Raw genomic sequence first — 144,179 nt, forward strand, 5'->3', positions numbered from 1 at the left:
TTAATTAATGAATATGTCATATCCTCCGAATCTAATTAAATTTTATTTAGCTTTACCTATAGAAAAGATAAAATTAAAAAAAATGCAAGATTTTCAATAAAAAAACATGTATATAGAGGGTTGAATGGATAGGGACAAATGAGAGCAATCGTCATCTTAAAATTTTAAAATAATCATATATTTTAGATTTTTTTATATTTTTTTATTGAAAATTTAGTTTAGCTCAGAATAAGTTTTCATCCTTTGTAGCAGTGTCAATATGGGTATAGTTCATCTTCAACCTTCCATCGCAGGGCAGTAGCCCAGTTGGAAACAAGTAAAGAAAAGAACGCGATGGTCAAAGGAGGTCAACAGACAAGACAAATTAAAAGATTCCTCAATTTCTCAGGTGAAAAGCCATCCACTCTGCTTCTTGATACCATAAACCATCCCATCCATATGAAGAATCTCTCCATCCAGGTATAAATTATTATACTATTGAGTATTCACGATGGTTATAATTATATATATACAGAGGAATTAATTAAATTTTTTTATTGAAAATATAGGATCTTGGGAAGTTAGCTGATGACTGATGAGGTACGAGAAGAGCTGGTTTACATGGTGTCAAAGACTGGTGGTCATCTGAGTTCAAGCCCGGGGGTGGCCGAGTTAACAGTGGCACTGCACCATGTGTTCCACACTCCTGAGGATAAGATTATTTGGGATGTTGGCCATCAGGTTATTACATTTTGTTCCATGTTGCTACCTACAGTTAAGCGTTATCTTAATCCAAATATGATCGTTTTAGTTATTGAACTTTGACGTTTACAGGCCTACCCGCATAAGATTTTAACTGGTAGAAGATCGAGAATGCATTCGATTCGAAAAACATGCGGATTATCGGGGTTTCCGGAAAGGGAAGAGAGAATTCATGAATCATGATGCCTTTGGAGCTGGCCATAGTTCTACTAGTATTTCAGCTGGTTTAGGTACTTGTTCCTAGATATTGTTGCGGAAGATGGCTATCGGATAGAGCAAAATCGTAACTGATAATTTGAGAAAATAAAAAATGAAGATAAAAGAGATACAAAATTTACGTGGAAAACCCCTAAAAATTTAGGGTAAAAACCACGGGCAACGGTAGAAGAATTTCACTATGAGAAAATAGAAATTACAACTTCTCTCTATCGACCAAGGAGAAAACAATGATAATTCTCTCTTGATAAAAAGGAGAAAAACAACTCTCAAGAAACTCTCTAAATTCTCTCTAGTATTGGAAGAAAGCTAGAATGTTTTGGGATGATTTTGAAGCTAAATGGGATAGGGTATTTATAGCTAAATCTTAAGGACTAATTTGTAAATACCCTAAAATACAATGACAAATTTTTAGCAATTTTACCATAAAAAAATAATAAAAAATATTATTAAAGCCATCGGCTGCTAGTGTTAGCAGCCCATGTGGTTTTTCTTTCAACAATCTCCCACTTGAAGATTTGATTGGAACAATCATATCTTCACACCATTCTTTCTACCTTGTACCATCATGCTGCTTACGTCTCTGACAGGCCACAAGAGGATCGACACCAAGTAAATTTATCAGTGTTGATTGCCTTCGTCATGAAATCTGCTATGTTGTCTTTGGTATGGATCTTCTGCATATCTATCGTTCCTTCTTCCACATTTTCACAAATGAAATGATATTGAACTCGTATGTGCTTTGTTCTTGAATGAAATGCTGGATTCCTTGCTAGATGCAAGGCGCTTTGTTGAGTTAATCGATCTACGGAATCGGCCAAGAGGGGGGTGAATTGGCAATTAAAAATTTCGTGGAAGCTTTTGCAGAAAATTTAAAGTAATTGCACAGCGATTTACAGTGGTTCGACTTTCTCAAACAAAGTCTACGTCCACTACCTTAGCTATCCACACTAAGGATTTTCCAACAAATTCACTAATTTGTTCTTTCTTTTGAGGCCAAAGAGATAACCTTATAAAATCCCTCAAGAGTATACCCCAACTCTTGAGAACACTCTTTTTCCCAAAGAGAAGATTACAAATTTGCAAACTTACAAGAAAACCTCACAAGGTAAGATGTTTGCACAATTCTAGAACAAAGAAAAGAACACTCAAGGATAAATACAATTGAGTACAAAAGTGTTCTTGAAAGCAAATGAATATTGGATGAAAAATAGGCTTGAAATACTCAAACTTGAGGTTTGATGCTTTCTCTTTGATTCTCTCTTGATTCTAGTTGATTGATGTTTCTTGTTATTGATCAATGGCTCCAGAACTTGTTTAAATACCCCTTGAATCAATTCTGAACGTTGGTGATAATTAGTGGGGATAATAGAGCCGTTTAAGTGTGAAAACAATTAATTTTTCTAGGTGGAGCGTCTCATGCATCGATGCATGATCAAGTATGCATCGGTGCATTCGTGTAAAATTCAAATATTTTGACCGTTGGAACACTTGATGCATCGGTGCACCAAGTGTGCATCGATGCATGAAATGCATTCGATGTTTGAAAAATAGCCTGATGCATCGATGCATGGCTTGTGCATCGATATATCAAATGCATTCGATGTTTTGAAAATATTCATAGTGCATCGATGCATGGAGAGTGCATCGGTGCATGGAATGCATTCGATGTTCAATTAATTCATCGATGCATCGATGCATAGACTGATGCATCGGTGCATGCCTTTGAATAATTGATTTAAGTCTTGTTTTTGGTTCAAAATACTTTGTGAAAATTGTTTCAAAAATAGTTTAAGTACAAATCACAATTTTACACATTTAGTAAGGATTAAAATTGATCTTGAAAAACTTGGAGTAATAATTTGATATTCGGTTAATTGAATCGAATTTGTAAAATCATTTTTGAAATCTTAAAATTCATTTAACTTAATTTGTTATATCGAAATATCAAAAATGTTTTCAACAATCTCCCCCTTTTTGATATAACAAAACATTTGAATAATTTTAAGATTTGTTTAAGAAATTATTTTTGAAATCGATTTTGAAAAACTTACTCCCCCTTACTATAGCACATCTTTTAAATTTTCTCCCCCTTTTTGTTAAATCAAAAAGACTCTATATAAACGTTTTAAACAAGAATTTTGAAAAACATTAGCCAATTGATTTATTAATAATAAGCTGCTAAGATCACAATCAAAGAGAGATTAGTCATAGTTTCATAAACAATATTCATAATAAAATGTGAAATGGCATAATTGGTCATATATCTAATGATGCAAAATGAATAAAATTCAAACCAAATATATTAAAATTAAGTTCAAACATTCAAGCATCCAAACAAACATAAACATTCAAATCAAAAAGTTTAACAATCCAAGTTCTTAAAGTTTAAAACCAAATATCATCAAATAACGTTTAATCATCCATAGCGGAATCGGGAGGAGGAGGAGGATAATGAGCTCTAACTTCAAGAGTAAGAGCATCCATACGATCACGCATCTCCCTCTGAAACTCAGTAATCGTAGACTCCATGGAAGCAAAACGCAGATCAAACGACTCTAGAAAAGATTAGAAATAAGGTGGCGTTTGATCATCTTGCCGAGCTGGTACTTCCTCGTCAATATCTCATAAGCCTTTGAAGCTCTGGATCATTATCAACGTCAGGAGCTGGAGGAGGAGGAGGAGCACGAAAAGAACTAGGAGCAGCTCGTGAAGAACTAGCTCCCGGGGTTTGCTTACCGGTTCGAAAAGACCATAGTCCGGTGTTCTCATCCAATTTCCAATCCGATTTCTTTAAGGATGTGATATTGATTGGGTTTTGGAGCGGAATAGGATTGTCAAGGGAGACATCTAGGCCGAGTTTGATAAACAAATTGCTTAGTAGACAACCATAAGGTAGGGTTTCTACATGCTTTGAGGGAATGATGTTTATGATATCGACAAGCGCACTAAAGACAATATGTGGAAAATTGATTTTCTTTTTTTTTATACAGTGCATCCACCATAAGTCTGTAGTACGTAGTGTGGAGTACCGACCTGCGGATGGTCTAAACCACCAAGAGATCATTAAGTGAAGAAATCGATCGTGGTGAGACCTAAAGGTACTGACACTAGCATTAGGGAGATATGGATATTCCACATCTTCCTTCTCATTAAATAAACCCTCGTCATCTAAACCAAAATGAGATGCGATGGATTCAGAAGTAATAGTGATATATTGTCCTAAAAGATAGGATCTAATCGCTATAGTACCGCACTGAGTTGTGTTCTGAATACAAACCGCATTGGAATAAAAGATGCGGACAAGTTGGTGAAAGACGATGGGTTGAAGAGAAAAGAGTTTATCAAACTTCCATCGACGAAGAATTGAGAGGTATTCAAATTCAAGTTTTATCATAGCTTGTAGAGAAGGAATACGCTCTTCCCTAATATGATAGGATTGGAAGGAGTTCATGTACCTAGAGTACAATTCATCCATACGGTTTTCAGACATGTTAAAACAAGTACTAATGAGGGATGAAGGAATATTGGATGGATTTTGAGGTCTAGGAGCGGGAGAACGGTTTTGGTGAGACCGACTCGAGGATGATTTAGGGCGTTTGAGATTAGACATGGTTAGGGAAATCGAAAAAGAAATATCACCTGCAATTTAAAAACACATGTATGCACAAAATTTAATCCCAAAACTCAAATGAGTCCTCAATAATTCAAGGTTCTCTAACATAATCCTAATGGACAAAGTTTTGAAAACTATTTAAAATTAATATCATAATACGCATAGTTTTCATGAAAACAACACAATTGAATCAATAATTTTTGAAATAATAATAAATTTTTTTTTGAATTCGAAATTTCCAAATAATTTTGAAAAATTATGCGTTTTTGATGAAATTCGTTGTAGAAACTAGTTTAGAATCATCATATAGCCAATGCCAGATAATTATTTCAAACTAGAACTAATCTAAACTAGTCCTAAGTTCAAAAATTTAATGAAATAGAGTTTTTGTGAAAATACCTTGAAAAATTCGGATTGAGGGGAATGAGGAGATGTTTTGCGCGTTTTAATGAGTGTAGCAGGTTTGTAGGATGAAAAACTTGAAGAATCCGATGTTTTCCCGAAGATTTTGAGCAAAAATAGAGATTTGAGGTGAGAGGGGGACGAACGGCCGTGAGTTAATGTTTTAGGTTTTGAGAAAAATGAAGAAGATGAAGATTTTAAACCTAAAACCCGACGGATGCATCGGTGCATGGTCTTATGCATCGATGCATATTCAAGGATGCATCGATGCATTGTTAAATGCATCGGTGCATGAAGCACAAAAATGTCAAAAAATCCGTTTTAAATACTTAAAATGCTAAATAATTTGGCTCTAATGGTAATGGCAACTCATATATCAAAAATTAATTATGTTCAATCAATCAAATTAATCTTCAAACTTTATTTGAACATAAAATTAATTTTTATTAAGAATTATAAACTCCCCCTAACTAATAGCAAGAATACAATCAAAAATTATTATTATAAGCATTTTTTCAGTATTTATTAAAAGTGCTAAATTATTTTAAACACTAAGTGAAGATAGGTCAGTTAAACCTAATTCTCTTCTAAGTGTCCAAAATCTTTCTTTATCTAAGGGTTTTGTAAAAATATCCGCTAATTGGTGCAAAGTATCAACAAATTCTAGAACTACATCTTCCTTAGTGACATGGTCCCTAATGAAGTGATGTCTTATTTCAATATGCTTAGTTCTAGAGTGTTGGATGGGATTTTTAGTGAGACAAATAGCACTAGTATTGGCACACTTGATAGGAATGGTACATACTTCAATTCCATAATAAAAAAGTTGTTGTTTCATCCATAAAACTTGTGCACAACAACCACCGGCTGAAATGTATTCCGCTTCAGTGGTAGATAATGCAACACAATTTTGTTTCTTTGAAAACCAAGAAATCAACATATTTCCATGGAATTGACAAGTACCGGAGGTGCTTTTCCTATCTAATTTGCATCCTCCATAATCCGCATCAGAAAAGGCATGCAAGCTAAAGCTAGAGTCTCTAGGATACCAAAGTCCTAAACTAGGAGTGTCCTTAAGGTATCTAAAGATTCTCTTAACAGCTAGTAAATGTGATTCCTTAGGACATGATTGAAATCTAGCACATAAGCAAACACTAAACATAATGTCCGGTCTACTTGCAGTTAGATAAAGCAAAGAGCCAATCATTGACCTATATAATTTAACATCTACACATTTACCTCCTTCATCTAAGTCAAGCTTTGTTGAAGAGCTCATTGGAGTGTTATGAGGTTCCCATTTTCCAGTCCAAACTTCTTGAGCATATCTTTGACGTACTTAGCTTGATTAATGAAGATGCCATCTTTTCTTTGCTTGATTTGGAGTCCCAAGAAAAATGAGAGCTCCCCCATCATGCTCATCTCAAACTCACTTTGCATTAGCTTAGAAAATTCTTGGCAAAGAACATCATTAGTAGAACCAAATATTATATCATCAACATAAATTTGAACTACTAATAAATCTTACCTTTTCTCTTTAAAAACAAGTAGTGTCAACCTTTCCTTTAAAAAAACCTTTTTCAATTAAAAAAATTGACAATCTTTCATACCAAGCTCTAGGAGCTTGTTTTAAACCATAAAGAGCTTTTGTCAATTTTAAAACATGATCCGAAAAATTTGAATCTTCAAAACCTGGAGGTTGTTCCACGTACACTTCTTCTTTTATAAAACCATTTAAAAATGCACTTTTAACATCCATTGATATAATTTAAATTCATTGAAACATGCAAATGCCAATAACATTCTAATTGCTTCCATCCTAGCTACGGGAGCGTATGTTTCATCATAGTCTATGCCTTCTTCTTGAGTATAGCCTTGAGCAACAAGTCTAGCATTGTTCCTCACTATATTACCACTTTCATCAAGTTTATTTCTAAAAACCCATCTAGTACCTACAGTATATTTATTACTAGGCCTTTCAACTAATGTCCATACTTTACTTCTCTCAAATTGATTTAATTCTTCTTGCATAGCCATAATCCAATGTTCATCTTTTAATGCTTCTTTGATGTTCTTAGGCTCTATGCATGAAATAAATGCAACATAATTACAAATATTTCTAAGAGAAGATCGAGTAGTTACCCCTTTTGATGGATCACCTATAATTTCACCATCCTTGACATAGTTGTACTCTCTTGGAAAAGATACTTCCCTTTCTTCAATGGTTGGATTCTCGAGGGGATCATGAGTTTCCTCATCTTTTGTTTCTTCCTTTGATAATGATTCTCCAACGTCATGTCTAACGTCATTTGCTTGTACAATACCTACATCATCATTAATAGAAGAATCCTTCCTTGGAAGGGGATTATCATCGAAAACAACATGTATAGACTCTTCTACAACTAAAGTTCTTTTATTAAATACACGATAAGCTTTAGAATTTAAGGAATAACACAGAAAAATTCCTTCATCACTTTTAGCATCAAATTTGCCAAGATTTTCTTTACCGTTGTTTAAAACAAAACATTTACATCCAAAAGGATGAAAATAACTAATGTTAGGCTTTTTATTTTTGAGAATTTCATATGGAGTTTTATTTAAAATTGGCCTAATCATTACTCGATTTACAACATAACAAGCGGTATTGTGGCTTCCGCCCAAAAATATTTTGGCAAATTATTTTCACAAAGCATGGTTCTAGCCATTCTTCTAAAGTTCGATTTTTCCTCTCAACAACTCCATTTTGTTGAGGGGTTCTAGGTGATGAAAAATTTGGCTAATAAAATTAGAATTACAAAAACTCAATAATCCAAGATTTTCAAATTCAGTTCCATGATCACTTCTAACACTAGTGATAGAGTAACCTTTTTCATTTGGATTATTTTGAAAATGTGATGAAATTTTCTAATGCTTCATCTTTAGTACTTAAGAATAGAACCCAAGTGTATCTAGAATAGTCATCTACCAAGACAAATGCATATTGTTTTCCTCCCAATCTAGTAGTTCTAGTTGGCCCAAAAAGATCTAAATGGATCAATTGTAATACTCTACTAGTTGATACATCATTAATAGATTTAAAAGAAACTCTTTTTGTTTTCCTTTAGCACAAGCATCACAGATTTTATCATTATCAAATTTAAGCTTAGGCAACCCTCTTACTAAGTCTCCTTGAATTAACCGTTGCAAACACTCATACTAGCATGACCTAGTCTCCTATGCCATAACCAACTATCATGCTCATCCTTAGCAACTAGGCATAAATTAGTCATATCAATAGAATCTAAATGCACCATGTAAATGTTTCCTATTCTATGACCAACAAGCATAATCCGATTAGATGCAATGTCAATGACTTTACAACCATTAATTTCAAATAAGACATTGAATCCTTTATCGCATAATTGACTAATACTCAATAGATTATACTTTAATCCATTCACATATAAACATTCTTAATTTGTATGGAAGAGGTATTATCTATTGTACCAATACCTTCAATGTGACCTTTTGAATTGTCTCCAAAAGTCACTTCTCCTCCATTTTGGCGTTAAGCTCAATGAACCGGCTTTTGTCTCCGGTCATATGTCTTGAGCATCCACTATCAAGGTACCATGAGTTTGAATTTGTTTCCCGTGCCTTGTAGCAATGCTCCTTTCCCTACAAACATAGATTAATTTTTGATTTTTGGTACCCAATTCTTTGGGTCCATATTCATTAGTTTCCAAAATCCTAGTCCCCTTAGGTATCCATTTGTGTAGGATATTTTTATCTTTAGTAGTAATGAGTTCTTTAGGAACCACATACTTCTAATGATTTTTCCATTAGAGGTTCTTTGGGGGCCTCTATGATTGTAGTTTCTAAAACTTTTTCTAACAAAGTTGGATTTTGATTTCCACCTTTTCAAAATGTTTTGTTCCAACTTTATCAAAAGAAGTTTTAAGATCATCAATTTTCTTTTGATGATCATCATTGATCTTTGAAAGTAAATTTTGCAAATCTAAATTTTCTTTTCAAACTCTTCTAGTTTGATTTGCAAGTCTTTGATTTACTTTCAAGATCGTTGTTGGTTTTGGATATGAGTTGTTTTCATTTTTCAATTTTGAAACATCATTTTTATATTTTAAAAACAATTTCTCATAATCCGAAGCCAACCCATTGTACTCCTCAAATAACTCATCATAAGATAAATCATCAAAATCGGATGAGTTAGAGGTTACCTTAGAATCTTCCCCGAATGCCATCAAGCACAAGTTTGCTACTTCTTGTTCCTCTTCATCGGAACCTTCTTCATCGCTCCATGTAGCCACATGAGCCTTGTGCTTATTCCTTGATTGACCCTTTTTCTTCAATTGTGGGCAATCATATTTGACATGCCCCGGCTTTTTGCATTCATAGCAAATGATTGGGTCATTCTCTTTTGGTTCATTTTTGAGGCCTTCGTTTCGTTTGAATTTTCTTCCTTGGTAAGGTCTCATCATTTTTCTGAACCGTTTGGCAAACAATGCCATTTCCTCGTCATCATCATCATTATTAGAATCACTCTCATCTTTTGTGGATTTGAGAGCAACTCCAATATTTTTCTTCTTCTCCTTTTCCTTTGGTGTCTCTTCAACTTTATCAAGGTCCACCTCATCTTCGAGCATCATCTCATGAGTGAGGAGTGAACCGATAAGTTCTTCAAGAGTTAAGGACGATATGTCCTTAGACTCGATGATTGCCGTCTTCTACGGCATTCCATGCTCCCATGTCACTTGCTTGAATGAAGTACATCATTCTATTCTTCCAATAGGCGTAATTAGCTCCATTGAAGAAAGGAGGCTTATTGACGGGCATCGAATCAAGACCGGAGTCGTAATTTGAAGTGGAGGCCATTGATGACTTGGTAATCGATGTAACTCTTCCCGAATCGACTCAAGAGGCGATTAAACCTTCAAATGAGTGAGGCTCTGATACTAATTGTTGAGTTAATCGATCTACAAAATCGGCCAAGAGGGGGTGAATTGGCAATTAAAAATTTCGTGGAAGCTTTTGCAGAAAATTTAAAGTAATTGCACAGCGATTTACAATGGTTCGACTTTCTCAAACAAAGTCTACGTCCACTACCTTAGCTATCCACACTAAGGATTTTCCAACAAATTCACTAATTTGTTCTTTCTTTTGAGGCCAAAGAGATAACCTTACAAAATCCCTCAAGAGTATACCCCAACTCTTGAGAACACTCTTTTTCCCAAAGAGAATATTACAAATTTGCAAACTTACAAGAAAACCTTACAAGGTAAGATGTTTGCACAATTCTAGAACAAAGAAAAGAACACTCAAGGATAAATACAATTGAGTACAAAAGTGTTCTTGAAAGCAAATGAATATTGGATGAAAAATAGGCTTGAAATACTCAAACTTGAGGTTTGGTGCTTTCTCTTTGATTCTCTCTTGATTCTAGTTGATTGATGTTTCTTGTTATTGATCAATGGCTCCAGAACTTGTTTAAATACCCCTTGAATCAATTCTGAACGTTGGTGATAATTAGTGGGGATAATAGAGTCGTTTAAATGTGAAAATAATTAATTTTTCTAGGTGGAGCGTCTCATGCATCGATGCATGATCAAGTATGCATCGGTGCATTCGTGTAAAATTCAAATATTTTGACCGTTGGAATACTTGATGCATCGGTGCACCAAGTGTGCATCGATGCATGAAATGCATTCGATGTTTGAAAAATAGCCTGATGCATCGATGCATGGCTTGTGCATCGATGCATCAAATGCATTCGATGTTTTGAAAAATATTCATAGTGCATCGATGCATGGAGAGTGCATCGGTGCATGGAATGTATTCGATGTTCAATTAATTCATCGATGCATCGATGCATAGACTGATGCATCGGTGCATGCCTTTGAATAATTGATTTAAGGCTTGTTTTTGGTTCAAAATACTTTGTGAAAATTGTTTCAAAAATAGTTTAAGTACAAATCACAATTTTACACATTTAGTAAGGATTAAAAATTGATCTTGAAAAACTTGGAGTAATAATTTGATATTCGGTTAATTGAATCGATTTTTGTAAAATCATTTGTGAAATCTTAAAATTCATTTAACTTAATTTGTTATATCAAAATATCAAAAATGTTTTCAACACGCTTTGACTGTTACAAAACAGAGAGACATACTCTTGATTGTGCTCAAACTCCTCCAATAGCATCTTCAACCAAATTGCTTCTTTACTGGCTTGTGTAGCTGCTACATATTCTGCCTCTGTTGTGGATGTAGCCACAACTGACTGCAATTTTGAAACCCAGCTTACAGCTCCACCAGCAACTTTAAACACATATCCTGTAGTAGATTTGCTTTTATCCAAATCCCCTGCATAGTCAGAATCTACATACCCATTGATTAGTAAGTTTGATCCTCCGTAACATAATGCAACATTTGAGGTCCCTTTGATGTATCTCAGGATCCTCATTACTGTATTCCAATGCTCTTTGCCTGGATTCGCCATGTACCGACTAACCACTCCCACTGCTTGTGCAATGTCTGGTCTTGTGCATATCATAGCGAACATTAAACTTCCCACTGCTGATGTATACGGTACTCGAGACATCTCCATCCTCTTTTCTTCACTGCTAGGACTCATACTTGAGGATAATTTGAAGTTAATAGGAAGAGGGGTAGAAATTGGCTTACAATCTTGCATGCTGAATCGTGACAAGATCTTCTTCAAGTAATTCTTTTGTGAAAGCCAAATCTTCCTATTACTTCTGTCTCGGTGAATTTGAATCCCTAGAATCTTGTTTGCTGATCCCAAGTCCTTCATTTCAAATTCCCTAGCCAGTTGTGCCTTTAATTCTTCAATATGATGTTTGTTGGGTCCTGCAACCAACATGTCATCCACATACAACAACAATATAACAAAATCGTTATCACCAGACCTCTTGAAATAAGCGCAAGGGTCTGCATTAAGTTTGTTGTATCCAAGGCACATAATGAAGGAATTAAATCTCTTATACCAATAACTCGGCGCCTGCTTTAGACCGTACAGAGATTTGTTCAACCTGCAAACCAAGTTCTTCTTTTCTTCTTCTTCAAAACCTTCAGGCTTAAGCATATAAATTTCTTCTTCAAGATTTCCATGAAGAAAAGTTGTTTTAACATCTAGCTGCTCTAGATGTAAGTTCAATGTAGCACACATTGCCAAAACTACTCGAACTGTTGTTAGTCGAACCACAGGAGAAAATATTTCATTGAAATCGATACCTTCTTTCTGAGCATATCCTTTGACCACCAATCTTGCACGATACCTCTCCACTTGATCGTCACCATTTCGCTTGATTTTGAAGACCCATTTGTTACCAATTGACTTCCTTCCTTGTGGTAATGGCACAAGGTCCCATGTATTATTTTTATGAAGGGCTTTGATTTCTTCTTGCATCGCCATCATCCACAGTGAAACATCTGAGCTGTTTATTGCCTCCTGGTATGTTGATGGCTCACCGTCCTCTGTTAAAAGGCAGTATGCAATATTACCTTCTATAATATAATCTGAGTGCCAATTGGGACGTCTTCTCACACGATCTGATTGACGAGTTGTTGGAGTTTCAGAACTCTCTGGTTCTTGTTCATCATGTGCTGGTTCTGCTTCAGAAGAATCTCCTTGTTCAACCTCCTTTTCCACATGTATATGTGTACTCTCTGACTTTTCAGCGCTATCATCGTCTTCTTTTCTTTGTAGTTTATCTTCTACAAAGATAACATCCCTGCTAATGATCACTTTGCGAGCAGTGGGATCCCACAAGCAATACCCCTTTACTCCATCAGCATACCCCAAGAATTTGCATTTCCTGGATTTTGGATCCAGCTTTGAAATTTCTTGGGCGTTGTACATCACGTACACAATACTTCCAAATACATGGAGGTTTGAATAATCAACTGGTTTACCAGTCCACATCTCCATTGGTGTCTTTAGCTCTATTGCAGTTGATGGAGCTCGATTCACCAAATAACAGGCGGTATTGACTGCTTCTGCCCAGAATGATTTTTATAGGTCTGCATCCCATAATATTGCTCTTGTTCTTTCTAACAAGGTTTTGTTCATCCGCTCTGCCACTCCATTTTGTTGAGGAGTGTTCGCCACTGTGAACTGTCTTTTGATGCCTTCTTTCTTGCAAAAGTCATCAAATTCTTCGCTTGTGTATTCTCCTCTATTATCTGTTCTGAAACACTTGATCTTATTTCCAGAATCAAGTTCCACCCGCGCTTTGAAGTTTTTGAAAGTGGAAAACACATCTGACTTCTTCTTAATAGGGTACACCCAACATCTCCTGGAGTAGTCATCAATAAATGAGACAAAGTATTTTGCTCCGCCTAGGGATGTAACTGGTGCTTGCCATACGTCAGAGTGAACCAATTCTAGAACACTTTTGCCTCTAGAATTTGATGTGTTGAATTTCAACCGGTGATGCTTACTTGTTATGCAATGCTCACACAAAGGAAGTGATACATTTGTTAAGCCTGGAAGTAGCTTTTGCTCCATAAGGACTTTCATTCCTTGTTCTGACATGTGTCCAAGTTTCTGATGCCATAACATTGCCGAATCTGAACTACATGAGGCAAGATAGGCTTCTGCTTCTACCAAAGTCTCTTCCTTCAGCATGTACAAGTTTGCAGTTATCTTTTCACCTTTCAGCACCACAAGCGCTCCACGTAATACCTTCATGATTCCTTTTCGTGTTTCAATCTTGCTTGCATTATTATCCAACAATTTGTAGGATAATAAATTTTTCTTCAGGCCTTTTACGTGCCGCACATCTCGAACAACTTTAATTGTTCCGTCATACATCTTTAATTTGATGGTTCCCACGCCAACGATCTCTAAGGCATGATCATTGCAACTATAAATAGATCCTCCTGAGACAGGTTCATAATGATGGAACCATTCTCTTCTTGAAGTCATGTGATATGTTGCTCCTGAATTAATGAGCCATATATCTGCAAATCGTTTTCTTCCTTCCACGGTGGTTGATGCTTCACAGCATAGAGCATCTCCATCATCTGAAGTGTTTGCGGTATTGCCTTGTGGATTGGAGTTTTTATTTAGACTCCAACAATCCTTCTTCAAGTGACCCTTCTTTCCACAGTTGTAACACTTTAAATTCTTCTTGCTCCTCGACTTCGATCTACCATGTTTGTGACTGCTGCTTTGGCCACGTTCTATTGATCTCCCTCTCATCGTTGTCATCATTGTCAACGCTTCTGCTTGTTGCAGATTTACTTGTCTGTCTTCTTTGTTCTTGCGCCGATTTTCTTCTTGTAGAACAGCAGCTGCAACATCATCGAAGACTAAACTGGTGACATTACTGTTTGTCAAGTTGATGATGAGTTGATCGTATGAATCCAATAGACTTTGAAGTAGAAGTTCAGCACGTTCTTGTTCTCCTATTTTACAGCTTAAGGATGTAAGCTGAGAAAATAAGGTGTTCAGTGTATTTAAGTGCTCGTCACTGAAGTAGATTCTGGCATACGGAGAGTGTACAATTCCTCTTAAGGAAAATTTTATTGTGCAACGATGTAACCTCGTACAATTTGGTGAGATGATCCCATATCTCCTTAGTTGTCTTCTTCTCCTCGATGCTTGACAATACTTCATCTGCTAATGCTAGATGAAAGTTTGTCATAGCATTCCCGTCCATCTCGTTCCATTTGATGTCATCTGTGAAATCCACCGGCCTTTCACTGATTAGCCGCTAGACACCCGTCTTTTCTCAGGATGGCCTTCATCTTTAATTTCCACAATGAGAAATTTCTCCCATTGAACTTTTCAATATCAAATTTCGTTGCCATAGCTTCTTTTACGGATAGCTCCCACTATTTCACTATCGTGAATAGTTCTCTGGAACCTTCAAAAAATGGGTAATAACTTCTTACTTTCTTATGTTGGAGGATCCACCTTTTGGTGGCAACCACAAAGACAATAAGCAGATATTACACACTTCAATCTAGCTCTGATACCAATTGTTGCGGAAGACGGCTATCGGATAGAGCAAAATCGTAACTGATAATTTGAGAAAATAAAAAATGAAGATAAAAGAGACACGAAATTTACGTGGAAAACCCCTAAAAATTTAGGGTAAAAACCACGGGCAACGGTAGAAGAATTTCACTATGAGAAAATAAAAATTACAACTTCTCTCTATCGACCAAGGAGAAAACAATAATAATTCTCTCTTGATAAAAAGGAGAAAAACAACTCTCAAGAAACTCTCTAAATTCTCTCTAGTATTGGAAGAAAGCTAGAATGCTTTGGGATGGTTTTGAAGCTAAATGGGATAGGGTATTTATAACTAAATCTTAAGGACTAATTTGTAAATACCCTAAAATACAATGACTAATTTTTAGCAATTTTACCATAAAAAAATAATAAAAAATATTATTAAAGCCATTGGCTGCTGTGTTAGCAGCCCATGTGGTTTTTCTTTCAACAGATATAACATTCATTATCACATCAATTATCATCTGCTAATGCTTGTTTTGTTCCAGGTATGGCAGTTGGAAGAGATTTGTTGGGGAAGAACAATCATGTAGTTGCAGTAATAGGCGATTGAGCAACGACTGCTGGAATGGCATTTGAAGTAATGAACAACGCTGGTTATCTTGACTCAAATCTCATCATCATCCTGAATGATAACAAACAAGTCTCGTTGCCGACTGCCACGGTCGATGGTCCGGCTCCCCCTGTTGGAGCTCTTAGTAAAGCTCTAAAAAAGCTGCATTCGAGCAGGGAATTTCGCCATCTACGTGAGGCTGCAAATGTATCAAAATTGAACCTTTGGAACCCCATACATTCTTATGATAACTCTGCATAAAACTAGCTTATTTAAGTTATTTTGACATGTTCACGGGGCATTACGAAGCATATCGGAGGGCAGAACATGAAATCACCGCCAAATTCAATTCATATGTGAGAGGAGCGGCCGGTGGTTCTGAGGCTAGCCTATTTGAAGAACTGGGACTATACTACATTGGTCCAGTTGATGGTCATAATGTATATGTGTTGAATGAAGTTAGGTCCATGCCAGCCACAGGGCCTGTCCTCATTCATGTCAACACCAAGAAGGGAAATGGATATGCCCCTGCTGAGACTGCACCCGATAAAATGCATGGTGAGTGCTATTCAACACTATATTACTAGGACTCGAAATGAGTGTCTAGTCCTGTAAATAAACAAAACGTTCAGTGAACCGTTCATGAACCGTGCGGCGGGATGTTCGTTTATGTGCGTTTATTTATTAAATGAACGAACATGAACAAGATTTTGCGTTCATTTAATTAAATAAACGAACATGAACAAATGGCTCGTTCGTTCATTTACGTTCGTGAACGTTCGATTATATGTTCGTTCATTTATGTTCATTTATGTTCGTTCATTTATGTTCGTTTATTTATGTTCGAACATAGGACAAGTTGAATATGTTACGAAGATTATTGAAGTTGTTTGGATTTTAAGAAGATTATTTTGTTGAACAAATTAACTTTAAGACTTTATTATGTTCATATAACTTATTTATGATTTATGTATGTTTTTGTCGTATTCGAACAAGTTAACTCTAAAGTTGCAGGTTATATTAATGAATTTTAAATTGTTATTCTTGTTGTTTACTTTTTTTTACATTCATTTGTTATGTTCGAATAAGTTTTTTTTTTGTGTTTATGTTGTTCGTTTGTGTTCGTTTATGTTCGTTCGTTCGTGTTCGTTTATGTTCGTTTATTTATTAAATAAACGAACATGAACAAGCTATATTCCTTAATGAACGAATATGAACAAAGAAAATTTTGTTCGTTTATGTTCGTGTTCGTTTATGTTCGTTTATTTATTAAATGAACGAACATGAACATACCTCCGTTCGTATGCGTTCGATTCGTTTGCAGGCCTATGAGTGTCGTCTGTTGTGTCCGTCACGGGATTTTCAAAAGAAAAATGAAATGTTCAGGTCATCGATCATCATAGATTATCCTTCGTTCTGTAGGGGTTGTGAAATTTGATCCCAAGTCCGGGACTCGTTCGTATACTCAGTACTTTGCGGAGTCTTTAATAGCCGAAGCGGAAGAAGAAGATAAAATAGTGGGGATCCACGCGGCCATGGGAGGAGGAACAGGGCTTAATTTATTCCAAGAACGATTCCCGGATCGATGTTTTGATGTCGAACAACATGCAGTTACGTTTGCTGCTGGTTTTGATGATAAGATTATTACGTTTTGATTCTTTCCTTAACGTGTCATTAACTCTAATGGTTAAAAAATTATCTATTTTTAAAGTTCACGAGGATTGAACTTGTGATTTAAAAAACATATTAATTTTTTTTAGAAGATCGCAACTTTAATTCCAAGACCTTTAAAAACATAATAAAAAAATTTTAGAAGGTAAGAGGTTCATTTCCCAAGACCTTTAAAAACAAATTGTTTTTTAAATAGTAGAGATAAGGACATATTAACGAAAGGATCAAAATTAAATAATCTTTATAGTTTAAAGATTGATATATAATATTTTAAAGTTTAAAGATCAATTTGTGATGTTGTTACAATTAGGTAGGTTTTAGAATCATTTTAGAATGATTATTTTATAATTTAAAAAATTGATGATTAAAAAGATATTTCAACATAATTTGTTAGATTATCAAATTAAAGTAGATGATTAAGTCTCAAAAGTAATAATAACAGAGGGACTAATTTATAATTTGACGAAATTGTATAAAACTTTCAGGTTTCATCTTCGTCACTTGAAGTAGGAACAATTCCAACCATGACTGATCCAAACGTTGCCGGAATCAACAACCAAGCTTCCCAAGTAGGCGGACTCGACCGAGAGGCTCGAGTTTTACGGTATAAAGAGAAGAGAAAGAACCGAAGATTCGAGAAGACAATCTGATTCGCTTCCCGGAAGATATACGCCGAATCAAGGCCAAGAATCAAAGGCCGGTTCGTCAAAAGAACGGAAACCGACAACGATGTCATCGACGACCACATGTTTAACTCCATGCCTTCTGCTTTTACAGCGGCTTTCATGGCGGAAACAAAGTACGGCATCATCACGTCGTTTTGAAAGTCGATTTACGAGTCAGATTAAGAGGAAGAAGAAGATTATGATTGTGTATTATAGTTATTGAGTTCCAGAAAGTAGAATAATCCAATCCAGAGGCAATTGAAATTAATGGGAATAGATGGTTAGTTCTTTAGATATTAGTTTCGTCTGAAGTTGATTTCAATCAATAAAAGGAAGGGTTGATTATGTAAATGAACCAAATTTAAAATTTTGGGTAAATTTATATTTGGGTACCTAAACGTTTTTTTTAATCTAATTAAATACATTATCTTTTTTTATTCAAATTAGTCCTTCAATCATACTACCTAGTATATTAGTTCCAACCCATGACCATCACTATTAACAAGTGTTAAATGAAAATAAATTTTAAACCTAATGATTTTAAATTCAAATTTCTAAAACTTATATTATTTCATATTTAAACCCTAAATCTATTATGTATATATATTAAAAGTAAGATTTTTTTAAAATTAAAGTTTATTATATATTAGATATCCCTAAACTATCATCTAAATTCTAAAATTTATTCATAACTTTAAAATGGTTTGATAAGATATTTAAAACGTCAGTTTTATCTAGGTTCTTTTGTCAACCATCTATCAATTTAGACTTTAAGTGTCAATTTAGATATAATATGAAATATAATTAAAACCGTGGATGATTAAATCATAAGGTAAAATATACAAACGATCTCTCGACCATAGGACATTGTTTGGTTGAGCCCCCAACTATCATAAGTTATAAAATAATCCATTGACTATAGGATGCTGTTTTATTGAATACCTAGCTATTAAAAGTTTGATCCATGACTATAGGATATTTTTTATTGAGTCCCCCGACTATTAAAAGTTATAAAATTATCACTCAACTATTCATATGTTCCATTTTATGTTAAAAAATTAACAGCCGTCTGAGTTGACGTTAACTTTGTCGATTGAGATATGATATAATTATATTTTTAATATTATCTACTGACACCATCGTTGTTTTAGGCATTGACTCAACGGTATAATATTTCAAGTATTGATTTGTCGACATAATGTAAACAGAAAGTCGGTCTACAAAAATATAACTCAAACGGTTCTAGGATTAGATTTTATAATATCTCAGTCAACATGTTTATTTCCAACTCAAACGACCGCCAATAAAAGACTGATTTGGAATATACAAATAGTCGAGTGAATATTTTATAACTTTTAATAGTCCGAGACTCAACAAAGCAATGCTCTATACTAGGGGATCATTTTATAACTTTTAATAATTTGGGGACTATTTGTGACTTTATCCTAAATTATAAACACGTGTCTACCTACTGGACAACATAGATTTAACGGTTGTTTCTTTCTAGTTTTCCTGATAGATATTTTCATAGTCTAAGCTATATATATTTCGATGAGTCGGTTAGAACGTTTTAATATTTAGGATCAGTTTAAATTATGAACCATATCGGAAGTGTTTGATTCAATAAAATCAACAATTAATAAAATAATTAAATTTTGTTCGATTATCAATTGAAAGTATCATTCTGATAATAAATATTTACATTAATCCGATTCGAATAAGTGAAATCATAGTTAAAAAAAACTGAAATTTGAATTTAAAAGTGTTGAGAAGGTAATTTTCCCGAGAAAAAAAAAAGAAAGAAAGCTGAAAGAGAGGGTCTAGGAGACCCGGGAATGAAAAGAGGAAGAGTTGGACCGAGGATTTGGGCGAGAAACCAGAGAGAAAATATATATTTATAGTAAGCTAAAGATCTGCATGGTTTTGAATTTCACGAAAACAATAATCAAATTCACAGCTTTTTCGCATATAATTTTTGTACTTTTCATCTCAGACAAACAAGGCTTTTTAGAGAGAAAATCTGAAACCTCTCGGATATAGTGATCTCCTCTTTTTTTTCCACTTTTCTTTCTCACTATCTCACCTTAAAACTTGGCTAAGCTTAAGGGTTTGTTTGTTCTCTTGACTTCCATTAGCTACGAGATTTTGGGTTTCTTTTTTGTATATTTTCTCTAGATTTTCCCTCTTTTATTATCCTTAGTAATATATATTGTTTTGATTTTCAAAAATCTTTTTTTGAGCTTTGGGTGTTTCTTTAAATGCTTCATACATTCTTGGGCTTTCATTTGAATCCATAATTTTCTCGGGAAAATTTGTGTTTGTACCATATATGGAAGCTAGTAAAAACAATGGCTCAAGAAGAGCAGATTAGTAATAGTAATAGTAACAGTGGTGGAATTGGAAACAATATTATTGGTAGATTTTCAAAGAAACAAAGGCCTAAGAAGGTCCCTCAAAGAGGGCTTGGTGTGGCTCAACTTGAGAAGATTAGGATTGAAGAACAACAAAAGAAAGATGCTTCAATCTTGCCTTCTTCACAATCCCCTGTTGTTATGTCACCACCGAGTATTACTCGTAAATCATCAGCACCGGTAACAGCAACGGCATCGTGTTTACCATTCCCTGTCCCGAGTTCGATGTTTAGACCGCCTTTTTCTGCTGTAAACACTGTTCCATTGACCTGCAATGGCAGTGTTGTTCATAATGGTCAAAATAAATTGTGGGGTTCTTGTGATTTTGAGTATAATAACATTGAAAAGGAGTGTTCTGGATTGGATCCTGGTTTGGCTTTCAGGACAAATTTGAGTTTGCCTTATGAATCCGAACCGATTTGGCCTTTGCCTGGTTTCATGCAAAGGGCGGCAAACAGACATTTCAGCAAACAACTTCAATGGTGAGAATGTTGGTTTTGTGTTGTTATAATTTGTTTGATTCTGCCATTGTTGATAGATAAAGGATTGGGGTTTGAATTTAATTAATGCAGGTGAATTTGTCATCAAGAACTTCATCAACATCGGTACTGAATTTTCAAATGGAGTCCCCTTCAAACCAAAGCTATTATGGAAATTGTACACCTTTATTGCCTGAAGATGATAAGGTATATATCTGTGCACAATTTCCCTTCAATTCTTTCCCTTTACTACTATGCTGTTAGTTGTGAAATTCTTGATGTTTATACTCTGAATTTTATGCCAAATGAATCCGAATGTGGAATCAAATAAGCCTGAGATTCGCATTTAGCATCTCTTATTCTTAATTACTCGGTTAAACTTATCTAATAGGGGAAGGATTTATGCTTAGATTCGAACTTCGAATTTATTAGATGCCAGTTTTTGAAGATGACTGCATGAACCATTTGAGTTTCGAGTTCACTTAGGAATGCTTATTCATTCTCTTTAGTGTGTGAATTTGGTGGTTGGCATGAACTAATCCTATGATAAACCCATCCTCGAAATGTAGTATCGAATCAACCCAGGATTTGTATTTAGAATCTGGAATCTATTTTCCTATTCTTCGACTACCTCGTTAAACTTTTCCGGTAGAGGACTTATGTTAAGATTCTAACTTTGAATTTGCCAACTACCACATTTAAAAAGTATCTGCATGAGCGGATTGAGCTAAGTTTTGAGTTCAGGAATGCATCGTTCTTTCTCTTTTAGACATTTGATGTTATGTAAATTTGGCTACAACTTGTAGGTGGTTGGCATGAAGAGATCATATCCCTTTTCTCTAGACAATGCTCCAGGTCCCCCTATCTGCAGAAAATATCCTCCCATTGTTCATTCCATTAATGGACAAGTTGAAGCAATTTCGAGTAGCAACGGTAGCACGTTCAATTTCGAACCTGGCACCCTGAGTTTCAGGTTCGATCAAGGTTTAAGATTCAAATCCCAACTTCCCTTTCTCTAAGTTTTCTCCCCATTTTTATGTTCTATTTTGCATCATTCTTTAGGGAAGGACCTTCATGTTCACCCTCAAACATGGAATCAAAATCCAAGAAAAGCATCAAACAAAAAGGGGTCTTTGATGGAGATTTTCTCACATTAGCCCCTCCAACAACTAAACCGATGTGTTCGAGCTCGAAATTCAAGCACCCTTCGGCTGTTTTACCCTATTACAAGTGTGAATTGCCCGACCTCGAATCATTAGCTTATCAGGTGAGCATAAACAACAAATGACACCATCTCTGTTTTACCCCTATCGTATTTGATCATTTGTTTCTTCTTTATTTGCTCATACGTAATCTTGTGAATGTGATAAAGGCAAGCTTCGAAGATCCGGTTGTCTGGCGAGGAGTTGGCAGAGTAAACCAGTCATATCGACCTTATTACAGCTTCTTACCACCAGCAACGGTGCAAATTGACAGAGCAACTACAATATCTATGACCAATTGTAAAGGTGGAGAAGTAGGAGGACATGTTGATCTCAATTTGAAGCTATAAGTTCCCCTTGTATGATTGAGCATCAAAACAACTCAATTTCTTTTAGATTTTTTAGTTATTGAATCATTTTTTCGAATATGTACTCACCATGAATTGATTTTTCCCACTTGTTACCATTTTTTTGATATTTTCTATCTCGATTTTAAAAAAATATTTTTTTGAATCTTAATTTTTTCCCTCTCTTTTAATCATCTTAATTATTTTAGTATATGTATTATAAGATAAACTACCTGTTTAATCATCCACATATTATTGTGTTTCTGTTTTGATCATTCAACTATTATTTTTTTCAAAATCATACCTAACATTATGTTTTGGTTTTATTTTGGACGTATATCATTAAGCTTAACCGTTGAATTAATAAAAGTAGTCATGTGGCATGGTATAACTTACTCATTCTATCATATTGGTACCCTTCCAGTTCGTTATATGGGGTCCCTCTTTAGGAGCCTGGGCTTAATTGAAAAAATTGTTAGAAAGATTCGTAGCTGGCCCTCTAAGTGACTGTCGTTTGCGGGGAGGCTGCAACTTATTCAAGCTGTAGTGTTTAGCATTCAAAACTTTTGGTGTAGAGTATTCTTGTTACCTTCTAAAGTGCTAAAGCAGATTGAACAATTGTGTAATGCTTTTCTTTGGAAAGACTTGGATGGTTCAGCTAAGGGTGCTTCTGTTAACTGAGAACGTATCTGTTTTCCAAAATGTGAAGGGAGCCTTGGGATTAAAAATATTATTGGATGGAATAGAGCTTGTATGATGAAATGTTTGTGGCTTCTCCTTGCACAGTCTGGTTCTGTTTGGGTGGTCTGTGTTAAAGAGTATATTTTGCAAGGATTCTCTCTGTGGCAAGACCGCAAGATTCGTTAAAGAATAGCTATAGCTGGGCTTGGAAGAAGATTCTAAGTTTAAGGGATGACTATGCTCTTGTGGGGGCCCTGGATGGGGCTACCAAGCGAAGAAGGTTTGGGAAGCTCTTCGGTGCAAGCAATACAAGGTTCTTTGGTTAAAAGTCATCTAGGGGGTTTTCTATCCCTCGACACTCGTTCATATCTTGGCTTGCTCTTCTTGCTTGACTGCCAACGAAGGTTCGTATGCTCCATTAGGGGAGTCACATTGATCCTACTTGTGTTCTTTGTGATTATGGTGTTGAGAATAGTGATCATCTTTTTGTTGAATGTAGTTTCTCTAGATAGGTTTGGATTGTTGTTTTACGAGCATGTCATGTTATTGGTCTGTGTATTGCTGGGTAGATATGGTGCATTGGGTTCAAGCTCATGGTAGGGGTAAGACCTTGAAGGCGGCTGTCATTCGATTAGCTTGGTGTTGTTATCTTTACCATATTTGGCAGGAGAGAAATAATAGATTACATGGAACTAGTCCTCGGTAGGTTGAGTGTATTGTTCTGCAGATAAAACATACTGTTAGGTTGAGGTTGAGGGGTTGTACTAAGGTTGCTATTCCTTCCTCTGTGCTTGCTGCAGAGTGGGACTTGGTATAGGTTTTTTCTTTTTCGTTGGCTCATGGTTTATAGGTGCTGCGTTTTTACTTTTTATTGTTTGTAAATGATATGTATAGTGAAGTTCTTTTGGATGAATAAAACAACATTTATTAAAAAAAACATCAAAATCCCTCTCCTAAATCCCAATCGTCGTCGTTGCTCGTTTGTTCAGTCGACTTTGTCGCCTTACCATGTTGGTCACATATACTTCGTCGACCCCTTATAACATCGTTCAGGTCTGACCATCATCGGTTTCAATCGCACACCTTGTGAAACTAGATTTTCAATGAACGTGTGGAAGCTGGGGCTTACGAACTTGGAGCGTATGTGAGAGTGGTGGATGAGAAAAATAGAAAATTAATGGGGAAAAAGGTGGTGTCCGAAGGGTTTGTGTTTTGCATTAGAGCAAGCGATAATGACATTAGATTGGTAGAGATGTTGTGATGGTAGTAGTGAATAAAATTATAACGGGGAGTCTGAGAGAAATGTCAGATGATGAAAGAAATATGATGGGAAGACAGTAATGGAATTTATGAAAACACAAGATAATCAGAGTTAAAATTAAAATAGAAAATAGATATAATTTTTTAAACAAATTATTGTATGAAATCTGAATTTACCATGTAAGAATTGACAGTCAGTCTGAGCCCACCACATGGGGACGTCTTAAAAGGAAAAAACACAGCAAAACCCATGGAATCTGAAGTAACAAAGGAAAAGATTTTGCCTAAAGACAAAACTTATATTTCTTCAACTTTTCGCCATTATTACAGCTTCTCGTTTTCAGATCTTTCCTTCTCCTTCACATGATTTCTTCTCTCTCTCTTCCATTAATCCTCCTCGTACAATGTAAATCTTTGCAGCCCCACGCCACTTTACCATCAATCAAACAAACCTCTTTTTTCCCCTTGCATCATCCCATTGACTATCAACAAAGAAAAAAGAAATCCAATATTGGATTTTTCTTTCCTTTTATGGAGATTTCTTCTTCGTTGTAATCCAATGATGATGTCATAAATACACCCCAAAAGAAGTAAATGGATCCAGAGAGAACCCATGGCAGCAGTATAAGCGACCTCTTCATTTGTTTCACTTCAGGCCATTATTTCAGTAGGAGAATAATGGTGAGAAACAATAGTAGCTTGAAAAGTGGTGAACAAAAAGCTTCTCCAATGTTCTCCAATGGCAAGAAGAAAGGCCCTGGTTTTGAAAACCCTGAGCCCTCTTCCCCTAAGGTTACTTGTATAGGTCAAGTTAGGGTCAACAAGAGCAAGAAACAAGGGAGAAAGTTGAGACCTTGCAGCAGATCTAACAATGGAGGTAACAGTACAAGCCAAGATTGCAGGAGATGGGTGCATTTGCCGATGACTATCTGTGAAGCACTGAGGGCATTTGGTGCTGAATATTTCTATTGCCTTTTGCCTTGTACCAGGTCTTCTTCTTGTATGGCCAACAACAAAGAAGACAAAGCAGGAGGAAGATCTGGTGAAGATCAACCTAGGGTTTGTGTTTCATCATCTTCTCCACCGAGGGATGCTTTGTTGTTGATGAGATGCAGATCTGATCCTGTAAATATGGCTGTTTTTGCCGACAAGATTTGTTGGGAAACTCAGGAAGAACAAGGCCAACAAGAAATTACAGCAATAAAGGAAGAAACTTTAACCCAAGTTTCATCTGATGATCTTGAGAAACCACAAGAAGAAGAAGAGGGTTCAAGCTCTACTTCGACCCAAGAAAGATCCCAAATTGAATGCCCGGAAGCCATGGAACCCGACCCGGGAGATGAGTCAAAGGAGAGTGGAAGTCAGCAGAATTCATTGCCTGATTGTTTGTTGTTGATGATGTGTGAGCCGAAGCTGTCAATGGAGGTATCCAAGGAGACATGGGTGTGTAGCGGGGATTTCATCAAGCAGCCATTGGTCAAGCAAAAGGTCGGTGTAGATGAGCCTCCGGCGGCGGCGACTTCTTGCTCTTTGGTGGCTGATCCACCGTTGGTTACGGAGGCGATTACTGCGGCTGATGCAACCGGCGGCATTGGGTCTACGGCAACTGTGGTTGATCAGAAGCCGTTTGTGTTGACGCGCTGCATGTCTGAGCCGATAAGATCATCAGCTAAGCTTGCTCCAAATGCTTGCTAATAGAAGAAGATGAATGTTGAGCCGACTACTGTTGGAGTCGGTTTTTGATGAGCCGAGCTTGGTATTTTTCAATTATTCTCCATAATTTTTAGTATATTAAGTTCATTATTTAATATGTTTAGTGAAATAATAATGAATAATACTTTTTAAATATATTAGAGTATTTATAAGGTAATATTTATTGAAAATATTTTTAGTTATTGATATCACATACATCTTATAAGTTATAAACATAATTGTTCAAATTTAAAATCTTTAAAAGAGATAATATTTTATTTACTGTTGAAATCGTTCAATAAATTTATAAATAATAATTAATATTATATCTTAATAAATAATATTTTATTAAATAAAAAATAGATTTTTTCATGACTGTCATCACTATTTGAACGACAAATATCCATAATTTTGATTATTATAAGAATCAAATTGAAAAAAATTATAAAGATTAAAATTAAAATTTATACAAATTTTATATAAGAAATATGTATAATACATACATTCGATATATGCTAATACAAATAGAAATACACTATAGAAACCGTATCATAATAAAATTATATTTTAAAAAAGCAGTAATATGTCCAAATGTGGGCGGCTCTACATATTTGACCGACTTATAATTTTATGATAAAACACGCAAATGATTATTAATTTATGTTAGAATAATTTTTAATATAAAATTTTAAAAATATAAATGATATTATAAAATAATAATAAACTTTGATATATTTAAGAATTATTTTAAATAATTTAATAAACTTATTGATTATTATTTTAATAAAATTTAATGATAATTTTTATAAAGTATAGTGATTAAAAAATTATTTTAATATAATTTGATCATCATTCATATACTTTATCTATAATATTAATATTCTTATCAAAGAAAATGGGAAGTATTTTTAACAAAAATATTATCGTTAAAATATTATTTTCTAATATTAATAATTTATGTTGATTGTGTTATAAATACACTATTTTATGTTTAAAATCTTTATGATGCTTATTCATTAGTATTTTTAGAAATGAATTTCAACGTATAATTAATATTATGTAGGTTTATTTGCTATAATATTAATAATTTATTAAAAATATATTATAAAAGTTTATAAATATTATGTATGTTTAATCGATATAATCTTAATAGTACATCACATTAAAACAACAATAATACATCACATTGTAATAATTATAATAGTGTCAAAATGTATAATTAAAGGTTTATCACAGGTTTAGGATAGTTTAGGACAGAAGTCACAGAACATTTGTAAACCTAATCCCTTCCTTGAATCCTTTTGATGGTCAGTACTCTCCAGCCAAAACCAGAACAAAGGATTGATGGTAAAGGGGAGATCTTCCAACAGTTGGCCATTGGTGTACTTGAACCATCTGAGCTATGCAGTGATCTGTCTTGGATCTCATCAAGGCTCTGCAAATTAAACATTGAATAACTGCATAATCAAAGAAGCATAAAAACTCCAGGAACACACCAATAATATTCAAAGTACGAAAATAGCATAAGAAAATGGTCAATAGAACGACATATAGAACATTGATATAAAACAATAAGCAAATTTGAAAGTCGGAGTGAAATCTAAGCTTGTTTCTAAACAATGCATTATACGGACTACGGACCCATTTACTAAGAGAGAAGAAGTCGCCAAAAGTGAAGTGTCAATGAAAACCATTTTAGATATAAACAAAGAAAACCAATAGCAAAGTTAAAATCAAGCATGTATCATGAAACTAATAACTAAAATATCCAAAGTAAAAGCTATATACGGGTAGAAACTATATTTTCCAGTGAAATTAACTACCATGAAATCACCTCATTCATATTTACCTTGTCATTACTTCACATTTATGAGTATGACTCTACATTAACTACCACGAAGAGGTATCCCAAATAACCTTCCAGCCGCAACATTGCTAGTTAACACACAGCATAAAAAAAGAAACAAGCAGTACAAAACATTAACTTAGATCAAGAATCTACATTAGTGAAGAATAGAGAAGAATCATAAACTCTGAATAGCTTCAAGATCAAGCAGAGGACAAACTAACTCTACTTCATTTTAATCAACTGAAAGACATGATATATGAAGCCATGAAAGCAGTGTGCAACAGGATACAAAAATGTTAGCAATCCACCTTGTAGCATCAAAACCTCCAATATAGCAGTACTTTGATGCCGAAATAGCGCCATCAGGTCCCTGCAATTAACATGAATGTAAATGTTTGACAGAGAGAAACTCAAATATTAACATTTATAATAAGAAAATAAACAAGAAAAAATCATTAACCCGAGCCCTTCGAAGCCCAAACTCAAGCAACATTTTAAATTTTCGAGCAACAAGCCTGTGTCTAGCCGCATTTGTAGCCACTAAAGATGCAAAATTTAAAAGATTCAGAACTGGGGTCTCCAGCAATTGAACCACCTAAAAATTAAGTGCATGAATCAAGAAAAATGAATATAAAAACAAAATACCAAATGCAAAGAAAAAAAAAACAAGTCTAATAGCACTCACAGCAACCGACCCTTCAACTCTAAGCAAGGGCACCTTTGGGAAAACAATTGTTCCCTCTGAAATAGCATAAACTTCAACATCAGAACAGTCAATGTTTAAAAGATAATTGACAAAATCTTCCTGTCAAGTGGATAAACAATGGATAAGTTAAACATCCAATTACAAGCGCAGAAAAATAAACAGACACCAGAATATTATTAATTGAACCATCTGAAAAGGAGTTAGCTTACCTCACATGAACTAGGCAAGCTTTCACAGATGAAGGAAATCTCTTCCTCGGTTAACTTGAAATTAGCAATGAGCTTTATGCATTCTTCCAAACCAGCAAACACAGTAAATTCACCACCAAATGGATTCTTCCGAAAGTATAGATCGAACCTGAAAGGATGTTATAAAACTCTAAGCCGAAGCTCAAGACATCCAACTTTCAAAAAAGGAAACATTTGCACTTTCTCAAATTTCATTTCTGAAACCAACAAGTAACCAAACGATTATTAGAAAGATAACTAACTTTGGAACATTGGAAGCCCTGATTTCCCAATAACTTCATATAGTAATAAACCGAGTACAAACAACTACAACTTCAAATAATGAAGTTCAAAGGAAAAATAACTCTACTGAAAACAGTAACTATGAAGCATCAGAATCCTATTCTCAATCCGATTTTCGTAGTAGTCAAACAAAAGATTAGATAGGAAAGCGAGACAGAGAGAGAGAGAGAAAGGAAAATCATTCTAAAGGGAACGAGATTAAAGGTTTAAGAAGAAGAAATCGAAGGTTACACGGATCGATCGTTGTGTCTGCCGGCCTTTCAATAAGCGTACGCCATGGTGAACTGATAAAAATGGGTTAGAAGAGGAGTAACCATCGGGTTCGTAGGGACATCTGTTACCCGACCCCCTTTGAAACTCGGACCATTGGCTTTCGCCTCCATTATTAATAGTTTACCAGCGTGAAGGTGATAGTGTATGGCTCACCAAGAAAAACAAACAGATCCTTGAAATCGAAAGTTACCCGCTTCTTTTTATCTTTGTTTCCGGTGACAAGCAAATCTTACCTGAGTCAATAATCGTCCGCCTGAGTCAATAATCGTCCGCCTGAGTCAATAATCGTCGGTGAGAAGCAAGCCACTGAATCGCGAATGATTTTGGGTGTGAAGAGAGAGAAGGAAAAATGAAGGAGCGTGTGGGAAAATCACTTCTCCTTTTTTAAACGGTAAATTATTTTTCGGTGAGAATGACTGAATTTTACGTTGACAGTAAAATATTTTCCCTTGGCTTTCTTGTTTTATTTGAACCAAACACATAAAAATAAAAAAAAAATCTGTAACATATTTTCCTCCAATCAAACCAAACGGACCCTGAATAAGCATTATCCAAGCCTATCATGGCCCGCGACAATATGCACATTCCCTAAGCAGCTCAACAAGGAACTATTATTTAACTAACGTAGACGAATACGCGTCTAACATTTTTGGGAAATAATTCTTTTTTGGTGCTAAATTAGAAGAAAATCTCGTTAACGGTGATCTTCAATAGCGATCGGTAGACAGATAAAGATCATCAGCAAGAGCTTCCAAGTTCTTCTCGAAGCAGAAATCAGTTCTAGATCTGATTGATGGCAACAAATGATTATGAATTCGGGTTGAAGATGCTGGAGGAACTCACCACAAATGCCCGGCAAATCCAAGACCAGTTGTTGGGGGAAATCCTTAGCAAAAACGCGGGAACGGAGTATTTAAGCCGGTTCCTCCATGGCCAAACCGACAAGCAACTCTTCAAAAAGAATGTACCCATTGTTGCTTATGAAGATCTCAAACCTTATATTGATCGAATAGCCAATGGGGAGGCATCTTCAGATATTCTTTTAGCTGAACCCGTCACTGGGTTCTCTCTGAGGCAAGTGTTTCTTTTCTTTTTATGTGTTTTCCATTCTGTTTTTCTTTTTTTCATTATGACTTTATTAATTATTAGTGTTTGATTAAATGCAGTAGTGGGACTTCAGGTGGGCAGCCAAAGCTGATACCTGCCATCGATGAAACTACTAACATACTCACAACGTTTAATAACATGTACCGGTCTGTGATGATAAAGTAAGCAATCCCATCCCGGTTTTATCGAAGTTTGTAATTTGATTTATAAACTGATAGATTGTTTACTGATTGATTAATGCCTGAAGAAGAGAATCATCAATCTATAGTTTTGGGTGTTAGTATAGGATTATCATGGTGGAATATGATTTTGTATTAGAAGCGAATTTATAAAATTGAAAGGGCGAGAATAAATTATCAATAAAGAACATAAGAAAATTTTCTAAATTATAAGAGAATTTAAAATTTTAAAAGAGGATGATAGGCTCCACCAGCCTCCTCAATCTGTCCATGGAAATATCACTCTTTAAGAGTAATTATATTGTTTTAATTATTCGTTTTTCATGAAGTATTCATGTCTCGTATTTGGACACGAATATAAAGATATAACTCTTGAAAGATTTTTGAAATACGTGATAAAATTTTAAAAATTATTATCGAAATGGCACTCGAGTAAGAGTAACATAGGTGCACTATATATGTTATGTTGTTGACTTGAAATATTGGTGATTTTGTCCCATGTTTCTGAAGGAAAATGATAAAAGCAGCAGATTGTTTAGTTTCTACATTTGGTTATATAATTATTTGTAAGTTTGGGGTTCTAAGCAATGGTGGGTCTTGTTAACTTTGGTTTAGGCCTAAGATATTGGTTGTCAGTATGCATACTGATAATCATTGGTTTTAATCATGATAAAATTATGTTGCTCTAATTGTTAAGTTTTCTTAAAGTATTCATTTCCCGTATTTGGATACAGATATATAGAGATATAATTCTTAAAAGGCTCTTGAAATACATGATAAAATTTTAAAAATGACGATCGAACTCGCACTTGAGTACGAGTAACGTAGGTGCCCTATATATGTTATGTTGGTGACCATATAGAGTCCTGACTAATTTATCTACAGGCACTTTGGTGACATAAACCAAGCTGGTAAAAGAATGGAGCTTATGTTTGTCAAACCAGAGGTTGAAACTCCTTCTGGCCTCAAGGCAACTGCAGTCACGACAAGAACATTCAAGAGGAGTGGGTTTAGAGCCATTTTGCCGAAGCTTTACACGAGCCCTATCGAGACTATCGTTTGCCCGGATGCCAAACAGAGCATGTACTGTCAATTACTTTTCGGTTTGATACAACGTGATGAGGTTGTCATGATTGGCACAGTCTTTGCGTCTGGGGTGCTAAGAGCTTTCAAGTTTTTAGAAAATAACTGGCAAGAGCTGTGCTCTAATATAAAAACGGGTCAAATAAGTGATTGGATCACCGATTTGGGTGCAAATACGCAGCATCGTTGATCTTGAAGCCTAATCCAGAATTGGCTGACTTGATAGAAAATATATGTAGTTGTAAATCATGGGAGGGAATAATCACAAAGCTATGGCCTAAAACAAAGTACATCGGTACCATATGTACAGGCGCAATGATACAATACACTGCAGAACTTGAGTTCTATTGTGGAGGGCTCCCGTTAGTGTCAGGTTTTTATGGCTGTTCGAAGGTGCTGTTGGGATCAACTTAGAACCTCGAATTAAACCTTCGGAAGTCTCTTACACATTTCTCCCCAATTCGGTTTACTTGAATTTGTTCCGATAAAGGAAGAATGTGTTGTGAATTCTCCAAATCTGGTTGAATCTGTAGAAACGAAGAGCAGCAATGAAGATACCGAACCTGTTGAGCTTGTAAATGTGAAGCCTGGTCAATGTTATGAACTACTTGTCACAAGTTCTATGGGTAAAATTTCCTCAACTTCTAAATCGTGAGCCAAATTCAATCAAATGCCAAAATTGATGCATCAGATGATGATCTAATCTTTTCAGGATTGTACCGATATAGAGTCGGAGACATTCTTATGGTGACTGGTTTCCACAACAATGCACCTCAATTCCGATTTGTGGGGAGGGAAAACGTTGCTCTAGGTGTTGACGTTGAAAGAACAAGCGAAGCGGACCTCTTAAAGGCCTTGACGGAAGCAAAAACACTTCTCGATCCGCTCGGATTCATCTTGACAGGGTACAGTAGCTACGGTGACACTTCTTCAACACCAGGCCACTATGTCATATTCTGGGAGCTCAAAGCAAAAGAAGGCAACAATGGCAACGAGCTTGACCCGAAGGTAATGGAAGAATGTTGCTCTCGAATCGAAGATTCGTTACATTTTACATATAGAATGTATAGGAGAGAAAATATAATTTCAGCTTTGGAGATTAGGGTCGTAAAGCAAGGAACTTTTGAGGCACTAATGGATTACTTCATATCCAGAGGAGCTTCTTTGAGCCAATATAAAACGCCCGTTTGCATCAAATCTAAGGAGGCCTTAGAGATATTGGATTCAAGAGTTATAGCTAAGTTTTTTAGCCCCAAAACTCCTATGTGATTAGTTCAATCTTTTACTGTTTACGTGTTTAAAAAAATACTGCTTTGTTATTAATTTGGATTATACCTTTACCTTCATTTGTTTCCTGTGGTATTTGTTTTGAATCCATAGTTTGAAGAACATCGTTTATGAATTTGTTCAAATGATTGTTTTGATCATTGAACTTCCAAAAATTATAAAATGATTGTTTATTGTGAAATTTTATTCTTTAAACATATATATTTTTAATAGTATGAGATGATCATAAGATAGTGTTTGTTCAAAAATTTTCTTAGCCTATTAATAATGAATAGACACTCTGCAGACGTAATTATTCGAACTAGGGTCATTTGAGGAGAACAACATTATATTTAATCACTAAAATCATTCGATAGATTCAATCCTCTAAACATATTTAGTTGTAATAGTGTAATGTTATGTTTAATAGTGCAAGTTATAATTACACTAACTCTTGAAAATTGAATAATAGAATTGAAGATCTCTAATTACACATAATTTAACATGATCTAGAAATGATGATGGTTGTCCAAATATTTTACCACCGAGTAACTATATTTAATTACATGATTATTTTTTAAACCCTGGCATATCATAAAAAAGTATGAAAAAGATAAGCATTATCCTATACATAGATATGTAAGGGTTTTGTATAATTATATATAATTGCATTCAAACTCAGCTAATACTCGTTAGGTGACACAACTTTAATAATAGTAAATATATATAGATAATAATTTATTCTAAAAAAAATAAATTAGATATGGATGCCACCAATTTAATTAAAAATTTAATAAGATTTAAATTGTGTTACATAATTAAGAATGTATTAATTGTCTTATTTATTCTTTTAATATATGAATTAAGGATATATATCGATAAAAGAGGGATACTTGATGTTCCACGTGAGATATATTAAATTATTATTTATTAAAAAGTTAAGGGTAAAGTACACAAATGCCCCCCGACTATAGGATACTACTTTTTGAGTTCCTTAACTATTAAAAGTTATAAAATGGTCCCCCGACTATTGGGAGATGCTTTGTTGAGTCCCTTGATTATTAAAAGTTACAAAATGGTCACCCGTATTTTTATTATGTTTCAAACTCGTTCTTTTCTGTTAAAAAATTAACGAAAGTGTGAGCCGAACGTTAGCATGCTGATTGAGATATTATAAAATCTGATCTCATAATTTCAAATGACTATCATATCTCAGTTAGTATGTTAACGTCCAACTTGGATGCCCGTTATTTTTTTAATGGAAAATGATGAGTTTGGAACATAATGAATAGTCGTGTAATACCCAAAATTTCATATAGTGACCAAAATGTAAATTTTGAAAGTTTTGTAGCTAAAGTATAAGCTTGGGAAAAGTTTATGAACCAAAGTGTAATTTAAAATTTTTTGTAATTTGGTCTCGTAAATGAATAGTTCACCCAAAAAAAAAGACGTTTCTATGGGATTTAGATTTTTTGTACTTACTTTGTATTTAAAAGCTATAAAGCGATAAAATCGAGAGGAAATTCAGATAATCATATCGAATTGGATTTTTGAGATATTTTGAAGGATGATAAGACAAGATTAATAATGTCATCTCCGTGAATTAAATTTGAAGGATTTAATATAGCTCATTGGATTTAAGGTGATTTTCCATGTTAAGTATGAATCATTGAATTTTAGTGACTAGATTGTAAATTTTAGGAAATTGCAAGGGAAAAATTGGAAGATGAGAAATTGTTTGTTCATGTTTGAATATGATGATGTAAGGGATGATGAAAGCATGGTAATTTAGTAATTATCATGAAATTCAAGGTTAATATGGTAAACATATTAAAATTTTAAGGGTAAATTGATAATTTGGCATTTAATGAATTTTTAATTCATTTATTTAATAAAGAAAGATGAAGAAATTTCAAGATTTCTATTCATCTTCATCCTCCATGCCGTGAGCTTCCATAAGGTAAGGAAAATTTTCCTTTTTGATTTTTCAAGACAATTTATTAGGAATTTGGATGAAAACATGAAATACAAAGTTGATCTTCATGAAATTCTCTATCATTTGGTGCCATAGTTCATGTTTTCCATGCTTAAAAACTTAAGTTCTTGAATTTGATGGATGAAAGGGATGTTAGGTTTTGATGATTTAAGGCTTGATTATGATGTAGTTAATGTTGGAGAATCATTTTCATGCTTTGTAAATGATTGAAACCACTTAGAAATGCTTATATCATATTCAACCATGCTAGGGTTTATGATGAAATTAGTTGTTTGAATTGAAATTGATATGAACTTGATTGTAAAGGACTGGAAATGATGTTTAGAATTTGAATTCATGCTTGAATCAAGTTGGAAATCAAGTCCAAGTTGTTATGATAGTTTCGGGCAAGATGAAATAAATAAGAAAATTGTGTGCAAAGTTATTTTGAAGTTAGAATTGATGAATGGATGATTATGTAAGTTGTAAGAATTTATTTGAACCAATTTGGAAGTTTGTTAAAGTTTAAGGACCAAAGTGCAAGTTGTAAGAATTGGTGAATAAATTAAGGATGCAAAACAATGAAAACTGTTTAGATTTTTGAATCTGGCAGTAAGTTTGAAAAATCACCATAAATCCTATAAAAAATATTAGGAGATTATTTTTATACCGTTGTGTTCCTATGTCAATCTAGTTTTGTTTAAAACAAACGGGAATTGATTTTGAATTGTATAATGAAATATATGAATTTTTTATCGATGATAGGTCAGAAAACAGGGCAACCTTTTCTGCTCAAAACAGATTTTGGAAATTGGATTAGAAAATTCACTATAAATTGTACAAGTCGAATTAAAAGGATTTATTTATATGGTTAGATTCATATTCAAATATAGTTTCAAACGGAACAAACTGAATTAAATTCCAGTATGTATATTAATACAGAATAAAGATTCTTTAAGGGTAGTGCAAGTTGACAAAAAATGGAAATTTTAGAAATGAAGTGGGAAATTGATTTGAAATGAAGTGGGAAATTGATTGAAGTTGATGCACTATGCTTGAATTTGAAGTTAAATGGAAAGGGATCATTTTGAATAAATTGGAAAGGTTGGATGAATTCTAAAAGAATTTATTTTAATGGTTAGATTGTGGATTTTGAAATGATTATGTGAGCTATTGGTTGATTCGAGTATTATGAGAATTGAAGTTGTATTTTGAAGTGTTAAGGTCGATATGGATTATATGAAATGGATTTAATATAGAAAGAAATTTTAGAAATTTTAGAAATTTTATGCTAATGTGCACCTATGTCCATAATAGTAAGATACTAATATGTGCTTTGAAATTGTATGTGACGTATAAATGATGAACATGTAGATCGTGGTCAAAATCGAAATCAAAGAAAGCTTAAAGCTAAAGAAAAAGTTCTAGAGTGAAGCTAGAATCGCTAAGTAAGGTTACTAGTGAGACATTTCCAGGTGAGTGCATTTTACTTATACTAATATAAGTATGAAATGAGGAAAACTTGCAATGAGTCAACCTCGAATGATTTGGAAAGAAAATGATTTTAAATCGTTTTATTATATTTCATATTATTTTGCTAAACGATTTCTTTTGAATAATTTCGGGTATGAATTTCTCAATGTATTTTTATGTTATATCTTGATAAATCAGTTTTATATAATGCTTTCATATATATATATATATATAGGTTTTGCTATACCTATGTTTTACTTTTATTATTATTAGAATTATAATGTCTCACTAAATGAATATTTAGTGTGTGAAGATTTTCAAACGTAGGTAAAAGTGCGTTTGGAGTAAGGAGCTAGGCTCAACATCAAATTTTGAGGATCAAATCCACTCCATAATTAGTATGACATCTTTTTGAATGTTGATATTACTAGTTGACATGTATACTATGTGGTTATAATACTTTAAATAAATGTTTGAATCTTGTTTAATTAGATGATACATAATATTATTGTTTATGAATAATGGTTTGCTGATTAGTATTTTGGTGAAAATGATTTTTAATGCTATCGAAATGAAATATTTTATGATCTTTGATAATAGTTGAATAATTTTAGAAAGAAACAAATTTTATTGTTTTTCGAATAAGGACTATATTGAAAGAATTATGTTACATCCTGGACTCGTATACGGTAATGTATACGAGAAATGAGTGTTACAAGTTGGGTGAACATTTTGTAACTTTTAATAGTAGAGTGACTCAACAAAGCAACTCCCAATAGTTAGAGGATTCTTTTGTAACTTTTAATAGTTGAGGGATTCAATAAAGTAGTATCTTATAATCGGGGACCATTTATGTACTTTATCCAAAATTGATCAGTGGTTAGGTTTCATTGAAAACATGCTGATTGCGGAGTAAAAAGTCGAATCTCTCATGATTTATGTTTTATTTGGACAAATATGTCAAAAAAAGGTAAAAGTAGCGTTGTTTAGATTTCATTGGGAATATATTGTTTATGGAGCAAATGCAATTGACAACCAAATCTTTGTCATGATTTATGTTTGATTTGCCATATTTGATAAGATAAATTGTATTAGTATGTATCAATTAATTTAGTGAGACAAGATATTAAATAGTTTTAGAAAATTTAAAAAATTAAATCATTGTATTATAAATAAGAAAGATTGAATAAAAAATAACTATTCTTATAATATAATTTTCAACATTCAAAATTATTGAGTAACTTTAAATAATAGAAGGGAATATTTTTTACTTAAAAGTTAAATATTTAAGCAACATGTAAAGTATGTGCACATTAAACTAAAAGAAAATTATAAATAGATATTAACTTAGGTAAGATATAAAAATTGTCATGTATTATAAAATGCTATTTTGATGACTCTTTTGATTATTAAAAATTATAAAATAATATTATAATTATATTACGTTTTGTTAATCATTCAATTTTAAAAGATTATTAAATTATATATATATATATATATATATATATATATATATATATTTCAAACTATCATGTGATCTCTGAACGGATGTTAACCACAAACTTTATATCTTTGCTTTTCTTTTTTAGTCGGAACAAAAAAAGGTTACCTTTGCTGGAACAAAACAAACACAAAGCTTCTTCTGGTTTCCAGCATTAGAATTGATGGCAACCGATGATTATGAATCCGGGTTGAAGATGCTGGAGGAACTGACCACAAATGCCCAGCAAATCCAAGACCAGTTATTGAGCGAAATACTTGGTAAAAATGCAGGAAAGGAGTATTTGAGGCGGTTCCTCCATGGCCAAACCGACAAGCAACTCTTCAAAAAGAATGTACCCATTGCTGCTTATGAAGATCTCAAGCCTTACATTGATCGAATTGCTAATGGAGAGGCATCTTCAGATATACTTTTAGCTGAACCCGTCACTGGATTCTCTCGAAGGCATGAATCTCTTTGCTTTCTCTTCTTGTTTGTGTTTCTCCCTGGTTTTCTTGTAAGTTCGTCATCTGATTGATTAAATGCAGTAGTGGGACTTCAGGTGGGAAACCAAAGCTGACACCTATCACTGCTGAAACTGAAACTGGTAAGGAAATGGCAACGTTCGGTGCCTTGTACCGGTCTGTGATGATAAAGTAAGCAACCCCTCCCAATTTTATTGAACCTTAGAATTTAATTTAGATTGACGTGAACAATTTTGTCTCGTCAGCTGGTAGCGGTTCATTAATTTCTTTTGATTTAGACGAAAACTCACAATTACTAGAGATTGAGCCGCGAGCTCATCTTTCTCTATGAGAGTATAACGAGGAGGAGTAATAGAAGAGAGGAAAGTGAAAGAGTCTCTTTTTAGTCGTGCTGAGAGATATTTATAGTATCCCTAGCGGACATTGTCAAGCTTAGAGTGATTATTTCTGTTAGTATACCGACAAATATGTAGATATGATCATTAACTATCATATTTGACTTTGTCAAAGTTTACGTCAAAGGCCGAGGGGTCTGGACTTCGGAGAACTATCCTGACGGAGGATATTTCTGGAGATGGTGTGGTGTCTCCAAGGAAATTCCAGAGGTTTTGTTTAGAGGGTGAAATCTTCCAAGGTTTTTATAGACAGAGATTTGATAGTTTTTAGAGAATTTCTCTGAAAGTATAACAATTTATAAACTGATAGATTGTTTACTAATTGATCAATGACTTGAAGAAGATTTTTTAGGGTCCATATATGGCTATATACTTATTTATAAGTTTTAGGTTCCAAGTAATGGAGGGTCTTGTTAACTTTGGTTTAGGCCTATGGTATTGGTACAAGGACTGGTTTTTAACTAATCATTGGTTTTAGTTGTTTCTTGTCTTTAATGTTCAGTCAAATAACCTTGTTTTTCCTTAATGTGGAATAGATCATACTGACTTATAAATCTCTACATCACAATTTATTGAGGTTGCGTAAATGAATCTTACCTAATCTATTTACAGGCACCTTGGTGACATAGGAGAAGCCGGTAAAAGAATGGAACTCATGTATGCCAAACCAGATTTTGAAACTCCTTCTGGCCTCCAGGCAAGCGCAGTCTCATCAAGATTGTTTAAGAGTATTCAAGCATGTTGAAAACATTTTTGTATTTCGATATAACAAATTAGTTTAAATAAATTTTAAGATTTTACAAATGATTTTCTAAATATATTCGATTCAATTAATTGAATATCAAATTATTACTCCAAGTCTTTTAAGATCAATTTCAAACCTTACTAAATGTGTAAAATTGTTTTTTATACTTAATATATTTTTGAAACAATTTTCACAAAGTATTTTGAACCAAAAATCAAGCCTAAAATCAATTTTTCAGAGTGATGCCGATGCACCGATCCATGCATTGATGCACCATGAATTAAATTGAACATCGAATGCATTTCATGCATCGATGCACATACAATGCACCGATGCACTGAGGATTTTATGAAAACATCGAATGCATTTGATGCATCGATGCACCAGCCATGCATCGATGCACTCTGGCTATTTTGAAACATCGAATGCACTTGATGCATCGATGCACTCTTAGTGCACCGATGCACTAAGGGTCCAACGGTCAAAATATTTGAATTTTACACTGATACACCGATGCACCATGGGTATGCATCGATGCACTGACGCCCCCAATTGTTTTTAATTAATTGTTTTCACACTTAAACGACTATATTGACTCCACTAATCATCCCCAATGTTCAGAAGTGATTCAAAGTGTATTTAAGCAAGCTTAGAAGCCATTGATCAATAACAAAAACATCAAGCAACTAGAATCAAGAGAGAAACAAATAGAAAGCATCAAACCTCAAGTTTGAGCATTTCAAGCCTATTTTTCATTCAATATTCATTTTACTTTTAAGAACACTTATTGTGCTCAATTGTATTCATTCTTGAGTGTTCTTTTCTTTGTTCTAGAATTGTGCAAACAATCTACCTTGTGAGGATTTCTTTGTAAGTTTGCAAATTTGTATTGTTCTCTTTGGGAGAGAGTGTTCTCAAGAACTTGGGGTATAATTCTTGAGGGTTTGTAAGGTTACTCTTTATCCTCAAAAGAAAGACAAGTTAGTGAATTTGTGGAAAATCCTTAGTGTGGATAGCTAAGGTAGTGGACGTAGACTTTGGTTGAGAAAGTCGAATCACTCTAAATCGCTGTGCGATTTCTTTCAATTTTCTGTAAAAGCTTCAACCAAAATTTTATTGCCAATTCACCTCCTCTTGGCCGATTCTGTCAATCGATTAACTCAACAATTAGTATCAGAGCCTAAACCATTTGAAGGATTAATCGCCTCTTGAGTCGATTCGGGAAGAGTTACATCGATAATCAAAGTCATAAATGGACTCTACTTCAAACTTCGACTCCGGTCTCGATTCGATGCCCATCAACAAGCCTCCTTTCTTCAATGGGTCTAATTATGCCTATTGGAAAAATAGGATGATGTACTTCATTCAAGCAAGTGACATGGGAGCATGGAATGTTGTAGAAGAATGATACTTCAAGCCTCTCACCCATCCAAGATTATGGAGTGAATGAGAGACAAAAATGTTCCAGCTCAACTCCAAAGCCATCCATATCATATTTTGTGCTCTTAGACCAGATGAATACGGAAGAGTTTCATCTTGTACAACCGCCAAAGAAATATGAGACAAACTTCAAGTCACTCATGAAGGTACCGATGAGGTAAAGAAATCTAAAATTAGTATTCTAATGCATAGCTATGAAAATTTCAGGATGAAACCAAATGAAGTTATCAAAGCTATAACGGATAGATTCTCAACGATCTTCAATGGTCTCAAATCATATGGAGAGATCATTTCAAATGAAAAGCTTGTGAGGAAGTTAGTCTACTCCCTCCCAAAATCGTGGCAATCAAAGAAGACGGCAATCATCGAGTCTAAGGATCTAACGTCCTTAACTCTAGAAGAGCTAATCGGTTCACTCCTCACTCATGAAATGATGCTTGAAGATGAGGTGGACCTTGATAAGATTGAAGAGATACCAAAGAAGAAGGAGAAGAAGAAAAACATTGGAGTTGCTCTCAAATCCACAAAAAATGAGAGTGATTCGGATGAAGATGGTGATGATGAGGAAATGGCATTGTTTGCCAAACGGTTCAGAAAAATGATGAGACCTTTCAAACGAAATGAAGGCCTCAAAAATGAACCAAAAGAGAAGGACCCAATCATTTGCTATGAATGCAAAAAGTCGGGGCATGTCAAATATGATTGCCCAAAATTAAAGAAAAAGGGTCAATCAAAGAATAAACACAAGGCTCATGTGGCTACATGGAGCGATGAAGAAGGTTCCGATGAAGAGGAACAAGAAGTAGAAAACTTGTGCTTGATGGCATTCGGGGAAGATTCTAAGGTAACCTCTAACTCATCTGATTTTGATGATTTATCCTATGAAGAGTTATTAGAGGAATATAATGGGTTGGCTTCGGATGATGAGAAATTGTTTTTAAAATATAAAAATGATGTTTCAAAATTGAAAAATGAAATAAACTCATATCCAAAACCAACAACGATCTTGAAAGTAAAATCAAATATTTGCAAATCAAACTAGAAGAGTTTGAAAAGAAAAATTTGGATTTGAAAAATTTACTTTCAAAGGTCAATGATGATCATCAAAAGAAAATTGATGATCTTAAAACTTCTTTTGATAAAGTTGGAACAAAACGTTTTGAAAATGGAGAAAATTCAAAATCCAACTTTGTTAGAAAAAGTTTTAAAAACTACAATCATAGATGTCCCAAAGAACCTCTAATGGAAAAATCATTAGAAGTATATGGGTTCCTAAAGAGCTCATTACTACTAAAGATAAGGATATCCTACACAAATGGATACCTAAGAGGATTAGGATTTTGGAAACTAATGAATATAGACCCAAAAAAATTTGAGTACCAAAAATTAGAAATTAATGTATGTTTGTAGGAAAAGGAGCATTGCTACAAGGCACGGGAAATAAATCCAAATTCATGGTACCTTGATAGTTGGTGCTCAAGACACATGAGATTGAGCTTTATGCCAAAAATGGAGGAGAAGTGACTTTTGGTGATGATTCAAAAGGTCACATTGAAGGTATTGATACTATTGGTAATACATCTTCCATACAAATTAAGAATGTTTTATATGTGAATGGATTAAAGCATAATCTATTCAGTATTAGTCAATTTTGTGATAAGGGATTCAATGTCATGTTTGATATTAATGGTTGTAAAGTCATTGACATTGCATCTAATCGGATTATGCTTGTTGGTCATAGAATAGGAAACATATACATGGTGCATTTAGATTCTATTGATATGACTAATTTTTGCCTAGTTGCTAAGGATGAACATGACAGTTGGTTATGGCATATGAGACTAGGAAATGCTAGTATGAGTGTTTTGCAACGGCTAACTCAAGGTGATATAGTTCGAGGGTTGCCTAAGCTTAAATTTGATAATGATAAAATATGTGATGCTTATGCTAAAGGAAAACAAAAGCGAGTTTCTTTTAAATCCATTAATGACATATCAACTAGTAGAGTATTACAATTGATCCATATAGATCTTTTTGGGCAAACTAGGACTACTAGCTTGGGTGGAAAACAATATGCATTTGTCTTGGTAGATGACTATTCTAGATATACTTGGGTTCTATTCTTAAGTACAAAGATGAAGCATTAGAAAATTTCATCACATTTTCAAAACTAGTCCAAAACGAAAAAGGCTACTCTATCACTAGTGTTAGAAGTGATCATGGCACTGAATTTGAAAATCTTGGATTTAATGAATTTTGTAATTCTAATGGTATTAGCCATAATTTTTCAGCACCTAGAACCCCTCAACAAAATGGAGTTGTTGAGAGGAAAAATCGAACTTTAGAAGAAATGGCTAGAACCATGCTTTGTGAAAATAATTTCCAAAATATTTTTAGGCGGAAGCCACAAATACCGCTTGTTATGTTGTAAATCGAGTAATGATTAGGCCTATTTTAAAGAAAACTCCATATGAAATTTTCAAAAATAAAAAGCCTAACATTAGCTATTTTCATCCTTTTGGATGTAAATGTTTTATTTTAAACAACGGTAAAGAAAACCTTAGCAAATTTGATGCTAAAAGTGATGAAGGAATTTTTTTGGGTTATTCCTTAAATTCTAAAGCTTATCGAGTATTTAATAAAAGAACTTTAGTCGTATAAGAGTCTATACAGGTTGTTTTCGATGATAATCCCCTTCCGAGGAAGGATTCTTGTGTGAATGATGATGTAGGTATTATAAATACAAATGAAGCTAGACATGACGTTGAAGAACCATCATCAAAGGAAGAAACAAAAGATGAGGTAACTCATGATCCTCTTGAGAATCCAACCATTGAAGAAAGGGAAGTATCTTATCCAAGAGAGTACAACTATGTCAAGGATGGTGAGATTATAAGTGATCCATCCAAAGGGGTAACAACTCGATCTTCTCTTAGAAATATTTGTAATTATGTTGCATTTATTTCATGCATAGAGCCTAAGAATATTAAAGAAGCATTAAAAGATGAACATTGGATTATGGCTATGCAAGAAGAATTAAATCAATTTGAGAGAAGTAAAGTATGGACATTAGTTGAAAGGCCTAGTAATAAATCTACTGTAGGTACTAGATGGGTATTTAGGAATAAGCTTGATGAGAGTGGTAATATAGTGAGAAACAAGGCTAGACTTTTTGCTCAAGGGTATACTCAAGAAGAAGGCATAGACTATGTTGAAACATACGCTCCCCGTAGCTAGGATGGAAGCAATTAGAATGTTATTAGCATTTGCATGTTTTCATGAATTTAAATTATATCAAATTGATGTTAAAAGTGCATTTTTAAATGGTTTTATAAAGGAAGAAGTGTATGTGGAACAACCTCCAGGTTTTGAAGATTCAAAATTTCTGGATCATGTTCTTAAATTGACAAAAGCGCTTTATGGTTTAAAACAAGCTCCTAGAGTTTAGTATGAAAGATTGTCAAACTTTTTAATTGAAAAAGGTTTTTCAAAAGGGAAGGTTGACACTACATTGTTTTTAAAGCATAAAGATAAAGATTTATTAGTAGTTCAAATTTATGTTGATGATATAATATTTGGTTCTACTAATGATGTTATTTGCCAAGAATTTTCTAAGCTAATGCAAAGTGAGTTTGAGATGAGCATGATGGGGGAGCTCTCATTTTTCTTGGGACTCCAAATAAAGCAAAGAAAAGATGGCATCTTCATCAATCAAGCTAAGTACGTCAAAGATATGCTCAAGAAGTTTGGACTGGAAAATGGGAAACCTCATGACACTCCAATGAGCTCTTCTACAAAGCTTGACTTGGATGAAGGAGGTAAATGTGTAGATGTTATGTTTAGTGTTTGCTTATGTGCTAGATTTCAATCATGCCCTAAGGAATCACATTTACTAGCTGTTAAGAGAATCTTTAGATACCTTAAGGACACTCTTAGTTTAGGACTTTGGTATCCTAGAGACTCTAGCTTTAGCTTGCATGCCTTTTCTGATGCGGATTATGGAGGATGCAAATTAGATAGGAAAAGCACCTCTGGTACTTGCCAATTCCTTGGAAATATGATGATTTCTTGGTTTTCAAAGAAACAAAATTGTGTTGCATTATCTACCACTGAAGCCGAATACATTTCAGCTGGTAGTTGTTCTGCACAATTTTTATGGATGAAACAACAACTTTTTGATTATGAATTAAAATAGGTACCATTCCTATCAAGTGTGACAATACTAGTGCTATTTGTCTCACTAAAAATCCCATCCAACACTCTAGAACTAAGCACATTGAAATAAGACATCACTTCATTAGAGACCATGTCACTAAGGAAGATGTAGTTCTAGAATTTGTTGATACTTTGCACCAATTAGCGGATATCTTTACAAAACCTTTAGACAAGGAAAGATTTTGGACACTTAGGAGAGAATTAGGTTTGACCAACCTATCTTCACTTAGTGTTTAAAATAATTTTAGCACTTTTAAGACTAAATGAAAATTTCTTATTTTTTGATTGCATTCATTGCTATTAGTTAGAGGGAGTTTATGATTCTTGATGAAAATTAATTTTATGTTCAAATATAGTTTAAAGATTAATTTGATTATTTGAACATGATTAATTTTCAATATATGAGTTGCCAATACCACTAGAGAAAGTTAATTTAGCATTTTGAGTATTTTAAAAATGGATTTTTATCATTTATGTGCTTAGTGCATCGATACACTTAACAGTGCATTGATGCATCCCTTTGAATGTGCATCGATGCACGCCTTGAATGTGCATCGATGCACGCCTTGAATGTGCATCGATGCACATGGTCATGCATCGATGTATCCGTTGGGTTTTGGGGTTTTAAAAGCTTATTTTTCTTATTTATCTCAAACCCTAAAAACTATCCTCTCTAGCCATTCGTCCCTCTCACTCTAAATATCTCCATTCTTGCTCAAAATCAACGATTTTCGTCGGAATCTTCAAGTTTTTCAACTTTCAAACCTTCTTATATCATTAAATCGTGCAAAAAAACTCCTCATCCCTCTCAATCCAAATTTTCAAGGTAATATTTCAAAAAAAAACTCTATTTTATTGATTTTTGATTTTAGAACTAGTTTTGATTAGTTCTAGGATGAACATTATATCAGGCATTGATTGTTTGTTGGTTCTAAACTAGATTTTACTACCAATTTCGTCAAAAACAAACAATTTTTCAAGATTTTTCTTTGAATTTCGAAATTTAAAAAATCAAAATTAGTAATATTTTTTATTTAATTGTGTTGTTTTCATGAAAACTATATTATGATATTATTAAAAAGTTTTCAAAATATACCCATTAGGATATGGTTTAGAGAACCTTGAATTATTGAGGATTCATTTGAGTTTTGGGATTGATTATGCATACATGTGTTTCAAATTGCAGGTGATATTCCTTATTCTGATTTCCTTTAATCATGTCAAATCCTAAACGACCTAGGTCATCTTCGAGTCGGTCAAACCAAAACCGTCATCCCGTTCCTCAACCTCTTAATCCGTTCCTCCTCCACCTTCATTTCTATTAGGATCTTGTTTTAACATGCCTGAGCGTCGTAGAGACGAATTGTACTCTAGGTACAAAAACTCTTTCCAAACTTATAGAATCCGTGAAGAGCATATTCCTTCCCTTCAAGCTATGGTTGACATTGATTTCGAATACCTTCCGATTCTTAAAGCTTGGAAGTTTGATAAATTGTTTAAGCTTAAACCTGTCGTCTATCAACAATTGGTCCGCATTTTCTATTCCAATGTGGTGTGTATTCAAAATGAAACTCAATGTGAAACTATAGCCATTAGATCCTATCTTTTAGGCCAATATATTAATATTGACCCCGAGATTATAGCTTTCCGATTTGGGTTAGATGATAATGGAGTATATAATGAAAGTGAAAATGTGGAATATCCTTATGTTCCAAACTCAAGTGTTAGTACTCTACGATCTCATCACGATCGTTTTCTCCATTTGATGATCTCTTGGTGGTTTAGACCATCCGGAGGTAGGTACTCCACACTTCGTGCTAGAGACTTATGGTGGATGTATTGTCTTAAAAATAAAATCAAAATAAATCTACCCCACATTATATTCAGTCAACTAGTGGATATCAAAAACATTGTTCCTTCAAAACATGTTGAAACATTGATTTATGGATGTCTTCTTAGTATCCTCTTTATCAAACTTGGTCTAGACGTTTCTCTTGACAATCCTATCCCACTTCAAAATCAAATCAATCTCACATCCTTGAAGAAAGCGGATTGGAAACAAAACGAGGTTACCGGTCAATGGGTTTTTAGACCCGAAAAGCAAACTCCGGGAGCTAGTTCCTCACGAGCTGCTCCTAGCTCCTCTCGTGCTCCTCCACCTCCAGCTCCGGTGATGACGATGATCCTGAATTTCAACAACTTATGCAAGACATCGATGATCACGTACCTGATGACGAGCCTGCACCGGAACCAGCTCCACAAGAAGAACAAATGCCTCCGTATTTTCATTCGTTTTTGGAGACATTTGATTTACGGTATGTGTCCATGGATTCGCGCTACACATTCATTGAGTCCCAACTCTCTACCTTGGGAGCTCGAAAACAAGATATGAATGATCGTTTGGATGCACTCTCGCTTGAGATGAGAGCTCGTTTCCCTCCTCCTCCTCCTGATCCTTCAATGGATGAATAGACTTATCTTTCATTGTTTTTGGGTTGAACTTGAATTGTTAAAACATTTTGGATTATCTTTCTTTGAACGTTGGATGACTGTTTGATATTTTATATATATTTTGGTTTATTACAACATATGCATCATTTATTTTTTAGTTGCAATATGACCAATTTACCATTTCACATTTTTATTATGAATATTGATTATGAAACTAATGGCTAACTCTCTTTTGATTGTGATCTTAGCAGCTTAAGCTATATATATATATATATTTAATTGGCTATGTTTTTCAAAACCTTGTTCAAATCGATTTTAAGTCTTTTTGATTTAACAAAAAAGGGGAGAAATGTTAAGTGTTAAAATGTTTTAAAAGGGAGAAGTGTTATAGTAAGGGGGAGTAATTTTTCTAAATTGAAATTGATTTCAAATTTTTAGAAAATCTTAAAATAACACAAATGTTTTGTTATATCAAAAAGGGGGAGATTGTTGAAAAAAATTTGTATTTCGATATAACAAATTAGTTTAAATAAATTTTAAGATTTTACAAATGATTTTCTAAATATATTCGATTCAATTAATTGAATATCAAATTATTACTCCAAGTCTTTTAAGATCAATTTCAAACCTTACTAAATGTGTAAAATTGTGTTTTATACTTAATATATTTTTGAAACAATTTTCACAAAGTATTTTGAACCAAAAATCAAGCCTAAAATCAATTTTTCAGAGTAAGGAACCGATGCACAATCCATGCATCGATTCACCATGAATTAAATTGAACATCGAATGCATTTCATGCATCGATGCACATACCATGCACCGATGCACTGAGGATTTTATGAAAACATCGAATGCATTTGATGCATCGATGCACTCTGGCTATTTTGAAACATCGAATGCACTTGATGCATCGATGCACTCTTAGTGCACCGATGCACTAAGGGTCCAACGGTCAAAATATTTGAATTTTACACTGATGCACCGATGCACCGATGCACCATGGGTATGCATCGATGCACTGACGCTCCCAATTGTTTTTAATTAATTGTTTTCACACTTAAACGGCTATATTGACTCCACTAATCATCCCCAACGTTCATAAGTGATTCAAGGTGTATTTAAGCAAGCTTAGAAGTCATTGATCAATAACAAGAAACATCAAGCAACTAGAATCAAGAGAGAATCAAAGAGAAAGCATCAAACCTCAAGTTTGAGCATTTCAAGCCTATTTTTCATTCAATATTCATTTTTCTTTCAAGAACACTTATTGTGCTCAATTGTATTCATTCTTGAGTGTTCTTTTCTTTGTTTTAGAATTGTGCAAACAATCTACCTTTTGAGGATTTCTTTGTAAGTTTGCAAATTTGTATTGTTCTCTTAGGGAGAGAGTGTTCTCAAGAATTTGGGGTATAATTCTTGAGGGTTTGTAAGGTTACTCTTTGTCCTCAAAAGAAAGACAAATTAGTGAATTTGTGGAAAATCCTTAGTGTGATAGCTAAGGTAGTAGACGTAGATTTTGGTTGAGAAAGTCGAACCACTCTAAATCGCTGTGCAATTTCTTTCAATTTTCTGCAAAAGCTTCCACTAAAATTTTATTGCCAATTCACTCCCCTCTTGATCGATTCCGTCAATCGATTAACTCAACAAAGCCCTTTTCCCCAAGCTTTACACAAGCCCTTTTGAGACTATATTTTGCCCAGACACAAAACAGAGCATGTACTGTCAATTACTTTTCGGTTTAGTACAACGAGATGAGGTCATCATGATCGGTTCACTCTTCGCATCTACAGTATAAGAGGTTTCAAGTTTTTAGAAAATAACTGGCAAGAGCTATGCTCTGATATAAGAACTGGTCAAATAAGTGACCGGATCACTGACTCGGGATGCAGAAATGCAGCAACATTAATCTTGAAGCCTAATCCGGAGTTGGCCGACTTGATGGAAAACATATGTAGCTGCAAATCATGGGATGGAATAATCAGAAAGTTATGGCCTAAAACGAAGTACATTAGTGCCGCATGTACAGGTTCTATGATGCAATACACTGCAGAACTTGAGTTCTATTGCGGAGGGCTCCCTTTGGTGTCAGGTTCTTATGGTTGCTCGGAAGGTGCCTCTGGGATCAACTTAGAACCACTATGTAAACCTTCAGATGTCTCTTACACGTTGCTACCCAATACGGTTTGCTACGAATTTGTTCCAGCAAAGATAGATTGCGTTATGGAATCTCAAAATCAGGATCTGTTTAACTGTGTGTCTCCCGGTGAATCTACAGAAACGAAGAGCGGTGATGAAGATACCAAACCTGTTGATCTTGTAAATGTGAAGCTTGGTCAATGTTATGAACTACTTGTCACAAGTTCTAGAGGTAAAATTTCCTACAACTTCTAAATCATGATCCAAATTTAATCAAATACGAAAATTAACGCATCGGGTAATGATCTAATCATTTCAGGATTATATCAATATAGAGTCGGCGACGTTTTTATGGTGACAGGTTTCCACAACAATACACCTCAACTCCGATTTGTGATGAGGCAAAACGTTGCTCTAGGCGTTGATGCGGAAAAAACAAGCGAAGCAGACCTCTAAAAGCCGTTACTGAAGCGAAAACTCTTCTCGATCCACTTGGATTCATCTTGTCAGAGTACAGTAGCTGCGGTGATACATCTTCAACACCAGGTCACTATGTCATATTCTGGGAGCTCAAGGAAAAAGAAGGCAACAACGTCAACAAGCTCGACCTGAAGGTAATGGAAGAATGTTGCTCACGAATGGAAGATTCATTACATTATACCTATAGATTGTATAGGAAAGAAAATATAATTGAAGCTTTGGAGATTAGGGTGGTAAAACAAGGAACTTTTGAGGCGCTAATGGATTACTTCATATCCAGAGGAGCTTCTTTGAGCCAATATAAGACGCCCGTTTGCATCAAATCTAAGGAAGCCTTAGAGATATTGGATTCAAGAGTTATAGCTAAGTTTTTCAGCCCCAAAACTCCTATGTGATCACTTGAATATTTCGCCGTTTCCATGTGTGTTCGTCGATGTTTGATATTTTAATCGAATTGCGTATGTTGCAATATATTATGATTTCTTTGCAATTCAATCCCTTCTTAGTTTAACGCCTTTAATTCCTTGATAATTGCCTGAATCGTGTCCATTCGTGACTCCGAACTGTTTCGGAGTCTAAATGTAACATCATTTATTCGATCAAACTTCCAAGTCGGATTAAGGGTGTTACGATAATGGTGCATGGATCAAGGGTTTCATCCTTAAGTTTGGGAGAGCTGATAGCTTAAGAGCACAAGTGTGTGAGGTGTTGTAATTGCGGAGGTCGATGATAAGCTACAAGTGCATTTGCTTACCATGACCCGGGGACTTTGATCACCCCTTGAATATCTTGATTAGCGATTGTCTGCAAAATGATTAGGCAAGATCAGGTTCAAGAACTCCAAGAGGATATCGTCACATAAATTACTTCATGAATGTAGCATAAAATATTTATTTATTTGATTTATCGACAGTATATAGAATATTTTAATCATTTTGTAATGAATGTCATATAGATGTAACAATAAGCATATTCATATACATATGTAGAAATAATAACCCTAAGCATAAGAAATATTATATATGCGCGGCATATAGTCGGAAATCAAACTTAGGGGACAAAAAATGAAGGATAAAATTTAAAACAAACTTGAGGGTCATATAAGTAAATATCCTTATATATTTTATTACAAAGATTTTGGAGGGTGCAAGTTTATGTCAGAGTTCGGCTTAAATTTAACGTGACGTTAACTAACTAATATATAAATTTAAGAAAATAAAAATATAATTTGATTAAAAATAAAAAACCTTTGATGTCTATAGCCATTATACATGTCGTTATCTAACCGTTTCCATAGCGTAAATAATAAAACACGAAGAGCTTCGAATATCTTATCGTTTTCAGAGCAGAGATCGGTTTTAGAATTGATGCAACCGATGAATATGAAGCTGGGTTGAAGGTGCTGGAGGAATTTACCACAAATGCCCAGTAAATTCAGGACCAGTTGGGGGGTGAAATACTTGAGGCGGTTCCTCCATGGCCAAACCGACAAGCTACTCTTCAAAAAGAATGTACCCATTGTTGCTTATGAAGATCTCAAGCCTTATAGTTATATTGATAGAATAGCCAATGGGGAGGCATCTTTAAATATTCTTTTAGCTGAATCCGTCACTGGGTTCTCTCTAAGGCATGGGTTTCTTTGTTTTTTGTGTGCTTTCCTTTGTGTTTTTCCTTTCTTTTTTCTTCTCAATAAGTTTATCATCTGTTTGATTAAATGCAGTACTGGGACATCAGGTGGGCAGCCAAAGCTGATACCTGTCACTGGTAAAAGTGTCGACTTAACGCCATCGTTTGTTACCTTGTACCGGTCTGTGATGACAAAGTAAGCTTCCCCATCCCGATTTTATTGAAGTTTATCATTTGATTTGTACACTGATTGATTGTTTACTAATCTGATCAATGAGCTGAAGAAGAGAATCATCGATCTATAGCTCTGGATGTGACTCGTGAGTATAGGGATATGGTTTAGATTTTATTTTTTTGGATGAATGATGAATTTCATTACCCAAAGAAAGCAGTGACTGCCACAAATATACAAAGTACTAGTTGACTAATAACACAAACTAGAGCTTCCTGCAACCTCAAAACCAAAACTACATTACCACCCCAACTATACAGCATTACCCGATGAATCAATTCCCCAATCTATACAAAGCCTGATATTAACACCTTCATCCTGTCATCCCACAAGCGGCAGCCTAACGTCCTCCTTGATTTCTCGAACCAAGTCCATGACATCCTTCCTTCCACCCCCAAACACCCTACAATTCCTTTCCCACCAACTCTGTAGATATATGCATTCCAGGCCAGTTTAAGCAAAGTGGACAGGAACGTTTACCTTTAAGCCTAGTCACTGCCCACACCAGCTCCGGCACCCAACCTTCAATCAGCCTCCAAACTTACAGCATCTATGTTCGATAGTTGGACATAAGTACAGTGATATAATTCTTCAAATACCCTCCAAATACTTTGTTTTTTTTAACTACTCATATCTGGTTCACATTTGAGTTCGAGTAAAAACTAACATCAGTATCCTGTGTTATGTTGGTGTCTTGAAATATTGGTGACTTTGTCTCATGTTCCCGTATTGAATCTTACCTAATCTATTTACAGGCACTTTGGTGACAAAGACGGAGCCGGTAAAAGAATGGAACTTATGTTTGCCAAACCAGATATTGAAAATCCTTCTGGCCTCAAGGCAAGCGCAGTCTCATCAAGAGTGTTTAAGAGTATTCAAGCCCTTCTGCCCAAACTTTACACAAGCCCTTTTGAGACTATCTTTTGCCCAGACACCAAACAGAGCATGTACTGTCAATTACTTTTCGGTTTAATACAACAAGATGTGGTCATCATGATTGGTTCATTCTTCGCATCTACGGTTCTAAGAGGTTTCAAGTTTTTAGAAAATAACTGGCAAGAGCTATGCCCTAATATAAGAACTGGTCAAATAAGTGATCGGATCACTGACTTGGGATGCCGAAATGCAGCATCATTAATCTTGAAGCCTAATCCAGAATTGGCCGACTTGATAGAAAACATATGTAGTTGCAAATCATGGGATAATCAGAAAGCTATGGCCTAAAACAAAGTACATTAATTCCGTATGTAGGGGTTCTATGATTCAATACACTAAAGCACTTGATTTCTATTGCGAAGGGCTCCCATTAGTGTCAGGTTTTTATGGTTGCTCGGAAGGTGCCCTTGGGATAAACTTAGAACCTCTATGTAAACCTTCAGATGTCTATGTCTCTTACACATTTCTCCCTGATGTAGTTTATTATGAATTTGTTCCGATAAAGGAAGAATGTGTTACGGAATCTCAAAATCGGGTAGTGAATCTATAGAAATGAAGAGCAATGATGAAGATACCAAACCTGTTGATCTTGTAAATGTGAAGCTTGTTTGATGTTATGAACTACTTGTCACGAGTTCTAGAGGTAAACTTCCCTACTACTAAATCATAATATGAATTTAATCAAATGCCAAAATTAACGCATCGGATAATGATCTAATCTTCTCAGGATTATATCGCTATAGAGTTGGCGACGTTTTTATGGTGACAGGCTTCCACAACAATCCACCTCAATTCCTATTTGTGGGGAAAGAACAAGCGAAGCAGACTTCTTAAGGGCCGTGATGGAAGCGAAACCTCTTCTCAATCCACTTGGATTCATCTTGACAGAATACACTAGATACGGTGATACATCTTCAACACCAGACCACTATGTCATATTCTGGGAGCTTAAGGCAAAGGAAGGCAACGATGAAAAAGAGCTTGACCCAAAGGTGATGGAAGAATGTTGCTCTAGAATTGAAGATTCATTGCATTTTACCTATAGAATGTATAGGAAACAAAATAATTGCAGCTTTGGAGAATAGGGTTGTAAAACAAGGAACTTTTGAGGCACCGATGGCTTACTTTGTGTCCCAAGGAGCTTCTTTGAACCAATACATGCCCCCATTTTCATCAAACCTAGGGAAGCGTTAAAGGTATTGGATTCAAGAGTTATCTCATGTTTGAAATGAAAAAACATTAAAATTGTTTAGTGTCTATATACGGTTATGTTCCTTATGCAATTATTTCCAAGTTTGGTGATTCGAATTTTATGGTTTGTTTTGAAAAGTTTACGATACGACTCGTTTAGAGTTTTTCATGTATCATCATCCTTAAGAGTTCGTTTTAGCTCAATAAGTAGGGTACAAAGCTATTAATCTTGTGATTGTGGGCTTCCTCCTTTATTACTTAATATGAGTAAAGATAAAGATCCGTATATATATCTTTCACCAAGCTTGTATCTCACCAATGTGTAATACAAACTACTTCTTTGCATTACACTATTTTATAAACAAATATCAAGTCGTTCTATATGTATATTCAATTAATTCTGTCTTGTCGAATAAAATTGAATTATTCATATCAACTTGGATCGAACAAATTTTTATCTCAAAATACATGATGAGTTTGTTGCGGGTCTATATCGAGTAAAAGTCTTTAATTTTCGAGTCAAACTTCCTAAGGATAAACATGAGACTCGTACTTGACGAATTTCAACCTAATATGATAAGGTTGGGTTTTTTTTTTAAAAAACTGAGTCGGATAATGATATAATCTTTTCGGACTTATATTGATATAGAGTCGGAGACATTGTTATGATGGCCTGTTTCGGCGACACCACGCGTCAATTCCGACTCATGGGGAGGGAAAACGTTGCACTAAGCGTTGATGTGGAAGAACAAGCGAAGCAAACCTCTTAAAGGCCGTGACCGAAGCGAAAACTCTTCTCGATCCGCTTGGATTCGTCTCGGCAGAGTACTGAGTACGCTAGCTACGGTGATACACGTTCAACACCAGGCCATTAAATCCAATGCCATTAAACAGGCATTAATTAGACCAAGATATACTGGTTTAATTATATATAAACATGGCAATTTTATCAAAAATAAAAGGCAATGAAATCAATTTAATTCCTATTATTTGCACTATTCCTTCATAAATCATTCTTTCATTTATTCAAAAAATTACCTCTTTAGTATTAGTTTTCCATAATTTTGGGGTTTAAAGAGCTTTCTTTTATGCTTCTTCCCATATTTTCCCATTCTCTGTACGTATCTACATTCATGTAATATATATATGTATGTATGTAACCGTGTGCTAATCACACAAATCATCATATGATCTCTTTCAATATGAAATTTCTCAGCCTTTTCTTGGTGTTCATCTGGTGTTTTGTTTCTGTCTCTGATGCCTATAGAAACTTCTTCGTTGGTGGCAATGAGTTGGCTGCTAGACAAAGTTTCCAGGTCGATGTCATCCTCGGTAAGACTTTTGGTTCTCTGTTTGCTTGCTTTGCTTCGATTTGAATGTGTTCTTAACCATATCTCGATCACTGATGCTGCAGGGCAATTGCGATCTTCCAAGCATCACGGTCATCGTCGTCGTGTAGTAGGACCAGCATTGGCTCCTAGATCTCCATCACCTGTAGCTGAACCTCCTAAAGAATCAAGACCATCCCTGGGGCCAGTACACTCTCCCAAGCATCATGGTCCTATTTCAGGGCCAGCATTGGCTCCTAAATCTCCCAAGCATCATGGTCCTGTTTCAGGGCCAGTATTGGCTCCTAAATCTCCCAAGCGTCATGGTCCTGTTCCAGGGCCAGCCTTGGCTCCTACATCTCCCAAACATCACGGTCCTGTTGTAGCGCCGGCTTTGAGGCCAACACAGTCTCCATATCATCATGGTCCGACTTCTAGTCCAGGCTTGTCCCCTAGATCTACAGCACCTATAACTAAACCTCCTAAAGAATCAAGACCATCACCTTGGCCAGCACACTCCCCCAAGCATCATGGTCCGGTTTCAGGGCCGGCCTTGGCTCCTACATCTCCCAAGCATCACGGTCCTATTGTAGCGCCTTCTTCGGGGCCAACACGCTCTCCGTATCAACACAGTCCAAATGCTAGTCCAGGCTTGTCTCCTACATCTACAGCACCTGTGGCTGAACCTCCTAAAGAATCAAGACCGTCTCCTTGGCCAGCACACTCTCCCAAGCATCATGGTCCGGTTTCAGTCCCAGCCTTGGCTCCTACATCACCAACACCCGGTGCAGCACCTCCTAAAGAATCATTTGCTTCACCTGGATCATCTCCATGGTCTGCACACTCTCCCGATCACCGTGGTCCAGTTTCTGGGCCAACAACCTCGACTCCTAGTCCTACATATGTGTCACCGGTTGCTGAACCTCCTAAACAATCATCTGCACCATATTCAGTCCCAACACATCCTCCTAAAACTTCATCTCCATCTCCACGTTCAGCATCACCCCAAGCTTCAACTCCACCTTCTTTCAATCGTCCTATTCAGGCACCAACTTCAAACCCACCAGCTCCACCACAGGCTATTCCATCTCAATCACCGATAGATTCATCGACACCTCCTGATACACAAATAGGCTCTCCGACTAGTGAGTTCGAGCCGGCTGTGGCTCCTGCAAAGGCATTTGCCACTGCAACTAATTCCAGTGTTATGGTTTTAGCAGCTAGTGTCTTCTTGAGTATGGTACTTGGTAGCTTTGTGGGTGTTTTCTAGAACTATTGAATAATTAAGTACTGATTTAGAAATTATTTTTTATGCTTAATTCGGTCGGTTAATTATCTTTTTTATTCTTGTTGATTTTTTATGTGTTCTATAATATGTATTTTAATAAATCATCATTACATTGACATTTTAAAACATACATATATATATATTTGTTTATTTATTTATAATTTTAATTTCATGTAAAAAATAATTTGAATTTAGCGAATTCATAAATTTTTTATGAATAAATTAGAGTTTCCAATATTAAAAAATAGATATATATTATTTAATTTCATATCTTTAATTACCAAATTTGTGTTTATTTGACCATGAATTTCACATTAATTTTTTTCTAGTTTATTTCATTTTTATAAAAAAAATCCCATAATGATTTTCTTTCCATGAAGAATTTATAACATAAAATTTTAATTGCTTAACATTTTTATTGTTAAAGATCATTATTTAAATTTTGCTTAATTTGATCTTAAAATTTTTGATTACGTTCGTACAAATATTATATACTTAGAAGTTTTTAAACCTATTGTACATAATTCTTAACGATATGGTGTTTTTGTTCGTTTTGTCTAGAAAGTTTATTCAAGATCAACGTGTTATAAATTTTTTGATATATTGCCATTTATTTTACTTAATTTTGTACCATTCATTAACTCAAAATTTAGGTAATTGATAAATTTATATTAACATGTTAAAAAGGGTTAAATACACTCTTCATTCAAGGTTTTGGCGCGAGGGTTTTGTCGAGTTAAATGTTGATGGTGCCGATGGACCCATGGCTGTAGGGGCGGTGGTGTGAGATTCAGATGTTTTTATATTGGCCTTTTTGTATTGATTGTCCTCGGGACGTGGATTCTATCGAATCTCACGCTATTTGTTTCCATTTTTGTCTTATCATTGAATTGGGATTTTTATTGTCGAAAGTGATGCATGTCCATCAGCTCATCAATCTGGTTTCTCAAGTCTCTGTTTCATCCTAGTTAAGACCCGTCGCATTTTTTACACTATTTTCTATTAATGATTAAATGACTATTTAAAAAAAAACTAAAAGTTTTAGAAATTATAATAGTATCATTAAACTCAAACGATTATAAAATATTTTTCATTTGTAATGTACAATGGCCATTTTATATAATTTGATATATTTAATTATTATTTTATAATTAATTTAAACTTCCGATCAGTCATATACAGTCAATTCCTTCATATGTCGATATATAAGTATATGTCGAACACGAATATAAAACAAAAATAATTTACGGAAAATGAAAAATCCCAACAACATAAATTATGATCGGATAACCTACGAATTATTATTTTGTCATTGTCTTTAACCCTATACCTAAAGTCGTTACAACACATACGTTGTACTTCCGTGTCATTCTCTCTAACAGGCATAGAAGATGATCTTTGGAAATCTTCCTTCTGTAAACTAGAGATGGTCGTCGCGGAAATAGAAGACGACGGTCTAAGTAAAGGTGCACCGACCCGGCTTGAAGTTTCATTAGCAAAAACCGGGGAAGGAGTGGATGCAGCAACATTTGGTGGAGGTTGCAACTCTACCTCAGTGTATGTGTCGTTGCCGTCTTCGTGAATATCAATCACTCGTGGTCATCTTCCTCGAGCGACATTACAGTACTTGTGTCTGTATGTATGGTTGAATCATCGGTGAAACGTCCGAGCCTCCTCCTTCTCCTTGCTGCCTTACCCCATCCGTGGATTGTCTCCCGTATCCTTTGTGGAATTAGTGCCGCCTTGTAGTTTGTTCCCATCTGAAAGAACAGAGATTTAGTAGATGCAGCATGCATAGTCATCGGTTAAAATGTTTTTCTCTATTGAAACGATTGGTTCGGACATTGATGTAGAGTTGATACCGTAAAATGTACTACAAAAAACTGTTTTTAAGCAGTTAAAAAGACAGTTGGATATGATCGCATCCACAACGTATAAATATTTATACCGGACACTCGTATCTGAAACCGAGTAACACTGAAAGTTGGAGTGGTATGTGTCTGTTGGGGGTGTGGGGTTATGTAGCTACTCCCCTGAGCATGAGCACATGCTCGATAGTAACTTCTCCGGAGAAAATGATAAATTCAAGGCCAAAGTAGGTGGCGATTTCGGCAACTAATTCTCTATATACAGGTGATTCTTAATGTTCGAATTTGCTTCGATTGTTTTCTCCGTGTGAAAGCGATGTTAATGAACAAATGCAATACCTGAGTGACCAAAGCATAGAGTGGAAGAGTGATGTAGCTACAGATAAACTGCCCGGCGAACCTACGAGGTAAGCAGAATCAAGTAAGGACACATGATCGGTGAAAGCCGTAAAATAAAACCAAGACTCGATAGAAACATGCACGTACCCCAAAATAAGTCGTATGTAAACAAGCGTATGGTTATGGATGAAGCATGAATCGTAGCCAAACTGCCACTGCAATTATATCAAAAGACCGTAAGTAATTAGCGTGAATATAATACCGAAGTTGAGCTTGATGTTCAACTCAAAAGCATAATCGAGATTGTTATTGGATAATGATCAGAGAAGAGAAATACCCAGAACCAAAAAAACGAAGCCAGTTCGAATGCATTCTGCAAAGAAATGAGACGAGAACATTAGTCGGATGAAATGCCAGTTGTGAATAATAACAGTCTTTTACTTGATTGCGTTGCAGTAAACAACCACCTGGAATAGAATGAAATGGATAAGGGATAACAACCATTCCGGCTTCTTAAACCAGAAAAGTTCGTCCCGAGGCCTCAGCTTTGGTCTGCTAAAAGAGCCAGTAAGATTAGCCGTCTCTAACGCCAAAGTTGCAATGACGTGCTGTAGCTTTGCACCCACAAGGAGAACAAGCTGCACACGAGGTTATGAACATGCAAAATAAGAATAACACGAAAAGATTTGGCAACTGGAATCACCCTAGCTTGTGTTGGGCATATATTCATGTCCGTCACTCGAACTCAAGTCCAAGTAACATAAACAGTGAAGGCCGAAAATAATACCGACAAGAAAAGGCAGAAGACTTACGGCAATGGGAATGATTGCTATCCAGAAATATAGATTAGACCCTGTAAGAAAGGAAAATAGCCAATGAATTATGAGTCCAGTGAGTTAGGACACACTACTTGAAAATTCAGGTAGGCAACAAGATCAGAACTATCATTCCTATACTCAAAAGTTCAGATAGGCAACGAGATGAGAACTGTTATTCCTACATACACGTTTCCGCTTTAAACAACCCGAAAATGTGGATTGCTTGAGAGGTGACAACATGAAAACATACTTATGAAGCATAATAATTCATTCTCAATTTACTATGTACGGTACCTTTCACGTTGAACAGCATAAAGGCAACAACAAATCCCCAGAGCGGACCACTGCAAGATATTAACAAACAGAACTTCAGCAATCTTCGATGCACAAATCAACTCAACCTTGAAGCCCACTTTTGGAGCAAAAACAAACTTTTGGGACACTTTGACAGAGAAAACAATGAGAATGTTCTTTATGAAAACATTACTTGCCTAACACCAACAATCCGTTGAAATTCTTCCTCCATAGAACGAATCATATAGCTATGAAAATCGTACTTTGACTTCAGGTTGTGATTCTGCCATGAATATGAAAAACAAAAGGCATACATGTTCATAAGTGATAAGAAACAATTTAGTGCTGAGAGAACATTTCTACATATAGAGTTTGCTCACCAAACAAGAAGAAAAGAAAGCTGAAGAACAATACGAACTGAGATCTCGGTAGCATAAATAGTTTGCTCACCATGATGAAGCCTTTACGGAGAGTGAGATAGTCAGCACGAACAACCGAATACCCGAATTGCTGGAAGAAACATTTCTGCAGGTTGAAAATAAGAATTGAAGGCAATTATGCAAATAATTACAACAAAATGCATATCAATGAAATTATTGAATCTGAAGTTCAAAGTAAACAAAGCAAGAAGAAATGTTCGACACCTACCACCCAGATAAGAAGACTGTTTTTGGTCCAAGGGTTCGATGTGTGGCTTATGACAAAAGTTGTTTGTCTTCGCATTATCGACTCTCTTGCTTTTTCTGATAAAAATTCGAAAAAGAATCTTTTTAATAACTTCGAAAACAGCTGATAACATGTATGGAAACATCAAAATCCGTTCTTAGAAATTTAATAAATGCAACTATACAGTAATGGCACCCTTTTAAATCACACGCGGTGTGGGTGTCGAATATTGGTATCTGTCTAACATGGTAGAGGATCACATCCCCATATCCATGTCCGAAAATGTATCAAAAATGGGTGCCAAACATGGGTACAAGAAAAATGAAGAGACAGAACAACATACACAGCATCGGTTCTCCATCCGAAACTTATATCAACATAAATGATAAAAGAAACAGTATTATCCTAACCTATCAATAATATACAGTTTAGCTTACCATTTAGTATATCATGTCGATCCATACGAGCTTCATCCTCCCAAGCTCTCCAACTATGAATCTACCAAACAGTTACATATCAAGACGGAAGCAAATAATATCAACATAAAACTGTTACATGCAACTGCAAACTTTAGGAGTGTTTTTTTTTTTAACATTCAAGGGCCTAACCTTCACAATTGCAAGTAACATTGTTAAGCAACTGTATGATACATGTGTGATTGCCATGACAAAAATGAAGCGATGCAACTGCTCGAGACCTTCGTACGAAACAAAAGGCTCATGACCCTGAAGAACAGAATAGTTTCAAGATGTTAGATCATATACGGAAGAAAAAAAGAATGAAAACGCCGAAAAAGAATAAATTAAACTACTATAACTAAATGTGGAGTCGATATATAGATTAGTTACATGCCTCTTTGCAGGTATTCCGGTTCATGCCATTCAAAATTCTCCTAAATAAGCGAAAATCAGAAGCCATCAAAAGCTTACGCTCCTTGGAAGTATCATCTTCAAGTTCTTCATTGATCTCGGACCTGGTGCATGGTGCAAAGGTACTATTGTAGAACTTTGAAGGAATGCAAATATTAGCTATTATGCTTGAGGTTGCTATTAGAAGGAGCGATATGAAACCAAGCAGCATTAACTCTAAAGTCGAAGTCCAAATGCAGCACCATAAATATGAGAGACAAAAAGAAAGGGAGCTAAAGTTAATTCATGAAAAATTGTTATTCAAACACCAAATAAGAAAATACAGTCGGCTGCATGTAAAAATATACGAAAATACCTTCTTTCATCTTCTCCACCGCCGCAAGCAGAGGTTTCCGATTAGTTTTCCTTAACCACTGAAACAAATTAGTAGAAGAAGTCACAAGACATTTTTAAGCATACCAAGAACCTCATTACCAAAAGAATTATGTTCAGCAGTCTATGGACATAATTCCACTGTTCGGAATTAAACTTAACTTCACCTGAATCCTCTGGTGCATATTTTGTCAGTGGAAAGTAATTAAAGAACCGATCGATTTCATGTAAAAAGGCATAACAAAAACTCTAAAGTCCAGGTGACATAGTATGATCATATCATATTCAACAAATTCGAACCTGCTCTTGCCAGCATAATCTCTTAAAAAAAGTATTCAAATTCAACTCAAGAATAATCTGAGCATGCTAGATACCGAAGCGTACGAGCCGGAAGTGTTTGTAGACGAGATGAACAACACAAATCACATTGCTTTTGCAGTGAACTGGGAAATTCAGATTAGAAGAAACGACGACAAAGCTTTTCAAGACATCATAACTTGGCAGTCAAAACCAATTTTTAGCAACTAACAACACAATTAGTAATCAAATTAAAAGAAAAAAAATCCCCAATTACAATCTAAACAGAATTTCATTGTTAGATACAGACCTAGCACATGAGAGTTTATTGAATTTCTATCTAAAAACTCATAATTGCATAATCTCGTTCAACAAAAAGCTACAAACACGATAGAGACACCAACAATTGGAAGCTAAGAACCGGCTTCTCACCTTGCTTAAGCGATGAATCGAGCGCTCCACGATCAAAGATACCACAACAAAGATTGTCAAAACAGTAGCAACAGACCATGTTGGAGTCAATGCCAATGATCTCATTTCTTTATCATTCTTCACATCTTCCACCATTTTTAAACAATCCTAGTGAACCCTTATAAGCTTTTTTCCCACCACCAAAAACCTATCTCAGAAGCTTATCCCACTAATTCTTCAAGAGCAACAAACTGATCTTACAGCATATTAACACTAAAATCAGCATATTTGACTTCACAGAAAAATGCATTTTTTCTACAAATCTTCAACACTCTTAAATCAACAAAAAGGATGAAAAGGGTACTTCCCATTCAACATAAAACACCCAAAATACACTAAAAAGAAGCTTTTGGACAACAAAACCCAAGCTTTAGCATAAATCAAGGTAGAACCTTGCTTTGAGCTATGAAGCTGAGAAGAACACCAAAAACGAGGTATTGGGTGGCGTTTTATCAGCCTTCTCTTTTATGCAGTAATGAGGTTTGATCCAGGTACTGAAGAAATTAAACTTTCTCGTACAAATTAAGGAAACCAGAACTTTAAAGACAGAGTTAATGTTTCCAACAGCTCTTTGCCACTCAAATGCTAACGGCTTCTTCTCTGTCTTAAGTTTGAACACCCCTTGTAATAAATGTTCATTTTTTCCCACTTTTTTGTGAGACAAAAACAAAAAGGAAGAAAAGACAGAGGGACTGAAGTGAATACAGTTATATCAGATCTCTTCTTCCGGCAAAAAAAGAACAGATTTTCAATAAACCTGGGAAAACCCAAAGTGGAATTGACAATTTTCTTAAAAACACATTGAAAATTATGCTCTTCTAATTCATGGAAAAAGTAAAAATGGAGTTTTGAGAGCTTCTCTGTAGGCGAAAAATTTAATGAAGAGGTGGCAACTGGCAATGCTGATGCACATGGACCTACAGCGTAACAGCGGGAGAGATCTCACTAATCACTTCAATATTGTATAAATGGCTTAATTCATCCCCCAGTCCCTTTTACTCTGAAATTTTTAAATTTAATCTCTGTGAAAGAATTTCATGAAATTCTCTATTTACCTCATTAAAATTAAGACCCAATTGACGATACCATTAATGAATTTTTACTAAATTTCATTTTTTTCCTGATATTTAAATGTATGATTTAAAATTTAAAGTAAATTTATCAACTTAACTTTAATTATCAATATAAATAAATATAAAATATAAAAACTAAAAATAAAGTTTATATTGAGTTTCATCGTATATGTGAATGTCATGCATAAAATTTAATTTAAATTTCAGATTTACAATATATGATAACTTATTTTAATTGTAAATATATGAATATCATATCATAATGACTATGATTCCACATACAAATTATATATATATATATATATATATAATAACAATTATTTTCGGTTCCTCAAATCTAGTAGGAAACTTCTTGTACCGACAAAATATGTGTTTAATAATCCTAACATGATTTGTTATAGTTTACTTAATTATAAGGGTAAACTAAGTTCTCATCACTTAACTTTGATCATATTTTTGTTTTAGTCACTAAACATTGAAAATATTTAATTTAATCATTCAACTTTTGAATTACTTTCTTTTTTGTCACTTGAACATTAAATCATAAACAACGGGATAACATAGTTTTTTTTTTTGCTGACATGGAAACCATCTCATATTCTCTCTCTCTTTTTCATTTCATCATCTCTCCATCACCTTTAAATTTCTTAGAGTTTCATTTTCATCTTCATTATCTATAGTGTTAATATTTGGTGTCTTTTCTAATCACATTAGACTTTGCATAACTCATTTCGACATTCTCTGTCATTTTATCAGTTTAAATTTTAAAAAAAATATATTTGTAAAACTCGTGAAACTTCAATCTTTATCAAAGAAAAAAACTATTTTGATTTATAGTTCCTATCATCCAATCACCGTAGAATTATAATATATTGTTCGTTTTCAATTTCTTCATCTTCTCATTATTGGAATTTAGAAGAATATTCCCCAGCATCGTAAAATTAGAGAGAATTCAAAAAAACTATATTAAAAATATGAGAATGAAAATTTCAAGAGTAAAATAAAAATTTGAGATATTTTCATAATCTTGTAAACAATAGATATCTTGTCATAACATCGTTAAATAATTAACATTGAAATAATAAAAAATAGAGTATATCAAAATTAAATGATCAATTTAAAATTTATAAAGTTTAATGATCAAAATATAAATATGATCAAAGTTGAATGATAAATTATAATTTTTCCTAAGAATAATTCTAATCATTTTAGTTATTAAAGTAGTTATTTTTTATTTTTATTTTATTTTTTTAAGGTCAAAACCAAGATGTAAGCGATGGGGCCCTTCATCACAATTTTCCATACGCGCATCAAGGAGGAATTAGCGTTATTAATATTTTTGCTTTTATTTTCCTCCGACATGGGTTCCAAGTTAGGGATGGACTTCGGACTGTCGGGTTTTTTTTTTAAAAAAAATTAGATTCTGGGTAGGGACGAATTTTTTAAATGCGATATTTGGGTCGGGTTGGGTCGAATTCGATTTTATGGTGAAAATACATGATTCGGAAAAAATATAATTTTATCTTATATTTTTATAAATAATTACAATAATACCCTCAATATATTATTTTTCAATTAAATCACGGTTTTATTGAATAATAATAATATTTTTTATTATTTTGGATCGAGTCGGATCAAAATTGGATTTTATCTCAAAAATTTGATCGAATTCGGATCGAATGGATGATATATATTTTTCAGGTCGTGTCGGGTTGGTCGAAATCCGACCCATGCCAATCCCTATTCCAAACCACATGCAGAATCAGTTTAATTAATAATTTTTAAACAAGTTCAATTAATAAATTGAAATACTTGAAATAATCTCTAACCAAAAGAAAATTCATTTATTCTAATCTATAATTATAGTAAATACATATAAAAAATTATATGATATATAGATGATATAAATTTTATTTTATAACAATATTTTTATTTCACTGATTATCTATTTTATTTAGAATTTAAGATTTATAAGTTTGAAGTTTAAGATTTAAAATTAAAATTTATCATTTATAATGCAAGATTTTAGTTTTTGGGGTTTTAAATTTTAATATATATATTAATCAAGCAATTGGTTCAAATACTCTTACATTATTCCAAATGATATAAAATCTTAAATAAAATTATTTGATTTGATTTACGATATTATAATGAGTTTAATATAATATTATTAATAAATGTTAAATAAGAGTATAAAGTAACGTTCAGATCTAATTTTAGTAACAACTATTCAGAAGTACTAGAGCCTCTAATTTCTTGCATTTAATGTAACGTTTGAAAATGTTACATTTTGATTATTTTTTAATTTTATTAAAAATTGAATATTTAAATTAAAATAAGAGTTTATAATTATTATCGTAAATTAAATACAATAAAAGTTTACAATTATCATCGTAAACTAAATAATTTTTTCAATTTAATATTTTATTAATTTAATCATTCTAAATTAAATTTTACAGATTGTTTGGACCATCCGATCAAATTTGACTATAATTTAAATAAAATGAAAATGTATTTTATTTAAGAATAATTATAACAATTAATAAAAATATAATTTTTTATTATTTGAAAATTAAAAATAGGTAGTTTAGGTGGATCAAGCTGGGCCTAACCCGAGCATGAACTAGGACGTTTTTTTATATAAAAAATCAAGCCTTAGTCGAACACAGCCCACGGGCACATTTATTTTAAAAAATATATGATATAGATATATTTGAATGTATATATATATAGTTTGATTGAAATAATTTATTGATAATGATAGTTATTTTATAGATTGCTCTTGTATAGACTTTACAATATTAGACATAACATAAAAAAATATATAGGTATATATATATATATATATTAATTGCATCAATAATATGTATAATTATTTTTAAAATAATTTAATATATTGATGAGTTTGGATTTGAAATTTATTTGACTATAATGGCTTTGAATTGGATAATATTTTGGGTATGAGTTTAGATTTAAATATTTTTAAAATATAAAATTTTAATATATATTTTAAAGTCAATACTTTTAATTTTAAAATTGAAATCAATATGATTTAAAGGATGGATAAAACATCCCATCCTAGTGTCTCCATTGTTTTAGAGATTTGATATATTTTTATGATAATTATTTTTACTCGTAAAATATTTTCCTTCTAAAATTTTAGAATTTTATTATCTAACATAGAACCTTGTGTCCATCTCTATTAACTCAGATACATTCGAGTGAATTAAAAACTCAATCCAACTCATAATCATACATAAATATAAGTATATTAAAAATAGAAACATTTAATTAGCAAGCAAATTATGAAATAAACCTAAGGGTGTTGGGTTCACATGTAAGATTACCAGTGGGATAAAAGATTACCAGGGAATAGGATTACTGGGATGTTGTATTTTGTGTTTGGTTGATTTAGTAGTAATGTAAGATTGTCGTGTTTGGTTAAAGAAATAAAAGATTATTGGAATGTAATTTGACCAAATTGTCCTTATTATTATGTGTATAATATTTTCAAGTTGTAAAATATTATATATTTTCTTTAAAAATTAATTCATATATAATTTTTTTCAAAATTAAAAATATAAAAAATGTTTAATGAAAGGGTAAAATTTATTTTAACCCCTGAACTCTATAAAATTTTAATTATAGACTTTTTTTGTAAATCAAAAAAAATTAAGGATAAATTTATAATTTAACATTCGATAATTTTATTATTCAATGATAGAAGAATGATATTTTTGGAAAAAAAATTTAAGGGCATTTAGTCCAAAAGCCGGTAATGTTATACCTAAGGGAATAGAGGTAATGACATTCCCGGTAATATACCCCAAAAAATCCACTATTAGTAATAAAATATTACCGGGAATGACATTCCCGACCAAACCAAACGATGGAATATAAATTCTATTCCCAAAGAAATCTCACATTCCCCATCCAAACGCCCCTAAAAGCTAACGCAAAAGAATCAACCAAAATCCACATGCCGCTCTCCTTGTTTCACGGTCCCAACGTGACTGACGGTCTATGTCTCGACTCTCCGATAATACGTATATCTCAATTTATCCATGTTTTATTTATAAACTAATGTGACGTACGGATTAGTTGCTCGATAATATTACTAATAAAATGGCATATATTCCGGCATTCGTCTGTAGAAATTCCTGAAATCATATGTATATGTTATTAATAATTAAAATGGCATATATTCCGGCATTCGTCTGTAGAGAAATTCCTGAAATCATATATGTATATGTTATTAATAATTAAAACAAATCATATATGTATATGTTATTAATAATTAAAACAAATTGTTAAAAAAAAGTTACCTCTCCTATACTAATGCCCTATTTGTCTGTGCTTACTACCCTGATGTGATGACCTGCCTAAAAGGAAACTTCGAAAAAAACGATAATGATTTTATCTAATTCTTCGATGGAAAATAATGATTTTATCGGTCAGTATCCAAATACTCTAAACCCTTAAATAAGTTTTAAACAAAATATTTTTCCTTCAAACAATATTATATCACTAATTATATCTAATTAACAGCTCATGGAAAATAAGAAAAAATAAAAAAAAATATAGTTTTAATTTTAAAAGGAACAGACAGGGACGTTACTGAAGGTGGCCATGTCCCATGTGCGCCAATACGGCGGATTTTAACGGGTCCTTTTGACATCATTTTTAATTCAGATTCCCTTCTGTATTGGTTAACGCCGTTAATGTTTTTTTATTAAGCTGCTTTAGTTTTTACAGTTAATACTTACAATTGTTTTGTAGCCATATGATTCATTAGTACTTAATTTGATAAAATACACATAATTAATTAATTAATTTAAAATTTTATTATATTATATCAAGATAAATCTAAGATCAAATATTGAGATGAACAAATTATCTAAGTTTAAAACAAATGAAAATTATCAGATATCCAATCTAAAAATTTAAAGATAATATTGATATTCTCTCTAAAATAAAATCTCTAGTTGGCCTAATGTAGTCCTCTCATTTTCTTTCTTTCTTTTGCTTAACTTCCTTTTAATTTAGATCTAAATAAACATCCTCTCAATTTTATTTTTCTTTTTCGTATATTCTTGAAGCATTTATTTTACCTGCTTTATGATACACTTTTTTATTGTTATGATAGTTTGTCATTTCATATTGTATTCATCATTATAAACACCTCTCAAATTTTCTTTTTTTTCTTTTTATTACTGTTGACGGTCTCATATAATTAGATCCATTTTCCGAAAGTTTGTTGATGCATTAAAAACCATTTGCAGAATAACATGTTCGTTTGATTGTCTCAATCTCCATGTTTACATCAAAAACGTGTCTAAATTTCAACAGAGGCATAAAAATTATTAATAATTACAAGATTTTTGAAATATTAAGTATGTATTTAAGGGAATGTTATAATTTTATTTTTCTTCGCACCCTTTAAGTTTCTAATGTTAAGATTATGTTATTTTTGTTGTACCTTACTATTAGACCAAAATTTTAGAAAAAAACAAAAATCTCTTTCATTCTCCATGTACCTTCATCTCTAAATATCGTAGCATTTTACTGATAATGCATGAAATGATACACATCATCAAATATAAGTATAAGAATTAAATTATTTATAAAAGAGCATATTACATCACTTAATATGACACATAATTGAATTACATTATAAAACAACGGCAAGGACCTATGTAGTACTTTTACCTTTCTTTACCATTCTTCTATGAAAGAGAATGAATAAAAAGCTCAACGCGCCATACGGTCCCTACAATTTCACTCATTTAAAAGACCGTTAACTTTCACCGCCGTCAACACCGTCTCATTGGCTCTTCCAAAGCCGCGTAAAAGTGGGTCCCCTTTGATCGTTTGGTCCCACCCCTTCAGCCATTCTCTTCCGACCAAAAATGATATTAAGCAAACAAGCTCAAACAAACAATCAAAGCTTTTTTCATCATACTGAGAAAGGGTTTTCTTTCATCTTTAATGGAAGTGGTAAATTCCCAGGCAGCTTAAGATGCATTGAAAATACAGAAATTTATTTATTTCTCTTACTTATAAACTGCTGGGGTCCTCCAAATTTTCTCTGTTAATGACAGCGTAATGAACAGCCTGGAAAAGTTCTGCTACACATAAAAAGAAGGGTTCGTTTAAAAAAAAAAATCTGCTCACTTTCAATGTTATCTCAACTGGATTCAAAAACCCATTTCAGAAAATACTGGAAAATTTGGGTAAACTGGATTGTTTCCCATTTTGGCTTCATTTGGAAGGTAAGGCCATTGATGAAGATTTGATCTTTGAAAGTAAAGTTCATGTGTTTTTTCATTGTGTTTTGAATTGGGATTAGTGTTTAAAGATGGAGATGAAACCATGGAGTTTGATGTATTTGGTTTTAGATACTGTTTTGATTTTGTTTTGGGGTTTTAGAGTTGATGCTTCGTTTACTCCAGCTGATAATTATTGATTGCTTGTGGTTCTTCAAGAAATGTAACATTCCGAGGTAGAACTTTTGTTCCTGATTCAGGCCGTTATTCTCCTTCATTGAAGAGTGGAACTTCTTTTGTTGCTAGTTCCGATTCGATTGTTCCATCTCCGATTATGAATCGGCTCGAATTTTCTCCGGCATTGTTTCGTATGAGTTCGATATCCAGCGAGAAGGCCGCCATTGGATCCGGCTTTACTTCCATCCTCTTCCAAAATCGGGGCAGAACTTGACGTCGGCGCTGATAACAGTCGTCACCGACGATTTCGTGTTGTTGGACACCTTCACTTTCAAGAACTATAATGGTTCTTTTTTGTCAAGGAGTATGCAATCAATGTGACGGATACCTTAACACTCACCTTCGTGCTTCGAACAATTCGGTCTCGTTCGTTAACGGAATCGAAGTCATTTCTATCCCGGATTCCATCCTGCCTGACCAGGCTTTAGGCCTGAATCCGTCTGCACCTATTAGCGGACTTTCGGAGTTCGCTATGGAGACAGTTTATCGGTTGAACATGGGAGGGCCATTGATCACTGCCGAGAATGATACATTGGGGAGAACATGGGAGAATGATCTGAAATATCTCCATGTAAACAGTTCTGCTTTGAATGTTTCGGCCAATCCTGCTTCTATCAAGTACACTGCTTCGGTTACACCGGAAACGGCACCGAATTCGGTCTATGCCACTGCTGAAGCCATGGGAGATGCAAATGTAGCTAGCATGAACTTCAATGTAACTTGGGTCTTCCCCGTGGATCCGAACTTCAGGTACTTCCTCCGGGCACATTTTTGCGATATCTTCAGCCAATCTCTCAACACTCTGGTTTTCAATCTTTACATAAATGATGATACTGCTGTTGCAAGTCTTGATCTCTCAACATTGACTGGTGATCTAAATGTGCCTTATTATAAGGACTTTATCTCGAATTCTTCGGTGGAATCCGATACGTTGACAGTTAGCATTGGTCCCGATTCGATGGCGGATATCACTAATGGAACAATGAATGGATTGGAGATTATGAAGCTCAGCAATCATGCTGGAAGCCTCGATGGTCTTTCTTCGGTTAAGAACCTCATTCCGAGATCATCCTCGAAGAAAATACCAGGATAATAATCGGTTGTGTTGTTGGAGCTGTGGTTGCAGTAGCATTAGTCGGACTCTGCTATTGTTACACGGCGTCTCGCAGGTTGGAAACTACTCAGCAAGGACATTCATGCTGCCATTGCCATTATACGGGAACTCTCATACGATGACAAAAATTCGACTATATCGCAGAGGAGTGGAACAGCGAGCTGCATCTCGTTGGCTTCCTCCAATCTCGGCCGGTTATTCTCCTTCCAAGAAATCCTCGATGCTACAAACAATTCGATGAAAGCCTACTTCTTGGAGTTGGTGGTTTCGGAAGGGTCTACAAGGGAACACTTGAAGATGGGACTAAAGTTGCTGTGAAGAGAGGTAACCCCAGATCTGAACAAGGCATTGCTGAATTCCGCACCGAAATCGAAATGTTATCGAAGCTTCGGCACCGGCATCTCGTCTCTCTTATAGGGCACTGCGACGAAAGATCTGAAATGATTCTTGTTTATGAATATATGGCTAATGGACCCCTTAGAAGTCATCTCTATGGAACAGATCTACCTCCTCTGTCATGGAAGCAACGACTCGAGATATGCATCGGGGCTGCTAGGGGACTTCATTATCTCCACACTGGTGCAGCCCAAAGCATTATTCACCGAGACGTGAAGACGACGAACATCCTCTTGGACGAGAATTTCGTAGCCAAAGTAGCAGATTTCGGTCTCTCCAAAACCGGCCCAGCATTAGATCAAACACATGTGAGTACGGCTGTTAAGGGTAGCTTTGGTTACCTTGACCCTGAATATTTCAGAAGGCAGCAACTCACTGAAAAATCGGATGTTTACTCGTTCGGAGTGGTCCTGATGGAAGTTCTATGCACTAGGCCGGCTTTAAATCCGGTTCTCCCCCGAGAACAAGTTAACATCGCGGAATGGGCAATGAACTGGCAGAAGAAAGGCATGTTGGATCAAATCATGGACTCGAATCTGGTCGGGAAAGTAAATCCAGCTTCTCTTAAGAAGTACGGAGAGACGGCTGAGAAGTGCCTTGCCGAGTACGGCGTTGACAGGCCATCGATGGGAGATGTTTTATGGAACCTCGAATACGCATTTCAGCTGGAGGAGACCTCATCAGACTAATGGAACCTGATGATAACAGCACAAACCACATCCCGGCCATTCAGTTGACACCAATCGAGCTATTCGAACAGTGTAAGCATGATCGATGGCGGAAATTCCAGCACCGACGACAATGCCGAAGACACCGCTACCAGTGCAGTGTTTCGCAAATCGTAATCCTCGGGAAGATAGAGTGGAAAATTACAATCGGAAAACATCCCGAGAGATTGAATTAAGGTTTTTTTCTTATTACAATATACATTATGATTTTTCCGCTAATTTTCATTCATAATATATATATATATAATATTCAGTTTGTACTATAGTTGAGTGGAAAATTACATTTAAGCTGTAACGTTTCACTATTGTTGATTAATTTATCCGGGTTCCAAAAGCCCATTTTTATTACAAATTTTATATTATTTGAAGAATATTGAATGTTTTAAGTATATTTATAATGTATTAGAGACAATATCAATCGGATTAAACTAAATCGACAAACATATATAATTAAAAGTTAAAAAACCAAAATACAAACAAGTTAATAAAGATATACGGATCAAATCTTAATTTAAACGTAATAGAAGTGCTAAACAAGAAATAAACCAAAATTTCATTTAAAAATTAACTGCATCACACATCCCAAATTATGACTCTCATTCTAAATTAATTCTTAAACTTTTGAACATTACAATTTATCCCTAAACTATGACCATCATCCTAAATTGGTCCCCAAACTTTTGAATCCTCTAATTTCATTCCCAAATTCATCTAGATATGTAATTAGTTCCAATCATAGTTTAACCTAAATTTAAATTTTTCCAATCATGTACTAATAGTTTAGCCTAACAGTTTATTAACATGAGATGTGATTGACATACCGATAGTTTGGGATTAATTTGAAAGTACAAAAGCTTTGGGACCAATTTAGAATGACGATCATAATTTAGGGATGAGATTGGAATGTTCAATGGAATCATAGTTTAGGTATGAAATGGAATATTCAGAAGTTTTAGAATTGATTTAAAATTAAAGTCATAATTTGAGGAAGCGTAATGCAATTAACTCAGAAAAAAAATAGAAAACAAGTTACCATCTTCCTCGCCGTATTTCCCTAACCACACCTTGAAGTTACCCAAATAAACAATCTCTGTTGATTTTTCTCTGTTTCATTGTCTCTCAAAAAAAATTTTGTTTTATTTCTTTTATCATTGTTTATTTTTACGTTACTATAACGGCCATAGACACATAAATACACAGTTACACATTTTGATCGTCGAATCTCTTTCACTTCTGTTGTGGAATGATCGGCCGGCGTTAAACCATCCCTGGGAGAGCGAGATAGAGAAGAGACGACGACCACCATCACGTCGGTCGACAATGGGGCGTCGTCTCTTCACTGTTTAGGCAAGTGTACCGGATCAATCAATGGGAAAGGAAACGCAGCGGTCGTCGATGCACCGGTACCCGCGCCCGTACTCGTGGAATTATTCTCGTCCCAGGGATGTTCGAAGGCGCCGGAGGCGGAGCTTTTGTTGTCGAGGCTGGTGAGGGGGGATTACCAGCTGGATGCGCCGGTGGTGGCGTTGTCTTACCACGTCGATCACACGGATGGAATGACCCTTACTCCTCGACGAAGTGGAACGTCAGGCAGAAGGCGTACGTCGAGGCATTAAACTCGACGGTGACTTTACGCCTCAAATCGTGGTTCAGGGCAGGGCACATTGTCCGGCGGATGAAGAAGACGCTTTATTCCACCATTGCTAATGCTCCCAGGTTCCCTGCTCCACAATTCAAGGTTTATTTGCACTTTTCCCATTTTTTTATGATATTTTCTTTTTGGGAATTAACTTCATCTATCATCCACAAAGGATTAGTATTATATACAATTAGGTCCTTCTGTCAGCCAATCCATCAATCTACTGGTGAACAATTTAAGCCCCTCTAAGAAATTAATAATTTAATTTAAGTCCTTTTAGTCATTGGTTAAATGAAAGCTTGAATTTTTTGTCCATCCTAAAATTAATAATTCAGTTTAAACCCTTTTAATACATATGTGTAGTATTGACCCCAAAAGTTTATAATTTTTATCTGGACTTTGCCTAGCAAATACCTGATTTAACACCCCCCCCCCAACACACAAACATTTGGAAAATCAACATTTAGTCCTTCCATAAATTAAAATTTTTAATTTGTTCCCTTCAAAAGTTTCTGAAATTTTATTATGTTTCAGAATTTTTGAATATTTTTAATTAAGCCCCTCTTCAATTTTTCAAAGTTCTCATTAACTCTCAATAATTTTGAAATTGTAGTTAGACCCCATTTTTTTGAAAATTTTAAATCAACCCTTCAAATTTATAAAAAGCATTTAAGCCTCCAAAAATTTTAATAGCCCCAAGTTCTGTTACGCTACCTTTTATTAAAAAATCAAGTGATTTGGTACATGCATGCAATATGCCAACAGGCTAATTTCCAGAGGCCAACATCAGACCTTGGAAGTAACCCTAATCGGAGCATTGAGGTACAAGGTAGACAACAACGTTGACACGTAATGGTGGCGTTGTACGAGAGCGGATTGGTGAACGAGTGTCTTTCTGGCGAGAACAAAGGGAAAGTGCTTTACAATGACTTCGTCGTACGGAAACTTGAAAAGCTTTGCACATCGACGACATATCGGCGAAGAAGACACTCTCGGTCACGGTTTTTTGAAAATTTTAAATCAACCCTTCAAATTTATAAAAAAGCATTTAAGCCTCCAAAATTTTAAATAGCCCCCAAGTTCTGTTACGCTACCTTTTATGTTAAGAAAATCAAGTGATTTGGTACATGCATGCAATATGCCAACAGGCTAATTTCCAGAGGCCAACATCAGAGACCTTGGAAGTAACCTAATCGGAGCATTGAGGTACAAGGTAGACAAAACGTTGACAACGTAATGGTGGCGTTGTACGAGAGCGGATTGGTGAACGAGTGTCTTTCTGGCGAGAACAAAGGGAAAGTGCTTTACAATGACTTCGTCGTACGGAAACTTGAAAGCTTTGCCCATCGACGACATCGGCGAAGAAGACACTCTCGGTCACGGTCACTTTCACTATGGGATGGTTTCAATAGCAGCAAGTGTTCCATTGTTGTCTTTGTTCAAAATATTTCTCAACAAATCTTTGGTTCCCAGTACTTCCAGTTGCCTGATGATTTGTAAAAGAATATTGTTCGGAAAAAAATGTTATCGCATGGTGACCAAAAGTGTTGTGTACTCGGAAAAGAGTTCATATAGGTCGAGTACTCCAAGGGATTATAGATGCATGTTAGGATCTTCAAGTGTTCTCTAATAAACAGTATTTTAATCTTATTTTTTTTCCAAGGAGAAACTTTAAACATAATCAAAGCTTGTTTCACATATTTTATTTTATTATTATTTATAAGTTGATATTACCGATTTATACAGCAATTATTTATCTAATAAATTATTAAATAATTTTGAGATTAATAAGATGTTCATTATGCTGATGGTTGATACATGGATAGAAGATAGACGATTCACTTGTTAAGATATGATAGAGAATCACGGGACGAAATTAGGATTGAGTTATGAAGGGCAAAATGTTTAATTTTGAAATAAGTAATGTCTTCAAAATTGAATAAATCATAAAATTCAAAGGAGTAAAGCTTCCCTTTGTGTCGAGTCAGACTCTCAAGTTGTTCTGAATACTCCACTATTAAGACCTTGAAAACGATGGAATTCTTCTGACGAAATAGACAGACTGGCTCAGAAAATTTCAGTCCTTCGCTTCGCTTATGTGCCAAGAGACCAGAATGGGCTGGCTGATCACCTACCAAGGTTGGTTGGTGAGGTCTGAATTTTTGAAGCTCGGTGGTAATTAGGAAGGAATTATTGGAGTCCTCCAAGTTTGTTATGGATTTTTTTCTACTACACAACACATGTTTTCTTTTTCTGTCTTGGTTTATGTTTTAAACTCATCTGTATCGACTTTCTAATTGTGGTGTACTCTTTTCTTTCAACTAGGTTTAGGGAGATTTTTAATGAGAAACACAATTGAGGTTTAATATTATTAGTAAGAAACTAATTGACTGAATAAAAGTTCAAAGGAGTTATGATTTTATTTTATTAATTTTAAAATTAAAGGGTCTTAAAGTGTAATTAAACCAGAAAAATTAGAAGTCAAAATTCGATTTTAAAATTAAAATGGTCCTAAAAATATAATTAAGCCGTTATATTTTGAGAGGGGCAAGATTCGTAATGATTTCAAAAATATTAACAGCCTAAAACTAATTAAACCGTCAAAATTAATGGGACAATTGCCCCTCCCACCTCTGAGGTAGATTCGTCTATGTATACAATAGTCTGAACACACGTTTAAAGAGAATTAGATGAGAAAGTGAAGTGAGATTGTTTGATCGTTTCTCTTTCGTTGATAAACCTTTTTATTTAATCATACGTCATCTTAAGATATCATGTGGTGATTGAGGATTATCATGTCAAAGACAAATAGGTACATAGGATTAACTTATAATATATTTGAATAGTCTAAAATGATTATAAAATAATAATTATTTAAAAAAATTTAATCACTTACAATATATATATATATATACTCTACAAATACGACTACTCAAATCTGATCTCATACTTTAAAAACAAAAAAAAATGATGCAATAGCCATGCAATGCTCACGAAACAGACTCATTAAAACCATGACGTTCATGATTAATTTTTGAATTATTATGTCATTTTCTCGGAAAGTTCATGAAATCATAGCTCATCCAAAGCCAGGTGTAATCTTTAAATTAAAAAAACTGGGATTGATTGTTGAGTGTGCTTGCTGATTCGACAATGCTAAATTATCTTTAATAGTTAAAAATTTAATTATAAAAAATCATAAATTTTCTCGTCGACCGTCAAATCTCACTTCATACACATCTAAATATAAATTATTTAATTAAATATATATATATATATATATATATATATCAATCGTTACGTGGGAGCATGTTGCATGCAAAATAATTTTCTAAAAGAAGAAAATCAAAATTTGAAAAATAAATAATAATAAATTTCGCAATCGAAGCATCCACAAGATTATATATGGCAAGGGACCGCAGGTAGTCCATATCCGCATACGTAATTTGCATGTTATATAAACCTAAAATTTGTGATTCATGCACGTCTATCCATTTGAGAGCAAAATCTAGATAATTTTCTCTTTTTAATATATATATATATATATATATATAGCTTTGTCGGAAGAACTTTATCCAAGCAACAAACCCTAAAGTAATTTTTAAAATGAATTTTACTCATTAAACAAATAAAATTGGAATCTTTCTACCTATGCCACATATATATTGATAACCAGAGTAATTAAGATTGAATTTTAAAAAGATCAAATTATAAATTATAAAAAAATAAGTATTTAAAATATTTAAATTTAAAATTTAAGAGACTAAAATATAATTTAACTAGTATTTAAATTCCAAAGCACTTTTGTCGGTGTCTATTTGATTATTTATGATATTTATTTGGATTTTCTTTGAACATCGTTTTCATGTTCTAGAAATTAAGTAGATGAGTGAGAAGGATTAGCAAGCAAATGAGGCAATGTGTATGGTTCAAACATTTAATTGTATTAAGAAAAAGAAATTAAATTTCGACGGGTATTCTTCGATATAAATTTGAAATTAAACTTCGTTTCCCAAAGTTTCTTCTCTGCATAAAAGGTTGAGTTTGATTCATTTAGTTCACTATTTATGATGATTGATCCATTGAAATTATTAATGTAATCTTAAGCCATATAAAAGGCACATATGGCAAAGGGGAATGGTGGGCTTCTTATTTGTTAAAAAATAGTGGAGTAGTTGAAACTTCATCACAATTCTTTTTTAATGTTTGATTGTACGAAAAATTTGTATTTTTAGCCCTTTCAAAAAAATATTATTTTAATTTGAAATTTTTAACGCACTACTTTAGCTTTAGACTCCAAAATTCTTCCAATTTTTTTTTATTGATTTCCTAAATAAATTTTTTAATTTCGTTCCTACAAACTTAACGTGGATAATATTTTAATAGTCTAAGTTGATTATAATGTGATATTTGTTTATATTTTTTTAACTTATTGATAATACACACAAACACTGCAAACGTTGCCAGAGACAGAGATAGAAAAAAATGGAGTGCCAAATTTAGAAAAATATAAGAAAACAATTTAAGCGGGAAAATTGAATTTTAAAATTTATATTGTTAAATATTGAGTCAATTTCTTTTTTTAAAGGTATCAAAACCTTTCTAAAAAGGATATCATTTTTTTCTTATATGTATATATAATTTATACCGGCAAAAAAGAAAGTTTAGAAATTTTTGGTACATGTTGGCTCTGTCAATTGACGTTGCTGCTCGAATCCAAGATCTCTAAGGAGATCAACATATTGGAACCAAGAACAGTTAGTTAATAAATTACTTAACACGGATAAGTTAAATAAACAAATACTATCCGTTGTTCAAACTTGATTCATGCATGGTGTCAACACACATTTTTCGTCCTACTAGGATTCAAACTCCTAAAAATATGATAGAATTTTAGGATTCAAACTCCTAAAAATAGGATAACATTTTGCTAGGATTCAAACTTCTAAAAATAGGATAGAGTTCTACTAAGATTTAAATTCCTAAAGATAGGATCCACAAGCACTATAAATAGCCATTGTAACTCACCATTGGAAGACACGATTTACGCACAAAACACAGAGGAAAGCACGAAAAATACAAAGGCAGAGCTATTGTAAACGATTCGAAAAGGAAATAAAAGGTAGCATCTTTTTTTTTATTTTTTTTAAATTTTTTTTTGCATGTGCACGTTATTTTTCTTGAGATTTGGTTCGAATAACCTAAAACGTGGGTTGCGCCGATGACCAAAAAGGAGTGGGGTTTCGAAGTTTCGAACCTAGATCTACTACCGAGGCATATTCATTTTTTTTAAGTATTTAATATTCCCCCAATTACTTCGAAATTTGACCCTGATTTTTTTGTTCCAATTTAATCCTTCATGTTTTAATTTCTTTCTTGATTTCGCATTTTTTACCTATTACTATATTTTATTTGTTATTATTTTCACTAACAATTATATCTATATATTTTTATATATTATTATTTGTTTCCTCCTCTTCTTTTTTATTCGTATATATATATTATGTACATATAACTACATATATGTATTTTAGTGTTTCATTCTAACATCTATTTACGTATATTACCTTTTATCATTATTATATATTATATTTATTGCTTCATTTTCTTTATGTGTATTTATTATTTATATATATTACCTTTTTTATTTTATTTATACTATTATTTACTATCATTTTTCTATGCTTTATTTATTTATTATTATTTATTTTATTTCTTTTTATTTTGGTTGAATTTATTTATTTATTTTATTTTATTTTTTTATATCTAACATGTTTCTCAACTCTTTAAGGGTACATTTTCAATCGAACATAGGTAAGTTTTGGATCGTAATGTTTACCATTTAATTTAAAATTACAATTTTCTTAATTAAGACAACTGAAAATTACGTAGTACCGAAAGGGCAATTCAAGGGTGCTAATCCTTCCTTGATCGTAACCGACTCCCGAGCCCGACATATTTCTGGTAAGACGCAGATCAGGTAAGAAATAGGGTATCCGATCAACCCATTTGTTTTAAATAAATGATCGGTGGCGACTCCAATCCATTTACCTAAGTCGAAGCCCAATTCCGGGGGCCCAACCGAAAGACGGTTGCGACAGCTTGGCGACTCCGCTGGGGACGCAGGTAAGCGAGTCAGGCTAAGGTAATTTCCAGTTGTCTTTTTAACGAAAAGGGTAAGTTTGAATTTTAAGGCAACATTTCGATCCTTATTACTTACTTCTGGTTATATTTTTTTTCGAGTAAATAGTTGGACTGACCGTTTTCTAATGATTTCAGCTTTCCAAACTTTTTCATCCAAAGGCTCTATACCCGAGCTCCGAACCCTTTTAAGTGGGGGTGAAAGCGACGCCTTCGTGTGAATTTATTCACCGTGTGGGCCTAGCAAGTAGCCTTCGGGATACATATACCTTATGCCTTCGTGTGAATTTATTCTCCGTGTGGGCATAAGGGAATGTTTCCTCTCGAGTTTAACTTAGTCCATACAAGCCTGTGATGGGTTTAGGACTAAGGGTCTGGTAAGCCCAAGGGGCACCAACAAGGAGAACTCGGGTACCGTTTTTTTAAAACCTAAACCGTGAGATGATAGAGAATTAGAGCCTACCCCAAAACCTCATTCCAAACCTTAGGCTGCTTTGATTTTATTTCCTGCCTTACTTTCTGTTCAAAGCATGCGAACTAGACAAATATGTGATTAGGATTTGTTTGAGATTAGCATGCGGGATAGAGATCATGTCCGAGTAGGAATAATAATCATGTGGGGTAGGATTTTTCATTTTCATGATCGTTTTTTATTATTTTTCACCTCACTAACTCTTTTCATCTTTCTTTTCTTTTCTTTTATTTTCATCACTTGCATCATTTAAAAGAGGTATTGATCCACTAAAACGTGTTTGTTAAAACTCGAATAATCTGAATCCATGAACAAAGGTGTTGTAATACAAGAGATGAAAATACAAAAGATAGTCTACAATGCGACTATGTCTCACATTCAATCCAGAAGACGTGGTGCCCACAATTGAAGAGTATATCACTCTGCTGCATTATAAAGGACTCAGAATAAACCGGGTCTACATCAAGCACAATGAAAGCTTATCTTTGAAGAACTGACTGGCATAGGTTGCAGGGGCAAGATGAAGGTTATGTATCTTGGAAGTCCCTTTGAACACGACAATGGCAAAATGATAGCTGAAATTGGAGACCATTGCTGGCGAATTCAAGAAACAGATTAATGAACTTCACGTAGTTCCTATCAATTAAGGGCTCCAATGACGAATTCGTTAGGAACATGCTCAACAAAAGTAGGTGCTCGAGATACGATCATTCGAGACTTCTTGGACCAATACGAAAAAGAACTCAACATTTTCACGGTTCATCCAGAGAGGCCGGAGCAGTTCGACAGGTTATTCAACCGGTGAAAGATGAAAGCAGAAGACTAGTCAACATGTCAGAAGCTGTCAGGATATTTTTGTCTCTTAAAAGATAAAACATTTTTGTCCCCAATAAGGATTATTCATAATAACAGGCACATTTCTTGGATCAATGCCTCTAACATTTCATGCATTCTTGCATTTTTTCATCTTCATCTACATTTTTAAGCATTTTCATAAACATGAAATTTCTTCCTAGATGATTCGATGAAGTGGATTTAACCACATGGAAGCAAGATTGTAACCTTAAAGAAAAAAACTGAAAACAATACAGTGGGAGCCTGATCAGCTGATTGTAGGACAAAGCCTGCCATGAAGATCTAAAGAATCTCCATATCCTAAGGGCTACGATGTTGAAGCTGTTAGTTGTTACCACATAAGAAACCCCAAACATTCCTCTAAAAACTATAAGACACTTGTCGAAGGGGGCATGGCATATACCATTTGCACTTAGAGGATTGTTTTGTTTGAACACGTCTTTGATCTTTCATGTTTACTTAATCTTTTAAAGGATTGAATTTATTCTACTTTCTAAAGTGGAGCAATTGAACAAATTTTAATCTTTAGTTCTTCGAATATTAAATGAATTAAGGATTCTTTTAATTCTTCAAGAATTATAGATTTTTTGACATATGGCAAGATTAGACCTTTCTTACCCTATCTCAAACCCCAAAATAAAATGTCTCGATTTTTTTTACCCAAAATAACTCATGGCCATTACCAAAAAACAAAATTTTGACATTACCTTCCTTTGAAATTCTTGAACATTGCATTTATCTTTTTGATACACCTGTACCTTTCTTTGAGTCAATAAGATCACACCATTGTCCTTTTAGACTCAAAATTAACCTTTTCTTACCATTAAAACCCAAGGCATTGAGTTGTTCATTTGAATATGAGCATTCTTCTAAAGACACAACTTGGGGCATCTCGCGGGGAGCCTGAACATTAAGACATGTTGGGAGCAAGGAGCAACAAAAAACAATTCATTCGAAGTAAACCTATCATTCATTAATTACACTGTTTTCATGTGAATATAATTAATCCTGCAAATCTATACCCCTGGGGATACCTCTTTTGTGAGGACTTCCATGTATGAAATGATGAACGGCTTTCTTTCTTTATCCCTTCACAATAGGAGAAAAAATATATCCATTATGTCCCCTTTTGAGCCTATAGTATTTTTCTTCTGATTCAACCCTAACCAAAGATCACCCTCCACACTAGGAGGAAATATAGAAGAAATCTGCTCACATGAGTGAAGACATCAATCCAAAGGAGATACCACGAGGTGGACCAAATGACAAGTGCAAAGATCCAATCAAGAAGAAAAAAGAAAAGAAGCAAAAAAAAACAAAGAAAAAAGAGAAACAAGAACAAAAGGAAAAAAGGAAAAAACAAGAATAAAAAAAAAGAGGAACAAAAAGCACATGCAAATATTCCCTAAAGACAAATGGCACATCAATCTTCAAACTATGAGATTGATCAAACACAATCATTCTCGAATCTCTGAATCACTTCACTCGAAGATCATGGAACATCCAGAGAAAATCCAGAGAAACCATATGAGCAGATTCAAATTGAGCAAGACAGGATTGAAGGCATCAGAATGAATTGATCCTTGGTTCAACACCCTGAAACACTTGTTTGGGCCTATTTATCATTTTCTTTCATAACCATGAACCCTGGCCTACATTACGTGCCTTAAATGTCCCTTCTAATTATACATGGATTTTTAAACAGAAGAGACTATCTTCAGATTTCATCCCGCCCATCAGGATTAATCTTTGTTTGCAAAAAACAATGTAATTAATGCATGGTAGAGAAAATAACAAAGGGGGGTTCAAGACGTACATCCTTAATAGCGTCTTGAAACCAAAGGAGGGTTCGAGTTGAAAACCTGAAAAGGCGGCTCGAATATAAAAATTGTGCAACTGAGGCGATCACACAAATTCCTTGATAAGGCATCGCGCAATCCGAGTGTGACCACGAATACTGGGAGTCGAAGAACACTTCCAGTAGAGGAGCATGCATGTTATCCCATCAAATCTTTGAGCATCAAATGCCAAACCTTTGAGTATCAAATGTCAAACCTTTGACCAAACACAATAACCTGAGACTTTTTATCCTTTCCTTACTTGACTATCTCCCAAAGATAGCTTGGATCTTGGCAGTTGTCGAATAGCTATAATTTATTGAATGATTAACATTGTAATTAATTCTTTGATATCCGATGAACTCTAGTTTTATGATTCGTCTCAATTGTAAAACCGTGATAGGGGCAATATTTTTAAAACTTGAGATTAAACGTTTTTTGAAACTCTTTTAATTGATATTTTCATAAAAGAGAAAGAAAAACATTTTTTTTTCAAACAAGACAGTCTCTCTAGAGTGGATCTTGATAAATGACATGTGACTCTCAAACACAAAGCTCATGCTTAGAATCAATGATGAAACAAGAAATGAGGAATATTTGGGGTATCTTTGAAGATTCAACATCAAATATTGGGGCATTTTTGGATATTGAGGCATCTTTGGGGATTCAACATCCTAATGCGAATTATCAGACCTTTTTCAGGAGATAAAATATAACCAATTCATGTTACATGCATCTTATGCATACATTTTAGAGCATCATATCTATCATTTTCTTTCCACGTACATAATTTTTATAACTTTAGAGTCAAGTTCGACTTCAAGACGAAGGATACTCGATTCAAAAGCACCTTTACAGATTGATGTCGGCTGCTTAGCTCAGCAGCAAGAAGTTACACTTTAACCAACTCGACAGATAGAAAGATCGACATTCATTTTCAGATTCGACATTTCCAATATAAATTCTGTCTCGCTTGAGACAGTTTCATTTAATGCAGATGATTATCTCACTTGAGATTGTTTTTTTAAAAGAAATTTCGTCTCTCTTGAGATAGTTTCCCTTGAAACAAAATTTTGTCTCTCTTGAGAAAGTTTCCCTTGAAATAAATTTTGCCTCTTGAGACAGTTTCCCTTGAAACAAAATATTTGAATATGTTTTCTTTGAAACAAATTTCGTCTCCCTTGAGACAGTTTCTTTTGGAACTAAGTTTTGTCTCTCTTGAGACAGTTTCTCTTGAAACAAATTTCGTCTATCTTGAGACAGTTTCCCTTGAAACAAAATCTTTGAATTTATTTCCCCTAAAACAAATTTTGTCTCCCTTGAGACAGTTACTCTTGAAACACAAAATCTTCAAATTTATTTCCCTTAAAACATAATTTTGTTTCCCTTGAGACCGTTTCTCATGAAACAACAGATATCTTTGAGATCGTTTCCCTTGAAACGAATTCTATCTCTTTCAAGACAACTTCTTTTGAAGCATCATCTGAACCGTTACACTCAGCTCAGGCACATACTTGAGATGGTCGAGAAGCATTTCTCAAATCAAAAATAGAATATGCACATCAGATTTGAACATTTGAAGAATTTAAGATCAGAGATCAAAATTTGAAGATTCAAGAATCAAGATTCCAGACAGGCAACTGGAGATCGAGATTTCTCTCCAGAGCCCCAAGATAACATATGTTGCATATGCATTTTAGGCACACCTAAGAGCATTGCATCCATAGCATCACATATATGCATAACTTTTTCAGGTTTTAGCTAGAGTCAATTTCAACTTCGCGGCGAAGGATATTGAACTCAAAGCGACACAATTTGCTCGAGAGTAGATTTCAACTTCACGACGAATGATATCTAGCTAGAAGCCAAACTTCACAATAAAGGGGTCTCCACGGTTTCAACTTCACAGCGAAGGGAATTGTGTCCACCCGTAACATACAATACTTGGATTTCAACTTCACGACGAAGGATATTCAAGTCAAGGCTCAACTTCACAACGAAGGGGCCATCCGCGATTTCAACTCCACGACGGAGGATATCGTGGCACTCGAGACAACACAAGTTCAACTTCACAACGAAGGGACGGCTGGTTGTCAACAAACAACTTCTCAATTTCAGAGCCAATTTCAACTTCACAACGAAGGATATTGGACTTCAGACAATGCAAGTTCAACTTCACGACGAAGGGACCGCTGCTTGTCAACAACAACTTCCCAATTTCAGAGCCAATTTCAACTTCACAACGAAGGATATTAGACTCCAGACAATGCAAGTTCAACTTCACGACGAAGGGACCGCTGCTTGTCAACAACAACTTCCCAATCTCAGAGCCAATTTCAACTTCACAACGAAGAATATTGGACTCCAAACAACGCAAATTCAACTTCACGACAAAGGGACCACTGCTTGTCAATAAAATTTCATTCAGATTCAATTTCAACTTCACAACGAAGGATATTGGACTCGAGACAACACAAGTTCAACTTCACAACGAAGGGACGGCTGGTTGTCAACAAACAATTTCTCGGTTCCAGAGCCAATTTCAACTTCACGACGGAGGATATTGGACTTGGAACAATGCTACTTACTTGGATTTTAACTTCACGACGAATGATATCCAACTCAAAGAAGGATTATATGCCATCAAAATTGTCAAGTTCGACTCCATTCAGCTCGATGACACATCAATCGCACAACTTTTCGATTGCAGTCGAGGTTTTCAAGTCGAGAAGAGGACCTGGGTTAGCCGTGCCTTAGTGACAAGCAACCATTTTCAAACAACATAGCTTAAGTCAAGAAAAAGCTATCTGTCAATGAAGATTTCTGAGTTCGATTCCGATCCAAGGTCTTTAAACCGAGAAGAAGACCGAAGGGTAACGGGAAGCCACGTGCTGATTCAAATTCCGAACTACGGCTTTAATTTCATATCATTTCAAGATGAACTCGACTTCACGATGGAGGAGTCATCCGTAACTCAATTCGACAGGGAGTTATTGAAACATCAGAGTTAATTTTCAACTCCACTGAACGAAAAGTGTGTCTTTTAATCTTTGTCCTATCCCCGTTACACGACTATGGGCAAAGAGGGGCAGCCGTCAACACACATTTTTCGTCCTACTAGGATTCAAACTCCTAAAAATATGATAGAATTTTAGGATTCAAACTCCTAAAAATAGGATAACATTTTGCTAGGATTCAAACTCCTAAAAATAGGATAGAGTTCTACTAAGATTTAAATTCCTAAAGATAGGATCCACAATCACTATAAATAGCCATTGTAACTCACCATTGGAAGACACGATTTACGCACAAAACACAGAGGAAAGCACGAAAAATACAAAGGTAAAGCTATTGTAAACGATTCGAAAAGGAAATAAAAGGTATCATCTTTTTTTTATTTTTTTTATTATTTTTTTTGCATGTGCACGTTATTTTTCTTGAGATTTGGTTCGAATAACCTAAAACGTGGGTTGCGCCGATGACCAAAAAGGGGTGGGGTTTCGAAGTTTCGAACCTAGATCTATTCCCGAGGCATATTCATTTTTTTAAGTATTTAATATTCCCCCAATTACTTCGAAATTTGACCCCTGATTTTTTTTGTTCCAATTTAATCCCTTCATATTTTAATTCATTTTCTTGATTTCGCATTTTTTACCTATTATACTATATTTTATTTGTTATTATTTTCACTAACAATTATATCTATATATTTTTTATATATTATTATTTGTTTCATCCTCTTCTTTTTTATTCGTATATATATATTATGTACATATAACTACATATATGTATTTTAGTGTTTCATTCTAACATCTATTTACGTATATTACCTTTTATCATTATTATATATATTATATTTATTGCTTCATTTTCTTTATGTGTATTTTATTTATTTATATATATTACCTTTTTTATTTTATATTTATACTATTATTTACTATCATTTTTCTATGCTTTATTTATTTATTTATTTATTATTTTATTTCTTTTTATTTTGTCTGAATTTATTTATTTATTTATTTATTTTTTTATATCTAACATGTTTCTCAACTCTTTAAGGGTACATTTTCAATCGAACATAGGTAAGTTTTGGATCGTTATTTTTACCTTTTAATTTAAAATTACAATTTTCTTAATTAAGACAACTGAAAATTACGTAGTACCGAAAGGGCGGTTCAAGGGTGCTAATCCTTCCTTGACCGTAACCGACTCCCGAGCCCGACATATTTCTGGTAAGACGCAGATCAGGTAAGAAATAGGGTATCCGATCAACCCATTTATTTTAAATAAATGATCGGTGACGACTCCAATCCATTTACCTAAGTCGAAGCCCAATTCCGGGGGCCCAACCGAAAAACGGTTGCGACACATGGACTATAATTATGGTATATTTGGCAAGTTTTGGATATAGCACCGAATAGTATAAAGTTCATACATCCCAAGCTATTGGTTGTAATGTGCATAAATCGAAAAGTGCATTAATTGAGAGAAAATAGGGTTACTGACTTCTTGGTCACTGTTTGAACGTGAGGAATCAAAGGCATGAGTCATGTGCTGCCTCCCCCCATGAGTTATATCTATACAGGGACGAATTATTTAATCCCAAAAACAGAGAAACATATCTTAATTTGATAAATATTCAAATTAACATCGATCAAATTATAATTTGACAAAGAACGGGTGACTAAATATAAATATAATATATAAATTTATGCATACGTCATATAAAAACAGCTCATCAATTGCTAAGATTATGCATTTGATTGGACCTAAAAATAATAACAATTTCAATCCATATAATCTGGACATCATGGTCATTCTTAGCATGCCAATTATAAACAACACCCGTTCACATTTCTTCCATTGATAATTGATATATATATATATATATATATTCATTTAACAGTTCATGACTATTGTTAATAATTATATATATATATATATATATATATATATATATATTATAATAATATAGTAATTCGTGTATTCATAATATATTTTGTTTACGGTGAGAGTTCATACAAGAGTAGTGATGGGTATGAGACTCACACTCAATAAGTTTCGATTTAATTTTAAGATGAGATTATTTGTTAAAAATTCGGGTTCGAGACAGACTGAAACAATTTTTTTAAGATAAGATTAAATCAAAAGAGAGTATATAATATTGACTCAAGATAACAATATATTTGATTAATCAAAAACACAATCTGGCCCATGCTCATCACTGCACAAGGGAGACATTATACATAAGATTCTCATTTTATTAAACGTATAAATTCGAGACTTTTAATATTGGATTTTCACATTTAGTCTCGATATGATTATCAAGAATCGAATTAAATCGAACCTCTAAACAAAGAATAAAGTATTTTCAATATTTATTATTTCTATTGGTAAGACTCGAACGATGTCGACTTTTTACCACACTACGCGTTGGATTAACCAAATATTTTTGTTGATTAATTTGAAACATTGAAGACGACTGTTGTGATGTTTGTTTTGTTCCTAAGAAGACACGTTTCATTTGGGCGGTACCGAATCCTCTTGACTGGTCCATTTTTGCCTTTCCTCATCTCTTCTCTTCCTTTTTCATATAAATATGTACACTTAATCCTTCATGCATTAGATGCTTAACTCAAGTTTGGAAATGGCGAAACCTCCTCCTCCTTCAGACAAAAATGGAGGGTTGAAGAAAGGTCCCTGGACTGCAGAAGAAGATCAAATACTGATTGATGATATCCAACAACATGGCCATGGCAAATGGCGTACCCTTCCCAAAAATGCAGGTTTTCTTCTTCTTCTTCTTTATTTCTTTCTCAAGCTCGAATTTGTTTATGTTATTCGGATTCGAGTATGAATAATTTGAGTATTCTGATTGTATTTAATTAGGGTTAAGAAGGTGTGGAAAGAGTTGCCGGCTTCGATGGGCTAATTACTTGAGGCCTGACATCAAGAGGGGCAAGTTCTCAACTGAAGAAGAGGAAACTATAATACAATTGCACAATGTCTTGGGCAACAAGTAATCACGTCTCTCTCTCTCTCTCTCTCTCTCTCTCTATATATATATATATATATATATATATATATATATATATATATATATATATATATATATATAGTGATAAAATAATTTGACCTATAATTTTAAAACTTAGGTGGTCTGCCATTGCTGCTCGGTTGCCAGGAAGAACAGACAACGAGATCAAAAACTATTGGAACACTCACATCAAAAAGAAACTACTGAGAATGGGGATCGATCCCATAACTCATATTCCAAGGCTCGATCTCCTCGAGCTTTCCACACTTTTGAGCTCATCTATTTACACTTCTTACAACCTTAATGACCCCAAAGCTTTGCTTGGAGCAGCATCCATGTCCGACCCCAAGCTCCTAAACTTAGCCGCCATAGCCGTCTTGTCATCGTCCCAAACCAAGACAGCCAGTTTTCAGTCTGCAAGTGATCACTATGAACCCTACCATGGAAACTCGGTTCAGAGTCAACTCCAAGCTGGAACACTGTTTTTACGGCAAAGTTCGAACCGTTTTTCTGCAAATTTGAGTGATGGTTATGATTCGAAGGGTTTTCTGTCGACGGAAAGCTATGGCTACCAAGAGTATGATCCGAACCAGACATGTTTTACGGGAAATATCTCGAATTTGAGCGCTTTTGGATCGGTTTCATCGGTATCAGCGCCTTCTTCGAGCTGGACTCCAGTGAATTTGTCATCGGCGGCGTATGTAAGCAATAATAATGGTGGCAGTGGTGAAGGTGTTGATGGCTATTGTAGTAACATGATGTTTGATGTTCCTAATAGGTTAAATGTTAATGGATGGATGTAATATTTGAAACATATGTTAGGGAAAAGAAAAGAAAAAGAAATATTATTATTCTATTTAACATTCAACATCTTTGAAAAGAATGAAGCTGCTGATCGATTGGTTGCTCTGCGGCGAGGTGCTCCCATCGGTACTAGAGTGTTCATGGAGCCCACAATAGATTTGGCTTCACAACTGCACAAGGATTGGTTTGATTCTAGCTAGAGACTTGATGTTTTTGTCTTATAAAAACAAATTAATTTTTTTTAAAATCATCATATGTTACAAGTCATATCATGATAGTATTAAATGATTTTTTTATAATTTTATTGTTTTTAAATACATTTTTAATCTTTTAAATAAATTTAAAATCTTATTTTATAGAATTAAAATATATAATATTAAAATAATATTTTAAAAAAATATTAAAATTAATTCGTTTAAGTTTAGAAAGATTTAAGTGGTTTAATTCTTTAATTTCAAAATATAAATAATTTAAATTTTCAATTTAGAAGGTCAAAATTTCCGATTCTTCAGCTGGCTAACACGCGTTACCACAGTCAAAGAACCTTCAGCAATAAATATAGCACGTGAGAAACAGATAACACGTGGGATCAAAATTAAAGATCCAGGTAATACGCCGAAAATTTGTTGTCTGTTGCCGGGTTCTCGGGAAACCAGTCAGTCAAAGCTTTTAAACGACAGCTCCAAGTTAAAACGTGAACGCAACTTCAATACATACCCCTTTCCCTCACTTTTCAAAATCAATAGGGAAAATAAACTCAGTGACCAAAAATTTCATATAATATACGATTTTAATCAATTTTTTTCGGACTTGTCAAAATGACCAACAAAATCGCAATGCGATCGTTAATTCGCAACGCGATCTCCATTATCGCAAATTCGCGTTTTATTTCGCGTTGCGATAGTTGAAAATCGCGTTGCGATGGTCTACAGTGTCGTTGCGATTTTCCCAATTCGCAATGCGAATAGGTAAATCGCAACGCGAATTAGGAAAATCGCAATGCGATACTAACTATCGCAATGAGATATTTACTATCGCAATGCGATAATACAAAATCGCAACGAGATACTGACTTTCGCAACGCGATTCTGACTTTCGCAACGCGATAATACATAATCGCAATGCGATTTTCAAAGCGCCATTAGTATCCTGGCCAAGTATTTTATTTTTAAATTCCAAACACGAATATTAATATATTGGAACACTGAACCGTCCACAGTATATCCCGTAATCGCAACTCATAACCTAAAACCTAAAATCACAACTCAGTCCCATCTCCATCTCTCACTCTCTCACCCATCTCCGACGAAATCTGTCCCCATCTCCGGCGAAATCCGTCTATCTCCATCTCTCAGAGCCACCATCACAATCAGAAATGGAAAATCAACCAAATCAACCAACGAGGGTTAGTTTTTTTAATTATTTTATTTTTGAAATTTTTGCATTATTATTAGGTTTTTCATATTGAAATTGATGATAAGTTTACTGGTAATTTCAATAATAGATTAACCATTTCACTTAGATTGCTTATTAAATCAACCGAGAATCGCAATGGTTCCAAATACACTTTGTCAGGCTTTATTTGGGCCTTTAAGGTAAGAATGTTTATATAATGTTTCCAAAATTATAAGTAATTATTTAACAATTAATAATGTTTGTTATTATATTGTTTGTAGATTTGGATATTTGAGGACTTTCCCGCCATGAAGACATATGCAATAAAAACTTCAAATGATATTCCCAGGGCTATTTCCTGGAAGAGGAAACGGACCTTGCAATGGGAAGATTTACTATGGTATACGACAATAAATAATGTAAGTTAACATAAATACTACCATATGTTTATAAACAAGTTATTACTAGTACACGTTTAACTTTGTTTGAGCTTTTATATTGTTAGGAGGCCAACACTCCTCTACAGAGGCTGACACCCACGGAAGTTGAGCTTGCCACTGATTGGTGGCAAGCTAGTAAGCGTTTTTTTGATGGAACGGTTGATGAGCAGCCTCCACTTCGGGAGCAATTACCTCGTCCAGAGCTATCACCTCACCCAGAGCCATCATCTGATCGACCCGACTATACACCTCCACAACGACAGCCATCACCTATTCTGTCATATCATCGAGCCTCTTCTACACCATCACCGCAAGATAGGCGACCGACAAAGATGCCACGACGTTTATCTTCCTGTTCTCCACCTCCACCTCAACGGGATGAGTTAGGGGAGTTACGTGATGAGGTCAATGCCTTGCGTGAGGAGGTCGGTACATTACGCAAAGACGATGGTGCATGGCGTGTTGAGGTGTCTACATTACGCTGTGAGGTAGCCGCTCTACGTGAGATGGTAGCATTGTTGCAGAATGAGGTTCATACTCTACGCAACGAGGTAAGTTTAAGATTTTTCATACTCGTAATTCATTCGGTTGCTGCCAATACTGCTAAACTGTTTTTGTTAGTATTTGTTTTTGGTTTTGTTTTTGTCTTTTGGTTGAAGTAATGCAATCCATTCAAGTTTCAATTTGCAGAAGAATAATAGTTTACTTTCGCAACATGAAAATGACTATCGCAACGCGGAAATGGCTATCGCAATGCGAAATGCAAATCGCAACGACAAAATCGCAATGCGAAATGAAAATCGCAACGACAAAATCGCAATGCGAAATGAAAGTCGCAATGCGATTTGTGTTTCGCGTTGCGATTTCATTTCGCATTGCGATTTTGTCGTTGCTATTTTCATTTCGCATTGCGATTTTGTCGTTGCGATTTGCATTTCGCATTGCGATAGCCATTTCCGCGTTGCGATAGTCATTTTCGCGTTGCGATTTTAAGTTTCGTGTTGCGAAAGTAAACTATTCTTCTTCTGGAATGTTTATATATGTTGTCATTTTAAATGTTTATATAAGTGCTTACTTCTGGAATGTTATCTGAGTATTTTGTGAACTATGATAGAATAATGACTTGGGTGAATACAATGCTAGTTTGAAACATATTTGTATTTGTTTAATATCATGTCTGTTTATTTACTGATTTATGTATTAATTTTTTTTAGCGGCCTGATAAGGTGGATGCTTTACGTCGGGTTTTCCTTGCACGACGGAGTTCACGCATCAGACGGCGTGGACGTGCTATTACGTCTCCGTTCACCCCAATGGTGCGAAGACTCCGCAAGAAGAAGCCCGACTCACCTGTCATCCCTCAAGAGTCCCCTCCAATCGTTCAAGAGGCCCTTATCCTCCCTCAAGAGTCCCCCCCCCACCGTTCAAGAGGCCACTGTCATCGTTGAAGAGGTCCCTCCCACCATTCCAGAGCCCGATTCACATGGGGTAATATATCGAAGTATTGAGAAACCCCCACCGGTTCCGGACATGATGGATGAGAGTTGGCTCTCGTATGAGTTACCGGCTAGTACTCTTCCGGTATCTAAAGTGGAGATGAGACAACTACCGGAAACAATTGTGGATAATACCCTTTGGGCTAAGACCGCAGTTGATTTTTTATCTACATGAGTGGAGCCAAGGGTGTTACACTGACATAAGCAAACTCAACGATGAAATGTTTTTGTTGCTTGATCGGTCTTGGTGGGGTGTGCTATTAGGGGTTGAAGACAGTGGCTATTTCGATGGGGAGGTAAGTCTTATATTTGACTTATATATGATTTTGATTAAATTTTTTAAAAATTAATGTAATTCACTAATATATGTCTTTTTTTTGTAAAACAGCATATCGATGCGTGGGTGTCACGTCTTCTAATAATAAGGAAGCTTAGGGAAAAAAAAATCGCGATATACAATAATGCCGACGGCTTTTCACGCAGTTCACTTGAAGAATCAACAAGATGAATCATTTTCGTTGGGCAACGGACAAGCTAAACTTTATCCTGCATGGTGGGAGGTCGATAAGGTTAGTGTTTATTTTTTAAATTTTTTAAAGGTGTTCATAAATAAGTGCGCAAATAAATGAATTATTACTTATGATTGCAGGTGTTTATCCCTGTTTTGGAACGTCGTCATTGGCTTCTCGTCCAACTTCAGTTCCCATCCCTGAAGATAATAGTATATGACAACATGATAAATTACATATCACTGTCTGATTTGAGAGATATTATCAAGGGATGGAGCTCTCATTTGGCTAAATTCTTGGATGGGATTAATTATTGGACTCATTCTGGACACAAGAAGCCAAAGAAGTTCAATGTCACAGTTGTCAGAGACGAGACCGTGCCATAACAATCGTCAGGAGGCAGAGGGGATTGTGGTCCTCTCGTATGCATGTGTTTGGCGCGTTCGACGACGGGAAGCACAGAGTTTCTACCTCCCACCGATAGAGATAGAGCTGCAGTAGGCTTGTGGTTTCGGCATTATATGGCTAGAGCGATATATTCTAGACGCTGCCTACCTGCATCTGCGTTATAAAAGTATCCATTGTGAATTGGTAAGTCAAATGCAAGTTTTGTTAACATATATACTCCTTTTGGTTTGAAAATGTTTGGTTAAGTACCTATAATTCAATAATTTGTTGTTTATAGGTTTTAGATGTGTAGGAAGTCTTGTTTGAGCAAATGTTTGGTTTTTGCAGGTTAATCCTTAAGTGAGCTGCGTGAAATGGATGTACGGGTGCAAAAGTTGATTCATTGATTCAATAATTGATGAGGAAATAAGAATTATTATTATTTTTTGATTGTTTAATTGATTTGTAAAAAATGATTTGTAAATGTTGATTTGTTTAATTGGTGTGTACATAATTCTTATTTGTGTTTGTTTAATTGATTGAAATGTAATAGTTGATTTGTTGATTTTCAATCTGCATTATGTTGAAGGCAAAACAGACTATCGCAACACGAAACTGACTATCGCAACGAGAAAATCGCAATGCGAAATGAAAATCGCAACAAGAAAATCGCAATGCGATTTTCAAAGTTCGCAATAGGTTTTAGTTTCGCAACACAAATTTTTTGTGTATATATCTACGCATAAGCAACAACTTATAACCTAAATCCCTAAATCGCAACTCATTTCATCTCCATCTATCACTCTCTCCGGCGACATCCGTTCCTACATCCTTCCCCATCCGGTAACAGGTCTTAGTTTCGCAGCTCGTTTGTTTAGTAAATTAATTTACAACCATGAAATCATATAATGTTGATTATGTTTGGATAGATTTGTGTTTTGGAGGGTCATGGGAGAATGTTCATGGTGTTTTACAATATATTCCTTTACCCATGAATCTTCAACTAAAACTGTCATTAAAAAAGTTAACTTATGAAACTCTAATGTTACGTGTTTCAAAGAAATTGAATTTAGAGCCCCTAAGTGGATTTAGTCTATCTTATCAGAGGAATGGTAAAGTTTATTTGTTAACCGACAATGAAGATGTTGAACGATTCATTGCTTACATTAGTGTTTCAAGTGATGATGTTACATTGTATGTTGTTGAACCTAGAAGTAGTATTGTTGGGTCAGTAGCGGGTAGTAATCAACTAAGTTTTTCTCAAAACCCACAACCTTTCTCTAATCCAAATCCCAATCAACTTTCAGCACCAAATTCTGGTTTTCGTATTGACCAATTAGACGATGATGAGCCAACAGAAAAAATTGTGAGTACTAGTCAGTATTTGAAATTTGATATTGGTCAATACCTGGACTTTGATATTGGTCAATACTCGGATTTTGATGATGTTTCAGAAGAAGAAACAGACCCTGCGTGTAATGATTTTGATATTGGTCAATACCCAAATTTTGATGATGAAACAACCGTTGCCGAGGAAGATGTTGTTGATGATAATGAGGAGGAAGTGAAGGTTGTGAATGAACATGTTGAACATCCATTCTGTAATTCATATAATCCTGAAGAAGAAAAAAAAGAAGAAAAAGTCCCCGAAGAAAAGAAAATGCCACGGGAGTATAACTGGAATATGCCAGAATTACTTCAGATACCGGAAGAAGAGTTGGTAAAGAAAGCAGTTGATTGTTACACAAAAGTTATTCGTATCAAGAAAGATGATTGTTTTGATACAAAGGAAGACTTGAAGATAGCTTTGTATACGAAATGTGTGGAAGATGGCTATCAACTAAAAGTTAACAAATCAAGCAAAGATCGTTTCGAAACAAGGTGTATGATTGACAAAAACTGTACGTGGCGTATGATTGCAAAGAGGATAAAAGATTGCGAAATATTTCAAGTTAGGACTTTTATTGATAAACATACATGTTCAAGAACCCAAGTTTTTCCTCACCATAGACAGGCAAACAAAAAGGTGTTGGGTGGTTTTCTGGCTGAGTTAATGTTTTTGAATGGCAGGGTATATCGGGGACATGAAATTATGACTGACATGAATGCTCGGTTCAAGATTAGTATATCATATTCTCAAGCTTGTAGAGCCAAATGTTATGCCTTGGAATTGTTGAGGGGTCGCCAGAAGCATCGTTTGCCCAACTGCTGGCTTATTGTCACAATTTAAAGCTGAAAAATCCTGGGTCGGTAACTCATATCAAAACAGATAGAGATGGACGCTTTGAGTTGCTGTTTATCGCCATTGGTGCTGCGGTTAGTAAATCAATATAATTCTGTTGACTCATTTCTGTTAGTTACATGCATTTCACATTTAAATGATTATATTTATTGTGTATATTATTTTGTAGATTCGTTCGTTTATTACTTGCATGCGCCCAGTTATTATAGTTGACGGAGCACATTTGAAAGGTCGATACCTTTGAGTAAACTTATTAGCAGTAGCCATGGATGCTAACAATGGGATATTGCTAATAGCTTACGGGGTTGGCAAATCTGAAACCTCTGATTCATGGAAATGGTTTATGGGGCATCTTAGGGATTGCATAGGTCCTATTAGCAATCTGACAATCATATTCGATAGGGCAAACTCAATTGACAACGCTGTTAGAAGGTGTTTCCCAGATGATTTTCATGGACTTTGTGGTGTTCATTTGTATAGAAATCTAAAATCAAGGTCTGCTGGTATAAAAAAGCACAAATGGACATACTGGAAGGCTGTAAAAACTTATCGGGAAGTGGATTTCAATAAGCATATAAACTGTTTAAGACGTGTTTTGCCTCAGTGTGCTCAAACACTAGAAGATGTCGGGTTTGAAAGATGGTCAAGAGTACATTAACTTGGAGCAAGATATGGTTTCATGACGTCTAATAGTGCAGAATCAATCAACGCTCTAATTCGTCATTCCCGGAAATTACCCATTACTATGTTAATGGAGTTTTTTCGAGCCTTTATTCAACAGTGGTACTACAAGAAAAGAAACCATGCATGTATTATTTCTTTGAATTCGTAACTTATCATATATTTTACTAAGTATTATTTATTTAAATTTACATGAACATTGGAACATCGTGTTACACCATGGACTGAAAAAAAGATAACGAAACGTGTTGTGAAGTCAACGTTATGGAGAGTTGAACCATGTTCAAACACTTTGTTTGAAGTACTGGATAATAACTTAAATGGGCTTGTCGATCTAAATGCAAGCACGTGTAGTTGTATGAAATGGCAAACATCTGGTTATCCGTGCGGCCATGTTATAAAAGTTGCTCTTCATCTAAACCAAGATGATTCAAGCACATACGCTATGGATTGCTACACTACAGAAGTATATCGACAGACTTATGCCGAGATTGTCTACCCTATTCCACATCCTTCTGAGTGGGACATACCAGATGACTTACAAACAGTTTTGCCACCAGCCATGGACAGAAGGCTACCTGGCCGACCAAAAAGTCACGATCGTATACCGACTAAGGGTGAAGAGAAGAAGAGATCGACATGTAGTCGGTGCAAGGAAAATGGACATACAAGGTTGACATGTGGATCACCAGTGCCATCACAATCATCTTTTTCTCTACCAAAATATGGATCATCATCAAAATCCAAACCTCATATGGTGTCAAGAAAAAGGCAATTAAAATTGCAATCATCTTTAAAATCCCAATCACAACTGGCTTCACCTTTTGGGACTGTTAACTTAGGTGATTTTTAAATGCAAACGTTGTATTATGTAGATTTTATGTGTGAACTTTTAACATTTTCAATTAGGCATGTATTAGTAACTTGAGTTTGAAAATTGCTATGATCTGTTCAGTTGTTATCACTTAATAGGCAATCATCTTAATGTCTATCGCAACGCGGAAATTACTATCGCAATACGAAATGAAAATCACAACGAGAGAATCGCAATGCGAAATGAAAATCGCAACGCGAGTTTCGCAATGCGAAATGAAAATCGCAACGAGGGAATCGCAATGCGAAATGAAAATCGCAACGCGAATTTAATTTCGCGTTGCGATTCTCTCGTTGCGATTTTCATTTCGCATTGCTATAGTACTTTTTTCCTTTAACATAATGCAGATTGAAATCAACAAAATCAACCATTACATTTCAATCAATTAAACAAGCACAAATAAGAATTATGTTAACATCAATTAAACAAATCAACTTTTACAAATCACCTTTTACAAATCAATTAAACAATCAAAAAATAAGCAATAATTCTTAGAGAAATAACACTTCTACTATTGAATCAACTTTTGCAGCCATACATCATTTTCACGCAGCTCACTTCTGAGATTAACCTGCATAAACCAAACATTTGCTCAAACAACACTTTCTACACATCTAAAACCTACAAACAACAAATTATTGAATTCTAGGTACTTAACCAAACATTTTCAAACCACAAGCCTATAAACATACCAATTGTTTATGGACATTTTTATAACGCGGATGCAGGTAGGCAGCGTCTCGTATATATCGATCTAGCCATATAATGTCGAAATCACAAGCCTACTGCAGCTCTATATATCGGTGGGAGGTAGATACTTTATACTTCCTGTGATCAAACGGTCCAACGCCAAGCATACGAGAAAACCACAATCCCCTCTGGGTCCTTTCGTTTTGTTGTGGTGCGGTCTCGTCTCTGCTAACTGTAATATTGAGCTTCTTTGGCTTCTTGTTTCTAGAACGAGTCCAATAATTTATCGCATCCAAGAATTTAGCCAAATAAGAGCTCCATCCCTTAATAATATCTCTTAAATCAGCCAATGATATGTAATTTATCATGCTGTCATATACTATTGCCTTAAGGGATGGGATCTGAAGCTCGACGAGAAGCCAATGGTTACGTTCCAAAACAGGGATAAACACATGCAATCATAAGTAATAATTCATTCATTTGCGCACTTATTTATGAATACATTTAAACTCAATCTAAAATAAACACTAACCTTATCGACCTCCCACCATGCAGGATAAAGTTTAGCTTGTCCATTGCCCAACGCAAATGATTCATCTCGTTGATTCTTCAAGTGAACGGCGTTAAAAGACGTCGGCATAATTGTATATCGTGTATTTCTTTTATTTTCCTTAAGTTTCCTAATTATTAGAAGACGTGACACCCACGCATCGATATGTTGTTTTACAAAAAAAAGACATATATTAGTAACTTACATAAATTTTAAAAAAAAAATCAAATTAAAATATAAGAAAAATATAAGACTTACCCCTCCATCGAAATAGCCATTGTCTTCGACCCCTAATAATACGCCCCACCAAGACCGATCAAGCAACAAATAGATATCATCGTTGAGCTTGCATATGTCAGTGAAACACCCCTGGCTTCGCTCATGTAGATAAAAATCAACTGCGGTCTTAGCCCAAAGGGTGTTATCCAGAATTGTGTCCGGTAGTTGTTTCCTCTCCACTTCAGATATCGGTATGGTACTGGCCGGTAACTCATACGAGAGCCAACTTGAATCCATCATGTCCGGCACGTCAAAGGGTTTCTCAAGAATCCTACATATGACGCCATGTGAATCGGGCTCATGAATGGTGGGAGGGACCTCTTCAACGATGACAGTGGCCTCTTGAACGGTGGGAGGGGACTCTCGAGGAATGATAGGGGCCTCTTCAACGATAGGAGTGGACTCTTGAGGGATGACAGGCGAGTCGGGCTTCTTCTTGCGGTTTCTTCGCACTATTGGGGTATATAGAGACTTAATAGCACGTGCACGCCGTCTGATGCGTGAACTCTGTCGTGCAAGAAAAACCCGACGTAAAGCATCCACCTTATCGGTCCGCTAAATAATTAAATACAAATATCAGTAAATAAACAGACATTATATTTAAACAGTGAAAACAAAGACAAATATATTTTAAACTTTCAACCAAAAGACAAAACAAAGACAAATACTAACTTCACAGTGTTAAAGAATACACAGTTTAGCAGAATTGGCAGCAACCGAATAAATTTACTTCAACCAAAAGACAAAACAAAAAGACAAATACTAACTTCACAGTGTTAATAAACAGTTTAGCAGTATTGGCAGCAACCGAATAAATTTACTAAGCAATCTAAGTGAAATGGTTAATTTAAGTGAAATTACGAGTAAATTTATCATCAAGTTAAATATGGAAAATCTTAAACTTACCTCGTTGTGTAGAGTATAAACCTCATTCTGCAACGATACTACCATCTCACGTAGAGCGGCAACCTCACCACGTAAAGTAGACACCTCCACACGCTATGCACCATCGTTATCGCGTAGAGTACCGATCTCCTCACGCAAGGCATTGACCTCATCACGTAACTCCCTTGACTCATCCCGTGAAGGTGGAGAACAGGGAGATAGAAGTCGTGGCATCTTTGCCGGTCGCCTATCATGAGGTGATGGTGGAGAAGAGGCTCGATGATGTGACGGGATAGGTGATGGCTCTCGTTGTAGAGGTGTATAGTCGGGTCGATCAGGTGATGGCTCTGGGTGAGGTGATGGCTCTCGAAGTGGAGGAAGTGGAGGCTGCTCATCATTCGTGACATCAAGAAAACGCTGACTAGCTTGCCACCAATCAGTGGCAAGCTCAGCCTCCGTGGGTGTCAGTCTCATTAATGGAATGTTGGCCTCCTAAAAATATAAAAACTCAAACAAAGTTAAACGTCTACTATTAATAACTTGTTTATATATGATAGTATTTGTGTTAACTTACATTATTTATTGTCGCATATGGTATTAAGTCTTCCCAATCCAACAGGCGTTTCCTCTTCCAGGAAATAGCCCTGGGAATATCATTTGAAGTTTTTATTACATATGTCTTCATGGCGGGAAAGGCCTCGAATATCCAAATCTACAAACAATATAATAACAAATATTAGTAATTGTTAAATAATTAATTATAATTTTGAAAACATTATATAGAAATTCTTACCTTAAAGGCCCAAACAAAGCTTGACAAAGTGTATTTCGACCCATCGCCCCGCAAACTTTTGCGGTCATCAAAGGCAGGCGACAACTTAGTCCAGGTAGCTTTCCATATATACGAACCCCACGGAAACAGATTCCATGCATTTAGGTCCTCTACCAATAATATTAGCTCCTGAGGAATAGGTTGTCTGGCCTCTCTGCCTAAAAAGCCGGCATACAAAAGTAGTAGAAGGCATACTCGGACAACATCGACGTCATTCATCCGAGTAAAATCATCTTTCTTATTAAACAATTTCTTCATGTCGTCGACATGTAAGTTCGGCTTCTCTATTGACTCATCAGGAAAAACCCTGGATAACCATGATGGGCGGGTGATATGACGAGTGTACCGGCCTACATCATCGTGTCCGAATCGTAGACCAGTGATTAAGCAGAACTCCTTCTGCCCAAAACAAGTATACGCCGGTGGAAAATGAAACCATATCTCTTCCTCACCACGTTGTATACTGTCGGGTAGATCGCTAGTCATGGTCTGAAGCCACAAATAGGTCAAATTAGCATCTCCACCGGATGTTGTACTCTCAGCCATGGCCCGAAGCAGGTTTCCTCAAACAATTTTCTTTGTGCAGGTGAAAGCTTCGAAGCAATTGTAGTGGCTAGGCTAACTTTATTCCTTAATGTCAATGAAGCCGAAAAAAATTTCTACAAAAACAATGAACATACCAAGTTAGATATACCAAAAACTACACTGTCAAGATATACCAAAAACAATAAACATAAATAGTAGTTTATTCTTGAAACTAAAATTTACAACACTGTTTTATCTTTTGGTTGAAATGAAAATCGCAACGAGATAATGAGAATCGCAACGAGATAATGAGAATCGCATTGAGAGAATCGCAACGCGAAATGACTATCGCAACGAGAGAATCGCAACGCGAAATGAAAATTGCAATGCGATTTTGGTTTCGCGTTGCGATAGTTATTTCCGCGTTGCGATTTTCATTCTCGAAACTATTCTTCTTCTGCATTACTTCAACCAAAAGACAAAACAAAGACAAATACTAACTTCACAGGCTAAACAGTTTAGCAGTATTGGCAGCAATCGAATGAATTTAATAAGAAATCTAAGTGAAATGGTTAATCTATTATTGAAATTACCAGTAAACTTATCATCAATCTCAATATGAAAAACCTAAAATAATGCAAAATTTTCAAAATAAAAATAAAACAAAACTAACCCTCGGAGGTTGATTTTCCATTTTTGAATGATTGTGAGGGATTTTTGACTGTGAATGGTTGTGAGGGATTTCGCCGGCGATGGAGACGGAAATCTTCGGAGATGAGGACGGATTTCGCCGTAGAGAGTGAGAGATGGAGATGGGACTGAGTGTTGTGATTTTAGGTTTGAGGTTATGAGTTGCGATTACTGTGGACGGTTCAGTTTCCGATTTATTAAGAAAAAATTCGTGTTTGGATTTTGAAAAAAAAATACGCGTTAATACGAATGGCGCTATGTAAATCGCATTGCGATAGTAAGATTCGCATTGCGATTTACGTATTCGCGTTGCGATTTTCCTAATTCGCAATTAGGAAAATTGCATTGCGATAGTCAGTATCGCATTACGATTTTCCAAATTTGCATTGCGATTTACTTATTCGTATTGCGAATTGGGAAAATCGCAACGCGAAATTGGAAAATCGCATTGCAATAGTCATAATCGCGTTGCGAATCTGGAAACTGATTTGCGATAATGGAGATCGCGTTGCGAATTAGCGATCGCATTGCGATTTTGTTGGTCATTTTGACAAATCCGGAAAAAGTTGGTTAAAATCGTATATTATATGAGATTTTTGGTCACTGAGGTTATTTTCTCAAATCAATATTTCTTCCCTGTTTTTCTCAATTTATTTTTTATCCATTTTTAGGATAAAATATGCACTGTTTTATTGAATATATCGATTATTAAATTATTAAATAATTTCTCAATTATAATATAATATTTTATTGAATTATTTGATTATTAAAATTTATAAGATGATCACTCGACTATTTATATGTTCTAAATTTAACATTTTCTATTAAGAAATTAACATTCGTATAAACTATTTATATGGTCACCCTATCATGATTTTTAAACACTGATTCGATAACATAATATTTTAATCATTGACTTGATATCATAATTTAAACAAAGAATCATCAATAAAATACAAGCCAAACGATTCTGAGATCAAATTTTATTATATATCAATCAACATGTTCACGTTTAGCTCAAATGATCGTCAATTTTTTAACAAAAAATTGACGAGTTTGAAACATATAAACAGTCGAGTGATCATTTTATAACTTTTAATAATCGAGAAACACAAATAAACATTGTCCTATAATTGAGGGATCATTTTATAACTTTCAACAGTCATAAAACTCAACAAAACAACATCATATAATATTCAATTTTTCGATTATTCGAATTTTGTAAATTAAAAACGTGTCAACAATAAAAAAAAATACTAAAACACAGTATCCGTATAAGCGGAATATTAATTAACCTTAGAGTGTCGTGACGAAACGAGAATCCGAATCCGAATCTGAACCCGAACTCAAGCCTAAACGGTAGGTTTCTTACCTTGCTATCAAAACTTTGGGTAAAAATGATAGAGGAGATGAACAGAGTCCTTTTAAGGTGCCACAAGTCCTTCAATGGTATAAAATAGAGATTCAGCCCAGTCAACTTTAAATAGCAAAGTCTGCAACGTGCGCATCACGTCCAGTTGAGGATCGAGCTTCCGCTGCCATCCCTACCACAGATGGAAAACGAAACACAAACGTAAATCCGAGTTTTACTTCTTAAGTTTTCCAGATCTATGCGGCATTGTTCAACAAGAAGGTAAATAGAGATTATATACTAATTCCTTTCACCTTCGTGCAAATTTTGGTGAGGGTTTACAAGAAAGATTCGGCTATGGTATGCTACGAGGTTTTCTTGGATATGCTCAAGACAACAATGTGCAATGCATTTTTCTCATTGTAATGAAGGAAAGAAAGAGAGAGAACTATGATAATGAAGAATTCTTTCGAGATGCTATGTAATACAACCCCTGCTAGAATTCAAACACAGAGCTGTCCGCCCGGCTTCGGACTTTTCTACATCAGCACTCACTTGGAGATCCATTTTACTCCAGACTGCAAGCACTAATATTAATCAAAGGTACTCTAAACAACGTTTACTTTGAGTTTGAGAACATCACAAATGGCATTTATGGTTTCCATTGTGCCATTGAAGATTTCTCAAATGAGTTCAAGAAATAGAAGTATGCCGGCACATTACATGTGCATCCTTAAATTCTATGTTACTCAGACTCCAATGTCAATGCCGGATACGGATAAGCATTTAACGTGGATATGCTCTTTTCTTTCCTTTTTTTCCTTCAAGTTTTTCTATGCATGTTGAGGGCCCTTGCACGATCATATCCCCATACCTACGTCTAACATGGGAATTTCACAAAAAAGAGTCGGAGCAGCATAGATTAAATTGCATTACTTGTCACACGCAGCAAATAATTAAAAGGAAGTCAACAACTTTCTTAGGAAGAGAAGTCTGAGATAAATAGCAGGCAAAGACTGCATTACCTCGAGAACCAAGGTGGTAACGATTACGGTACAAACATTTCCATCAATGTTGACTTTATGACGTCTAACATGCTCAAGCAGTTGCTGTATGCACTCGCCTGGGTGGATAGACTCGCCAACTGGGGAGTCCCATAAATCGAAAGATTTCTCAACATCCTGCACAGCAATGTAAAACGCATAGATTTAAATCATTTCTTTTGGGTACAATAGAGAGCGAAGGCCTAGAGTTTAAGCTTAGGCCTTTAAAGCACACTAACCTAATTAATTGCATTTTACAATCTAAGAAAGGTTCCAATTATCCAGAATAGAGATGAAATGCATGGTCCACAAAATGGTACTCCATTACTAGAAGAAACAGATTCATCATTAGGTATTTCTGCTCCAAAGTCAAATGCTTGGTCTACAAGGTTCTAACTTTGTCCAATAAACCAATTTTGATATGAAAACATGGTTGAATGCTTAAAAAAGACGTGGTAAAACCATGAAATATGTTGATGAATTCTTGGATAAACAAACTCTTCAAATGACAGTCCTACAAACTTTTATGATGGTATGGAAAATAAGTATGTTAAATCCACCATAGTGCATTACATCCACAAAAGCCTTTGGATTGGGGCAACGTTGCTTTTTAGATAATCTAAGTGTGCACTCAGCAGCATTGCGACCATCTCGAAGGGCAACAGCCTTAAAAAACTCCAGTAAGTTCAATCGATCTGCCCCAGAGAGTTCAGCTGTCATGCCCACATCAAGTAAGATAACATGAGGCCTTGAACTAAAGAGTTGGTTATGTGTTCGTCTATCTTTTATACGGACAAGAATATTTCCAGGATGCATGACCGCATGAACAAAATTATCTACCTGGAGAGGAAGAAAGGAACCCCATAAGTTTAAACCCAATCTTTAAATCATAGCATGACTTACACATGAACTTTTCAGATTCAAAGTAGGAAATCAAGTACCAGAGCATACAGTGTAGAAGAAACTGCACAAACGATCTAATGCAATGCTAAGCGGTTTAACCACCACTAGAAGAAGAAATGAAATAATAAAAATGATTGAAAGAATGAACAAGAGGATAATACCAAAAGCATTTTTAGAAGTGCATGTGTTCCAATGTGAGCTAGGGAACTTTTAATCTGTTCATGTCCCTCAAGCTCATCCACATAGTGCAAAACACTTTCTCCGTGCTCATAAGTCTCTACCAGAACCGCGGGGTGCACCAAGGGGTATAGAGGCTTCGGAAATGAGACATCCTTCCATCTGCGGAAGTTGTAGATAAAACGGCTTAGTTGTGCAGCTTCCCTAGCAAGATCAACTTGAGACATCATGTAAACAGCAAATTGTTGTAAACTTTCATCCAATCTCAACCACTTCAACGTAGGGATAAACTTTGAAAATTTAGCTACAGAGTTAATTATCATAAAGTCCCTTCTAATTGCGTCACCAACCCCGGGATGGCGAACCTTTACAGCAACTACAATGGGCTTGGTCTGCTGACCAGGATATCTATACTTTAATGTTGCTCTATGAACTTGAGCAACACTTCCAGATGCCAAAGGTTCCTCTTCAAAATCTGCAAAGATTTCAGATAACTTTCGACCAAATGCATTTTCAATGGACTTCTTTGTGAAAGAGAAACTATGTGATGGAGCTTTTGTATGAAGTTCAGAAAGTACATCGCAAAGATCTCTGGGAAACAGATCCGGTCTAGTCGCAGCCCATTGACCCCATTTTATAAACGCTGGGCCTGCTTTTTCTAGCGTATGGTGGAGAATATGAAGCCATTTTTTTCTGAATTCAACACCCAGAGAATCCACAAAGGGAACCATTGCTATGCTGGGTAAAAACAAAATCGCTAAATAGATAGCTCTGTATAACAAAATTACAAATTCCAAAAGGAAAAATACAAATGATGCCAAGTAAACATGCCCATCTTGTGCTTGCAAATAAAAAGAATCCTTTGCGGAGAAGCCTTCTGCCTCTGCCCATTTCGGCTGGGCCCAGGCTAGCTCTCCGAGTAAGAATGCAATAACACCAGGAGCTATGAGGTTCGACCTACTTAAAGCCAGACTTGCTGCACGGGCAATTCTACTTATTGGTGTCAAAGCTGGACCATCATAGTAAAACACTTGAAAAAGCCTCTTCCAAGTAATGTGGTTTTACCGAAAATGCATAGCTAGGCGAAAGTGCATGGAAGCTCCGGGGCTGATAACTCTTAGATAATCTTTCCATTACTTTGTACAATGTAAAAGGCATAGTATCTTCTCTAAACGAATGTTTATGCTGTGAGTATAACCTATAAAGTGAGAAAGGGAACTCAACTTTCGGATGCACCCCATTATTATTCGATTCCCGGAAGCTACTCTTCCAGTTTGAACGAATTGATCGGCCAACCCTCCCAGCATTTCCATAGCCCAATAATCTGCACAATGTTAAAACATGTTTCAATTCAAAAAGATGAAAGAACAACCAAACTGGAAACAATAAAATTAACTCTATCTATATCTATAACATTTTCAAATAAATAAAAGCCTTTTTTAATATATTTTGGCACTATCATTTACACTATTGAAGATGAAACTAAAAGAAATAGAATTCAAAACTCGACCATAAATTTATAAACTAAACCTAAACAATAGCAAAAGGCAGTATCTTCAGTAAACTAAGCCTATTGCGAATATTTAAGCCCATTCCGATCAATACAATTAAAACACCAGAAAGTAATACGAGTTCTTTTAAAAATCTCAATAAAAGAGAATTTTCTAGAATACAATTAACCTCGACATGGCTGCAAACGAAGCCGGTGCAACTACCGTCGCCGGCAGAGAATAATTTTGATTTCAGCCGTGAAGGTAGTGAGAGGCGGCGGCGGCGGCGGTGGAGTGGCGCATGGTAGAGTCGTACACGTAGCTGAGGACGATGCAGGCAGACACAGTGATCGCTTGTTCCAATAAGATCCAAGTGATATGCCGCGATTGTTTGAGGGTTTCTTTTATAGGGTTAATTGCATATTTAGTTTCTGTATTGTACATTGTTTCCAATTTGGTACTTTAAACGATAAAAACCGTACTAAAATATAATCGTTAATAAAATTTTATGTATTTCAACTCGGTAAAGGAAAAATTGTTTGACGATTTTCGAAGATGATTATTGTTGTTATAACTCGTGAGTCTAAAAAAACAAATATTTTTAAAAAGGGTTAATTATATGTTTACTCACTGAATTTTATTTATTTTTATTTAATTTACTGTATTTTTAATTTTTTTTAATTTATTCACTATTCTATCGTTAATCTCGTAACAGCCTTAATGACATAACTAATTTAAAAGATTTTTTAATCAAAAAAAATGTATCTCTTTAAAATCCCTTAAATTTTTCATCTTATAATTTTTATCCTATACATTTTCTTCCCCAAAGAAGTTGTAACCAGACTCACAAAACACAGCTCCAACACCATTATCCCATCATTTTTTCTTTTCAAATTCAGCCTCACATGGCATGTTCTTTCTCTCCCTCCTTCAATCTGACTTGGATTTAAACTCGAATGAGGATTCAAGCTCTAGGTTCGGAATCAACGATGAGGAAGATAAGGTTGTGTAGTCAATCATTACATCTTTTTTCTTTTGTCCAATGAGCCTTTATTTAACACGAGCATCGTTTAAACATCTAATACACTCCTGAAACTTAAAAAATGAGGGGGGAAAACACAACACAAAGCTTTTAAACCCAAACACCCAAAATCAAATAAAACAAGTGTGAAACACCCAACGAGAAAACCTCATCCTTACATCATCCTTAAAATCGAAGACCTCCTTAATGTACCCATTCAAAATGGTTGTCCATTGTTCTCATATATAATGGGGTAAGGGGAGGTAAGATAATAGGCGGCCCTCAACACTAGGTTGAGAGCAGCTTCCGTAGGAGACCTCTAAATTATTAAATGTCCTCCATGAGACTCGATCTACGACCTCAAGGTTAAGAACCTTGTACTCTACCAACTGAGCTGGATGGTCATTTCAATGTACCCATTCAAAATACACTCTAAATTATACAAACAAACATAATTTACCATAAAATATCAAGACCTATTTAACACCCAAAGATTAAACCCCAAAAAAATTGATTTTAAATTCGATAGAGTATCAGAGATAGAGGAGAACAAAGGATAAAACAAAATCAAAGCAGCAGTGAGAAACAAATAAACATAAATAAAATAGAGGTCTTATTATCTAGCATCTACATTTGAGTAGGAGGTGGTGCAGAATGTTTAACTTTGTTCTAAGTCAGCGGTGGTGCAAACTATTTAGCATTGTTTTGAGCTAGCCTTGGTACAATTTATTTAGCTTTTCCCAAAACAATATCGAGGATTTGAGAGTTAAACCGGTCAGACTATTGTTAACAACCGAATGGGTGGTGGAGAAAGGGAACAAATGGATGAAGAAGATGAGCGAAAAATGAGCAACGATGAATGAAAATAATATAAAGAAATTATTAATTTAATTTAAAAATTAATAAAAGTGTCATGTCATCTCAAAATTACGGAAAAATTGACAGTGACTAAAAATTTTAATGTATGAAGTTCACTGATTAAATTAAAAAAATTATAACTACGGTGAGTGAAATAGAAGAGAAAATAAAGTTTAGTGAGTAAATATATAAATTTACCTTTTTAAAAAATTATTAATAATTTGAACAAAAGAGAAAAAAATCACATATGATAATAATTATTAAATCTTTTAAGTTTTAGAGTTTTCTATTGCCAATAAAAATGAACATTGAAATTAACAATAATAATAATTTTTAATGTCCTTAACTCTAAATTTTAAGAGATAACAATAATTCTTTAATTATTGAGATTTCTTAATTCATACATCTATTAATTAATCTTAAAAGTAAAATTTAAAAACTTTACATTATACAAATATATCTAACATATATATATATTCATTGTATATTTAAAAATATAAATAAAAATGTATTATAGTAATTATTGTTAAATATATAAAAGTGAATTATATTATTAGTTTCAAATCGAATAAGATTATATATTTTTATCATAAATCTAAATTTTAACTCGATTTGATGTAAAATTATTTTTTAAAAATTAACTTTATAAGATCAAGTCGAGTGGAAACGTGAATTTAAATTATTATTTTTATTATTATTATGTTTATATTTTGAGAAAAATTAATTTTGTTTACTGGTCTAAAGAGGTTTGGAGGGAATAAGCAAAGACTCTTGCTTCAAAAGCACACGCATCCTCTTTATCTCTCCCAATTAAAGAAGAAATTCTCAGAAGGGAAAAAAATCATTCTTTCGGCGAAAAAAAGTCTCTGCATTTGCTTGAACTTAGGGCAAAAACCTTATTCTTTCCCTCTCTTTATAACCTAAATCAAGCCAAAAGGAAAGGGAGGAGATAAACCCTATGGACCTGCTCCGATCCAATCTCTCTCGGGTTCGGATCCCCGAACCTACCAATCGTATTTACAAGCAAGAATGCTGCCTCTCCTTCGATTCTCCGGTACTCTTTTCTTTTCATTTCTTTGTTATATATAAAGTTCTCGATTGTTATCTGTTTGTTTCTGGAGAAACTACTGGATTTGTTGTAACTAGTTTTAACTAAGAACACTCTGTTGATACGATACGTGTTTTGAGTTTTGTTTGTTTCGGCTTTGTTTTGCTTATTTGTTGTTTGGCTTCCGACGAAGTTAGTTAAAGCTCAGATTATTGACTCAAGATTTTTCCATTTAGTTTTGTTATTATTATTATTTTTAGGTTCTGTTTGTTCAAAATTCGTTCCAAGAACTCTCAAATGAGGTTGAATTTTCGCATAGGTCGAAGGTGGATTGTTTGCTGATATGAATACGTTTCTAGCATTTGGGAAAGATCACGTGGCTTTTGTAACTAGTTTTAACTAAGAACACTCTGTTGATAGTATACGTGTTTTGACTTATGATTGTTTCGACTTTGTTTTGCTTATTTATTGTTTGGTTTCCGAGGAAGTTAGTTAAAGCTCAGATTCTCGACTCAAGATTTTTTTCCATTTCTTTTTGTCATTAGTATTATTTTAGGTTCTGTTTATTCAAAATTTGTTTCAAGAGCTCTCAAATGAGGATGAATATTCGCAGAGGTCAGAAGGAGTATTGTTTGTTGATATGAATACGTTCTAGCATTTGGGAAAGATCACGTGGCTTTTGTAACTAGTTTTAACTAAGAACACTCTTTTGATACGATATGTGTTTTGACTTTTGATTGTTTCGACTTTGTTTTGCTTATTTGTTGTTTGGCATCCAAGGTAGTTAGTTAAAGCTCGGATTCTCGACTCAAGATTTTTTCCATTTCTTTTTGTTATTAGTATTATTTTTAGGTTCTGTTTGTTCAAAATTTGTTTCAAGCGCTCTCAAATGAGGTTGAATTTTCGCAGAGGTCAGAAGGAGGATTGTTTGTTGATATGAATACGTTTCTAGCATTTGGAAAAGATGACGTGGCTTTTGTAACTAATTTTAACTAAGAACACTCTTTTGATACGATACGTGTTTTGACTTTTGATTGTTTCGACTTTGTTTTGCTTATTTATTGTTTGGCTTCCGAGGAAGTTAGTTAAAGCTCAGATTCTTGACTCAAGATTTTTCCATTTCTTTTTGTTATTAGTATTATTTTTAGGTTCTGTTTGTCAAAATTTGTTTCAAGAACTCTCAAATGAGGTCGAATTTTTTGCAGAGGTCAGAAGGAGGATTGTTTGTTGATATGAATACATTTCTAGCATTCGGGAAAGATCATGTGGCTTGGAATTACGAGAAGACTGGAAATCCCGTGTATCTGCACATTAAGCAAACAAAAAAGTTGGTTTCAGATGATAGGCCATTGAAGAAACCCACACTTTTGGCTATTGGTAGTACTTTTACAATATTCTTGTACTTATGGTTTATTTATTTATTTATTTTTTTACTGTTACCGCTTGCTGCTTGTGAACATTATGTTGTCTTGTTATTGTTCATGTTGGCTGGTCGGTATATACATACTGTTCCTTACTTTACTCCGGCAAGCCCTTTTTTGTGCGCCTTAAGAAAATATAACAGCTCTAGCACCTTGAGTGTGTATTGCATGTCCTTGATAACGCTGGAACTGAGAAGGGTCCCTTTCTTGTTTTGCACTTAATTTTTACAGTAGTGTGGGTTAAGTTTTTGAGATCTCAATGTATAGACATTTGTTATTATTTTATGCGGCTCCAAATATAAGGGAAAACATTGAAAATTCCTATGTCAAATACATAATCATGTCCGCAATTCTGAGTTGAGACCATTAAATAATACACGGTGAGGCCAGTATATTTAATTTCTTTGATTATGTGTTAAAGCATAAGTGGTGCTCGCAGCTGCTAATAAAAAATTACAACAATTTTATCCATGTACTAGCATGTTTAGAGAATTAGAGCTATTGCTTGTTGAACCCTTGTCAAACTACAAATCACTACAACTACAAGTCAAAGTATGAAAAGTTCAAATGTTTTCTGAAGGATTTATTGCTGTAGTACTACCTTTGGTGAAATTGATTAATCTATGCAATTTGATTTATAGGTATTGATGGTGGATTTGAAAACAATGAGCCAGAATATGAAGAAACTCACAACATAGTTATTTTGCCTAGCTATGTAACACTTACTTTTCCATCTGTGGAGTTGCCTGAGAAGGTATGAATTGTCTCAAATTAAATGTAGAAATTCTTCATCTTGGACGAGAACCAAGCTTGTTTATCCCTTATGAATACTGTAGGTAAGGTTGGCAGTTGATGCTATTTTAATGGCTGAGGGTGCTGAACGGAAAGAACAAGTTGCAGCCTGGACAGCTGATAAGAAGCAAAAAAGTACATATGCAATGGATTTGCAGCAAATTGGCAATGTTGTTGTTCCCCCATCTTGTTGGAAATGTGCTAAGTGTGATAAAACAGATAATCTATGGCTAAATCTCACTGATGGAATGATCCTCTGTGGGAGGAAAAATTGGGATGGAACTGGTGGTAACAACCATGCCTTTGAGCACTACAAGGAGACTGGCTATCCTCTAGCTGTAAAGCTTGGAACAATTACTTCTGATCTTGAAGCTGCAGGTAATGCTTCCTTATAGTTGTATTTCACTGTCTATATTTTTTTGTTTTCTGGTGTCGTTTTAGTAAGTTTCCATCGGTCCAGAATTGTTCTAAACTCTCTCTGCTCTTAGTTACCGATGAGATTTCAACCCTAGATATCTTTGTATTGAAGCTGTTTGGCACTGAAAGTCTGAGTTTTTGGCACTGAAAGTCTGAAATACAGTTTGGTGATTATCTTTCTTTCGAGCTTTGGTTTTGATATTTGTCAGAACTTACCTTGGGTAACTTATTCTGGCATTGCAGATGTTTTCTCTTACCCAGAGGATGAGAGCGTCATAGACCCACATCTAGCAGAACATTTGGCATATTTTGGTATCGATTTCTCATCATTGCAAAAGGTTAGCTTTTTCTTTTGATTAATTATATGCTGCTTAATGTTGTCCTTAAGATACATGTACATTATGATACTATAGTTGTATTGGCAATTTTGTTATGCAATTGTACTTTTGTGTTTATTATGTACAACAATATTTTGTATAAATCACGACAGACAATAACTTGACTGGTAAACAAGTGATATCATTACTGTAGAATGTAAGTTTCAAAGCTTACAGAAAACAAATAAGGAGATTGAAGTGTTATAATTAATTAGTACCATCTGATTAGAAATTATAATCTCTATCTGTTTCTAGACTGAAATGACAACTGCCGAAAGGGAGCTTGACCAGAATACCAACTTTGATTGGAATAGAATTCAAGAAAGTGGGCAGGATGTGGAACCAATTTTTGGACCAGGCTATACAGGTCTCGTGAATCTTGGAAACAGGTAATGTTGATTGTGAATAGGGCTGAGGCTTCTGGTAACAATATAATGATTTAGTGTTTCTGATTACCTAAATTTGTTCTCATGCAGCTGCTACATGGCAGCAACCATGCAAGTCGTGTTTTCGACGCAGTCATTTTTTAGACGGTAAGTTATAAAGCTAATATTGTGAATTCACTTAAATTTGGATTTTATTTTTGGGCAAAGCTTAATTGGAATTTCCCATGCTTATTTGCTTCTCTTCTCTCTCTCTCTTTCTCTCTCTTTTTATATTATGTTCTCAGATATTATATGAACCAAAGCTTAAAAATGGCTTTTGAGACAGCTCCAGCTGATCCAACTGTAGACCTCGACATGCAGTTGTAAGTTGCTTATTCTGGTTACTAATTCCTTTTTTCAATATTTTGTGTTAAAATAGTTCCCACTATTGGTAGTTATGATGATGTTTTATTGCTGTCTTTCTCGACAAAGATTGTGTGGTGATCCTTTATGTCATTTTATATACAATGTACAAATGATTCTCTTCTTATTCTGATGTTTGTTGTTGTTGAACTTTTTTTTTTGATAGAATTGTTGTTGAACTTATTGATTTGGTATTTTCCCTGTCTACTTTGTTCTGCTATGCATTTAGTAAGTAGTTTGATATTTTTGCCTCTTCAGTCTTCTCTACCCCGATGATCACATAACCGTTTTGGTTGTGGCAGAACAAAACTGGCACATGGTTTGCTTTCTGGGAAATATTCTCTTCCAGCATCAGAGGTACAGTAACCATGTCAATCTGTTTTTCTTAGTAAAGGCGCTTTTTCCCTCTGATTAATGAATTAATTGATTTTTTTTTATCATCCAGAGAGATGGAACTGCTACACCTTCAGTAAAAGATGCTGTAAGCTTCCCATTGTATATTTTGATCTTGGACATTCTTAGATGATATTATGGATTTGCCAAGTATATTGTGGTAAATGTGCGACCTGAAAATATCTGGTGAAGCATATGGTTTAGGTGTTTTGCTATAGAATTTGTGTCTCAAATCATCAGTAATTTTATTATCATCCCTACATACTATGTTTGAACAAACCTGACAGTTGTCTGCTAACATCTTTTCATTTGTTAACCTTCTGAAAATATCAGAAACAAGAAGGGATTCCTCCTCGCATGTTCAAAGCAGTTATTGCAGCTAGCCATCCTGAGTTTTCTACCATGAGACAACAGGTATGCCATCTCTACTAATTGTACAATGAAATAATTATTTGGTTTCTAGCATTAACTTGAATTTGCCTCATATCCAATACACCTTAAAATGGTTCTTTCAGATTCCATACAGAAAATGACGTAAAAGTTTTAAGGATAGATATGGCAATGTGAATAACTGACAGCATTTGTCATTGCAATAGGGCTTGTGTGTTAATCCTCTCATTGCACATTAGGATGTGTCTTGGGGCTCATAATCTACCCTATATGTAGCCATCAGTTACTTATATGGACACTTGAATTGTCTGTAGGATGCCCTGGAGTTCTTCCTTCATTTTCTTGACCAAGTTGAACGTTCTAATGCTGCAAAACCTGAACTGGATCCCTCGAGTAGTTTCAAGTTTGGTGTTGAAGATCGTATCTTGTGTTCATCTGGGAGGGTTGCTTATAATAAAAGGCTTGACTACATTCTTTCTTTGAATATTCCACTGCACGAAGCTACTAATAAAGGTAAGTTGTGATTTCTACATTTATATATATGTTTGTGTGTGTTTCTTTTATATCTCTCTTCTGTTTAAAAAGTTAAATGCTAATGCCTTTTTCTCTGAGAATTCTGAAGAGCTGGAGGCTTTTAACAAAATCAAATCTGAAAAGATGTCAGAGGGGAAGGATGTGTAAGTTCCAATGACCTTATATGGTACTTTTAGCCTTCTTTAGACCTTTTTCTTAGGTTACCTTGTTTTACAGATCCAATGATGAGATTGTTCGTCCAAGGGTACCTCTAGAAGCATGCTTAGCAAACTTTGCAGCTCCAGAGGAGATACCCAATTTCTATAGCTCTGCATTGAAGTCTAAGACAACAGCTCTCAAGTAAGATTTGTGCTCTTTAATGGGGTTGTCAGCCCATTAAAGAAAGGATAACAATATAGTTTAACTGATGGTGTTTTAATCAAAGGCTGCTGACTAGCAACCCTATTCTTCTTTTTTAGCATTGTATAGTGTTCGGAGGCTTATTGTTTCTCTTTTGTATTTTACACAACAGGACTTCTGGTTTAACTTCATTCCCCGATTATTTGGTATTGCACATGAGGAAGTTTGTAATGGAGGCAGGCTGGGTGCCTAAAAAGCTTGGTACGTGGACGTGATGTTGCTACTTACATTGCATGTTACTTTGAATTGATATTCATCATGTATATTGTCCTTTCAGATGTCTACATAGATGTTCCCGACATCATAGATATAAGCCATATGTGCAGCAAAGGCCTTCAACCCGGCGAAGAACTGTTGCCAGAGGCTGGTATGTGAATTAATGGATTCCAAGAATGTTAATTGAATTGAGAAGATGATCTAAAAGAAATTATTGATTTGTAATTTTTCTTATTGGCATCTGTTATTTCTACTGCATAGCTCCTGAGGTTGAGGCGGAATCAAGTCAACCCATTGCTGATGAAGCAATTGTTGCCCAGCTTGCTTCAATGGGGTTTAACCAGCTTCATTGTCAGAAAGCTGCCATAAACACTTCAAATGCTGGTGTGGAAGAGGCCATGAACTGGTTGCTTTCACACATGGATGATCCGGGTATTCAGGATTTAGCATTATAAGCATAATTTTGAATCTTTCTGCAAAGGATCTGCATTTTTTTGTAGCTGTTACATAGCATCATATCCAAGTGGTAATCATTGATCTATCTTTTCAGATATTGATGCTCCTATCTCCCATGGTGCGAAAGGTGCTGAGACGTCTATCGACCAATCAGCAGTTGATACTTTGGTTTCATTTGGCTTTCAAGAAGAAATTGCTCGAATGGCATTGAAGGCATCGGTAAAGTCTTCACAGCATTTCACTTCTTTTGCGGGTTTGGAACTTGTTCCATAATCTGTTTTCTTATGTCGGAAAATCTATGTTTCTACAGGGTTGCGACATTGAAAAAGCAACAGATTGGATATTTAACAATCCCAATGCCTATGCTGCTGCATCAACTATGGATGCTGATACATCAAGTAACAGCACACCTACTCCGGTTGATGCAGGACTGCCCGACGGAGGAGGGAGTGAGTCTTTTTCTCCGAATCTCAACTTATATTGTTTGTGTGTTTCACACTAGACTTCTTACTCGTTGCAATGTTTGATTAATGCAAGGATACCGGCTTTTTGGGATAGTGAGTCACATCGGAACCTCGACTCAGTTTGGACATTATGTTGCTCACATCCTGAAAGATGGTAGATGGGTGATATTCAATGATGATAAGGTTGGTGCTTCAATCAATCCACCCAAGGACATGGGTTACTTGTACTTTTTTGAGAGAATCAATAGCTGAATTTCACTTGGGAGACTTTAGGTACTCCTTTGGGTCTTTTATAGAGTTGGCTCCAATAACATTGCACTTTCATACATTTTAGTCCCCATATAATTTTTCCCATGATATGAATTCACTTTTTTTTTCTCGTGCAACTAACTATATTGATGCTTTGATGGCTAGTTATTACTATATTTACCCTAAATTGTTTTGTTTTTGGCCTAAGGGTGCATGAAGTCCTCAAATACTATTTTTGTTAAAGAAAACAATTAAGCCATTTGAACTTTTATTATACCCAAATGAATCTTCGAGTTAAATTAATTATCAATTTTAACCAAGTTTTAATTGTTTTTTCTTGAATATCACTAGCATATAATACATTGTTTTCTCCTCCCTTTTTAAAGGAAAAACATTAAAAATAATTAAATTATAAATAATTTTAATCTGTTTCTAAAGTTAATAAATTTGTGTAAATGTTTTTTTTAACAAAGTAAATGTTACTTTGACAACATGTGATGTAATATTGATTTATTCAAAAAACTTATTAAAAATTTAAAGGGTCAATGTTAATCAAAGAATTTATTGATAAAATTTAAATAAATAGATTTAATAGAATGTAAAAATGTTCATAGACTTGATCGTTTTTTTTCAAAAGTTGGAGAATCGTTAGTACCTATAAGTCATTTTTTCAAGTAAATGAATTTTATAGATAATTTTAATTAATATAGGATGATATATTTCTTTGAGATGATTCGAGTTTAAATAATGTTATTTATAGTGAATGTTTGGTTTTATGAAGAAAGAATGTTACATTAAGACTGTAGTCAAGAAAAAAAAATAGAATAATAAAGATGAAGGGGAATAAAGTTAAAGTTTATTGAAATAATAATTTAAAATGAAAAGGTGAGAAATCCTCCTCTAAATCTCATCACGGTCACGGAGCATACAAGAATAAAGCGGGACTCAGCCTAATCATGAGAAAGCAAAACTCAAGGTGGTTCAAAGCCCCATCCCCATCCAAATCCCCTTCACTCAACATGCAAACGATCTCCTCGTCTTTCAAATCACTCAACCCCAACGCCACACTCTTGTTCCTCAAGCTCTCGAACGTTATAAGCCCTCTTTCCCCATCCATCAGCAGCCTGAACCCTTTGTACAGCTCCATCAACAACCCTTCCTCCCCGTATCTCTCCATCATCGAAGGAAAGTAGTCCTCGAAATCCACCACCACTTCTTCCATGTAGCAGCAGCAGGGTTTAGAGTTTAGGTTTTGTTGTTGTTGTTGGTAGTAGTAGTTTGGGAGTTAAAAGGGGAGGGGATTTATATAGAGGGCTTGGAGGCGGGGCGAAGATGGGGGAGGTTTCCCAGGAAGGAGAGAGTGGCCATTGCAGACAATTAAGATAGATTTTTATGGTTCTATGCTGTGCTTCTTGCACTTCATTGCGTAACCACCCTACTTCCAGGAAGCTGCATGGATATATATTATATAAATAAGGATAAACACATGAATTTATGCTTAAATCCAGGGATGGACCTAGTGGGTGGCGGGAACGGTTGCTCCTTTAAAAATTCCATATTCATATATATTTTAGATATTTTCATTGTATTTTCTATTGGAAATATATTCTCCTAAAATTTTATAACTTCTACCATACTTAAAATTTTATAAATTCGTCTCTTCTAACACAAAATCTTGCGTTCGTCCCTGCTTAAATATATATATATATATAATTTTAAAGGGGTGGGAATTTGCTCAATAATTAAAGAGAGTATTATTCTTCTTTGAGATCCTAGAATCAAACGATTGTGTCTGCAGATGTATTGTCAATGATTAAGAAATATTATAATATATTATATTATAATCACTCCAAATGATTAAAATAAATTTTAAAAAAATGAATTTATAAAATTTTAGGAGACTGAAATCATATTATCAAAACAATAATATAAAAATATTCTTAAATTATACGAAAATTTAAAATTTAAAAAAATCCTTTATAACCCTTCTCGATATATCCTTTTATATATGTACATATATATGTGGTATGATACCGAATTATATCAAGTAGTCATATTAAGTCCAGACTAAATCGAAAGCCCATTAAGTATGCAATAGCATAATGACAAACAAAAATAAATCGAAAGCCCCGTAAGTAAATTAAAAATTTAAAAGTGATGCAGTGATGAAATTATGATTTAGCCTAATAATAAAGAGACAGAAGCGGTGTTCTGTTATCAGATCCAAACCGTCCATTTAATTGTCATCCTACAGTCATAAATATTGATCTTCGTACTCGCTTTCCATTGGATTACTTCTTCACGATCTCCTCTATATATACCCAAAATAAGCGGCAAAAGATTTCACTGATTTTCTATTTCTCTTCTCAACGCTCTAAATTTTGTATTTCTAAGTTTTACTTGTTCGTTTCTGGTACAAATGGCGGGTCGGGGCAAGACTCTCGGTTCTGGAGCGTCGAAGAAGGCAACATCGAGGAGTAGCAAGGCCGGTCTTCAGTTTCCGGTGGGTCGTATCGCTCGGTTCCTTAAGGCTGGGAAATATGCTGAGCGGGTCGGAGCTGGGGCTCCGGTTTACCTCGCCGCCGTTCTTGAATATCTAGCCGCTGAGGTACAATAACTTTTCTTCTTTCATTCGAATTTTCTCATATCTTTTCTTTATTCCCCTCCTTTTTGCTAAGAAATTGTCGGTAAATTTCTCTAGAAAGTTTTGATTTGTAACCTAATTGAGATTTTCTGACTTTTGTTCCCTGAATATTGAGGGGTTTTTTTCATATTTCATTTTTATATGGTTTCTATCAACAATGTTCTTCTCAAATTTACTTTGTTAATTCAAATTTTGGGATTTTTTTTCACGTTTTATTAATCAGATTTTTTTAAAAAAGGATAAAACGATTTAATTAGCGTGAAGGTGAGGTATCATCTTCGGATATACCCTTTATTTTAGCAAAATTCACTACCTATCCCCAAAATTCCGAAACAGCTGATAACTTAGGGTTCTTATTTACCTATGAACTCACTAAATTATATTATTTATCTTGATAAAATCCATCTGCTAATCTTTTCTATAATTACCCGTTTGTATCAGGTTCTCGAACTAGCTGGAAATGCGGCCAGAGACAACAAGAAGACCCGAATCGTGCCACGCCACATCCAGCTCGCCGTAAGGAACGACGAAGAGCTGAGCAAGCTTCTGGGCGATGTGACAATTGCCAACGGCGGTGTTATGCCCAACATCCACAACCTCCTCCTCCCCAAGAAAACCGGAACCTCCAAGGTCGCTGGTGGCGACGATGATTAAATCAGATGAGTTTGGATTACCCTAAAAGCCTCTCGGGGATTTTTGACTTTTGGTATGTAGTTCGATTAGTATGTTTTGTGGGGACTTCTAGTTTCAGTTAGTAGTTGGTTTTTTTAGTTAATTTAGATTAATGTGAATATGAATATGAATGATGGATCGTTTTCTTGTACTTTGCTTCATTAATGGCATACGAGATTAAATGGTTCATTTGATTTTTCATCTAAATTGCGAGTTTAGTAGTTTGATAAACAATGTGTTAAATTAATGGGTAAAAGGATCCATTATTATTGCATTTGATATGCTAGTTTTGTATACATTAAAGTTTATAATAATGCATTTGATATAATAGTTTTGTATACATTAACGTTTATTAATGTTTCTATTAGATCAAAAACATAAGATTGACCATAGGAAAAGATAATATATTTCAATTTCATGATGATTTTCAATTTAAATTTTATCATATAATTAATATGTTAATGTTTAATTTAATTTATTAATTATTTTTCAATGAAAAAACTATAAATTTAGAGTACATGAATAATATGGTGATTATTTTATATTTTTTAATAAAATATTCTCCTATACTTGAGGGTTAATAGTTGAAGGACTCGTTAAAACATGATGTTTTACCTTAATAAATAAAGAAGAACGTTGAATGAAACTACCAACGATGAACCTTGTTAGTAAATAAACGACCAACGGTGGTCAAATAATTATAAAAAAATGAAAAAGAAAATATTATTTCAATTTTGATTATCCGAAAACCGTAACATTTTGTAGTTTAGTTACACAACTAATGATTATGTGATATACAATATAATTTTACAAGTAAAGAGTATTTTATAAATATTTAAATAAAAATTTCTCGACAGCCCATTCTGTCAGTGTATCTAATAGATCTATCCCTATTTTAAAACATCATTTTTATTTCTAGAAATTATAATTTTAAAAAATATTTTCAACCCAATTTCTAAGGCAAAATTGTCGAGATAATGTTTGTGGGAAACTTTTATTCCCAAAATAATGTTGCCATGCTATTATTTCCCCAAATGGGGTGGTTTACACAGGAAACATGGATCTCTAGGCGTCTTTAACAGATTTCAAAGTGCAAAATGGATGTCTAGGGGTCTTTAACACCATTCATGGAGGTCTCGGTGTCTTCTACTTCTCTTGCATGCTGCAGGGAGTTCTTCATCTGCATGTGGGCCTGGACGTGGGAAATCACGGGGTGAGCAGTGCATGTAGGGCTGGAGCAGGGAATTCACGTGGTGAGGAGGGAATTGACGGGGTGAGCTGATAAAGATGCATGGGGCCTGGATGTCGGGATTAGCAGAATGCATGTGATTAAGTAGAGGATGTCTCGGCGTCTTCATTGTAAATTTTGCATTCATTGAGAAGGATGTCTCGGCGTTTTCATTGAAAAAATTTCCTTCAAACTTGGATTGCTTGGCGTCTTATATGTAAATATATGAACGTGGTTTAGCAGCCATGCATGTTGCAGCGAAACCAGGATGAAGCCAATCGAGAAGACATGCATGTTGCAGCAAAACAAGTATGAAGCGAGCTAATGGGTTGTAACAATGATAATGTTGTTCCCATAAAGTAGCACCTATTGATTTTAAAAAATAAAGCAAAAGTAAAAAAAAGGGGACGGGAATCAGATCATGGCACTAAAACAATAAATTTTAAAAAAATGAATCAATTATGTATGTATGGGGGATGAGAATTGCAATGATGCAGAGAAACTTTTGCATGGGGACGAGAATATCTTCATTGTGAAGCAATTAGCATCAATAATGGTGGCGTTGTGATTCTGTGAACAATGCACCGAATATCATTTATAAATAGGAGGATAGACACTATGGGAGAGTTAATTAGGGGAGAAGTTAGAAAACAAAGAGAATAAAAGCTTGCAAGTTCGAGAGTTTTTCCGGGAAAAAAAGAGAAAAAAAGGTGTAACAAAGGAAGAAACAAAACGAATATTTGGTAAGGTTTGTGTAATTTTTATAATTGTTCCATTATAATTATGAATGTAATTTATTGTGAATATCTTTATTTTAATGTATAGAGAAAATGAGTAACAAATTTTTCACGATTGTCCATTACAATGGACATATGACGGAAAATGAGGTCGGGATTATTTTTCAGTCTGAAGAACCTATAAATATGATGTTTAAAAGGGACATCACATTTGTAGAGATGAAGGTGAGGATAGAAAGAAAAATCCGTGCTAAAGTTGATGGTTTGAGGTACATATTTATGGTATGTCCCAATCCGGTCAGGTATGCTGCAATACCACTTGAAGAAGATGATGATATTATAACTATGGTTGAATTATATGACTCAACTAATATTCCAATTATTGAGTTATTTGTTGAGTTGTGTAATATATCTAATGTGCTGGGTCATCGAGCAATGCGGTTGGAACTTCATATCAAATGGGTTTCGAGAGACATTTCGATAACCCGATATATAGGTCGATGAACAACTTTGTGGCGATGTTGGAAACTACAAATGAAGTTGGTGGAACATCTGGAGCCGCACAATATGATGCTGAAAACCGATGGGAAGAAATACTTGATGATTCCAGTGAAGATGAAGAAACTGAGAAACCTCATTTGACTGAGGATAACGTCATGTTCGATGGTGATGAAGCTGATATCAATATTAGTGAATATCTGACACCGTGTCAACCTACCCCTCACATGCAGGAGATTGATTATGAAGCAATGAGGCACCTGAATTCCCAGAGATGCCAAATTTAACTTTAGGCTACATGATTGAATCATCCGATAACTCTGGTGAATTATCAATTGGGAAGCAATATAGAGGAAAAAAAGAAGCTACACTAGCGATTAAAGAGTATTGCATAAGAGGCCATGTAGATTGCAAGGTTGTATAGTCCAACCAGAAAACGTTGTACGCAAAGTGTGTTAAATATGGGCCTGAGTGTAAGTGACTGGTTAGAGTGTCCAAAATACAGAGGCAAGATGTTTGGGTCATCACAAGGTACAATGGTTCACACACATGTTTGCAAAACTCTATCGAACAAGACCACCGACTACTGGACTCCGATGTAATTTATCAATATGTGAAGGTTTTGGTTGAACAAAATCCAAGGATCCCTTGCTCGGTGTTAGCTGCATCTATTCGAGACCAGTTCGGATACAATGTAAAATACAAACCTATTTGGCATACGAAGGAGAAGGCAAGGAGGTTGATATATGGTGATTGGGATACATCATACAATGAGTTACCTGATTTGTTACGAGCTATGAAATAATTCATACCTGGAACCATCGTGAAGTCTCAGACCATGCCTGCATACAACCGAGAAGGTCAACTTGTTCTAGGGAAGAGAATATTCCATAGACTCTTTTGGGCATTCAAGTCATGCATAAAAAGTTTTCCATTTTGCAAACGTATGGTCCAATTAGATGGCACGTGGTTATACGGTCAATACAGACATATATTATTGATAGCAGTTGCGCAGGATGGTCAACGAAGTATATTCCCAATTGCATTCGCCATCGTTGAATAAGAGACGACAGAGGCTTGGGATTTCTTTCTGACTGATCTACGTAAGTATGTCGTCCGAGAAGAAGGAGTTTCCTTAATATCCGATCAAGGAACAGGCCTTTTGGCAACAATTGAATGACCGGGTAATCGTTGGACACCTCCGCACGCATCTCCCGCATATTGTATCCGTCATATTGGTAAGAATTGTATTGAGAAGTTTCATAACGACTGTATTCGTAGGGAGATAGTCAGCATGTGTAAGATTTATTTTCAGCATTTATACCAATTTATGTATTTGTTTATAAATTGACTTTAACACAATATCTATTTTGAAACAGGATATGAACTACGCCAACCAAATTTCGACAAGAGATTGGAGGATTTGAAGGCCATAGATGAGCGCGTTTGGAACTGGGCGTCGAAAATCAAGCATGAGAAGTGGTCGCAAGCATACGATAGTGGTCGGAGATACGGACACATGACTACAAACTTTGTTGAGGCCATTAATTCAGTACTAAAAGGTACAAACCATCTCCCAATAGCGAGTGTGGTGAAAGAGACATACTTTAGGTTAGCTAAAGTTTGGTCTGATAAAGGGAAAGAGATCGAGTGTCTGATAAATCGCGGTAAAATCTGGGCTTCGACGGTGGTTGAAGCAATGGAAGCAAATGAGCGTATGACAACCTCAATGTTTGTTCATGACTTCGATCGAATTGGACATATTTTTGTTGTCATCGCATGCATACGTCGAAATGAAGGAGCAGATCGAGAATCATTTACTGTTAATTTACGATAAAGATGGTGTGATTGTGGTCACTTTCAGGCGTGGAGATATCCGTGTGCTCATGCAGTCGCTGCATGTATGCATACTGGAATCAATTCATACACTTACGTTGATGAGTGCTTTCACCTACAAAGGATATTAAATATATACACCCATGAGTTCAGACCGATCCCAAATGAATCTTATTGGGAGAATCAAAATCATGATGAATGGTTGCCAAATCCACTACTTCGTAGAAATCTGTCAGGTCGACCGAAATCTACTCGTATTCATACCAGTATAGATATACAAATTAGAGAGAAAGGTCAACCGAAGAAGTGTGGATTATGTAAAGGTAAAGGTCATTCAAAAAGAAATTGTCCAAACCTTCCATAGTATAGACCTCAGTAGTAATCTTATTATTTTATAAATTTGTATATTGTATTCGATTCAATTACTCGAGTACATATTAAATAATAATTATTTAAATTTAATGATTTAAATTTAAAAAATTAATAATAATTATTTAACTTTAATGATTTAATGATTATTATTTAACTTTAATGATTTAAATTAAATAATTTAATAATCATTACTTAACTTTAATGATTTAACTTTAATGATTTAATAATAATTACTTAACTTTAATGATTTAACTTTAATGATTTAATAATAATTACTTAACTTTAATGATTTACTTTAATAATTTAACTTTAATAATTTAATAATAATTATTTAATTTTAATGATTTAATTTTAATAATTTAACTTTAATGATTTAATAATAATTATTTAACTTTAATGATTTAATTTTAATAATTTAATAATAGTAAAGATATTCAATTCAATTACTTAAATTTGATACAAACAATTTAAATAAGGATTACAACTCTTGATGGCGTCGGTTTTGTTATGGTCGTTGCACTTGTTCAGGAGTTTGTTCATCATAACCAACTGTTCATTCATAGAGGGCATAAGTTCTGGTGTTGTAAATATATGCCCACTAATACTATGCTCTCCCATCTGAGGAGTGTAGTGCGTAACACCAGAATCACCAACTACTTGACTAAATGATATTGTGTGATCAAAAGATTCTGGTGGGATATTATCCATTGCCTCTTGTTCTGCTACATGGTGAGAATAACTCCCACTACCACTCCCACTCCAATGTATTCTTGGTTTCTCGGGTTTACCAATTTTTTTTGTATACTCTATAAATTGTCGTCTTTCTCTGATCGTTGTTAAGAACGACTTTCCATGTTCCCAAAAATAATTCAGGTAATCCGAACTCTTGAAGTCAAAGTCATCTGCTTGTATGAGAGTGAGTGTTGGCAAGTATGAACCCCTGTTATTCCAATGATTGATATGGTTGGCATGCCTCACCGACCAATCCTCACCGACCCTACCCCGCCCATCTAATCGACGGAGAGCATCACGATTCTCTGGAATTACTGGAATAGGTTGGTAGAAGCCAAACTGCCTCAACACTCTATCGATAAATTGGAACTCCACAAACATGAAATGGATCAATGGTGTAACACACACCAATATTGACAACCCTCCCAGACATATTGCGGTACGCACGACATAATTTATTGATCATTGTACGGCCTCCAAATAAACTATAAAACAAAATTATATAGTTATTATTTAATTAAATAATTATACAAATATACAAAATAAATAAATAACAATATTATAATATAAAAATAATAAAAAATAAATTCGCTAATTAAATTTATATTTACCTCAACTTTGCATTTGATGTCAATCTTAAACGTAAACTCTTTCACGTTATTATGCGCCAACCCCGTTCTTTCTATTTTATGCCTCCATCTATATACCAATCAAAATAAGATTCTATAATTATTTTTCATTTACAAATATTCTTTATTTAATTTAAGATAAAATATTTTAAATCAATAAAATTACCTTTCGACAAGAGGAAAGTCAACAGCAATTCGGCTAATCGGTGTTAACCATGGAATTCTGTACCACGCCCACGATTGTAATAACATCGTGCATCCACCGATTTCAGTTGTATACGCATCATTTACAAGTAATGACACCTTGCACATCTCGCGATATAAGAACGCCAATATTGATGATCCCCAACTATATTGACGGGTCATAAAGAAGTTCTCCAAAACGAAAGATATTGTATATGGACAAGATTACTCGATTTATCCGGCATCAAGATTCCGCCGATCAACCGTAATATATATGCTCGAGTTGCATATATAATGTCTTGCTCACTACAATCAGGATCGAGTTTAAACTCATTTGCCAACCAGGATAATCTCAGTCGTGACCCTGCTATATCTTCGTCTGATACCTTCCCAAGGTAACGCTCACACATTGCAAACACGTCAAGATCGGTATTTCCCACCACTGCCATACCATTTGTAAGAACCCCGAGTTATAAAGTCACATCCTCCAAAGTGATCGTACATTCACCACATGGAAGATGAAAAGTATAAGTTTCTGGTCTCCACCGTTCAATTAATGCACTTATCAAACCGGGGATCAACCGAAATTCTCTTACAAAAACAACATCATAAAAACCAAACATTTTCAAATTATCAACAATATGTTGATCTGGCATCTCACAGTTGACAAGTCGAGGACGAATGACTCGTTGTTCGTCATCCTGCAATTTGTTAATCCATGTAATTAGAATTAATTCACCGCTCTCAAATAAAAAATAAGTCGATCATATTACCAGTTCTCCCAAATGACTCGAAATGTGTCGACCATCTAGCCTTAAAAGAACATTTTCTTCTTCCATGTTTCAACAAATCTAGAAAAAAATATAAATATTACACTCAAATATTACATTGTTTTATTCAAATAATCAATTGCATGTTAACTTACTTTAATTATAAAAATAAAGCTAAACATCAAATATAAAACGATCAACCTTTGTAGGTGGAGCTTAGATCGGTTATTACTTCATTTTCGTCTGACATATTATGCTCATCAGTCTCACATGAATTTTCAAGCCTTACTTTCTAATTTAATCCAATAACCTTTTCCTAATTACTATTTGTTTCTTAACATTTTCAAACTTTGCAATATAATCCCTAACTTTATAAATTCTTTCAAATTAAACCAATTTAGAATACTAATACTAAATTCCAGCATAGTATACCAACTTTTAATAATTTACATCTAATTCCTTAAATTTCTCATAGTTTGCAAAACGGTCCCTATAACTTTACAATGTTCAAAATGGTCCAAATCTTATCTCAAATTATGTAACAACATATACATCATTATTTAGATGTATGTAATAACATATAATCACAAAATTACTAAATGTTGAAACGAATATTATGAGATCCATATGAAACACCAAACCTATAAACAAGAAGAAAATGAGATCTAGGGCTTAGTTTAAGTTACCTCAAATTTTAGAGGACGATGATGGATATCCACTCACTCTTTTTTTGCTTATGATGAATCGATCCTCCCTCTCACTCTCTTTGCTTGCCAAGCTTCTGTAATTATAATCTCACAATGAAGACGTCGAGCCCGAGCACTCTTATAAACATGTTTCCAACGGCATTATTATGAAGAAGACGTTGAGACATCCCCCTTCCATGAAGAAGACGACTAGTACTCAACCGAAATGTGAAGAAGACGCCGAGTACTCCACCCCAAATGTGAAGAAGACGCCGAGTATTCCTCTAATGAATCACATGCATATTCAGCAAACGCCAGGCCCCATGCAGCTCTCTGCTCACCCGTGATATTTCCCTGCTCACCCCGTGAATTCACACGTCGAACCCCACATGCAGAGCTCCCACTGTCAGCCAGGGCCACATGCAAAACTCCCACTCTTAGCAGCATGCATCGTTGCAGGTGGGAGGGGAAGTAAAAGACGCCGAGAGGTCCAATAGTGAATTCAACATGCATGAAGATGCCGAGAAATCATATTTTTCTGTAGCAAACACCCCATTTGAGAAATAATAAGCTGATAACATTATCTTGGGAATTAAAGTTTCCCATATACAATATTCGGGCAGTTTTGCCCAATTTCTAGATTAAGAATGATGTTGAATTTTGTTGAAATTTAGAACAATTACTTTATTTCCTCCAAATTAAATCTTCTATAAAAATCCTAATTAGCATTTTTATTTATAATTTTACTCTTAATATTTTTATTTATTTTATCATTCATAAAAGTATTCAAAACTAAATTTAATATGATAAGACTTTTTAATATAATTATTAATATATATTCTATTAATCAATTAAATTAGATAGAATACTATATAGATTAATAATGAGATAATAATGGCCAATCTAATTTGTATAATATTAAGACTTGATCTAATTTAAAAGTTTTAACATGTTGTTTTATTAGATTAATTGATAATTGATAAAATAAGGTCTTTTTATATTTTTAGTTAAAAAATCATATCCTTTCTTTCAAAAATAAAATCCCATAAATATTTCCTTTTGAAAAAGAAAATTCAAAATAAGAAACAAGCAAACCTAGGGCGGGCTATTTTGTCAACTTATTGTAAGAATTAAAGGCAAAAAAGAAAGTTAATGGTCAACTTTTTTTTACATGCCGTACAAGTATTTTCTATGCATTTTGTTTTTTTACCAATATGATGCCATTCATATGATTCAGTCATAAATTCCATAATCACGGGAACCATCTGTTCCATTTTGGGGTTAAATTTATTGATTTTGTTTTTAAGCTCTATTCAGAGTATAGTTCCTTTCAAGCTTTCTGGGATTTACTTTTTTTTGAAGTTTTGATCCATGTTTTTGGCTTAGCAAAGGAGGATAAATTCTGGGTTTTGTTTGGTTGTCTGAGTTCTGATTCCAAGTTCCAATCTTTCATTAAGTTTTTTTTAGCAGAATCTGCTTGTTCTGTTGCAGATTTAAAGGGTTTGCCTTTGAAGGATATTTTGAATTCAGTCGGTGCGAAGTGTTTTAGAGTTTGAATGTGGAGGATAGAACTTAACAGGGTTTTGAATCCTTTTAAGCTCTTGTGACGATGTTGAAGATATAAAGGAAAAATGGGTGGCATAAGAACAATTTGTTTGGGGTTTTTTATAGATTTGTTTTGTGTATCACTGTCTTCCAGCTTAGATTACAGTAAGCTTGAAGAAGAAGCATTTCTTAATCAATTAGTAGATCCAGCAACTGGGGAGATTGATGAGAATCTGGTAAAGTAGATTGCTTTGCTTCTTTGCTCTTGAATTTTGATTTGCTTTAGTGATTGTTCGTGTTTATGATAATGTTCGTCGGCTGCAATTGATTTGTTTAGGCTCTTATTGTTGGGTAGAAATGGTTGATAGCATGTTCAATGAAACTTTGAGGAATATCTAGGAATCATACTCTAGCATTCAGTTCAAGTATTTTAAATTCTATAGCATCTGATGATATTTTAATGATTACTTGGAGGTATTAAAATTGTTTTAGTAATTTCCCTATCTCTTTTATATCCGAGCATATGTTACGCGAATGTCGTAGGGAAATATGTAGGCAAAAGAAAACCAACATCAGATGTGGAAATTTGTGGGAGTATTGTGCACTAATGCATTGGAATATTTGCTGGAATTAGAGTTTTTTCAGGGTATCAGTAGCTTGCCTCTATATATGGATAGTGCATACCTATGTTACTTGGATTTGGGGTTATCATTCTCTCATACCCATGTCCTGATAGGTATAGGTGTCGGACATGGGTACTTAAAAAAAATGACGAGTCGGAGCAACATTGGAACGTACTTAACTTTTGAAAAAGTGGCATTAGGTGGATTCTGATTTGACTTGAAATATGCTGTTTGATTGTGTTTTAAAACTTATTATATCATTTTCTGATGACAATGGCATGTATATTGACAACATAAATCTGTGGCAATGGACATTCGATGGTGACGATCATTGTTCAAAAGGTTCAAAGTTGCTCATGCGATTACTATGGGCACATGTTCACTGTCAATAGGATAGAATACTAAGTTGCTTTTGGTTTCCATAGGTTTAGGAACTAGGAAATAAACCCACTTTCTCTTTGCTGCAACAATGTTTAAAGTTATTCAATTGTTTACCTGCAAGGCTGAGTTGTTATGGATAAGTTGCAGACAAGATTTGAATGATTTAAATTTAGCTTTTGAAGATCCGAACTTACATCTTCGGTGGGAAACACCCAGTGATATTCTACAAAAAGTCATTCGTTAGAAAGAGTAAGCACTTCAAAATTGATTAGCATTCTCCATCCCGAGTTAAAACAAGCTCTTTCTGACTGCATAAGAAAGAATGATTTTCTATTCCAATTATTTGGAGAAGATAGTGGCTTTAAGACTTGGTACACCAGATATTTCGAGTCATCGTTTCACTGGCATGGAGTTCCTAGAAGGGCTTTGGTTACTGAGAGCATTGCCATAGCCCCTGCCTTGAACTTAGGACCGTCCCTGGCTCCTGCTCCTTCTCCCACTTTTGGATTTCCTAGTTTGAGTCATGAAAGTCCGGCATCTTTGCCCTCTTTTTTTTCCTATGCCTTCTCACGAAGCTGCAGCTCCAATAAACGGTCTTATGAACACTGTAAGTCTAGCCAACATGGATCCGAGACACAACGGGACTAATAACAGCAGAACAATTATTATTGCTTGTGTCGTGACTGCAGTAGTAACGTCTGTTGTTGCTGCGTTGTTTTTCGTTTTATGCCGTCTTATAGGTTCTTCAGATAGACAAAACAATGAGAGGCCCTTTCTCGGTTTAAGCTTAAATGAATTCTCCGGTGGTATGTACTTTACCCTCAAACTGTTATTTTCTAAAAGCTATCTGGAAGTTGTTGATTGAACTTTTTTTTTCAGGTTCTCCTCATGCATATGCTTTTGGAACTAATAAAGAAGAGAAACTAGGTCATCAATCATTTGGAAATGAATCAATCCTACATAAAAAGCCCCCGACTAATGGGAATGTTTATATTCAATCTAATGCTAATACCTATCCTTCGATGGGAAGTCATCATTTGGAGCTGTTGCTGCTGCCACCAAAGTCTCAGCTGAATCTTCTGATATATCAGGCAATACTAAACCACATCTACCACTTCCTCCAGGAAGGATCGGTGCTTTCCATCCTGGATTACCTCCTTTGAAGCACTCTCCGGACAGAGCAGATCCTCTTCCTCCGGAGCCTCCTGCCCCGATAAGAGCTAGCCCTCCTCCACCACCTCCTGCCCCCATTAGAGCTAGTCCTGCACAACCTCCTGCGCCGCCTCGCTCTATGAAACCTACTGCTGCTGCTATGTCCTCTCAACCTCCTGCACCACCTATGCCTCCGGGTGCCAAACCTGGTTCTCACCCACCACCTATGCCTCCAGGTGCTGGTCTCGGACCTCCCAGGCCACCTCCACCAATACCTTCAGGTCCCAAGGTGCCTCGACCACCTAGTGGTCCGCAACGAACAACAAATGCTATCTCTGGTGAGGGATCTGGCTCAGCAGACAATGGCAACACTCCTAAAGATAAATTGAAGCCATTTTTCTGGGATAAAGTTGCAGCTAACCCTGATCACTCGATGGTCTGGAATCAGATTAAATCTGGATCTTTCCAATATGTAGCAGTTCTCTTTCTTGTTTCTCCTTTTACTATTTTATGCCAATGGATCAATATGGGATATGTTTATACTATGTTTGCAGGTTCAACGGGGAGATGATTGAAACCCTGTTCAGGTATGCAGCCGCTGACAAGAACAAAAATGATAGAAAGAAAGAGACCTCTACTCAGGAGTCCGTGCCTCAGTATATTCAACTCCTTGATCCCAAGAAGGCACAAAATTTAGCAATCCTTTTGCGGGCATTGAATGTAACCACAGAAGAAGTTTGTGATGCACTTCGTGAAGGTGATTTCTTCCATCTTATTGTCCTTTTAAGTATGCACTTGTGAGAAACATATGCCTAAGTCTTTTATACGTGCTCCAGACCGTTTGTGTGGCATACACGCCATCAGCAGAGCATGCTTAGCTATTAATTATTATGGCTACTGGCATTTTAACCAGTAACTATAATATCCGTGCTTTCAACTACTTGTGGATAATTTCGATAACTAACCAAGAATTGAGTCACAATCAATCCTTAAATATGACCTTCCATGGAATGTGAAAATTTTCATATATGATTTGTTACTTTCTCTCGTAGCTGATTTCGATGGTGTTTTGTACTTTGTAAATCATCTTGGAAGAGAATCGTAGTTGCGAGGTGTTATATACCTACAGTGACTGATCTTATGCCTCATGAATGTAGAGCATTTCATTGAAGCTAAACTATACGTGATACAATAGTTTCTCTTGCTCTATCCGATTTAGGGTGGAGGAAAATGAAGTTAACATACTGACCGAGCTTTTCTATACTTTTCTATTTAAAGAAAAATTATTAACATAACCATGTTCTTCAAACTCGTTTAAAAACATGAGTCTGCTAACAACCAAATAACCGCATTGGGTTCCCTTATATATTTGTTATTTTTCTTGACACGGAGAAGGTAATACTAATGTGTTAAGTTTTCGATCATGATATCCTAACCTGTTGTTTTAAATCAGGAAATGAGCTCCCTGTTGAACTCCTTCAAAATTTATTGAAGATGGCCCCGATAGCGGATGAAGAACTCAAACTTAGAATGTTCAATGGTGAAATTTCCCAACTCGGTCCCGCTGAGCGGTTCTTGAAAGTCTTGGTTGACATCCCGTTTGTTTTTAAACGAATGGAAACCCTGGTTTATATGTGCTCTCTTTATGACGAGGTTATTTTCGCTAGAGAGTCCTTCGAAACATTAGAGGTGAGTCATTAATTTTAATTTGCATGACTTGCAAGAATCACAAAATCGACATTTAGGTCCAAGAATTTATGGAACATGTTTTAGATGGTCAACAAAATGTATGTTTTATTCAATTGAATTCTGTCTTTACAATGTTGGCAGGTTGCTTGCAAGGAATTCAGAAGCAGCCGCTTATTCCTCAAGCTTTTAGAAGCTGTTCTTAAAACCGGAAAACCTGAATGGTGGGACATTCCGTGGTGGTGCACAAGCTTTCAAGCTCGACACGCTTTTGAAGTTATCGGATGTTAAAGGAGTAGATGGAAAGACCACACTATTGCACTTCGTTGTCCAAGAAATTATACGCACAGAAGGCATGAAAGCTGCCAGGGTTGCAAGAGAAAACAAAAGTTCCAGTGATCTTCTTGAAGATGTTTCCCCGGATACAGAAGAGCACTACCATAGCCTTGGTCTTCAGGTGGTTTTCCATCTGAGTAGTGAACTCGGAAATGTCAAGAAAGCAGCAGCTATTGATGCCAAAACCTTAACAGGAACCGTTGCCAAACTTATAATGGACTTGTAAAAGCATGAGATTTCTTGAACTCGGAAATGAAAAATTCAATGGAAGAAAGTGGTTTTCATGAAAAGATAGAGAGTTTTATGCAGAATGCAGAAGTTGATGTCACATCATTACTCGAGGAAGATAAGAGAATAATGGCAATGGTGAAGAGCACTTGCGATTATTTTCACGGTAACGCGCACATAATTTTAGATAAGGTTTGCAAAGAAGTTAGAGATTCCCCAAGGCAGCTGGTAAAAGCACATAAAAAACAGGAGTCCAATGTATCATCATCTTCCTCCGAGTCTCGTTTTGCAACAACGTCCCCTGATCCTCATCAGAAGCTTTTTTCTGCAATCGCAGAACGGAGGAACAATTTTAGCTCTAGTTTCGATGATGAGGGTTGATGATATTGTTAGTTTAAAGAAGGTATTCTGTTTATATGCTGAAACTTAATACTAAGACGTATGCACCACAGATTATAATATCAGTTAGATCTAAATTCTGTTTTCCCGCCCAATGTCGGCAGTAAACCGTTCCTGTCGGAATTTTCGATAAAAGGAAGTTCTCTAAAGTACCAGAAGAAAGGGGTTCATATTCAATGTTGGATCTTTATGAAGCTGTTACATCAAAAACTGCAGCTGAGACTAGCCTTTCCTGTTGGATTGGATTTCATGGTCATTGTTGACTTCCCTCCTCGCATCTGGTCATCTTCTTGTGCAAATATTAGTAGAGTATTGAAGATTCTTTCATTTTTTTTGTCATTGAATTTGTAATCTTTGTTAATTTACGTCTCTGTTAATAATTTTCTTTCGAAATGCTTGCACTGTGAATGCGAAGAAATAACCTTCAAAGATCGGATCAAACTACGAATTTGCTCGGAACTATGGATTTTTCAAGTATATTGCATGAATCAACTTCACTAGAACAATACACCGTTGCTGTTTCTAATAAAAAGGGTATAAAGAATTAATACATAATAAACTGTTTTCTTCTGTTTTTCATCGAGATTTGAATGATTATAAGCACAGATATCTATTCAATACAACAAAACATATTCGTATACAGGGGTCGGTAATCCCAGAGCCAGGATTCATCACGAAGGTGTAGCATGCGACGTGAAAAACGAAAAAGAAAATCATTATTTCTCGACTGATTTCTGGAAAACTTCATCTGGTTTACATAAAGCTATGTCTTCTTGGCCTGTGGACACAACATCAATGAAAAAAATGAGCTTTTGAGTTCATGGAGAGTCATCTGCAAAATAATTTTCTCATTGAAGGAATCTTAAGAACGAATCATTTCGAATCGACATTGACATTTATGCGCACTTTCAGGTTTCTTCACTTTTTCTTCTATATATGCGTCCGACAGATATTCAGATATAGGCATGAAACTATGATCCTAAATCTTCGAAATGAATGCTAGGAACGAATGAATCATCTGGCGATGACATTGACATTTACATGCATTCTAGACTCTCTCGATGTATATCCGAACACGGGTATGGGAAACTTAAGGCGTTGGTGGGAGAATGAAACAGAAAAAGTTATACCTTTTTCAAATATTTTTTATGAAGCTTCAGTGCCCCAATGCAAGCTTTCTTTGCGTCCAAATTTCCAGTCATATCATTCAGAATCTGATTAAAAATAATAAAAATAAGACATGAGAGCATTAAGACAACGTAATATAGCTTTTTTTTTGGTATAAATTTCGACATGTTTGTGTATTCATGCCATTTTCGCTTATGTTTCACGGTTTTGGAAGGTCCAATGCATGATAGTGGTGTGCCAGGTTGATTGGTTTTATCGTCATTCGGAGAGTAATTTGAGAAAAGCTACAAACTTGTAAGCTCACCTTAACTACGTCGTCGAGGCCCCGGGCTTCATGCAGTAGCTTTGAACTCTTATCTTTTAAGACGCTGGCAACAAGGAAAACAGAGATCGGGAGTGGAGCATCAGAGCTTTTGATTTTCATATTTTCTCTCTCGTACTTCCCGCATTGACGTGTTGATTTTGGTTTCCCTTTACTGGAGACTACAGCCTTGGTGATCTTTGATCCAGGTTCTTCATAGAGAGAGAACAAGTCGGGATCGTATTCGAGAGCCCACATCATCTGCAGAAAGTTTAGGTAACAATACAAAGTGACTTTATGAGTAAAATTCTTGTGAAGAATGCCAAAACACAAAAGTATGGAATCCGTAAACGCAGGAACTGATCTGTGATAGTCGTGGAAATCACATAAGAGCGCTCAACATGGCACAACCAAATATTTATGAAATTGTTTATCAAGTATATAAATGATATAATTCATAGGACTTTATCTTGATCCTTTAGCTTTATTTTCCGGAAACCAACTGTATTACAGATTAAAGAACCAAGTTCGGGGGAATGATTTTTCTTCAATAAAATATGCAACCAAATGCATCATAACAATCATTCTTTAGCCTTAGAAGTTTTGAGCATACCTCCCATAAGTACAATGAATCACAAAACGAAAACTCTCTACGAAATAAAACCATTAGCATCCGGAAAGCAAAGAGATAGTCACCTCCACCCAGTGTTTCTGTAAAACAATATAAGCGAGCAACGTAAGTTAGGTTCCTACCAAAATGTTCAAAGAACTATGTTACTCGGACTTGGGCGTGAGTGACGAATATGGATATATGTCCAACATAGGAATGTTCAATCTTTTCCAAGATTTCCAGGTATTTGAGAATCCTTTAGAGGATCATATCCTTAAGTCCACGTCAGGATATTCGTTCGACATTGATATTTGAATAAAAATGAGAAGTCGAAAATAGTGCGGAAGAAAGCGCAATGCGTAACACCAGAGAACAAAAGAAATAAATTTCATTTCATACCGAAATGGTTATGAAGTTTCGGATCAATAACTTGAGTTACTGCGGCTAAATAACCAAGTTGTGTCTCTACCCCAACGGAATTCTCGGTGCATCTGAAATTTCCTCGCTTTAAGATTTAAATAGGAACATAAATCAAAGAAAGCCATATGCTGCCATAGTTTTTGCCAATAAACTAAAATGAAAGTAAACATACCAATCTGCGCATCAGACGTTCAAAGCACCAAAACGCATCAGCTTCGTCTTCAAGAAGAATAATCATGGGAGAGCAAAGATCACTCATTCCTGCTCAACATTATAATTGAATTTAGCTTTCGGAATTAGTATTTGATTACAAATGTAGATAAAAAAAGAATTATTATTCCGTCTGTTACAAATCAAGGTAGAATGAATAGAGATTACAGTAGATGAATTTTACAGCTATTAAATTTACACACCATTAACTATATAAAGACCTACTAACCTAAGTCGCACAGAAATTTTCAAAATTTTTCCATGTATTTGGACCCTTAGAGGGTCACATACGGACCCATGTCTAGATATGTATCGGACACGATATTAATAGCATTTTAAGGAAAATGATATATATATCCAAGGTTTGATCGAGTGAGGCAGTCAACAAATAGAAACTATAATCAATGTTTCAGAAAAAGAAATTACTCGCCTTGACCATAGCCAACATCCGTATCTATCCAGGCATAAACGGAGAGTATATCCCAAAGTTTCGACAAATTCTCTTGTTTCTCATAGAATACTAAAGTCCTGTCAGTGCGAATAACATCAAGACCTGACAGAAACATAAATATGAGAAACACTATAACGACTCAGAGAAGAAAGCAACAAATCAAAGCGAGGCATGCACTTGAAGTCCAAAACAATAAATAACCTATTTGATGTAGTGTAAGCAACCACTGGATTACTTTCTTATCAAACGGACCACGAGGAAGTAGCTTGTTCACCATGTCAGCATTATTAGCATCTGTACCTGAATAAGTGATCACGTATTAAAGCCTGGCTTATTTCACTCTCAGCTAAACGCTACTTTTTAAAAAAGGTACCGTGCCAGTAACTTACCTGGATTTGTCTCCAAAAGAACTAAAGGGTCTTGAATGGGCTGACCGTCATCGGTGATGACAGGTGCTGTAATATATTTTCCACTTCCAATAACAGGAAAGATTTCACGACATTCATTCTTCCATCTAGCATATTGCACCCTGAGGTATAGAAGTGAGAAAAAAACACTCGGAACATAATAATGAAGCCCCAGCAGAAAACTGATACAAGACGTGAACAATGAATTACCTTCGATGCTGCCGTATTTGATCCCTTTCATCAAATGTACTATCGGGATCATAACAGCCAAGGAGAAACTCCCAAACTTCTCCCCTAATTGATGGATGGATCCCCTGTATTTTTCCAACCAAATAATAATAAATAGAAACCAAAGCAAATAAGCATATATATATATATTTAAACACACAAAAACATAACCTTACACAACTGGATATATGAATATGCTCTTCTACGTAAGATTTAGAAATGATACAAGTCAGAATATGCAGTTCAGTTGTGTTGTTGTATAATAGATGTTCGCACTCACACACACATTGATAACTGAATTAAATGATCTGCCACCAAGAACAAACAATCTTTCCAACATGAACATGCACTTACCCCACGTTGGATTCGACGTAGAGTTTTTCCGATATCCAGATGTCCATCTGGAGAAAATGCAGCATGCCATTTTCTCGCACTTAGAGTTTTACCAGGCTGCACAAGCAAATAAACAAGAAAAGCATCTTTATTGAATCAAATCACCATCTCTTTTACAATTACTGTAGAACTCATTTACAAAATTAACAAAGATAAAAAGGAAAACACTTTCTTTTTCAAAATGGAAGCAAAAATTTTAGCCATGGGAAGAATTGATTTGACAACTAAGTTCCGTGGACTCGAGTATCGGTAGTCAACACTGGTATGTGCTCACGTGTTTGACTAGACTTTGAACTAGCAAAATCAGCTGAAAAGGATCCAAAAATTAGATATGTTTATTAAATTCTATAGTTAATGATGTAATTTTATAAAAAAATCATTCATATTTAAATACAATCAGCTTTTCTAAATTCATTCATCTAGTCAAAATTATTCCTCCCTTAATAGCAATAGCACTTCGGCATGAACACCAATATCAATCAATACACTTTTGTCTATTCTTCAAGTCAATTTTCCATTTTCATCTCTACTATTATCCATTTCATCTTAAACAATCCATTTGATCAATGATGTCCGAATTGAACCGAAGAAAGGGTGGACCGAATTTCTTCTCAACAATACTATGACTCGGATGAATGTAAGATACGAAAATATATCCAACATGGGTATACTCCATTTTTTTTTTCTCTTCTTAACAGCCTGACTGTGAATTGATCAAGATAAGAAACCACGATCTACATCAAGCTCATTGTCTAAAACATTTGACAGCACCATTTTACATATGTATAAATTCAAGATCAGATCTAAATGAACACTCCCCTATGGAATAAATTCAGCTAAGCTAAAATTCAACCAAACTAGAAACAATAATAAAGAAAAAAGAAAGCTGTAATCTCTTTAAAAAAGAAAGAAAGGTCTAGCTTTTCAATCAAGAAGAACAAACCTTGATCTTAAATCTGGTTCTAGGAACATCAGTGCATTCAGGCCGGACTGCATAATAAGAATCAGCAGGTTCTCCAGGAGCTCCCCACATTTACCAAGAAAACATAAAACAAAAACAAATAGATTTTTTTTCTTTTTGCACTGAAAATTATTTTTTTCTTTTCTATTTTGCAGCAGCACCACCAAAAGCTGGAACTTTTGAAGATAAGATTAAATACCCAGAAAGAAAAATCAATGGAAGTGAAGGAGAAGGTTCACAAAATGGAGGGTCCAGCCAAGTCAAGTTCTTCAAAGAACCAAAAAAAAGAAAAAAAATCCTATATTTTTCTTTAAGAGAAACAATATAATTAAAAAAAAAACTTATTTTGGGGCTAATCATGGGTATATTAGGTGGGTGCTGGTGCTGGTGCTGGTGCTGGTGCTGGTGGTTGTGGCAGCCATGATCTATCTCCTCACAAACAAATTGGACATTAAATGCTGTTTTAGGCGTGTATTTTATTAGTCTTCCTCTCTTGTTTCTCTGTCTTTTCATCTACATTTTTAACTACCACTTTATTTTTTTATGTACTATTATATTCCAAAAAGAAAATACTTAATATTACTAAAATTATATAATATAATATAAATTTTCAAATATAAAATAAACAATTTTTTAATTACAGTTAAATTTGTATATTATATCAATATAAAACTGTAAATATTAATACGATATTTTAGTTATAAAATATAAAAAAATATGTGTATATTATAAATTTTAATTCTAAATATTAGTGTAAAAATAAAAAAATATTTTAAGTTTAGTTAAATTTATTATATTGTATTCAATTTTTAAAATATTCGAAATACATGAGAATCATAATTTTAATTTATTAGAATTTAATTATTCACAAATTAATTAAGAATTCACCGTTTTAAAACTACAAGTAATTAATTTAAATTGACATATCCAATTACGTTTATATAATTCACTTTAATTCGTATATACTATAAGTAACTTTTATATAATTTCCAAAATCCAGAGTTTGATAACAAACTTAATGATTACTATCCTTCAATATCCTAGACATGTTTAAAGATTAATCATTCATCAAAACTCGAACAAATATCTAATATTTAAATGGTTAGAAAAGAATCTATCAAATGATTTTAGTGGTAAAAATGAAAAGTTGTTTTTTTGGAATAGTCATTAGTATTCGATCTATTGATTGATTTATCTAAATCAAATTTTTAGAGGTCCATATGGAGTAATCTTCTCAACCCAATTTGCTTCATTAAAAAACGTCAGAGTTCGAACCTCTAACTTTACCAAAAGAATATAATGTCACATTCTACTAGACCAATTGGTTGTTAATAAAAAGAGAAAGTTATTATTTTTTGAAAAATTCAAGTTCAGGCATATGCATTTATAGGGCATGTATGCATCATCAATGACAAAACAAAAATTATCTTATAATCACTCAAAATTATTAAAAAAATAGTTGTACGAAAAATGTTAACTCTAAACATTATCATTAAGAAAAATATTAAACTGGCTTAAAATATTAGCTGAATTTGTATTTCAATATTTAAGATATGATGACAACTGAATGTAACTTGTCTTTAAAATTTATTTATTTTATGTTATATAATTTATATTATATGAAAACAAAATATATTATAATATAAATGTAAAAACATGTTGAGTTTTATATATTTACAAATTTAATAAAAGAAAAAACATAAAAATATATATTAAATAATATTTAAAATATTTTTATTAAAACATATTAATAAATTTAAATAAAATTGAACTAATCATCAATAAATATGAACAGATTTAATCAAAAATTGAAGGGCGGGTTTCGAATCAAACTAGACAAAATTTGTATAGTTATTTATAGCATGATATTCAATAGCAAAAGTTGAAGTACCAAAATGAAATTATTTCCTATTATATATTACAAACTAAAATGAGAAAAAGAAAGATAATTTTATATGCAAAAACGACTACATTTCGACTCTGTTTCTGTAGAATTATTCTCATTAAAAGTATTTACAGAATAACAAAATTCTCTTCTTTTTTCTCTTGCTAGTATTTCAAATATTTTTACCTAAATCTATTTTTTTCATCAGCCTTATTGTATTGTATAAAATTGAATCCAAAATCCCTGCAACCTGCACTCCGAGGAGAAGATTTATGAATAATAAAGTACTGGTCTAGTAAAGAAAAAATAAATAAATAAAATATTGTCAACTATGGATTAGAGCTCTAACTGAGTTGAGTTGAGCTCAAGTTGTAAGAATTTTCTAACTTCGATCAAAGCTTAAATTCCACTAAAATTTAGTTATGATTCAGATGAAAATCAAACCCCTTAGAAGAAGACTTTATAAAGCTCGTTTACCTAAAAAAATGAACTTAATTTTCAGGCTTGGCTTCAGAATCAAATATTTATATTGTGGGATGGGCAAAACTTTAATAATTCTATGGATTTTAAATCGATTCACTCTGACTAAATTCTTTTTAAGGAAAAAAATAGACCCTTTAAATAAATCATGGTAATTATGATAAATATTTATTTTGTCCCATTCTAACTTTCATACTCTTATAATATTCTATGAATTTTTCTTATATTTAACATATATGAAATATATTTACTAAAAACATAAATATTTAAATATTATTTATATTTATATACTAAAAAAATATACACATTCATAAATAAATTATAAATATATAATATAGATAAATGAAAAAATATAATATTATACAGTTAAATCGAAAAATCATTATTAAAAAAAACGAAGTGGAGCGAGATAGAACGATATGGGGGCAGTCATGGATGTTACAGATATATACGAACGTCCATGCAAACGTGAGGACAGAAGTGGACGAGGCAATTCTTGCCCTCACTCTATTGCAGTCCCTATTTGTCTTAAACTCGAATTCAAACTTAAAATGAAAATTTTCAATATTATTTATCGATTCATTTGACTCTAATATTAGAATGCTCGAATTTAACTTGTTCAAACTACTTAATTTTGAGTTTGATCTCGAGCTCGATTTGATTATAATATATGAGTTTTGTGAGGTACTAACCGTGAAAACGCCTCCAATTATAGCGCAGAGGTTGGTGATGAAGTGTGAAAATGATTTCGGCTTTTCAATTATTAAAACCTGTGAAAAGGAAGAAGAAAACATGTTCAGTTTATGAAAAATAAGAAGGATTGAAGGTAAAACCTGATTAAAGTAATTAAGCAGTTAGGAGAATAACCTGCATCGGAGATAACTCGAAATGAAATTTCGCAACAGGTACGTCTATGCTTTGTGACAGACTGCTGTGCGCTGTGTACTCGTAATCCTCGAGTAATGAACTTTCACGAGAATGTATTCTAGTGACCACCTCTGTTTTCACTACTTGAAGATAATGCTCAATCTGAAAAAGCAATCAAGAAAGATGAAACTTGTAAGTTTAAAAGAGTTTTTCGAGTTTCGGAGCCAGTCTTCGAGATTTTATACCCTTTCACAAGTTTCAATATTGTCATCGTCAATCAAGGTACAAACATATCTTACTCAAGCAATTGATTACTTTTGAGGAAATAGCAGAAAAAAATATCAAATAAAGGAAGAAAGAATGGACTTACAGTAACATTTGGTTCAAAATCACGGTGATTAACGAACGATAGACCATTCAATTTGTCATGGCTTCTACCGAGATAAGGTATTAGTCGCTTCACATCACTCAGTACTCTGGGTGATATTGTTTTACCAAAGGAAAGATGGCTTATGACATGAGACATGTTCATTTGAGAAGAATCAAAAGAATGGGCTCCTGAACGAGCAGAAATGATAAGGTTGCCAGGAATCTGCAAAGTGCAAGACAATTAGTGTTGTCAGTTTATCTCGAGAGTAAACAGAAATGACCGGAAGAACAAATTATAAGTAAAATAAGTCCAATCATCAGAATCTAGTCAGGGATCGTAGTTATCACCTTTTTTACACGCACATATCCTTCAATTCTACATCCTCCTGTCAATGGCGCTAAAGCCAGCTTCTGGTCCTGCAGTTGAAC

General features: G+C 34.6%; 9 protein-coding genes, 1 long non-coding RNA gene and 7 pseudogenes across 15 annotated transcripts in view; 11 read left to right on the forward strand and 6 right to left on the reverse strand.

Annotated features, from left to right (window-relative positions):
- The first annotated feature begins 573 nt into the window (after window positions 1–573).
- On the forward strand, window positions 574–16,160 carry LOC120189386 (annotated as a pseudogene).
- Window positions 16,161–20,537: 4,377 nt separating this feature from the next.
- On the forward strand, window positions 20,538–22,345 carry LOC120189328. The gene is made up of 5 exons (XM_039192638.1): window positions 20,538–20,796; window positions 20,887–21,000; window positions 21,600–21,766; window positions 21,856–22,060; window positions 22,166–22,345. Exons 1-5 carry the CDS (start codon window positions 20,794–20,796, stop codon window positions 22,343–22,345), a joined length of 669 nt encoding a protein of 222 aa, XP_039048569.1. The 5' UTR covers window positions 20,538–20,793.
- A 2,321-nt stretch (window positions 22,346–24,666) lies between these two features.
- LOC120189250 lies at window positions 24,667–26,036 on the forward strand. Its single transcript, XM_039192560.1, has one exon. It carries the CDS (start codon window positions 24,878–24,880, stop codon window positions 25,976–25,978), a length of 1,101 nt encoding a protein of 366 aa, XP_039048491.1. The 5' UTR covers window positions 24,667–24,877; the 3' UTR covers window positions 25,979–26,036.
- A 1,101-nt stretch (window positions 26,037–27,137) lies between these two features.
- On the reverse strand, window positions 27,138–29,685 carry LOC120189260. 5 transcript variants are annotated; one of them, XR_005522498.1, is made up of 6 exons: window positions 29,567–29,685; window positions 28,740–28,887; window positions 28,510–28,629; window positions 28,285–28,419; window positions 28,133–28,194; window positions 27,138–27,410 (listed from the first exon to the last, which is right to left on the reverse strand). It is a non-coding gene; the product is annotated as an uncharacterized LOC120189260 (long non-coding RNA). The 5 variants fall into 5 exon arrangements; XR_005522499.1 differs by lacking the exon at window positions 29,567–29,685 and adding an exon at window positions 29,292–29,560 and having other exon boundaries at window positions 28,510–28,565; XR_005522497.1 differs by lacking the exon at window positions 29,567–29,685 and adding an exon at window positions 29,292–29,560.
- A 409-nt stretch (window positions 29,686–30,094) lies between these two features.
- On the forward strand, window positions 30,095–33,019 carry LOC120189312 (annotated as a pseudogene).
- Window positions 33,020–38,049: 5,030 nt separating this feature from the next.
- Window positions 38,050–54,272, forward strand: LOC120189329 (annotated as a pseudogene).
- Window positions 54,273–55,433: 1,161 nt separating this feature from the next.
- LOC120189330 (leucine-rich repeat extensin-like protein 5) lies at window positions 55,434–56,836 on the forward strand. The gene is made up of 2 exons (XM_039192639.1): window positions 55,434–55,563; window positions 55,898–56,836. The coding sequence occupies exons 1-2, from the start codon at window positions 55,434–55,436 to the stop codon at window positions 56,827–56,829; spliced, it is 1,062 nt and encodes a 353-aa protein (XP_039048570.1). The 3' UTR covers window positions 56,830–56,836.
- Window positions 56,837–58,038: 1,202 nt separating this feature from the next.
- On the reverse strand, window positions 58,039–63,084 carry LOC120189332 (annotated as a pseudogene).
- Window positions 63,085–70,215: 7,131 nt separating this feature from the next.
- Window positions 70,216–72,843, forward strand: LOC120189311 (annotated as a pseudogene).
- A 16,393-nt stretch (window positions 72,844–89,236) lies between these two features.
- LOC120189307 (transcription factor MYB102-like) lies at window positions 89,237–90,461 on the forward strand. Its single transcript, XM_039192622.1, has 3 exons — window positions 89,237–89,386; window positions 89,490–89,619; window positions 89,756–90,461. Exons 1-3 carry the CDS (start codon window positions 89,248–89,250, stop codon window positions 90,438–90,440), a joined length of 954 nt encoding a protein of 317 aa, XP_039048553.1. The 5' UTR covers window positions 89,237–89,247; the 3' UTR covers window positions 90,441–90,461.
- Window positions 90,462–95,528: 5,067 nt separating this feature from the next.
- On the forward strand, window positions 95,529–121,031 carry LOC120189308 (histone H2A.6-like). Its single transcript, XM_039192623.1, has 5 exons — window positions 95,529–95,536; window positions 95,744–95,747; window positions 110,231–110,239; window positions 120,109–120,311; window positions 120,789–121,031. Exons 4-5 carry the CDS (start codon window positions 120,123–120,125, stop codon window positions 120,999–121,001), a joined length of 402 nt encoding a protein of 133 aa, XP_039048554.1. The 5' UTR covers window positions 95,529–95,536; window positions 95,744–95,747; window positions 110,231–110,239; window positions 120,109–120,122; the 3' UTR covers window positions 121,002–121,031.
- Window positions 104,260–108,324, reverse strand: LOC120189333 (annotated as a pseudogene).
- LOC120189304 (ubiquitin carboxyl-terminal hydrolase 14-like) lies at window positions 110,499–117,831 on the forward strand. The gene is made up of 20 exons (XM_039192619.1): window positions 110,499–110,813; window positions 112,013–112,184; window positions 112,870–112,982; window positions 113,065–113,398; window positions 113,681–113,775; window positions 114,070–114,203; window positions 114,291–114,347; window positions 114,485–114,562; window positions 114,905–114,959; window positions 115,048–115,083; window positions 115,329–115,409; window positions 115,700–115,898; window positions 116,008–116,062; window positions 116,136–116,258; window positions 116,431–116,519; window positions 116,596–116,685; window positions 116,796–116,966; window positions 117,085–117,209; window positions 117,301–117,439; window positions 117,528–117,831. The coding sequence occupies exons 1-20, from the start codon at window positions 110,718–110,720 to the stop codon at window positions 117,704–117,706; spliced, it is 2,421 nt and encodes an 806-aa protein (XP_039048550.1). The 5' UTR covers window positions 110,499–110,717; the 3' UTR covers window positions 117,707–117,831.
- Window positions 118,605–118,964, reverse strand: LOC120189309 (calcium-binding protein PBP1-like). Its single transcript, XM_039192624.1, has one exon. The coding sequence runs from the start codon at window positions 118,923–118,925 to the stop codon at window positions 118,620–118,622; it is 306 nt and encodes a 101-aa protein (XP_039048555.1). The 5' UTR covers window positions 118,926–118,964; the 3' UTR covers window positions 118,605–118,619.
- Window positions 121,032–129,964: 8,933 nt separating the features above from the next.
- On the forward strand, window positions 129,965–135,315 carry LOC120189310 (annotated as a pseudogene).
- A 255-nt stretch (window positions 135,316–135,570) lies between these two features.
- LOC120189305 (TBC1 domain family member 15-like) lies at window positions 135,571–140,474 on the reverse strand. 2 transcript variants are annotated; one of them, XM_039192620.1, is made up of 12 exons: window positions 140,132–140,474; window positions 139,150–139,245; window positions 138,778–138,881; window positions 138,550–138,689; window positions 138,362–138,460; window positions 138,140–138,262; window positions 137,672–137,760; window positions 137,479–137,584; window positions 137,083–137,180; window positions 136,473–136,730; window positions 136,171–136,254; window positions 135,571–135,872 (listed from the first exon to the last, which is right to left on the reverse strand). In XM_039192620.1, exons 1-12 carry the CDS (start codon window positions 140,219–140,221, stop codon window positions 135,804–135,806), a joined length of 1,356 nt encoding a protein of 451 aa, XP_039048551.1. In that variant the 5' UTR covers window positions 140,222–140,474; the 3' UTR covers window positions 135,571–135,803. The 2 variants fall into 2 exon arrangements, with proteins under 2 accessions (XP_039048551.1, XP_039048552.1); XM_039192621.1 differs by having other exon boundaries at window positions 135,575–135,818; window positions 140,132–140,473.
- A 1,640-nt stretch (window positions 140,475–142,114) lies between these two features.
- Window positions 142,115–144,179, reverse strand: part of LOC120189286 (protein disulfide-isomerase 5-3-like) — a 6,832-nt gene continuing 4,767 nt past the window's right edge. The window contains exons 11-15 of the mRNA XM_039192596.1: window positions 144,099–144,179; window positions 143,752–143,973; window positions 143,382–143,543; window positions 143,207–143,284; window positions 142,115–142,284 (exon numbers count right to left, since the gene is read on the reverse strand). The exon at window positions 144,099–144,179 is cut by the window's right edge and continues 24 nt beyond it. Coding sequence (XP_039048527.1) covers window positions 142,207–142,284; window positions 143,207–143,284; window positions 143,382–143,543; window positions 143,752–143,973; window positions 144,099–144,179 — 621 coding nt within the window. The 3' untranslated portion in view covers window positions 142,115–142,206. The remainder of the gene's footprint in view (window positions 142,285–143,206; window positions 143,285–143,381; window positions 143,544–143,751; window positions 143,974–144,098) is intronic.

This window comes from Hibiscus syriacus, unplaced genomic scaffold (assembly GCF_006381635.1).
Source record: "Hibiscus syriacus cultivar Baekdansim isolate YM2019G1 unplaced genomic scaffold, ASM638163v2 tig00116954_pilon, whole genome shotgun sequence".
Lineage (NCBI taxonomy): Eukaryota > Viridiplantae > Streptophyta > Magnoliopsida > Malvales > Malvaceae > Hibiscus > Hibiscus syriacus.

Bases quoted from the DNA above. Each gene is read 5' to 3' on its own strand.
- LOC120189328 (XM_039192638.1), top strand. The intron at 21,001-21,599 runs GTATATATCTGT...TACAACTTGTAG, and splicing joins TATTGCCTGAAGATGATAAG to GTGGTTGGCATGAAGAGATC. The intron at 21,767-21,855 runs GTTCGATCAAGG...ATCATTCTTTAG, and splicing joins CCTGGCACCCTGAGTTTCAG to GGAAGGACCTTCATGTTCAC.
- LOC120189250 (XM_039192560.1), top strand. From the start codon at position 24,878: ATGGATCCAGAGAGAACCCATGGCAGCAGTATAAGCGACCTCTTCATT.
- LOC120189330 (XM_039192639.1), top strand. From the start codon at position 55,434: ATGAAATTTCTCAGCCTTTTCTTGGTGTTCATCTGGTGTTTTGTTTCT. The intron at 55,564-55,897 runs GTAAGACTTTTG...GTCCTGTTCCAG, and splicing joins CCAGGTCGATGTCATCCTCG to GGCCAGCCTTGGCTCCTACA.
- LOC120189307 (XM_039192622.1), top strand. From the start codon at position 89,248: ATGGCGAAACCTCCTCCTCCTTCAGACAAAAATGGAGGGTTGAAGAAA. The intron at 89,387-89,489 runs GTTTTCTTCTTC...GTATTTAATTAG, and splicing joins TACCCTTCCCAAAAATGCAG to GGTTAAGAAGGTGTGGAAAG. The intron at 89,620-89,755 runs GTAATCACGTCT...TTTAAAACTTAG, and splicing joins CACAATGTCTTGGGCAACAA to GTGGTCTGCCATTGCTGCTC.
- LOC120189304 (XM_039192619.1), top strand. From the start codon at position 110,718: ATGGACCTGCTCCGATCCAATCTCTCTCGGGTTCGGATCCCCGAACCT. The intron at 113,776-114,069 runs GTTAGCTTTTTC...ATCTGTTTCTAG, and splicing joins ATTTCTCATCATTGCAAAAG to ACTGAAATGACAACTGCCGA. The intron at 116,967-117,084 runs GTATTCAGGATT...CTATCTTTTCAG, and splicing joins TTCACACATGGATGATCCGG to ATATTGATGCTCCTATCTCC.
- LOC120189309 (XM_039192624.1), bottom strand. From the start codon at position 118,925: ATGGAAGAAGTGGTGGTGGATTTCGAGGACTACTTTCCTTCGATGATG.
- LOC120189308 (XM_039192623.1), top strand. From the start codon at position 120,123: ATGGCGGGTCGGGGCAAGACTCTCGGTTCTGGAGCGTCGAAGAAGGCA. The intron at 120,312-120,788 runs GTACAATAACTT...CGTTTGTATCAG, and splicing joins TTGAATATCTAGCCGCTGAG to GTTCTCGAACTAGCTGGAAA.
- LOC120189305 (XM_039192620.1), bottom strand. From the start codon at position 140,221: ATGTGGGGAGCTCCTGGAGAACCTGCTGATTCTTATTATGCAGTCCGG. The intron at 138,263-138,361 runs GTTATTTATTGT...TGTTTCTGTCAG, and splicing joins GCTTACACTACATCAAATAG to GTCTTGATGTTATTCGCACT. The intron at 137,761-138,139 runs GCGAGTAATTTC...AATGTTGAGCAG, and splicing joins GGATGTTGGCTATGGTCAAG to GAATGAGTGATCTTTGCTCT.